At 41.6% G+C, this 144,179-nt stretch overlaps 4 protein-coding genes across 9 annotated transcripts in view; 2 read left to right on the top strand and 2 right to left on the bottom strand.

Annotated features, from left to right (window-relative positions):
- Positions 1-11,459: 11,459 nt before the first annotated feature.
- Positions 11,460-19,720, bottom strand: RTN4RL2 (reticulon 4 receptor like 2). Its single transcript, XM_087716588.1, has 3 exons — positions 19,608-19,720; positions 14,086-14,561; positions 11,460-13,099 (listed from the first exon to the last, which is right to left on the bottom strand). Exons 1-3 carry the CDS (start codon positions 19,636-19,638, stop codon positions 12,278-12,280), a joined length of 1,329 nt encoding a protein of 442 aa, XP_087572714.1. The 5' UTR covers positions 19,639-19,720; the 3' UTR covers positions 11,460-12,277.
- A 12,255-nt stretch (positions 19,721-31,975) lies between these two features.
- SLC43A3 (solute carrier family 43 member 3) lies at positions 31,976-77,741 on the top strand. Of its 6 annotated transcripts, none has more exons than XM_087714097.1 (13): positions 31,976-32,031; positions 53,391-53,620; positions 54,166-54,295; positions 64,531-64,577; positions 66,205-66,281; positions 66,692-66,784; positions 69,226-69,365; positions 71,061-71,209; positions 72,761-72,943; positions 74,046-74,156; positions 74,261-74,447; positions 75,640-75,763; positions 75,959-77,741. In XM_087714097.1, the coding sequence occupies exons 2-13, from the start codon at positions 53,434-53,436 to the stop codon at positions 76,082-76,084; spliced, it is 1,554 nt and encodes a 517-aa protein (XP_087570223.1). In that variant the 5' UTR covers positions 31,976-32,031; positions 53,391-53,433; the 3' UTR covers positions 76,085-77,741. The 6 variants fall into 6 exon arrangements, with proteins under 6 accessions (XP_087570223.1, XP_087570229.1, XP_087570217.1 ...); XM_087714103.1 differs by lacking the exon at positions 31,976-32,031 and adding an exon at positions 32,211-32,401 and having other exon boundaries at positions 53,396-53,620; XM_087714091.1 differs by lacking the exon at positions 31,976-32,031 and adding an exon at positions 32,211-32,401.
- A 4,069-nt stretch (positions 77,742-81,810) lies between these two features.
- P2RX3 (purinergic receptor P2X 3) lies at positions 81,811-122,852 on the bottom strand. The gene is made up of 12 exons (XM_087714079.1): positions 122,719-122,852; positions 102,556-102,691; positions 97,339-97,410; positions 96,782-96,848; positions 93,867-93,960; positions 92,552-92,629; positions 91,733-91,874; positions 90,981-91,117; positions 89,684-89,777; positions 87,008-87,073; positions 84,922-84,999; positions 81,811-82,453 (listed from the first exon to the last, which is right to left on the bottom strand). The coding sequence occupies exons 1-12, from the start codon at positions 122,850-122,852 to the stop codon at positions 82,328-82,330; spliced, it is 1,224 nt and encodes a 407-aa protein (XP_087570205.1). The 3' UTR covers positions 81,811-82,327.
- A 13,564-nt stretch (positions 122,853-136,416) lies between these two features.
- Positions 136,417-144,179, top strand: part of SSRP1 (structure specific recognition protein 1) — a 21,637-nt gene continuing 13,874 nt past the window's right edge. The window contains exons 1-8 of the mRNA XM_014067289.2: positions 136,417-136,494; positions 137,551-137,798; positions 139,250-139,435; positions 140,229-140,334; positions 141,485-141,675; positions 141,752-141,982; positions 143,282-143,385; positions 143,965-144,093. Of these exons, the coding sequence (XP_013922764.2) occupies positions 137,745-137,798; positions 139,250-139,435; positions 140,229-140,334; positions 141,485-141,675; positions 141,752-141,982; positions 143,282-143,385; positions 143,965-144,093 (1,001 nt within the window). The 5' untranslated portion in view covers positions 136,417-136,494; positions 137,551-137,744. The remainder of the gene's footprint in view (positions 136,495-137,550; positions 137,799-139,249; positions 139,436-140,228; positions 140,335-141,484; positions 141,676-141,751; positions 141,983-143,281; positions 143,386-143,964; positions 144,094-144,179) is intronic.

The raw sequence follows: 144,179 nt of genomic DNA, 5'->3' as shown, positions 1-144,179 counted from the left end.
TGGCCTACAGTACTGCACTCTACCCACTGCGCCACCTCGGCTCTAGTAACTGCAACTGATCCATTTCCACCATCAGAATCAGACCAGCTGCTCCTGCCAAAGAGACTCCTCCCAACCACCCGGAATCTTCCTGGATTTGATGCTTAACCCTCCAGGTAGCCTAAATCGCAATGTGGCAGCAGTTTATTGCTATGCAGATGCAGTGGCCTGGGGGTGGGGAGTGGACAAGGCCAGCAGGCCTTCATGAAATCAAGACTAGCAGCTGAGCTATCGCTGCAGTATTCTTGCTGCTGGGATCATTGAAATGTATTTCTATTTATATAGTCCTGTTGAGCCCAATGCGGTTGACAGGAGCCATGAGTTTCTGGTGTAAGCACCAGGTTCTGTCCTGCTGTCAGCAGCTGAATCATTCCTGGGCTGTTATATATAGACTTCTTGAAGCAATATGGTTGAAGTGGGGAAAGGGGCTACTGGATACTATAAGGCCTTTGGGTGTCCTGAAGTGTGATCCAGCACCTGCTCACTCTCTCCACACAACCACACAAAATACATCTTACATCTCTTGCAGTGAGTGGCTCTCCAATATCCAAGCTCTACTGGGAGCCATGTCTTCTTCCATTTCCTCCTCTCTGTCTAGGCCATAAGAAAGGACTAACAAGAAGGAAGCATTTTGTTTCAGGGCAAAAAGGAATCCCTGCTTTCTACTGTGCCTGTCACAGGCCATCCAACTCCTTGTTCTCACCCCTAGAATGGGGATCTAAGACTTCTGAGTCTTGATTCTTCCTTCTGTGCTGCCGGACATCCTTGGAACTCACATTTGATGCACTGGGCTCCTGAAATACCTTTCCATTTGATGCTAGCATCTAATAGCCTTATGTCTTTAAGATCAAAAACATTTAAGACATTTATCTTTTCCTTTCCTGCTGCCTAATCCCCCTAATCCCCCTCTCAACAGCTGTTTCAGCCCTCAGATGTGATTGTAACTAACTTCAGATTGAGTGGCCACCCAATGAATTGTGGCAAAGAAACCCAGGTCCCTGTTGTCCCCTGGAGCAGGGCAAGGTAGGTGTGTCTGAGTTATTACCAGATGTAATCCTGTCTCTGACAATTGGACATCCTCTAGGCTTGAGGAGGGAGGGAGGGGGAGAGAGAGGGGGGGAAGAGCAAGAGAATCATTCTCAGCAAATGATGCCAGACAAAGAGAGGGAGAGAGAAGCAATATGCCCAGGGAAACAGAGCAGGGCAGGGAGGGAGATGAAACAAGAGCCCAGCATCTATTTTCCAGCAAGGCATTTCACTGCTTTCCACAGCAAGATATATGGACGGCCAGGAGAATAACCATGGGGATATATCAGAGAGCGCACTCTCATTCACCAACCAATTATGAATTCATAGGCCCTCTCTTTTCTAAAAGCAGCACTGCAAGTGATCTTAAGGGACAAACAGGGTGAGATGCCATTAGCAGTTGGGAAGGGTAAATAGCAAGCTTCAAAGAAATTCCTCCCCAATCAGGGTTTCAGCCTTTTGCACACCGATGCTCTCACCTCAGTGGAGTCCCGATCCAAATCTAGAGAGCCCGCTCTGTGAATTGAAACACTAAGAGGAGAGCAGAGCTGAAGCCAAAAAGCTAGCTTGTGAGATAAGTCTTCTTGGAAGCTAGCTTTCTGCCCTGTAAGCCCAACCCCTAAGCCTCCGTAGCTGCATGTCAGAAATGGGTCAATGTTTGTGCAAATTGCAAGCACTTAAAGGGCAATTCTTAGATCACCCCTGGTGTACCGAAGGATTATGGAAGCGGAAGTCCAACTCATCTAGAGGTCACTAGGTTAAGGAAGGCTATCTAAGATTTGATAAAAGCAATCACTTTGTTTGCAGAATATGTGCAATCATGCCTAACGTCATCAAGGTTTGCTTAATTCACTTTTGTGGTTGTACACAATGAATTGTAAAATAACCATATGAATAAGTACTGTAGGTGTGGCACACAACCACTATCTCTACCAGGCTTCCTATAAAGCCATTACTCCAGCTACTCAAATACACTAGAAACCGGGGAGGGGGGATAGTCAAAAGCTAAGCTCAAAATCATGTCAACTTATTCTCAAGAGAAGTCAGGCTTCCACCAAATTTGTTGTCTGAGATATAGGAAATGAAAGCAAAATTAAACTGGAAACCAGGCTAATCTTTTTGGGATGAACTGTTTTTTTTAAAGTAGGTTGAATTAAATAGCAATAGGGAATAAAAAATAATAACAAGGAGAAGGGAAGAGGAATATGCAGTTCATATGCAGCTTATGAGTGCAATTTTATAACATATAAACAAAATATACTTGATTGTACAGTCTTTGGTGCCAATCAGAAAGAGTCTCAACGAGATAAAAAATAGAGCCTGGGAAATTTGTCTATATTTAATTTTGTCCAGATGTCCAGGCGCTTTTGAAGAGTGGGGGAACAGCAAGCATGACTGAGACCTGCTGTTTCAGGACTATAGACCCCCATTAGCAGATGGAAGCCATGCTGTGTGCTGGCAGGAATGCCAATTAGATGAGGAAGGCAAGGGAGCAACCAATAGCTAGTTTCTCCCTTCTCAGTGGAAACCATATGCATAGCTGATACCTGAGCCAGTGCCATGAGGTTCCTACTCAGGGTCTACCTTCTCTTTGATGGGGCAATGTTGGCCCTTGGTGCCACCTGTATTGTCCCCTCTGATCCTACTGAAGAAGTGGCAGCATCCTGTACTTGCCTCAGGCTCTCCAATTTGGTACTGGAACAGACTGGATCTAGAGGAAGAGCACAACCAAACTGTTAGTAAAGTGGAGGTGGTTTTCTCCTGAGGTGGTTCAGAGATGGCATTCCACAGGAGTGTTGAGTTATGGGCATAGCAATCATTTTCAGAGGAGGAAGCTGGAGCAGATGAGACACCATCTCAGTTTCACCCTGGAAAACCAGAGGTGGGCATCAGCAGTGGGGTAGAGTCATGCCTACTGTCCCTGTCTTAATTTTGGAGACTGAAACCAGAGCCATGGCTATTTGACCAATAGGAATAACCACAGCTGCCACATGGAAACCCAGAAAACACAGTGCTCCGTTGCCTGGGGAAGACCCTTAGGCAACAATACTCTTTTTGGGGCAAACTAAGAGAGCCGAGGTGGCGCAGTGGTTAAATGTAGCACTGCAGGCTACTTCAGCTGACTGCAGTTCTGCAGTTCAGCTGTTCAAATCTCACCGGCTCAGGGTTGACTCAGCCTTCCATCCTTCCGAGGTGGGTAAAATGAGGACCCGGATTGTTGTTGGGGGCAATATGCTGTCTCTGTAAACCGCTTAGAGAAGGCTGAAAGCCCTATGAAGCGGTATATAAGTCTAACTGCTATTGCTATTGCTATTGCTATAAACTATTGTTCCTATGTAGCCTGGCTTTCATTACGAGAGCTGATTTAGATGGAAGCTGGGAGCTCTTCATTTAAGTCCTACTGAGTACATCATGCGTGGCACAGAAACATTGCCTGCCGCAGATTATCTTGTGAATTTTGGGCACTCTGTGCCTTGTCTCCGAGCTGTGGGGTCCTCTCTGGAAACCTTGATTCCTCACCTGGACCTGACAAGTTCTTTTGACCTTACCTGCTGAAACCGACACAATTGACACAATTTGGACAGGGCCTTTCCTTCACATTTTCACTTCAAGGGTGAGCGCTTCTGTGATTTACAGGTTTTCTTAACGTTTTCTTAGCCTGCAGACCAGGATCAAAAGTCTCCAAAACCTGCTCATAATATTCTTCATATTGTGAAAATGTGCACATTTCTTTCATTTTTTTTAGCTGTAATGATAAGATTATTTTTTTATTATGAGGTCTATTAATACATGTGCTCTTTTTAAAAAAAAATGTGGATTGTCTTCCCAAAGAAGAAGTGGACCAAATAGTTTACTCTAAGGAGCATTCACTTGGTGATCCCTGCACTTCTGATTTTGAGTTGTTAACTGCACAATCAGATCCGATGTAGACAGGCTGGCGTAATGCATCTCCTTGCCAAGTCCCCTGCAGCAGCTTTTCAGTAGAAAAAGAGACTCCTTTGCTTGCTCTGGCTCTACCAAAGTGGCATTGGTTTAAGCTGGAACTGAACCAGAAGTGTTTTCAACTGCAGCTGAAACAAATCCCAATTACAATAAAGTTCAGTGATTTGACCAAAGAGAAGGTCATTATTGAGATGTAGAGGAATATCCATTTTACAAATGACTTTGCTATGCCCAAACAAGAGAAATCCACAACATCCCTTCTTTCTCTTTCTCTATCTCTTTCACTTTCTACCAGAGAGAAAAGATTATAAGAAATATCCAGTAAGAATAGCCTGGTTACATGGATAAACATTCAATTTTATTCCTGGCCAATATGACCATAGAAATTGTAATTCAATAGAGAGCATTAAGTTCACCAGTTGCTGTGGGGTGGGGCTATGCAATCCAGTCAGGGAGGCAACATGACTGCTAGACCTTCATACAAATTTTATTTTTGGTTATTGGATGGGGAGGCACTTGTTCACTACTTCAAGAATCAGATTTTGAAATGTGTTCTTGACTTTTCACCTGTCGGGTGATTCATTTTTCAGTCGAGAGAAGAAAGAAAATGCTGTGTAAGTGAATGTTTGTTCCATTCTGAAAACACAACTCACTTGTTCAAATTGGTGCGGCATGCTTTTTCCGCGAAGATAATACGTTACTTCAAATGGTCCATAAAGCTGCTCTCTTTCATTTGAATCTGTCATTTGCTGTAGGTTAACCTTCCCAACCCAGAGTCCTCCAGTTGTGCTGGGAATAGAACACTTAGAATTCCTGGCCATCACAGCCAAGAGTCCTGAGTGCTGGAAATAGAAGGAATTGTATCTCCAATGTATCTGGAGAGTATCTAGTAATCAAAGTTCACTGACACAATCAACAACCTGTAAACCATGGTTGTCCAACCTTTTGGCTTGCCTCGGCTGCATTGAGTGAAGAGGAATTGTCTTGAGCTACATGTAAAATATATAACATAGTCAATGTATATAAACAACAAACCTTTATTTTGGAGGGTGGGGTGGAGTCTTATGGGGCTGCAAGACTAGTTGTCCAGGACTGCATGTAGCCCCTGGGCCATAGGTTAAACACATCTGCTCTAAAACATTCTCCTTATCTACAGAATGTGCATTTTCCATAGCACTAAGCTCAAATTCAGATGTCTACATAGATATACATTAATAGTGTTTTTCTTACATTGCTAGAGTGAACTCAGTTTCCAATTAATTCCTGACGTTAGCAAGTCTTATGCTTAAACCCTGTTTAATTTTCTAAATGGACAGAACCCTACTTTGATTCATAGAGGTAAAACAAATTTCTTTTTTTTTTGCTTCTAGCTTAGTTCAAATCCAGTTATGGTGATAAAATTGCTTGATCAATACATGTTTGCAAATGAAATGGCACTATTGGCGCCGTAGCATTTTCGCAATTTGGGAGGTTTCTTTGTAAGTTGATCATCTGTCTCCTTGTTCCGAAGTGCATTCTGCCAAATTCAGGTCAGCTTCCATAAAGGCATAGGACTATAGCCTTAAAGTACAGGACAACCAGCCCTCTTCTGGGTGAGCCTGAATCATCCCTGAGTAATGAGGCTTGTGGCTTTTAATGCCGTCCAGGCCCACCTTAATGCAAGTCCTTGGCAGGTCCAATGCAAGCTACTTACATTGATCCTAGTAGGGCCAGGAAAGGAAAATATAGCTTTATGGCTAGAACACCGGGCTCTGTTTAATTTCTTGCCATGCCAGGCCTTGCTTAAGAAAGCTTTCCACGATGGCACTTTGCCATCTGAAACCCAAAGATCTTTGGTATGCAGCTCTTGATTGATCCAGGAAATTTAGTGAGCCTTTAATACCCTCCTCCACAAAATGCTCAGAAATAACTCACTCCAGAGATGGTGACCTTGCAAATTCATTACCACATCCCTCCAAAGGGCCGAGTTGAGGTTATGAATGCATAAGATGGCATACCAACTCCTGGCTGATTCCAGTTGCCCTTGTGGGTAAAGGACATTTGTCCGTAGCCTCCTCTCACTCTGGAGCCAAAAAGTTGGCTCTGGAGTTGGGATCTGCATTTTATGGTATTCGTGCGTATTCATTTAGAAACGTTAGGAATTATCAGTAGTTTCAACTTCTTTGTTCATCAACATATTGCTTAGGGACATTGCCCCAGTCTTCAGGGAAAGAGGGGCTACTTAATTCATGAACTGTTAATGCTCTGTCAGTGGGTCACAGAGCAAACATTGCCTTCTACCCTGTGCTTTTCTCCTTCCCTCTTTCTTCTAGCATCCAAACACAAACATGATGGGTAAGAACTGATCACTGTCCTGTAAAGCTTTCTATATTCAGTGTTTTCCTTTGAAGTGTTTGAAGCTGGTCTCTTTTATAGAAGGGGCATAGGCACTAGGCAGTCAGTAAGATCCTGTGTACATTGCATATCCCCAAGATTACATTGCATACCAAGATAATACAGCTTGTTCTTTGAGTAAGTTATTTGATGTTAGTAAATCTGACTGATTGCTTCTTTGGCACTGTTTGAACTCTAGTAGTAGCCACAATGCTGGATCAGAACACTTTCACTCTATGCCTCTGGCTTTCTCCAGACTTGCACAGGATTCCATTATGATTTTTAAAGATTTTAAAGGTTTCCATTAAAAGAAATCTGAGTTTTTAAAGAAGTTGATGTCCATATGCATTCTATCTTTATGCATTAGAGTTAAGGATGCCTTGAATTCATGGATTGGAGGCTTCGGTGTGGTTCAGTTGAGAAGAAAGAAGTGCTATATGAATGGCTCTGATGTTCAGAAGTCTGTACAAATTCATGAATGAGCAGACCTACAAGATATGGACTTAGCTCTCTCTATAGAAGTCCTGGTTGGGAGAGAATACAGATTATTTCAGAAGATGTAGATTTACTGTAGAGACACAGCACCAGGCCATCCCTTCGTATCTCATATCTCATCATATCCCATCTGTCAAAGGGAGACATCACAACTTCACCAGAAACTAAATATAATCTAGGGTTAGTTGCAAGGATTTTGTAAAGCTGATGTGAGATGGTGCAAATGGGGTACTTGGAAAAATGCACCTCCTTTTGTACACCAAAGACTCAACTTTTCCTGGCCCAAGCACATATACAATATACAGAGGATATAAGATATATTTTCCTATGCATCTCACACATGCATATTCACATGAAATGATTGAGGAAACATGACCTTCAAGGAATGTAGGAGTGGGAAACTATCCAGAAAGAGAGAGATCAGAAATTCACACATAGAGGAACTATTGAAGTTTATCATTATCTCTCTTACCTCTACATCCCTGGAACAAAGATATGTTCCAGGAATGTAGATACATAGGGAGATGGAAAGTAAACAGCCAGGAATGGACTTGCATAGATATTCCATATTCGGGGGGGGGGGGATAGAGTGAGAACAGTAAACAAATGGGATGGCTTCAAAGTTGTGGGTGCTTCATCATTGGAGGCTTTTAAAAATAGATTGGACAGTCATTTGTCTGAAATGGTATAGATTTCCTGCTTGACCAGGAGGTTGGACTAGAAGACATCCAAGGTCCTTTCCAACTCTATTATTCAGTTATTCTGAATTACTATTTCAGCAGTTCTAATCCATGTGTGATTTGCCTTAACTGCTGATTTGCTACTCACTTAACAGAGAATTAAAAGCTTACAGCCAAAACAAATGGAGGAAAAGAAAATTGATGGCTCTGGTTATAGGAGAGAGCAAATTCCCAATAACTTTTGCATAGACCATTGTTGACTTAGATTGGCCTTGCCCAACCAAACATTGCCCGCCCGACAGTCTCAGTTCATACCACTCTCAGCCTAGCTGTGCCAGGCTGGGGAAAATGGACAGATTCCTAGGAAAACACTTTTTGTTGTTGTTGTTTTGGAAATGCTGATCTCGACTATTCAAATTTATGTAGCAGCTGATCACACAAGCAGATGCTACAGGAGAGGCAGAAAGGGCGAAGATTAATTAGGATATAGCCAGGTTTGCAAATCCACAACCTTAAACGTCTCTGGGAACATGAAACCGTGTGTGCCCAACTTACGGATGTTTGTGTGCATTGAAGAGAAAGGGTGGGCTGGAAGCCCTGGGATGTGTGTAATTTGTAAAGATTCGTGCTGTGAGGTAGGTGTGTGCCTGTATATCTTCTGGAGCTTTCATTCTCGCATCCCAATCTCTCTCCCCCTGCTGCTCTGAAATAGCATCTGGGATAAGGGGTCATGAATATTTCACAAGGATAATTACCTGACCTGGAAAGACTCAGCCTGCCGGAGTCTTGCTGGCAGATTTAATGGCACTTTCCTCCCAATTCACGGCTCAGCATGGCCCTTACTACAGCTTTGGCCTTTGTACACAACCCCCGGCCAATGAACCCTAACATCCGTTGACCCACTCACTCCCAGCATAACCCCCTCACCAACATCGTGGGGTAGCTCTGCAGATCGTCTGCCTACACCTCCCCCCAAACCCCAACCCCAGTTCTCTTCCCACTCCCCATTTCTGCAATCCTGATAATAATCTTCTCTCTGCTTAACTCTTGCTCCCCTCCAGCATGAGGCATGCATGTAGATATGTCTGGGACCATGCACAGAGACATCCTGCACCTGTATGCTCACATTTAACTCTGACTACTAGCAGACAAAGGCTAAAAATAGCTCTCTCTTCCAGCTCTCCTCTCTCTCCCGTATGTGAAGTTAAATTAAGAAAGCCGCCCTTAGACTAGGAGGATACAGGCTCTTCCTGCCATTTCAGCCCAAGTGCCAACAACTCTGCCCCTTTCCACACGCTGAGAAAGACCCTCTCTCCCACAATTTGCAGTCTCTGGAAGATTATTAAGCACCAGAAACCCCAGTGCCAGCCATAAAACCCACAGATCCCTCTAGATACAGAGGCCAGGGCTCTATTTATTTCAGAAAGCTGAAAGATCTCGCGTGTTGCTGCAAAACAGACTAAGCTGCGGCATATTTTGAAAATGCAGAACAAATCTAATAGAGCAGATAGGAGTGTTGGATTTAGACTGTCTTCCTGTTGGCAAACAGAGGGAAGGAAAGAAGTAGAAAAAAATATTTTTAATATATTGTGTTGCCAAAAAGTAAAGGTTTTGGCAAATAAACAAAAGAAATCAAGCAAAACAAATCTTAAAACAAAAGAAAAACTGTATGAGAAGTGCGAACAGAACATTTTCAAAGTAACAAGTCACTTAAAGGACAATTTCTGTTTCATTTGAATTATTGGTGTCAGACTTTTTTCTTTTGAATGAGAACAATATACCTGTGTATTCTTTTTGAATATATGGGACCCAGAAAGAATTCTGCATAACCAGAAAACAAGAGATGGGGGGGGGGATCACAGTGGTACTTTGGTACTCATTGTTAATTGGTTCAGGGAGGTGCTATGAGTACCAAAAATGATGAGCCTCCAACAAATGTTTCCCATAAGGAATAATGTAGTCAGTCAGAAGGCAGCCGACACTGACAGGTTCTAGCTTGTGCGTTGAGTACCAAACAAACGATGAGTGCCAGAACAAAATTTTTGTGTCAAACTGCTTTAAGTACCAAATTCAAAGCAGTTGAGTACCAAGGTACCACTGTATTCTGATCCTCATTTTATGATCAGTCCTACACTAACAAGGCTCTGCATTGGTCCTGGAGAATGTTCTCTTCTATGATTGAAAGAATAACCGCATGGACCTGAAAAATGAAACTGGTGCCACTTACAACTCTGATTCTTTCTTAACACTCATAGGAATCCTTGCAATGGCTTTCCATCTTACTCAGATGGAATATTTCCACCTGACACCATAATGAGTGGGCTGGTTTTGAAGGTGTTATTTTTGAGACTCTGAGTGTGTGTTTGTGGGGGGGTGTCTTCCACACTGCTTCTTCTGACTTAATTTCACTAAACTCTTCTTTTCCAACTAGATCTGACATTTTGCAACACACTTCCAGGAGAATGCTATTTTCCCCATGGCTGCTGTGGGCCTGGCCAAGCAATGTCTTTGTTCCCAACAATTTCCTCCCCAAAGGGCAGATTAAGGTTGACCAAAGCTTTAAAATTAAGGCATTTTAATTGTTGCATTCTGTACTGTGCAAACCACTGGAATATCTGTGTTTAAAGGCAGCATAATCAGGCTACTCAGTCAGTAGTTTGTTCTGATGGGGTCTGGGGACAATTTCCATCTAAGTCTGTAACAACAGCTATGCTAACCTATTTGCTGACCAACTTCTAGTACATTTGGAATTAGCCTGGTCAGAAATTTCCAGAATATCTTCAGTTGACTACATTATTTTTAGGCATACCATTTGACAAAGTAAACACATAACTGCAGGAACCCTTTGCATTATAGAAGTATATATCAGGGAGTCAGGCTTATGCGGGTTCCTTCTAGAGTGTGTGCCCTTTGGCAAAACTTGGTTACAGTCTGGATTTTAGGAAGATGTGTGTTTTGAATAAGTGAAAAGCCCAGATAACTTCAGTGTGATCTTTTTCAGCAGACCCAGGGCATTGGACTGGATGGGAAGGTATTTCAGCTGATCCCAATACAAGAATGAGTAGTGGGGAAAATGGAAATAGGAAAGAAGATTCCCTTTCAAGCTACTTTCTGGGTTATTAAATGGAATGTTTAAGCAGCTTAGTTCACAATACACTGAATCATTGTGTATTACATTGTTCATTTGGTTGAGTGACTAAGTTGTTCCAGCCGTATCAAAATAGTTTAATATTTCTCTAACTGTCCATTGTGGTAAAAGGGGAGACATGGAGGCACCAGAGGAAAGTCACACCCATCAAAATTAAGACCATTTTTTATGAATAAAGATCAATTCACATGAATTTATCATATGATTGCAACCTTTCTCTAAAGATTAAATTACAGAAGTGAAGGGACTGCAAAAAAAAAACATTAAATCCAGCTTTCCACAGCCTGGTGCCCTCTTATGTTAGATCAGACTTTCAGTCAAACCAAGTAGATGTAATCATGATGGCTGAAGGTGTTGGGAGTTTTAGTTCAAGTTGTCTGGATGTCACTGAATTGGAGAAGGCAGATTTGAACTAACTGCTTGTCAGTGCAGAAAATCCATTGTTAAGAATATTTGATATGGGTTATTGAGAAGCTGAATGGTCCCCGATCTACTCAAGAGTCATCCAACAATTTCCGGTTTCAACAGCCAGTGGGCCAAACTTCCACCATCACACCTCTATCAATTAAGACAGGGGTCTCCAACCTTGGCAACTTTAAGCCTGGTGGACTTCAACTCCCAGAATTCCCCAGCCAGATTTGCTGGCTGGGGAATTTTGGGAGTTGAAGTCCACCAGGCTTAAAGTTGCCAAGATTGGAGACCCCTGAATTAAGATGACCAACACTGCAATTAAGTGTGTGAATTGCTCCCCTGGGGTCCCCTCAAATAGCTTTAAGAGAAACACCAGATAAAAAGAAGTCACAAGTGATCAGAGCCCCAAATTTTGATTATTATTATTTTCTTTAGTTCTGGAAGAGGACACGGTATCCTTTAGTTGAAGGGTCCTATCCTATGAGACAGAGCAGGCACTTATATGCGTGAAAGGATATTGTTAAAAGAATGGAGGCTCTGAAAAAAAGAGGTCCTCATCCATAGTTCCTTCTCATGCACAGAAGAGATCCTTGCCCTGTAGAGCAGTGGTTCTCAACCTGTGGGTCGGGACCCCTTTGGGGGTCGAACGACCCTTTCACAGGGGTCGCCTAAGACCATTGGAAAACACATATTTCTTAAAAAAATACGGAAAACATAAAATAATTTTATGGTTGGGGGTCACCACCACATGAGGATCTGTATTAAAGGGTCACGGCATTGGGAAGGTTGAGACCCACTGCTGTAGAGGATATGGAGACTACAGAAGGCTCCTTACACACTCAAGAAGCAGTAGGATTTCAGGAACGCCTCTAACAAGAGAGTTTTGCAACACTCTACAAATAAAAAAGAATGGATTGCCCTTGCCATATGTTCATGAAATATAACAGGTGCCACATAGAAAGTGGCTTCAAGTCTCACAATTGGCCAGAAAGCAGCAGCAGCAGTAACAGACCGAGTCAGTCTTCCTTTACCCCTGGGTTAGGGTGAAGGTGAATCACTTTGGCCTCAGCTAAGTGCTGGGTAGGGATCCAGCCTCCCCACAGTCTCAAAGTTCCCAGACTCTATTAGCAATCAGTAGAGTAACCACCTTCCATTGTCAAAACTATGAAAGTTCCAACAGAATGAATAGACAGGAAAGGAGAAATAACCGGCAGCCAATCCTGACTGTTCCAGCGTTCGGAGACGAACAAGAAGTTCCTAGGCATCCCTTTTTCAGTTGGCTTCCTTCTCCATTACCATAACTCCCCCAGTAGTTATCTTCTGTTGGTGGATCATACTTGGGGCTCTGGATGTCATTGGCCGGCACATCCCTATAGAAGGAGGAAGGATCAGCAGGAGGGGATCCTCCAAGGCCATAGAGATGATTTGATGAGCCATTGGGGTGTGGGTGAGGGTGAGGATGTGGGTGGGGGTGAGGGTGGGGGCGAGGATGGGGGTGAGCCAGTCCATTATCCCATTCAATCCTACAGCTCCAGTCAAACTCAATAGGGTGATGGCTGGTCGGAGGGCAGTCTTGAAAGACTGCTTCATTCAGATATCGCATGTCATGCCCCTTGCGTTCCACAGGAGAGATGCATATGACGTCTGAGATGGAGACATGCGTGCGCTGGAACCAGGACCAAAGAGAGTAGGCACGGCAGTCACAGGCCCAGGGATTGTTGTTGAGGCGCAGAAACTCCAGGGAGGGCAAATCTGAGAGTGTTTCTCCAGACAGAGTTGTCAGGCTATTGTTGAACAGATAGAGAATGGTAAGCTTTCCCAAATCATGAAAAGCCCACGTAGGAATTGTGTGCAGGTGATTCCGGTGCAGCAACAGGCGGTCTAATCCAGACAGGCCACGGAAGACGTTCTCGGAGAGCTTCCAGATTTTGTTCCCATGCAGAAAAAGATGGCTCAGGTTAGCTAAGTCCACAAAAAGGTCATCCTGGGAGAGAAAGGAAGAACGAAAGCTGTGAGATTCTGCTTTTCTGGAATGGCTCACCCTGAGTGGCCTCTCCTACCCCTGAAACGCTGCAAACTCAATTCATTGCCCCACATCCCAGACTCTTCAGCCAACTTTCCCCTGCTTCTCCCTGCTACGGTCTGCTGTTGCATGGGAGCCTAACATGTTTTCACTATATGGATCCCTGTTTTTTAATGTCCCTCCTTCTCCCTCTGGGTGCAACCCGCATTGTCTCCTCCAACTAAGGATGTGGCTGGAGGCAGTGAAGGCATAATCTGGAAATGCATTTTTACTGCTGCAGGGCCAGACTGCAGTTTCTCCACTCTTAAGCCACAGCGCCTGCAGCCGGATAGGTGTGTGGTTTTAGAGTGAGTTGCTGGCAGGGCATTGTGCCTTTCAGGATGATCCAGCATGAAGATGAAGGTTGAGAGCCACACCAGTTCTTTGCCAGTTTTCAGAAAAAAATTGGGAGGGGGTATTCCTCTCTTGGGAGACATTTCAAACATTAAACCATCTATTTTCATATTGTTCTTAAGAAGTAAATCCCACATGTCACATCCCTGTTCTGCCAAATTAGCTCTCTCCCACCTATTTTACTCAAAACCCAGAAGCCACATTTTCTTCCGATTCAGTTCCCCCCCCTTACTTCCCAGCTATATATAGTTTCAGAAACTTTTTGGGCAAAGCCAAGCTTGTTTTTACAACATCTTTCAAGTGGGTAAGGACAGCCATAAGGGAAGGAGGATCACCTGTCTCTCGGCCCCATCATCCTTCTAGAGTGGAACAGGATCATTTATGGCTCACAGGCTGCATAGTGTTCCTTTCATCATGTTCACTTCATGACTTTCTGCCCTGATCCTGCCTGTGTCTTTTAATCAGCCATGCATATATTTCGGAGCTTGGCCTTCTGCCTGAAAAAAGATTTCCCAACCTTGCTCATGCTAGGCCAGATTAAGCAGATTGCTCACCTGTAGGCAAAGCAGGTTGTTTTCCTGAAGATAGAGGTATTGGAGGCTGTAAAGATTGCGGAAGATCGTGTTTGGGAGGCTGCTCAGCTGACAGCGATAAAGGTGCAAAGACTGCAGCCGTTCAAGTCCACGGAAAGTATCTGGTTCAAGTGTGCGCAAATTGCGGTTGTCCCCCAGATCCAGCTCCTCGAGAACCTGGAGATGGCGGAAAGTGCCAGGCTGGATGGAGGAGATATTGTTGGAGTAGAGCCAAAGGGTGATGAGGCTGGGCCCAAACATTCCAGGTCTCAGGGTCCCAATCAGGTTGTTTTGTAGAAAGAGGCGCTGGGCATTGGGCGGTAGTATCCGTGGCACAGAGGAGAAGTTATTGGCCTGGCAGCTCACTGTGGGTGGGGAAAAGTAGCAGGTGCAAAGCATAGGACACATTGGAGATCCAAAGGGCAAGGCCAACAACAGGAGGAAGGTAGGAGCCAAGCCTGCAAGAGAAAAACATGGGTTAAGGCTCTTTGCTTCCCAGGACTTTGTGAAGGTGGGATCGTTCCCCTTTGCCCATTGATCATATGAACTATTCTAAGAAATCTATATACTTCCATAATCTAAACAGTACATTGTATTACCTCATTACAGTAGCTCCATTAAGTACAAACCAGTAGGCTCAGTTATTAAGTTTTCAATGAAATAGTAAACGATCAGAATAGATTGGCAACGTTCTACTCTAGACAACTTCCTATTTGTAGATATTTTGAAAAACCTTTTTGCCAGTTAAAGATTCCACCTCTTACCTTTGGTCTCTGAGTACTGACTGCTGTTTTAATTGAATTACATGGGAGCCATAGCTCCCTCCCCCACCTTTTTTAAGAGCTTGGCTGCAGAGAGAAACATCCTCAATTGTGAGATTTACAAAGGCATAAAGTTGGCAACTACGCGAGGCACAATCCAACGTGAGACATAAGCATGCCTGTGTATACACTTCACCAGGCAAGGCAAGCAAAGGTTTGGCCATGCGTGTCTCTTCACAGATGGTCTCACATGAGCACTCCCCGTGCACGTGTGCATGGTTCCCTACCTCTGTATGCATGTGTGTGGGTGGTGTGACGTGATGAACGAGTAACACAAGCTGCCAATGCTGTTTCAGTAGTTCACACCACCTCCACTCAAGTCCTCTTCTCTTCCCACTCTTCCCTCCAGCCTCCCATCTCTTTCTGACAAGCACCACACAAAAGCAGGAGCTTTTCAAGCTACCTCCTCCATAACTGGAGATCTGAACTCAACCCTTCTTCTGACCAGCACCCTAAGCTTCAAACTGCAAGAAAGTTCTTTCAGCAAGACATGCATTCCATTCCCTTTTATTTTTAATCCTTCTACACAAAATGCACTGAGAACAAAAGCCCCAATGGATGGAGTGCGATGGCACGGAGCTACTCCAGGAGTAGAGATTCAGTTGGGAGGGTGGGGGTGGGGGAGGGAGGGCTGAAGCATTTCCTCTACTTCATTTTAGGCTATTTCCCCTTGAAATGGATATTGCGACTCTCCCTGCTTTCTGCTGGCAGAAGTCAACTGAAATGGGAGGCCTGAAAAAGGGAATTGTTACCTGGCAAAGTATAAGCTGGCACTCCCCTGGTCCTGACCCTGAAAAGGCTGAAAAGGGCTCCGTCTATTCTGTGTCCACCCTTTATTGTGCTGCAAAACTGTAAGCTCAGGTTTTATAATGACACAGTTAGAAGCAACATGCCAGAGGAGCCAGGCGGTATGAACACTAGGCCAAAGGGAGTTCTCCTGCCAGCTGCTGACTGTCACCAAGGTAAGACGGCCGCTGCCCCAGCACTGTAATAAGGGAAGAGAATCTGGCCCTTCGTTCCCTGCCTGGCCCCCACCCCTGCAAAACCAGCTTCCGTCTCATATGTTAACCGAGTGGGAAAGAAACCTTCACAGACATCGAGTGGATGATAGCCACTTCCTCTAATAACGCAGGCCGATTTTCCCTCCAGGGAAAAGAGAGCCTGGGAGAGAAACAAAGCCTTTCTCTTGAGCCTGGGGAAGGGAGCTGTACACAGCTAATGTTGACGGTCTCTGGACTCTTCTCTGGTGCGATGCGAGCAACGGCTGTAACCCAAGGAGTCTCATCCATAATTCAGGCCTGTGGCTTTCGCAGGAGCTTGGGCAGAAAAAGAGGAGGGGAAGAAATTGTAAGCTTCTCCTTTCTCCCCATAAAAGCTCTCTGGCCTATCTTCGTCATCTGGGCAAAAGGAATGTATAGATATATTGGGGAAGATGCTGATAACCCTTCCTGCTTCCTTGTGACCCAAACAGGCCCACATTATTTCATTTCATACAACATTCCTTTTATAGCCATCTGATATGATCACCCATCCATATTCATTTTCCATCCTCCACCCCATTGCTGCTGTTTTCATGGTATCCAACTCCACTTCCTGGAGTGTATTGGATTGGGAAATGATGATATTGGTCCGTTCCTAATACGTAGTATAAGGCCTTGTTCTCAACTGTAATTCTTAGGGGTGTCCTGCAATCCTCATGGGCCTTAATGTGTGCACTAGGCATTTGCTCAGAAAGGGCTTTTTGCAGAGATTAAAATCCTGGATTCTCAATAGAAAAACTCCACCGAACATTCATTAAGATGTAAGATGATTAAAGTTTGCAAGTCGTGTTAAAACAAGCCCTTCAGCATCTTCCAGCTTTTAGCCACATTGCTATGATGAATTACCACTCCATGCAAAAGGCGCAGGAACAAACTCACTCTGTCATGGAGAGGAAGCAGCAGCTTCTGAATCCTCCCCTCCCCCCAACTCCAGGTGTTCAAAATGAAGGGAATCCACACACAATTGTTTATCCTTCAGGAAGATGAGTGTGATGGTACATCCTGGCAAACCAACTGGGCCTTCAGGGCAGTTGAATGAAAGTAAGAAGACTCTGGAGCAAAACTGCTGGAGTTGCTAACTGGAATCAGGTGTGTAGTTCTGTATCTCATCTAGACATCTTTGAAACAGTGCAACACTTGGTGGGAATTGGGATTTAGCAGCTTATCAAATTAGAAAGAGTTAAACAAAATTAGTACCACAGAGGTCCATCGACAGAGTAGGTAATAACTGTACATGCTTCCACCAGCTCCATTTATATCCTGAGATGTAGGAGTAAAATAACCACTAGCAGATGCGTTTGCTAACCCAAGGAGGAAGAAGAAGATTGGCAAATGTTCAAATTCTACAAAAGGACTTCCCAACTACTTAAAAGTAACCATCATCTGGCTGGACATGCTTATTGTGGAAAATAAGTATGCTGAATGGAGAGGAAAGGAAAGGAATCAATGTGTCCATGTTTGCTCTGCATTTTAATAGGGTTTTCCCAAAGATCAGATTAATATATAGAATAGAAGAAAGAAAGTATTCACCTCCTCCTCCTTTTTCTCTCTCACCTATTTTAATTATCAGTAATGAAATGAGACCCATTCTTCACCTGCCACGGTTGGTTTTGTCTTCATTTTCCTGAAGGAATTCCTTCTAGTATCTGCAGGTTTCATTCTGAAAATCCTGACTATACTTAAAGAGTCTTTAAATATTTTTATTGCTTTCCTTGCATTCCTAAACCCTGGCTTTGAACTTATCCCTGTCATTCTTCCCAGCAACATTTCCTTCATCCTGTAGGGTGGTTTTTTTTTCTTTTTCAATTGATGCCAGATCAGAATTCAATATGCGCCAGTGGCTGCATCTGATAATGAGCCAGGGATGAGACATTCTCCCATCTTAACACTAGAACTTTCTTTTAACAATGAAGAATTTTCATTCTCACCACCACACTTCTATTCTTTGCCATAATTCATCTACAACCTTTTTACAGGGACAACATCAGCAGCTGGAATCTTTGGGGCAGACCAAGTCTCTTGAGGAAGCATCATCTGAGTCTCCAGTTGCTACTCTCTATCGGAAAGAATGATGCACCAAGGTGGGCAATGGATCACTTGAAAAAGTGCAAGGAAAAATATCGGCTACCTCTCATGATTCCATTTTCAAAGAAACCCTGGTGTCCCTCGGGTCTATGAAGAAAACTTAATAGGACTTTAGGACTTTAAAACTTAATAGGACTCAGGATTTTAAAATCTATTTTTGGGAGTGTTGCTTTTAATGCTTCCTGAAGTTTGTGAATGATTTCTCAATATCCAAATGGATCCTGGAATGGACAACCCAAACAGTTATGTTCAACTTTAGCCAAATCCCTTTGAAGCCACACTAGGCCCAATGAACCAATAAAGTCCATCCTGAAAAGATCAATATAAGTAGCTGTGGGGTCTACTGCTTTCAGTTCAGCCTATGGCAGAGGACTCTGGCACCAAAGGGGTCAAGGTAGGCAACAGCTGAACTCTGCTCTTCATTTGACTGGTGTGGAAGCAAAAAAACTTGATAAGTCAGGCGTGAGGGATAAAGGTGGTGGTTTTTTTAGAGAGGCTGGCATAAGCAGGAGTGACGAGTCTGACATGGCTGGTGACGTGAATGAAGCCAAACTCTTTTTGCGTCCATAATTTATCACCCCTCAACTAAGCAGCTGCCTGTTGTTGTGTAACCCATTGAACACCAGGCTATAAAAGGCAAGAAACAGAGCTGAGCACAAAACCGCATCTTTCCTCCAGGAGGGGACCACTGTCACCACACATATATTGTATATTACTCTGGTCCTTCTCCTGGCACCTAATGGGCCACACACTGCCCAGGCAGAGGCTGGTAAATGCATTTGGAGTACTTGCCTTGGCTTCTGCCTTACTCTATACTCTTTGGCCTTTTAAAAAATGAATTAAGTGACGGTGGAGCATCTTCCTGAACCAAGAAACCCACTACACCCTGTGACACCCCCCCCACCAACTCTCTCAATGCTGCTAAGAGGTGACCCCCACCCCTTCCCCATCCTCCAATGCTACTTTAGGAAAGCACCCTTCACTTTCTCGGCGAGAGACACCCCCCCCCCCCGTCGATCTGTCTCGGGGGCTCGGAAAGGTTCTCCCTCCGCCTCGGGGTCTACGCAGCTGAGGCGGAGAAAGGAGAACCTGCGGCCCTGCCCCACCCCCACCCTTTGCTCCCGCTGCGGTCGAGCGCCTGCCGTCACGGCAGAGATCGGATCCAGGCTCCGCCGTGCTTTCCGAACGGCCCTTCCGCCCGAGGCCCGCAGCTCTCGTCTGAAAATAGCGCCCGGAGGTTTCCAACTGAGCGCAACTGGGCAGGGAGCTAGGCAGGCTCTGATGGGGCGGGCAGGATCTTCCCTCGAGAGGCGCCCGCTTCCTCCCAGGGGCTCCGAAATGAACTGAAAAGGCTCCCGGTTCCTGCCCCAAGTCGATCCCTTCCCCAGGCTCTCCCCGTCAGCTCTTTCGCGGCGCTACCCAGCCCTTTTCCACGCGAGGTCCCGCCGCTTTCCCGCTCCGCGCTTTCGCTCCCTCTCCAGCAAATCGAGCCGATCCAACTCCTCGCCCTGAAAAAAAGCCATCTGCACCGGACGCGGTAGCCGGCTCTCTTCCTTACCGTACAGAGTGGATCCTAGACGGAGCAGCATGGTGCCAAGCAGGTCTAGCGGACGGAGTGGCAGCAGAAGAATCCAAAAGAGGGGCAGCAGAAGCTCCGGAGAAGAATGAAGAGGAAGGAGGAGGAGGAGGAGGAGGAGAGGAGGAGGAGGAGGAGGAGGAGGCGGGGACAGGGAGGGGCGCGCCGGGGGAGCTGGTGGTCGGTCGAATTCCTGGCGGAATTGTTCCGAGTATCCCCTAAGCGAGGCTCCTGCCGGACGGAGCGCAGATCGACCGCTCGTCGTCGGATCAGTTCTTCACAATCTCAGCGCCACCCGCGGGAACTCATGGCCGGCCGGGACGACCATGAGTCCCGTTACCCTCCGTTTCTCCGGCGAGAACTGCCGGGCGGAGGTGCCATCTCGGGGGAGCCGACGGGGAACATTGGCTCGGCTCGGCTAGGCGCACCTCCGCGGCTTAGCCGACCACACCGCGAAAGGGAGGGAAGGGAGGCAGGCGGCAGCGCCTTATTCTCGGGGCCGGCCCGGGCTCCGCCCTCTCCGCTGCTGCTTTAACCCTTTCCAGAACGGGAGGGTCCTCTTCGCCCACTCCCGAAGAGGCCAACAGCGCGCTCGGCCGCCGGTCCGCCCGTCGCCCGCCCTGCAGTGAGCACTCCTCCAGCCCTCGCGCCTCGCCCCTCCTTCCAGGCGTCATCGCGTCTGGTCCCCGGGTGGATTGAATTCCGTGCCCTTTTTGCCCAAAGCAAGAAAGGGAACGGCGTGAGAAGCAGCGCCGCAGATACATAGCCTTTTGGTGTTCGGTATTTATTAATCCGGATTAATTCACATTTCCATTCACGCCCTGGCATCTCGGTCTGTCTTTTCAGTATTGGCTAAAAATAAACCCGGTCCATTTCAGGAATTGCAATCCTGCTAGCCGGAGTCATTGCCTCGCGACTCAGTGGGACTTAATGTTGCTGCTGCTGCTGAATGGGCTGGTTAACTAAAGTTAAGGGATCCTTGGGATGCAGTAGAAAAATCTGAGCATGCGCCTCAAGCACACCTGTTTCACTGCTCCAAAAGCGGGACTCCGTCGATTGGGAGAAGCGAAGATTCGAAGTGGGTGTGCTCTGAATCCAAGTTCTAGCCAGGCTCTTAGGAAGGGGGTGGGGCAGGAAACTTTTCCTGGCAAAGACCAAGTGAAAATGAGGAGGAAGGGCCTTTGGGGTGGGGCGGGGCGCCCAATGTAGTGAGAAATCTCAGCTGGGAAAATCAGGCAAGTGCATAAGTGTGAATACATTTCCATCCCACAGACTCCCGCTTGTCCCACCGAAATTGTCTTTGGGAACACTGGCATCGGATTTTAAAAGTTGGCGTTGGAGCCACCGGAGCTTCCCATTAGATCAATGGGAAGAAATGAAAGACCCCCGCTTTCACGCGGAGGGCTATTTGAAAAGCGCCTCTTCCTCCTCCTCCTAGTCCTCCCCACTTCATTACCCGAAGACCGAAGGGATGAGGGTTTGTAGCTGAGATTCTAAAGCAATTAGAGCAGAATTAACAAATGTGTATGGTCGGTTTTCAGCAAGGAGCAGAAGAACGTTTCATGCGACGATGCGAAACCTGGGCCCTCCGGATGGTGCTGAAGGACAGCTCCCGAGGAAGGCCGCCTTCGCATTGGCAATTTTGATGGAAGCTACTGGGAGTTGTCCTTCTATATAGCTTCGGGAGAGCTGCGTGTTCCCCTCCAGTGTGAAACCCGGGGCCTCCTGAAAATTCGCTTGCTGTCAGCAGTTGGTTACTTGCAACTTTTCGCACTGAAGTTCCACATCCGGTAATAGTCAATTGCAGCGTGTAATCCTCGCTTTCTAATCGGGGGAAAAATCCCCAATGGGATTCATGCCCAGAAGACGTGTGTATCTCTTCAGGGCGTGTTTCTCTGCTTCTCTTTTAGAAATTCCTACCGCGGTCGGTTTATGAAGGAAGAAGGAGCGAGGGAGGGGCTTATCCTGCCATCAGCTGTCAAAGTCCTGCCTCTTCAGAAAGCAAAGGTTTGTCCTTCCGATGGACAACGTCGATGCTCAGGCATAACTTTTTTCATGGAGCGAGCGTTGGGTTGCAGTGCAGCGCTTCCTCCTGCGGGATTCTAGCCGAATGGCAGGTTCGCTGCTTCAGGCGATTACAATATAAACAGGCCGCGAGAGTTTAGCTGGTTCTTACACCAAAACCACATCCCGGGGTCTGTTATCACACAAGGATGGAGGGACCTATCCCTGAACCTCTAAGAAAACCCATGAAACATGCATGGCCCAAAGCCAGTGCGGTCGGGGTTTACTATGCCAAACTAGGATCTGAATTCTAATTGGTATTCAGCAGCGATATTCCACGGAGACATGATTTCTAGTTTAATCTAGGGTACTGCATGTCCACTTTGGAGCAGATGGGAGTGGGGTAAGCAAAAGTGTGTACTTATCTGCCACACTTAGCCTTAACATAAGGGGGCATCTTTTAGCCAAATAGAAAGAAGCACACGATGAGAGGGGGATGAATCCCACTTGGGGGAAAAATTCATTTGGCTTGCTCCCTCTTCCCTGATCCAGGGTGAAGCGAATTATTCATGGAAAAGTCCTGCATTATCAGCTTTTGACATTTGAAACAAGAAGAGTTGAGTTTCTCTATGAGAGGCCACAGGAAAAGAGGAAGCCTGAGTTTATGAGACATTTTTAGCCCTGGTTAGTCAAGCATGGGTTACTGAATTAACTCACTTTCTGGGTTAAACTGGGAAGATATTGGCATAATATGCTGGACTAAAATATAGTTAGTTACTTTGTGATTCAGTGCCCTTCAGAGTATCTCTAAGAGACGGCCCTGACATACCACTATGTAGACATAATATATGATTTAATTAACTATAGTTAAATTATCCACCATAGATGGATCTACATAATAGGCTAAACTACAAATTAGCCAGGTTTCATGACTCCCTGAAAAATGACGGCACTGGCAAAGAGGATCTGAAAGCTATTCTCTAGAGAAACCCAGTTACTCAAAATAAATAAATAAATAAATAAATAAATAAAACACCCAAGCTTTAGAAGAAGCCTCAGAAAGGAGGAGGTAAAGAAGGAGAAGCAGCATCCCGGGTAAACGATAACCTGGAATAGGCGCCAGCTGGTGGAAAATTCTGCCAACGACTCCCCTGCCAATAATCTCTGCTCTCCCAGGAAAGGAAATAGCGCACCCACCCGCCTTCTCCCCCTCCATCGTTTAGTGCGATCGCTCCGGGCCAATTCACTTGCCAAGTTCCACTGGGGGGAGGGGGTGATCGAGGGTGAAGATGTGGCGGGGGGAACCTTACCCGTCCCAAAGGAAAGCTGGCGGGGCGCAAAGGCTTAGGGCTGCCATCTTCGGGCCTCTAGCCGACAGCCAATCTCCTCTGAGTCCGTGTGGTCGGTGGACGTACACGAAGGGCCGAGAAAAGAGCGGGTCCTTGGGTTATTTAAACTGGAGCTGAACTTGAGTGTGGGGTAGACAACCTGGTACTCTTCATTTTGAGGGTTTCAGTACAATTACTCCAAATCTCACCCCTCCAATCCCCGTTTGAGGGGAGGAATGGGCAATCCATCAACATCAGTAGGATTCCCCCCCCCCCGCGCCTCTTTCTTTGGGCTGCCTTGAACCTTCAGTCAACTAAGATCAGCCTCTTCTGTAGAGGAAAAGGGAGCGTCTGAATTGACCTCGCAGGGATGGCGCTGGGAGAAGAGGTGCTCGGCCCCAGGCTTTTGGGCTGGGGTGATGGGTGTCGGTCAGTCCATTGGAGGACACCGATCCAGCAAGCTACTCCAATTCCCATGCTCTTCCTTCCCATCTCCCCTTTCTAACCATAGTTGCCAAGATCAACAACTCGAACCGATTCCCTCTCTCTGTGTTCCCTATTATTAATGTGACAAATAGTTTCCTACTTGGGATTAGGGTCCTTTGAACTCCGATTTATTCCCTCGTAGCCCTAGATTTAGGATTACTGATTGGTAATGCATGTTTACTCACTGGTAAATCTCGCTAACTTCAACGGGACATGCAGGTCTGGTGAAGGGCGAGAACTCTAAGCGTAGCCTAAAAGAAAAAAAAACAGCGACATAACATAGACATAGAAGTGGCGGGAACTTCCCATGTATTTTACGTTCCTTGAGAGGACGAAGGATTTGCGGATCTGGTCAGTTTGAGTGGCAATACCCACACAAAAACCAACCAACCAGACCACCACCGCCCGTCAGAATTTCCATGCACTTGAAATCCGGGCAAAACCCACATTTTAGACTTTACAAAAGCGTTTCGCTTCTGACCAAAAACCAGCCCACGACGAACAGCTTTAGTTATTCTAACTTGGAACGCGCCGCCTTTCTTTTTTGGTTTTTTTCTTTTTTCTTCTTCCAATTCGGGTGACAGAATGCCTCATAATCTGCATTAAGTAACGGAGGGCTGGGAAAGGGGGAGACGAAGAACTCGGGGTGTAAAATGACCTCATCTTCCCAATACAGCGGAGTGGGCCGCGGCTGTCATTTATAGGGACCGCGTGTCTCTGATTGACAGGGCTAGGGAGGAGGGGGCAAGTCCGGGGCCCCGGGAACGCACGCGCACACACCCGCGCGCGCCTCCCGACTGGGGAGGACGCGAATTCGCGACCCCGCCAAGCAGCGCCGGTGAGGAACTCTCGAGAGCCTCGGGAGGGCTGGGAAGGGCTCTTCTGCACAATCTGGCGCCGCGTTTGTTTGCCTCGCTGCCTCCGGAGTGAAATATCACAAGATGGAGAGACAGACGGCGAGGGGTGCGGGTGGGCGGTGGCGGGCGGTAGCTCAGGCTGACTCAGGGGGGCCGTCATCCGCTTGGCTGGCCATGTGCGGCTCGCTCGAGGAGGGAGGATGCTCCCAGCCTGCAGTGGGCCTGCAAACCAAGCTGGACCCTCCGAAGTGTGGCAGCCTTCGGCTCCTGCCCCCACCCCCGCCGTCATCCCCTATTCCACAACCCCCTTTCGCTTCTTTCCCCAAAGCCGATTGAGAGCAATGATCTGATCTCTTCTGATCTGATCTGGGGACTGGGGAGGCGGGGAGGCGGTAGAAGCACTCCAGGGGTGCCGGAATTCCAACACCCAGAACTCACTATCGTGGTTCAGGCTGGCTGGGATTGTTAGGAGTGGGAGTCTAACCACCTCTGGAGGAGCACGATTCCCACTCCGAAAGACACTTCGCAATCCGTCCCGGGTCAACGGCCTCGCTTTGCCTGGTACAGCAGGCCATTCCGCACCAGAAGTCGCCAAATGAGATTAGTAGCCTGGGTTTCTAACCCCTGTTGTTTCTCCCAGATTCCGTTTTTGTCAAACACAAGCCTGTTAGTTTTACTCAGCCGGGTTTGGTGATATGTTTTTGGGGAGGGTGAGGTTGTCACTGATTGATAACCCCTAGGAAGGTGCTACTCTTTTTTTTAAAAAACTTCCAGGATGGCAAACCGAGCAGATCTTGCTACAATTAATTCTTTAGATCAGCTCCATGTTAAATGAAAGCATTTGTTTCTCTTCGTTTGCCAAGAACTTCCCTGTCAATCATTTTCAGCGAAGGACCCTGAGCTATATAGTATGAGAACATATGTTGGAGGTGGTGGGGGGCTATTTCACTTTTTAAAGTGCTGTCAGTTTAATAAATCTCAGCAGGCACCCCCACCCAAATTACTTTCCAAATGACCCCCTTTGGTTTCTTGAGATATTTTCATTAAGGAGAGGGGTTTCTTTCATTAACACCTCCTTTTAAATACTTTCTTCATCTTACCCAGAATTGCTTCCAGTGTTTGAAATATGGGAATGTTAAAGAATTACACTATGATACTTGCTGATGTAATTGCAGGCCCTTCTTAAAACAGTTTTAAGAATTGTCTTTGAAAAAAAAATGACCACAGTTCAATGGGATAGTTGCCATGACTTATTTGCTTCTCTAAATATTTCACTCATAGGTGGTTACTGTCAATTTGGATAGAAGATAGAACATAAGTTATGTATCTAGCTAACACTTTTATGATGGATCTCCTCTTGTTATATGTTGCCAAGTTACCCAATTTAGAAAAGGTTTTTTTTGGAACCCTTTATAGTCTGTTTAAATTTCATCATCTGTAGCAATTCAGTTACATTCTGCACATTTGACCACCTTTCTAGTTAACTCTTGATACTCGTGTCATTTATGAATAAGTTACTCATTTAATCCCCAAATAGATCCTTAAAGGACCCAACTAGTTTTATTCATTTTCAAAAGAGTTCTCAAGGCAGTGAAGTTGTTGGAGGGTCTTCTACATCTTAAAAAATAAAGTGCTTATTCAAAACGTACATAAAACCCTATATTTTCTGATTTAGACTCATTTTGATATTTAAAAAGTGTGACTTGCTATAGATACTTAATATTGTGGTGAGCACCCTGTGTTTGTGTTCTTAGAATGTCTCATCTATTTTAGAATTACATCCTTGAACTGAAACAACAAAGTTTGGCTCAAGTTCAACTTTCTCTGTCAAGTTAGATTAAAATATACATTTTTCCTGCATGTATCAGAATCCATGAAATTTCCAATTCTTTTATGCTGATCATTCTTGTAATTCTCAGAAGGATTTCCTTCTATATTAAATGGAACTTATTTTCACTGAATGCTCATGATATTCAGACATTTTAAAAGTTTTTTTAAAATGCCATCTAGATGCCTTTACCCCATTTGTGGAATAAGTCCAATAAACAAGATATACCGTATTTCAATATTTGATTCATCCCATCTATTGCACTGGCAGAATTATGTCATGAAATTTGCTGGTAATGCTTCTCAGATGGAAATAATTTTGAATGATTCAAATTTCAAACAAATGCTTGTGCTCCTTTAGTTGGCAGCTGAGTGATGGATAATCAAAAAGATTAGATAAGGAGCTTGTCAAAAGTGTTGTGACATATATATGTGAGCCTAAGTCTCCCTCTAGTGGCTGCTGGTAAGATTTTAGTATCCAGGAACCACTTCTAGAATGGTTCCATTCAAATATAATTGAAGTGATTTTATCTCATCTGCTTTTAAAACTCCAAAGTTGTGGCACTTTGAAGGCTGACAGATATTATGAACTTTATTTGGGCCAAAACAACCTTCTAATAATCCATCTATTATTTTTAAGGTGCACACAACTGCTACTTTTAATATCTGCTGTCCATCTCATCCATCCATTTTACTCAAGTGTTGCTCCCTAAACTATTTCCTTCCCAAATATGTAATATGAAAAGTTGCAAGGATGATTCAAACTTTTCCTAAACATTTTCATATATACTGATGCATATGAAATCCACACAAATCGGCCAAGATAATGAATGCATATGAATGCAACCTTTCAACTACAGTCCATCTAAGGCTCTTACTGCATGTGACTAGTTACAAAGGTATGCATAAAATTATGCATGTTCCTCTTCCGCATAATAGCAATTAGCAATAGCAATTAGACTTATATACCGCTTCATAGGGCTTTCAGCCCTCTCTAAGCGGTTTAAGAGTCAGCATATTGCCCCCAACAACAATCCGGGTCCTCATTTTACCCACCTCAGAAGGATGGAAGGCTGAGTCAACCCTGAGCCGGTGAGATTTGAACAGCCGAACTGTAGCCTGCAGTGCTGCATTTAACCACTGTGCCACCTCGGCTCTTAAAAAATTGGTTTATACTGTTTTCCTTCGATGGAGAGTATAAGTGGAAAGACTGTGTTATGGAGCCTTGCACTTTTGAGCCGAGTCTTCCACTTTTCTTGTCACAATATAGAAGAGAGCTCTCTCTTTCTCTCAAATCAGATTTAGGAATTTTTAATATTATCTAAACTGTTGACCATGTGCTTTAATGATAGGTTGTTTTTATTATGGTACTTTCATAAATAGATCATGTGTGGAGCAAACTGTATTGCCTTCTAAATAAAGAGCTTCCCCCAGTATACCACATCCAGAACTAAATTAACATAGCTATGGAAATACCCACAAAAGCAGTTTCAACCAACCCTGGACTTCCCTTTCCTTTTGCAGGCCTTAACTTGCAGACAATAATTATGTGATGACTGAAACTTTATGGGGGAAGGAGGACAGAGGAATCAGATGGAGTGTGAGGCCAATGTTCTCATCAGCGATACACCACCCAAAAACCAACATTAAAAAGATTGCCCTGAACCAGAAACAGTTTGACTCAGTTCCTAAATACAGATGACACAATGAGGTGAGGCAGATTATGAACCACTTCCAAATTGGCAAAAAGTGTCCTGACAGAAATCCTCTTACTTCAGAATTGGCAACTTGACAGCATTCTCCACTGCACTCAGGGGCCACAGGCTGGTTGGGGTTGTGCTGAGTAGCGCACAAAGCTTGGTTTTCTAAAACTTCCCTGTAATGTCTTGACTATTCCACCAGGGGGATACTTAGAGCCCACTCAAGCAAATGTTGGCACAGGTACTTGAGCAAAAGAACACCACCATTAAAGGCTACTTACTTCTGTACTTACTTCCCTGTGGTCCTATCTATACCGAGAGAAAGTGTTTAAGCAGCTCATGAGCCTAGCTTAGCAACTTGCACTATAGATCACTTTCAAAAAATGGAAATAACCAAGAGGTCTGAACTATGTCTTTAAATTCTAAAGCTGTAGTGGTTCAAGTCATTAACATCAGGAAGGAAAAAGGTCTGTTTCTACTAGTTTTTAAATGTTATTTGGAGGTCTGAACTAGACATTACAGGGGAATCATTTTTGCTATTCACACCCTATAACTGGATTCTGAATATTATTATATACTTTATTCATTAAACATGAAACTCATCGTAATGTATTTTAATAAGACATTTAATAATTAATAATTATTAAATAATAATAATAATAATAACAACAACATTTAAATTACATTTAAAACAGTTAAAAATTGACAAAATCACCATCAGTCAAATGCAAAAAGCCGCACTGCTTGGATCTGCACGCATATTAAGAAAATACGTTACGATGTCCTAGGCCCCTGGGTGAGGCCCGACTAGTAACCAATGCCAAATCCGGCGAAACAACTGGCCGCTGTGATACAATAGTATAATAATAATAATTTATTACATTTGGTTGCTGCCAATCTTGCCACAAGGTAATTTTTTGTGAATTGTATGTCAAAATGTCTATCAGAGAAAGGAATAAAACTCTGTTGTTATAACTTCCTTTTTTGTCCTATTGCTTCAGGCACAGATTGAATTGTATCTGATCCTGGAACTCAATTTGAGGGTGGGAGATTGATAGATGAATCAGTCTTGATCCCATTCAAACTTCTGAACAAAGTTAAAAAGTCAAATTTGATTAATTTAGACCTTCAGATCAATTTAGAAATCTATCCAATTCAAGTGGGACTTTTTAATTAACTCAGAAAATAGAATTGATTTGATTTGGACAGTGAGATTAATTCAGAAAAAAAATGTGCTTGAGTAAAAAACCTGTCATATTTCCAAATTGGATCTGAATTTTCTGCATTGATCGAGAGTATTTCTTTCATTGCTTCAAACTGCTTTGGTGATATGATTCAGAAATCCAAAGCAAATTGCTGGCTGGTACAAATCACTCTTGAACTGACGCTCCAAATCAAATATTTACATTGTCTTATCTTTATTTCAGTGGAAGCTAAAGATTGGGAGAGCTCTTCCCAAATTCCATATCTTAATTAAATCTCCACTTCCTGCTTAGACAGACACTTGCAGCCATCATTAGTCAAACTTACTTGGCCCACCCAATGAAGAAAGACAGACTCCAAGAAGCCTACACTCTATTCACCGAGCAGGTGTGAAATGGTGCAAGCCCTTTGCCATTTTCCCAATATAGAAAGACACACACTCCATACTTGACTAGTTAAATCTTTTGGATAACCCTCCCTTTTGCAGTGAGAGACCATCCTTACAAGACAAGATACCAGAGGTGGTATTTAGCAGGTTCTGACCAGTTCTGGAGAACCAGTAGTGGAAATTTTGAGTAGTTCAGAGAACTGGTAAATACCACCTTTGACTGGCCCCGCCCCCATCTATTCTCTGTCTCTGAGTCCCAGTTGATCGGGAGAAAATGGGGATTTTGCACTAACCTTCCCCTGGAGTGGGAAAGGAATGGAGATTTTACAGTATCCTTCCTCTGCCACACCCACCAAGCCACGCCCATAGAACCAGTATTAAAAAAAAAAATTGAATCCCACCACTGCAAGATACTTTTTTGTGTATAATTTAAAGGTACATCAGTTGCCTTGAGCACACAGATTTATGCAGGCCATTGTCCGTGGGGTCCTGACACAACTTCGCAACTAACAACAACAACAGTTTACTTAGCTGTGATTTGCTGAATAAGCCAAATTTGGCTAGGATCACATAAACAATATGTGCTAAACCACAACTAAGGCAACCACACTGTGGATTAACCTTGGCATGCCATATGAGCCAAGCCTATAACTGCATCCAAAGTGACAAAGCTTCTGAATTCTCATCATCCCTTCTGAAGACATTTCCTGGATGGTCACAAATGCTGCTTCATGACATTTTTCCTCCTGAAAATAGAAAAAAATAAGTTTTAATGCTGCTATTTTGATACTGATGAGCTGTCAACTCCAAACAACTTTGTAACCAAAGAATGCACACTGGCGATCTGTGTCTCTGGCCAGTTTTTGGACAGACTTTTGACAAAATATCAAGAGAAATGCTAAGCTCAGTAGGACCAGAAAAATGCTAGAGGGAATCCCTGGGAAAGGGAGAAAACCACACAGAGCAGAAGCCTTTTCTTACTCATATTTACAACTGTACAGAATGCCTTGAAAACCTCACTACTTCCCAATACCTCATTTTATCTTGTTCCCATATCTCATATTTTAAGTAGTTTTATTCTTGTTCTTCCCCATTGTGAAAAATGTGCATGTGTTCCTGTTTAAGCCACTAGAGAACTAGGGAGAATTAATATAATTCACTCTATTGCGTATCCCTTGTCCCATATTTTGGTGAGGCACATTCATGACACAAATCTGTTTGTTGCCTCTGCCTACTGGAACAATATCCCTCCCCCCAATTTGCACAGCTTCCACCCTTCCTGCCTTTAAACAGACCTTAAAAATTCAATTCTTCCATTAGAGCTTTAATTAGTATGCAGTCATACACTTCTAAGCTGGGGTATGGGGCAAGTTTTTCTCTGGACTGGCTCTCCTTCTGGGTGGCTGCTGTACTTTTTCATATAATGTTGTCACTAGTTTTTCTTTGTGAAACCATTCAAAATAATTCTAGACTTGGATAGCCCAGAAATTTTATGACTGACAGACTAAATAACAGATATCCAACTTTACTCACTCGTTGCTAGATTCCTGAGGGGCGTATTTGTATGTAAGGAAGGAAGGTGGGACATATTGACTATTCATCAGCTAATCAGCACTGTCAAAATATTAATACATACAAAACCATGAGAACAAATCAAAATGCCTTGATCCACAAGGACAAAAGCTAGGACAGCATGTCGGTATGCTTAAAAAATTATCCAGAGGGAACCTGTTCAGTGAGTGCGTAGCATGCTAAAAAAAAAAAAGTCTATATAAAGGATTGTTTGGTGCACGGGGCAGCACTAAAGTGTTGTAATCCAGGACAGGAGATAGCACAAAGCAGGACAGCTCAAAGCAGGGGGACCACAATTTGGACTGCTCTTCTGACATCAGGACAAGGATGCTGCCTCCACTAAAATAGAAGAGAGGTGGACCCCTTGTGTGCCAAAGACCTTCTGCTGCTCATGGGGAGTAAAGGAGCCATCCCCTGCCACTTCAAACCCACCCTTTTGGGTGGCAGTCAAAGCAGGGGAAAGGAGGAAGGAGAGGCCCTCTTATGTTCAAGAGGCAATTGGACTTTCTCATTTTTCTTTGAAGAAAAGAAGCTTCTCATCCAAGAAGTTTCTTCTGCTCTGACAGGATGGTGGGGAATGATTTGACAGGGTTTATATATACTCCTTGCAGGCAGCTGGTCATTTGCATCCTTTTTAGAGGGTCGTCGAAGAGGGGTGTTACCCTGAAGAGCAAGGGTTGAACATTGCTGTCCTTGGAAATTTTAGTCAAATTATGCCTGGAATAAACGGGATTGAAAGAATGAGGTAAGTTTTGACTTGTCTGCATTCCGTGAGGAAAACTTGGGGATTTAATTCTGCTTCATACACTTTGGCGTAAACGTAGTTTTTTTTTAGATGCGTCCCCTCTAAAAGAAAAGAAAAAGGACTCAAAGGGACCACGGCAAAGCCGCGGCAGTCCCGCTCCGAGGTCGTCGGAAGGAGCCCGGGCGTGTCAGCCATGAGGTCACGAGAGACCCTTGGCGCCCCTTAAGAGTCAACGGAGGACCCCGGGAGAGGTTCGCGGGGAGGGCTGCAAATCCGCCTCTGCGGCGTCCCCGGAGGTAGGAAGAACGAGTCTCCCCGAAACGAACCCCCGGGCTTCCTTCGAGGGACGCGCATTCGTGCAACTCCCCTAAGCGTCGCCTGGGAGGGCGGTGGCGCCGAGGCGGGGAGGCGGAGATGGGCGCCCAATCGGAAAGAGTCCCCCGAGGGAGCCGAGAGGCGGTGCTGCTGCGCACCGGCTTCCTTTCTTCGCTGCCCGTCAAAAGGGAAAAAAACAACTTGCAGGGGGTATCCGCGTCTCCGACCGTCCGGCCCTTTTCCTCCTGTGGTCCAGTTTTTTTGTCCCCCCCCCTTCTCTCTTGCCGGCGACCTGCGCTCCACTTTTGAGGAGGACGGAATGGCAATGGACCCTTGACCTTTAGTAAGGAGGTACGTCTAGGAGGTGATGTCGCCCCTAAAGAAAAAAAAGGGAAGTATAGAGGAGCCTAAATTTCACAAGCCAGCCCTGTTTATCTTTTGCCGCAACACCGGCGTAGAAGAGTTTGGTGGGTTTACTTTAAAGTAAAGTAAGGTGCTTCTTATTCCACAAGCTACCAGCCGCAAAAGGGATATGACATTCAGCTCCTTTTTAGGGTGCGGAAGAGTCTGCAAGGATGAAATTGAAACTGAAACCCTCTGAGCTCAACCTTTGGGCTATGCCAGTTGCTTTGGAGCAATTTTTGAACGGGACATACCGTGGGGCATAAATTGCTGGAGTTTGTGTGCTGGCTTGCAACTCCTGTTCTAATTTCACAGGAGAACTTTGGTGTGTGTATTTGAGAGAGAGAGAGAGAGAGAGAGAGAGAGAATGTTTCTCTGAAAATTATGGAAGTTGTTTTAAGACCTGAAGAGGTAATGCCAAAATCCATAGGCAAAAGGAGAGAGAAATAGTGTAGGTAGAAGAAGCCTAATCAAATAGATAATCCAGCCCAAATTGATCATTGACTGTACATTTGTTTCATTCAAACTGAGAGATTATTTGATTAGGTTTTCCATACCTGTTTTGGGAGGTATTAATATTGACATATGTCCAAGTGTCAATATACAGAGCTCTGTACAAAATTAAAATAGTTTTCCCACCTCCCATTTCTTTTATCCTCTAAAAGAAAAATTGAGAAATTGTGCTTTCCAATAAAGCTGGGAAATACTTACAGCTGAACTTTGGAGAAGTTGATACTTAAACTCTAGTAGCATTTTATGTAAGCATAAATGTGAAAATTGAATTTCTGGGATGTTATCAGAACAAATGCCTTAATACTGAGAAATTACTAGTGGATTTCTTCCACTGCTGCCTTTCCCTGAGACACACAGATGTTTTGTTGCTGTGAAGTAAAAGTCATGGTGTACTGTGGAAAAACATTCTTTGTTTGATAATCTATATAAACCCAGCAAAGCTCACCAGCTGGAGACAAATGGGAGTTCATTTGTTTTTGAAGAGGTGAAATGTTCTCAGGGAGTGTTACTGCAAAAGGCAAGCATACATTTTGCATTGTTTCCTTATCTGAGAGAAGCAAGCAAGAAAGGAAGAAAATTACAGTGTAGAGCATATCATAGGCAGTAAAACATCTCTACTGCTCTTTCAACTGGACAGTCTTTGTGGTGTTGACTGCCCGACTTTGGTGCGACTTGCAAGCATGTGAAGTGACCTGTGTTTTGCACTGGGACTGGGTGGGATGGGGCAGGGTTGGGAGATCAACTTGCTTGATGAGAATTTGGGAGGGAGCAATGCTGGGAAGGGAACAACTAAGGAAGCCTTAGCACACATAGTAGAGTCAGGTGTAGAAAACAACTAAAACAATATGAAATTTATGAATACATTTAGGAACAGAATAATTTTTTACATGTGTTCAGCATTACATTGAAAAGTGCTGTTTATCCTTTTCTCTCTGAAGTCCTGTCCACTGTTTGTGGTTCTGAAATTCTCTTAAAAAGGAGGGGAGAAACATGTGCTTCTGCCTTACTTTACTGTGTTTTGAGGGCTGGTTCAAGGGTACCTCTGCTTCTCTTTGACTACTTCAGTCATTACTGAAGGTTTCATAAAGACTATATTTGTTTTGCTCAACTCAGAAACCACCTTCTTGAATAGGGTCTTTATTTCCATGATCCAGGGGGTTATAGATGTGGCTATAGCACCAAAATGGATTTTTATTCTTTCAGCCAAATACTCAGGATCAAGTTCCAAGCTAATGTAAATAAATATTTTATGTAAGTGAGATCACAGCTTGGCTAAATATCTTTTTTCCCTACAGTAATCCTTTCACCAAGGTGGAATTGGTTCTGGTCCATGTATACTGGTATTAGAATGATTGTTGTACCCATTCCTATTCCTCTAGATATCTTTTGCTTCAGGTGCCAGACAACGGTAAAACAGAGATGTGTTTCATGGGCCAAACCAACTTTCCCTTTGCAAAGGGAAATCCCCCTCCCCCCCTACACACACTTAAGGATTCACTAAGATATTTGTGGAATCACAGATATCCTTCAAATAGGCTGTGATTGTACCCTTAAGCCATTCTATCCACAATGATTTTATATGTCTTTTAAAATACCTTCAGGCCAAGGTGCTATTTTATTTATTTATATCCTCCTTTTTATTACTTTTTCAAATAACTCAAGGTAGCAAACATATTTAGTAACCTTTCCTCCTCTTATTTTCCCTACAACAACCACCCTGTGAAGTGAGTTGGGGTGAGAGTATAGCTATAAATGATAATTGCTTCTTCCCTTCACTTATTTTTGTTGAAACAAATTAGCCATCGTTATAAAGAGTGATAGAAGAGATTGGAATATGTTATTGAATCAATAGAACACTGACTAAATGTATCCATTTGGCTTTTATTGATTTTATTCTTACCTCAGCCAGCTAGCACCCCATATTCTCTTGGGCATCCTCTGTCTTCCCTGAGCTTTGCTGCATTGTCTCCCTTCAGGACCTTCCCTCCACTCCTATTGTTAAACCATTGGAATTCATCCATTGATTGTGCCATTTTGACTATACAGCCACCTTAGGAAAATCAGTTCACTGGTACACAATGTGTACAACAAAGACATGTACCTACAAAGTGCTCACAGTGATCCTACTGGAAGACCTCATTCCATTGTTTCTCCTGGCCATTATTTGGCCACCTTTCCATTGTTTCACCTGGCCATTCTCTGTGTATTCATAATAGAACTCTTATTCGCTTTGTAGAAGAGTGCATGCAAAAAGAAAAAGAAAAGAAAAAGAAAACAGATAGGATTTCTGAAGAAGGGAAAATTCTAGTAAGTACAGCTTAATGTGTGGCGGGAGAACAAAATGTATGCCTTTGATTTCCTTTTTCTATAAAAGGTTGACTTTACTGTATGTTGTGAAAGTACAGCTTTTATGGAACATTTTGGTATTGTTTGAAAAATGCAGGGGTCTCATGTTTAGAAAATGTATTTTTTTTTACTTTTTCAAGGTCTTTACTGCAGATAGAAACAAAAATAAACTTCAACCTGAGATGGTTCAAGAGGCAGATCATTTCCTAAAGAGGATTAATTCTTATTTATCATATGGATTTGAGCTCTGACCTTACTGAATAGGAATAAATTTACATTCAGGTCCTTCTTATAGCGTTTGAATAGGATGGTGCAAAATTATAAAGAGATTTGCAAAAATATTCTATGACAGCTAAATATAACTGAAGCTCATACTTCAGTACACTTCTACTCCATTCCCACTGCAAATATATTTCACTCCAAATCACATCATTTGGCTTAGGGGAACTTTGAGAAGACTCATTCCAGTATACCCAGACTCTCAGAGAGTGGAAACTGTCCATTGTACAACCTTCTGCTGGTATAATGCTTCAAACAGAAGCCTAGATGGATAATCTATGTAGTAAGAACACTGTTCTCATAATTTCTGTTTGGTCTGTGATGTATTGCTTCAAAAGATAAAGGTAAAGTTTTCCCCTGTCCAATCATTTCCAATTCTATGGGGCAGTGCTCATCTCCATTTCTTCACCGATGGAGCCAATGTTGTTCAAAGACATTTTGGTGGTCATGTGACCAGCATCACTGTATGCCAGGGCACATGGAATGCTGTTACCTTCCCACCAAACTGGTACCTATTTATGTACTTGCATTTGCATGCTTTCAATTTGTGGAGAAATGGCCAGGATCCATTTGGACAAAGGAAAACAGAATTAATAGCAGTAAGCTTAGAATAGGTAGCCCTGTCAATTGTCTCATGGCTTAGAAAAAAGATCATGCCAGGAGGGCAAAATAATTCTTGCCTGGGCAGTGTGAATGTGAGCTCAATGAGCTAATGCCCACTTCCTACAGGTGCTTAAAGCAGGAATGCTTTTGGATGGAAAAGGACAAAGTGGGGAGAATTAGAAGTCTATCTATTCCATGGAGCAATAATCTAGCAAAGTGGCTTCAAGAGAATATCTTCAGCACTTTCCAGGTATCTTAGGCTATGACAAATGGTTGTCCAGTCTCTTCTTAAAAACCTCCAGTGTTGGAGCACCCACAAAACTTCATTTCCTCCCAGGCGTCATATCAAAGACTTCTAGCTGTATCCCTTGGAACTTGATGAAGGAATTCTAAGATAACACATTCATGATGTCTTTGTTCAGTTGCCATTGCAGGATTAGCAAGAAGGAATCCATATTCTTCTGCTGATATTCAGCCTCAACTATGTCTACTCAGCTGTTTAAAAAGGCCAAGGGACTCACTTTTTTAGATTTTCATCATCCCTATTTTCATACACAACTCGAGGTGGTGAATATACAAATACTCCTTCCTCCCCGTTTTTCCTACATCAAAAATAACAATCCTGTGAGGGGGTGTGGGGTTGGGCTAACAGAGAGTGAGTGGCTCAAAGTCACCCAGCTAGCTTTCATGCCTAAAGTGGCACTAGAAACCACCATTTTCTGGTTTCTAGGCCTACACCTTAATCACTAACCAAACTGGATTTTGTGTTTCCGTTTCTGTCATGTGTTTTCAACTGTGCTAAGCTGTAGCAGTATAGCTTACACTTTTAGTTTAGCAAGTTATATAAATCCAATCCCTGTGATTTGTAAGCCAACACTTATACTTAGTAGTGGTTTTGTGGTGGTGAGTCCAACCAGTTGTGTCTTATCCAATACATCTTGGTGTAGAGCGTGTCAAGTTTTTCAAATTTTCATTTCAAAATATTAGGGGTGCTCAAAAATTGTGACATGCCTTGGGGAGTGTAAAGATATTTTGATTACTTTAATATAATTTAGATGTGCTTGGTAAGTAATTACATAAATATCATAATTTTTTTACATTTTGTTTGTTTCATTTGTTAACCCAATCATATCTGCTCGGTGAACACTCTGATGGAGCGCAGGAGTTCATGGCTTCCATGACAACCATGGGCTTGACCCAAGTAATCTGGGAACCAACCCACTCAGCGGGTCACACGCTTGACCTCGTATTTCTCTCGGAGCAGTGGAATTGTGATCTTGGTCTGAGGGGTAGCGAGATCTTGCCCCTATCATGGTCGGACCACTACCTATTGAGGCTTGACTTTCGGAGACCAAACCCCCACTGTAGGGAGGAGGAACCGACCAGGTGGTTCCGCCCCAGGCGACTTATGGACCCTTTGGGGTTCCAGACGGAGCTTGGGGTTATTCCTGATACTCTCGCCCGCAGTCCGGTGGAGACTCTGGTTGCTGCCTGGAACTCGGCAGCGACGGAGTCTCTTAACCGGAGTGCGCCTCTACGGCCGCTCCGAGGCAGTGGATCCCGGAGGGCTCCTTGGTTCACTGAGGAACTCTGGGAGATGACGCGCCGGAAGAGACGCCTAGAGCACAATTGGAGGTCCAGTAAATCCGAATCGAGCCGAGCACTTTTAACAACCTGCATCAGAGAGTACATCCAAGCAATCAGGACATCTAAGAGATCACATATTGCCTCTCTGATTGCGTCTGCCGAGTCATGCCCAGCCGCCCTGTTTAGGATAACCCGTTCCCTCCTAAATAGGAGGGACACGGGCGATCCGCTGCAGGGCGGGGCTGAGGATTACGTCCAATTCCTCGCGGACAAGGTTGCTCGGCTCCGAGCGGACCTGGACTCCAATTCTGCAGAACCAGCTGAGGCACTAAGGGATAATCTGGTAAGCCATAGCTGGATTGATTATCAAGCTGTTACCCCTGAGGACGTGGACAAGGCGATGAGAGCTGTTGGCGCCTCCACATGTGTGCTGGACCCGTGCCCCTCCTGGCTGGTTGTAAACAGCAGAGAGGTGACACGAGGCTGGATCCAGGCGGTTGTTACCGCCTCCCTATGGGAGGGGGTCTTTTCCCCCGCTTTAAAGACGGCGGTGGTGAGACCCCTCCTGAAGAAACCATCCTTGTATCCAGCCATTTTAAACAACTATCGTCCAGTCTCCAACCTCCCCTTTGTGGGGAAGGTTGTTGAGAAGGTGGTGGCCTTTCAGCTCCAGCGATCCTTGGAGGAAGCCAGTTATCTTGATCCATTCCAGTCCAGCTTCAGACCTGGCTACAGCACAGAAACCGCTTTGGTCGCGTTGACTGATGATCTCTGGAGAGCCAGGGATGGAGGCCATGCCTCCATCCTGGTGCTCCTTGACCTCTCGGCAGCTTTCGATACCATCGACCATGGTATCCTTCTGCGACGACTGCGGGAGGTGGGGGTGGGAGGCACTGTTTTACGGTGGTTCTCCTCTTACCTCTCGGACAGGTCGCAGTCGGTGTTAGTCGGAGGGCAGAGATCGACCCCTAGGCCCCTAACGCATGGGGTGCCGCAGGGTTCGGTCCTGTCCCCCCTTCTTTTCAATATCTACATGAAACCACTGGGTGAGATCATCCGACGGCACGGGATAAAATACCATCAGTATGCGGACGATACACAGTTGTATCTGTCCGCCCCGTGCCAACTCAATGAAGCGATGGACGTGATGAGCCAGGGTCTTGAGGCTGTTAGAGACTGGATGGGGGTTAACAAGCTTGTGCTCAATCCAGAAAAGACCGAGTGGCTGTTGTGCTTCCCTCCCATGAATTGGCCAAGTGCTCCACCTCTCAGGCTGGGGGGTCAAATTGTACGCCCCTCAGATAGGGTTTGCAACTTGGGAGTCCTCCTGGACCCTCAGCTGACTTTTGAACACCATTTGTCAGCTGTAACCAGGGGGGCATTTGCCCAGGTTCGCCTGGTGCACCAGTTGCGTCCCTACCTGAACCGGGAGGCCTTCACAACAGTCACTCGTGCCCTTGTGACCTCTAGGCTGGAGTACTGCAATGTGCTCTACATGGGGCTGCCCTTGAAGAGTATTCTGCGACTTCAGCTGGTCCAGAATGCGGCCGTGCGAGCGATCGTGGGTGCACCTCGATTCACCCATGTAACACCTATCCTCCGCGAGCTGCACTGGCTGCCTGTTGATCTCCGGGTGCGCTTCAAGGTGCTACTTGTCACCTACAAAGCCCTTCATGGTATTGGATCTGGGTACTTGAGAGACCGCCTACTGCCAATTACCTCCACTAGACCGATAAGATCGCATAGATTAGGCCTCCTCCGAATTCCATCAGCCAGCCAGTGTAGACTGGCAACTACCCGGAGGAGAGCCTTCTCGGTGGCTGCTCCGACCCTCTGGAACAAACTCCCCATGGAGATCCGGACCCTCACCACCCTCCAGACCTTCCGCGCCGCCCTTAAAATCTGGCTGTCCCGGCTGGCCTGGGGTTAAAGACTCTAACCCCTACTCGAATTGTATGACTGTTGAGTTCTTAAATGATGTAGTGCCTTTATGTTGTAAATTGTTTGTCCTTCCCCCCCCCCTTTGAACTGTGAGCCGCCCTGAGTCCCCCCAGGGAAAAGGGCGGCATACAAATAAAGTGAAACTGAAACTGTTGTTCTAATTATGTAATGGGGCAAGAGCTCCCCTCCCCTTGGGACTGTTGTCAAGATGTAAACCCTACTTTTCTTGTGGATAGGTTACATTAGACAAGCCAGTGAACTTAATAGAAACCCCATCTAAGCTTGTAATGAAGGTTTAAGTCCTAGATAAACCTTGATCTGTCTAAGGTTGCCTGATGGTCAGAAAAGCCCATTAGGGCATCTTAATCGTTGTATAAGAATTGTATAGTTGCGTCGAAGAGGAAATTTGAGCCATTTTAATATCATGCAGTGTCTGATCCAAATAATATGGCATAAAATATGGCTTGTATAGAAACAACTAATTGTAGTTTATTCAATAATCCATGTCTAAGTGTCACTTGTGCTTCTTGTCATTCTCAGTATTTAATTTCCTTACTGCTGCCTCTAAATCAAGGCCAACTGAAATGAATGGGATTTAAATTAAATGCATAAAACTGGCTCACAGTTTAACAATACGATTTAAGTTATAGGGCAGTCAGTTGTTGTTCTTCATTAAGTATTTCTGGATTTCATTCACTTTCCTGGGTTTGAACTAACTGCTTTGTTAAATCAGAGCCTCTAACAACTGTTTAGCAATTGGCTGTTGATCAAGGGTATTTGGCTCAATATACATATGTTCATGGTATTCCTGTGCTACCTTTTTACTGCTTTTACTTTGTGAATGATTAACTTCATACACATGAAGCAAAAAGCAAGTGTACTCATCAGCTAGGATTTCCTTTAAACATTTATATTGGTTCTAGGACTTGGGAAAAGATGCTTTCAATCTTAATCCTTTTTCCTGATGTGACAGATTGTTGGTGGACTGCTTCTCCACCATGCCCACTGGGCCTGCCGAAGCTTCTTATGATATTATTCATTTATTCCTTCAGAGACTTATCCTGTATGTCATTTAAAGCCAAGAGATAAAAGCTTTATCTCATTACTTTTAAAGGTAGAACAATCGTGAATGCATGGGAGAGCTACTATTCTTCCTCATTTTCTTTTGGGAGTTTGGTATCAGCATCATTCTTGTACACTTTTTCAGTAGGAATAGCTGAGAATTTCAGGCACTTTTAAAAATTTGAACAAAAGTACTTATGACAGATCCTAGAATTTTCAGTCATCACAGCACATTTGCAGTCACATAATTGCAATCCAGGTACTCAGGAACCAGCCCAGATTCTAACCAGGGGTGAAATCCAACAGGTTCTGACAGGTTCCGGAGAACCGGTAGTAGAAATTTTGAATAGTTTGGAGAACCAGCAAATGCCACCTCTGGCTGGCCCCAGAGTGGAGTGGGAATGGAGATTTTGCAATATCATTCCCCTGCCACGGTCACCAAGCCACGCCCACCTTGCCACAGCACACCCACCAAGCCACAACCACCGAACCGGTAATAAAAAAATGAATTTCACCATTGATTCTAGCCTAACTGTTGCAGTGTCCTACAGTCATGTGATCTCGATTTCTGACCTTTTCTGAAGATTTCCCACAGTGGGGAGATTGGCAGGAAGTCTCAAGTTGCAGACACATGAGGGTCTTGCTTAAGGACTTGCATAGTCCTCATTTAATGAAAGCAACCAGACTGTCAGAATTGCTAATAATAAATGACAGTCATGTGAGATTGCCTTTTACAACCATATCATTTTTTGATGGAAATTCTGACCCAAATTAGCAGAATTAAGCAAGAACTACCTGCACCTTTTTTATGTATACAAAATGTTAAAGAAAATTGATTTTAAAAATTAAAGAAAGCAGATAATTATTCTTGAACAGAAATAGACCCATTTTCCCCACAGTTCTTATATTTATACAGTTATAATTATAATATAATCTAAGAAAAAACAAAATGTTAGATTTTTGCGACCTTTAATGGACTAACCAAACAAAATAAGAATCTAAATATAGTAATGGAAAAGAATAAGCCCCTCCAATGTTTGAAATATTTCTAGAGGAAATACTCGTTTTCTACTGTCTAACAGGGTGTATCTTCCTGAGAATGAGTGTTACCTTAAAAACAATCCTGTTCTTGTTTCGGGTACCCAGATAAACTTCTAGAAGTTGATCTTTACAATGGATAAACAATTCATACAAGACAGCCTTCCCTAATTTCTCCAAATCCTGATGAATGAACTCCAGCTTTCTGAATCCTCCAGCTTGGCCACTGCTAGGAGTTCTGAGAGTTGAGAGCTGGTCTGGAGTGCTAATATAGGAGATGTTACATGAAGATTCTTGCTGTCAGGATTTTGATGATAAATAAAACTGTGAGTAGCATATCACCTATATCACACTGTAAGTAGCATATCACCTATTCTTACTTCGCAATTTATTAAACAAGTCTTTTAAGTCCTGCTATTGGTAAGAGAGATTGTGATTAAAAAAATATATTTCAGAGATTTAGAAGCTGTCTGACTCCAAAATAACTCTGAGTGACTTACTAATAATAAAGAAATAATAAAGAAAACAAAAAAGGCAAAATCCTCTGACTAAATAAGTCCACTCTAACAAAAACATCACCCACAGGGCTAGAAGCTTTATATACAACCCTCTGCTGTAGTCGGCATGTCTCCTTCTAACTAACCTTGCAGAGATGGTATAATGATCACATTTGGAAGTTGATTTATCTTGTACATCTTGGAAGAAAGATAGAGGATAAATATAATAACAAATTGTATGCCTAAACAACTGTCAGCTAGGCTTTTTTGATGTTGTATTGCTGCTGAACAAATTAACCCTGTTGAATGCATAGATCCCAAGGGGGCGGGTTAAACAGAAAAATGAGTGCATGTTATATGCAAGAGGATAGTTGTGTCTTTCTAGATATGAAAGACCACCTATTTCTAGCTTTAATAAATTATAAGGAATAGAAATTCAGGTGTAAACCTGAGTAGTTATAATTTAGATTGACTCTTTGAACAGGGAAAGAAACTTCTCCCTGAATGGAAGAATACAGTATAAAGGTAGAATTTCTTGAGGAAATTGACAAAGGATTGTCCCAAATATGTTGGCAAAGTGGATTTAGTGTTGCAGTCAAGGAACAGTTTCCTTACAGTGAAGGAAATCAGTTATCCTGAAAGAATGTCAACGCTAGGTCATAGTTAATCTTTAGTGGGGAAATGCAACTATTGGGATAATTAAGTGGACCTTTCACAAGCCTTTGTAGTAATATGCCTCTATTAAGAATCCATTAAGGGTGTTGAATAAAGAGATGAAAGGGGCAAAGTCTTGTCAGGGATTAAAAGGGCTTTTAAACTGTAAATACTGTAACTAAATTCAGAATCATGCAGGCAGTGAAGCTCTATGGAAGCAAAAGTTGGACCTTGAAGAAGCAGGATAGAAAGTTTATTAACACTTTTGAATTCTGATGAAGGAGAAGATTCCTGAGAATAATATGAATAACCAAGAGAATGAACAAATGGATCATCTACCCAGAGTTCTCATTTGAAGCAAAAATTACCCAGTTCAAATTATCATATTTTGGAGACCTAGCTCCCTAGAGAAGATTATAATACAGACAAAGGTGCACGGAAAGAGAAAAACAGGATAACCAGGAGAAAAATAGATGTGTTCAATTACAGCAGTGATGGGTGAACAGTTGGAAGACCTAAAGGACCATGTTAGGAACAAATAATCTTTGTAAAATGCCTATTTATGTGATCTCTAAGACTTAACACTCACTTGATCAACAACGTTAAACCAAATTACAAAATAAAGAAGAAGTTGCTTATAGTTTGGCATAATAGAAGTCTTCAGCCTGGAAATCAAACAGTGCTAACAGAGTTCTGGACATGGGGATTTTTGGTTTAAGACATTTTACCTGGAGGTGCCTAAATATGGTCCTGCAACCTCATCTTGATGGAAATACAGCATGAATTCTATTGAGTCTCTGAGAGTCCTACCCACTCAGATCTGGACTAATCCCTGCAATTTTTTAGATGAGTAACTGGGGATCGCTGCCATTCCAGAATTGTGGAAAGCAGCTGATGATTCAGTTTCTTAGTAGGAGACCATGCTGTTTGAAAAACTCGGTGACTTGCGGTAAGTAATGCCTCTAATCTTCTGGCTTTCAAGAAAGTCTTGTTCTACAGCAGGGATGTCAAACTCGATTTCAGTAAGGGCTGCATCAGCGTTGTGTTTGACCTCGGAAGGCAGGGTGGGGGTGGCCAACTATATGTCACTCAGGTCAGGGGTGCTTGTGGTGGCCCGAGAGCTCTACCAGCGAAAATGAGCTATTTCCAGGGATGAGCTATTTCCAGCTATTTCCACAGGGTGGTCCTGTGGGTCAAATGTAAGCACCCCCCAGATTGGATCTGGCCCCCAAGCCTTGAGTTTAACACCTCTGTTCTGCAGAGAATAGATTATGCAAGGCTTTTTCTGGGAACATTCAGATGACATGGAGCATATATTATTACTGAGTCCTTGTCAGAGTGGGTGGCCAACAAATAATTGTATACGTACATACATAAATACATACACACATTGTCTGTTTTCCTGAAAATAAGACCTATCCAGAAAATAAGACCTACCATGTTTTTACACTGGCCCATGTGGCCACTAGCCTACTTCTGCTTTCTCCTGACCGCAATGGAGCAGGAGACTGAGCGATGTGCTGATGCCACGGCCGTGAGATGAGGTAGGTGTAGGTGGATTGGCTGCAGGGGCCAAGTCAGTGCAGGGTGCGTGGGGCAGCTCCAACCCCTGCCTCACCTTGTGAAAAGACACCCTCCAAAAATAAGCCCTAGTGCTTATTTTGGGTCACAAAAGAAAATAAGACCCAGTCTTTCGGGGTGCATGCATGAATTCATACATATCTATATACATACATCTCCAGCTCTCAAAAAGTGCTGCTGGTGGTGTTTGTTTGTTTGTTTGTTTTTAGTAAAATATGAGAGTTTCTTTTGGTTTTAGGTAATTTTAGACATGTTGCAAGAGGTAACTTTCTTTACTAGAAGAATACTATGGGATCAGGATTTATGGTTTTGATGACCAGATAAAAGGCATTATCGAAAAAAAGTCATGAGGTAACATTAGGGAGAGAGGTCAATTTATAATTATAACTGCTGTAAAGAAGATTGAAAGCTACTTCTTTTTCCTTTCTTCTCTTTTTTTCTGCTATTCTTTTCCTTAATGTATTTTAGCCTCTTTAATTTTTTTCTTTTTTGCCCTTTTTTAGTTTATTTTAGTTTATTCTTCTATTTAAAATTCTGTAGAAGTAATACTATAGGAACTGATTAGCTTTTCTCTGTTCTTTTTTCTAGAATGTACACTGTGTTTGTGTGTGTCCATGATTTGTGCACTGATATCATACTCTGTAGAATTACAGGAATGTGTGTAATTCCCGTGCAATATTGAGGGAAGAGTAAATTTTTGGCAAGAAGGTGTTGGAGGCAAAGTTTCATAGCTGGCTGGCTATATGTTTTATGTGATGAAATAAATTCACCTTGAATATTAAATTTGACTTCTCGGAAATCTTGAATGTCAGTTTCTCTAGCCTATGAGATTTAATTATTGAACTTTATTATGTTTATGTTCATTAAAGACAATACTGAATTTCTCTGTAAAAATAGGACAAGCTGAATACGTTGACATATAGTAGAAATACACCAAGGGGAGGAGGAGTGGGATAGAAGAAAGAGGGGGAGAGAGGGCGGGAGAGAGGGTGGGAGGGAGGGTGTGAAGGAAGGGAGGGAGTGGACTGGGAGAGAGGAGTGGTAGAGGGGGAGGAGAAGTAGGGTAGAGGGGAATGATGGACAATACTGAATATTACAGGTAGCACAATTGCATATAGTCTTACAAATAAATGTCTATCTTTTAAGGGAGGAGTTGTTCTGTGACAATTTATAGCAGCATTTGAACATTACAGGTTTCGTTGGTTTTGACATCGAGGCATGAAAAATTAACTGGTAGTCATTTCCCTGTAGACTAAAAAGTAGATTCTTCTTCCTCTTTGCCCCATAGTTTAATTTCTTCTTAACCACAAAGCTATATTCAGCAAGATGGGTTGACCATATAAAGCATTTCTGGATATATAGTTTATTACCTATATGGAGTTGAACATTTATTTATCTCAACTATACTTTTCAAGATGTCAGCCTCAATAACATGACCAGGTTATCATTTGAATCGTAAAGCATTCTACCTCCAATTTTTTATACTTAATACTGCTTTGGTATAAAACCTCTAAAATTTTCCCAGATAATGTGGCCATGGAAGGATGATGGGGACTGCTGTCACAAAACAACATTCTAAACTACAATTTTCATTGTACAAAATCTCTGTTAAAATACAGTTTAGTTTCTGATGAAGTAAATGAAAACTTTGTGAGTTTCTTTAGAAAAGATAGATATTAAAAAAAAAAAATCTTTCCCCCATAGATGGAGTTACTCTTACAGGTAGTCCTCAACTTACCACAATTGAGCCCAGCATTTCTTTACACGGCAATGTGACACAGCAAATTTGACACCCGTGCCTTAAACCATCTCATAGTAAAATAACTATGCTATACCTCCTATCTAACTATACCTAACTATACCTCCTATCACAAATGGGAAACATTTGTTAATTTTGCCCCAATTTACGACCTTTCTTGCCACAGTTGTTAAAGTGAATCACTGCAGTTGATAAGTTAGTAATCCAATTGTTAAGTGAATCTGGCTTCCCCATTGACTTTCCTTGCCAGAAGGTCACAAAAGATGATCATATAACCTTGGGACACAGCAACAGTCATAAATATGAACCAGTTGCCAAGCATCTGAATTTTGATCACATGATCATGGGAATGCTGCAAGTTCATAACTGTGAAGGACAGTCATAAGTAACATTTTTCAGTGCCATTGTAACTTTGAACAGTCATTAAATGAACTGTTGCATGTTGAAGACTACCTGTAATAAGATGCTTTATTTTTGACAAATCCATGTTGGTGTTTGGTGATAACTTTGCTTGCCTCTAGGTACTCGCACATTAGTTGCTTGATTAGCTTTTCCAGGAACTTCCCAGGTATTGATGTCAGGATGATTGGTCTGTAGTTTCCTGGATCCATTCCCCCTCCCCCCCTTTTTTTGAAGATAGGAACTACATCAGCTCTTTCCCGTCCTCTGGTAGTTCTCCAGTACGCCAGTATCTTTGAAAGATATGGGTCAGTAGTTCCAAGATCACATCTGCCAGCTCCTTCGGAAACCTGGAGCATAATTCATCTGGTCCTGGTGATTGGAAGTTCTGTAATTAAAAGCTGCTCTGAATTTTTAGGGAAAGGAGATTTGTGTTCTCTGGATATCTGCATTAGGCCAAATTGTAGTTTTTGTAAACATGATGCTTTGCATAGACTACAATTAGCTGCTTTTAGTAAACAGTGATTTACAGATTCTGCTATGTCAAACATACAGGGGCTTGGTATGATGCATGTAGCCAGTCACAATCTGGCAGGTGTGCCTACATAGACAATTCCTCAAAGTTCCTGACTTTTAATGGAAGTACAATTACAATTATTTATTTGTCAGTGCACAACATATATACAATCAGATTGGTTGAGCTCCCTCAGGGCACATCCCCCATCCCCAACACAATATAACTCACAGTGAAAACAGAAAATCCCTAACCCAATAAATCATATTAACAAACACCCAGTCCTATTGCACCAGTGTGAACATGTTACACGTTGTACCGGCCCTGCAAGTCCATCGTACTACGCAGTTATGATGTCATTTCACATTCAGGAGTCTGACAGCCCACGGGTAAAAACTGTTCTTTAGCCTGTTTGTGCAACTGGCTATGCTTCTATATCTCCTTCCTGATGGTAGGAGGGTAAAGAAGTGCTGACCAAGGTATGAGTCATCCCCGAGGATTTTCCTCATTCTTCTAAGGCAGTGAGCCCTAGCGATCTCATCTAGTGATATCAGGGGACAGCTAATAATGTTTTGTGCTGTGCTCACCACCCTCTGTAATGTTTTTTCTATCCGGGGGTGTCAAACTGGTATGCCACACTGTGATCCAGTAAGTGAGGATGCTTTCTATTGTTGACCAGTAAAAGGAGATCATCAGTTGTTGTTCCACACTGTTTTTACGCAAGATGGGTAAGCCTAGGATTTGACCTTGCCTTTAGTCATTGTACATAGCTTCTGTGTGGATTTCTCATTACTGCAGACTGGTCACTATGCTCTTCTTGAGGATATAGCAAGAAAGCAAAGGTGTATGGGTAAGATTATAATGCAGAGGCAGTAGACTTTTAGGAAATTATTGCAAACAGATTTATCATTATAGTAAGCAGAAATTTGAGTTAAGGCATCAGGTTTAGAGTGTAAGATCTAGTTTTGTTAGACACAAATCCAGCTGGGTGATCAATCACTTTTTCTCAAGCCTAGGAAGCAGGAAATGGCAAATCACTTCTAGAAAACCTGGCCAAAAATACCTGAAGGGACTTGTTCAGATAATTTCTGAGAATTGGACATGGCTGAATGGAAGAGGAAAAAGGAGAACTTTATGCTCCCTTCCAATATATGGTGTTCTATTTTCAAATCCAAGTAGAAATAATACATGTCAAAAGGATGATTGTCCTAATTTGCAGCTGTATGAAGTAGAACTTTTAGTCCTCTAAGACATTCTAGATATTTTTAACAATACCTACCTTTAAACTGTAAACTGCAAATAGTCATTCAGCAATAATTAAGCAATTATTCATTATTTAACCTCTGGTCCAATACTATAAAAGGTTGAGCTCTGGGGGAGGTTCTCTTTTGCCTCCAGATAATTTCTGATCACCTCCCATTGGATTGTGGGTCGCCTGTCTCTCTTTTTACTTTGCTTAGCCTGGAGGGTGTGATAAGGGACAGCGAGGTGCCAGCCGTTCCTTCTTGCTTGCTTGGGCCAGGGAGAAGAACTTTTTATGGTGCAAATGCTAGCTGGGGAAAAGGAAACATGTAGGTACTTATGCTCTTTTTAATCTGGGAAAATGTGACCTTTGCAAAGCAAAACTGTAAAATGTCTTAGGAGTAAAATGTCCATGTAGTATATAGCTCTATGTGTGGCAGTGATCTTTTGATGTGAGAACATTTGTGGCAGTGAACTTTTGATGTGAGAACAGGAGTGGAGAGACCCTGTTCTTAGTCCTACTTGTGCAATGTTAGTTGATACCTCTTTCTAAAGAGCACCTGTAGCACTTTGTGACTATCTAGTCATGGGGGTGAAATGCTACTGGTTCATGCCTGTTCACCCAAACCAGTAGTAAAAATGCTACTGGCTTGCCCGAACCGGTAGTAAAAAAAATGAAACCGTTTCAGGCGAACCGTTTTTTCTGATGATCAGCTGTGTCTTCCTGCTTTCTAGCTAATCTAAATCATGTGGCACGGCAGATTCCCCCCCCCCCCCGCTGCTCGCTTACCTTATCTTTTTGACACTCTGTGCATGCACAGGAGGTCCTGCGCACACGCTCACATTGCTACTGAACCAGTAGCAAAGGTAAGTGGATTTCACCCCTGGATAGACCCTGTTGCTGACAACAGTTGTGAGACTGTAAGCCCTTCTTTGTTTGAAGCTAAATATCCAAGTTTTCACATTTCTGACCCAAACAGCAGAACAGTGTCTGGTTCACGATAACATCGAATACATCATGATTTCATTATACTCATGAATTTGTTTCACCTGCATGACGATTCCATGATATGTGTGGTCTCCCTTGCCCTCTACTGTGGGAATCAATGCAGAGGGAAGGCATTTTCAACATAAGATCCTGGTTCACAAGATTCTAGGCCAGTGATGGCGAACCTATGACACAATCATAGTTGAGGAAACCAACAGTACTCCAGGGATTCTTTCCACACACTGCTTTGAGGAGGAGGACGTGAAGAAGAAGAAGACGGTTCAACAGTTTAAATAAATGCTTGCAATCCTCACATACCCCATATGCACTTTGTCATATTTACCTGTAGCAAAATGAATGTTTGTGAGTCTGCTCCTGAGGATATTAATGAGAATGGCATGTGATATAACTTAGTACAGCGAGCTGGTACAGATGCCAAGGCATTAATGTGTGAAAATATGAAATGTCAGTATACCATGATGTTTCTAGTACTGTCTGCAGAATTGAAGCTCCGTATCTTATGTTGCTTTATCCATTTACTTCCTGTGAGAAGGGTGGAGACTATGGGAGGAGGCATAATTTGTTCACTCTGTTGCACACGATAGCTAGATGTGGTCAAGGCTCAGTTTCTGCTTTCTCCTACTGATGATTCTTCTGAGCCACACAGTCTTCATTTGGAAGAGATTTCTCTCTTGAGAAATCCATCTGCCTCCCATATTCTTTCCAAGAGCATTTTATGGAGAACAAAACTCATCCCGGTGCTGAGGAGACTAGGTAGGTCAGAGATCAATATGCTCTTCTCTTCATTTTTGGTTGTTGCACAGCCTAAAATAAGCTTGACCTAGGCATGTGTTTTGGAGAATTATCCAATTCTGGAACTAAATGTAGTGAAAATAAGAAAAACCAGAGGCTGTGAGGAATCAGGGGTTCCGTGAGGTTGAAAATAACTTAAATGTGAGTTAAGAGGATTAAAGACTCAATGGATAGGTCGGATAGTATTATGGAGGCATATCTGACGAGAGTGAAGACGATGGAGTTCTGCTGGGAATCGGGAACAGGTTGCCTAATAGGGTGATCTCCAGACACTTTGGACTGCAGCTCAGTTGTTTCCAGCTCTTCTCAAACTTCTCTCCAAAAGGGAACTGTTAAAATCAGCTGGGAAAAATAACCCAGGAAGCTTCAATAACTTGTTCACTATTTTGTAACATTTTAACTACTCTGAATAAAGCTATTGTGAGCTAGTATGGTGCAGTAGTTCAAAGCACCAGGCTAGAAACTGGGAGAGTATGAGAGTATCCTGCCCTAGGCACAGAGATAGCTGGGTGACCAGGCAAGAACACACTAATCCCAAAAATCTTGCTAAGAAAAGGGTGGGGACTTGTCCACGTAGCCTCTAGGAGCCAACAGTAACGTAAAGGCATGCATATGCACACATATTACTTTGCATTTTGGATGACTGAGGTGGAGAGGAGACAAGATGTTTGCAATAGATCATAGTTTGTAATGGACAATGCAGTTGCAAGGAAAAATATTCTGTACTTTTGAGTCCCTTTTTAGCCTGCATATTTTTTATAGAGGATTGCCTTTCTGCATTTTAACTTACTTTGCTTTCTTAGTGCTTTCTTTCTTTCTTTTTTAAGCCAACCTTCAACAAAATGCAAAAGACCAGTTTGCTAGAGAAGGGCAAGGCTACTCTACTCTATAAAAAGGCCAGTTTGCTAGAGTATAGGTGACTGGTTTCCTTGTTGTTATGTTTCTGCAACACCACCTGGTATGCTCACAGATTTTCATAGCAAAGGAAGTTTGACTCTTGCATTTGTGGAATGGAGCAGATCCAGAGGGATGAAACTAGACTTCAGTCCCCTTCCAAGTGAGTGAGGGTGATGGGATGTTTGTTTACTAGCAACAAAGGCTCAGTATGAGTGGTTAACATTTCGATAGGGCTGCAAATTGAGCAGAACCCAGAAATGGCAGAACATTATTTTTAACATTTACCACCACCCACAGTTTAGAGGGAACAGGTTTTTATTAAAAAGAATGTGTGATTAATGATTCACAGGCAAAGATGCAGCTATTAGTTACGCAATACCGCATATTTGTATAGTTTATGGGGATACACACAAAGAATTACATGCACATGGCCATGTGATGAAGCTATCCAGATACAACCCATCACAATAACTGAAGACAAAACGGCTTCCATCTTATTGCATACAGGGTTGAAGGATTGTGTAGTGATGAGCCTTCCATAAAAGATAGGAAAATGCTAGAAGCATGGAAAGTGAGGGGGTACCTGGAGGCTCTGGCACATGACAAGCGGGAGAGTAGGTGATTGACAGAACATTGGTTGCCTTAATTTGAGCAGATGGCAGGATATGGCTCTGAATCTTGCAAGATGCTGGAGATAATGCTTTCCTGTTTAGCAATGATCATCTGTATAATATAAGTGATGAAACTACACTGGCATGGCTTCTTACTTTCATCCTTCTTCCCTTTTTGGGGTTAGTATAAATATGATATTTTCCTGAGGGAAATATTGGGGTGGAAAGAGCAAGTGATAAATAGACAAGGTTAAAATTACATCTTTCTTTGCTTGAACCAATAGGGAAGGAAGGCTGTTAAAAACTTAGGAGAATTAGCTCCTCCATTCCTAAGAAAAACTTCTCCAATCTTCATCTCCTGCTCCATTTAAGTTTTGATAAAGGCTTTCATTGGCAGCAGGGATGGTGTTTTTTTTTTGTTGCTGAGTTTAAAGGCTGTGTAGTGGCAAACTAGTTTGATCAATCTTGTGAAATTTCATTTGAAATGGTGAGAAGTTTCCTGCATGCCCCAGCCTTTTTCCTGGGAGCGATTACTAGCCAGTCAGGTATTGTTTAGGGAGTGTCTGTCCAAAGAGTAGCTACTGCTGTCATTCTGTCACTGCCTGGACTTCACTTAAAACAAAGACATGAGAAACATGGTCAGCGTTCTTGGGAGGCTGTCAAGAGATGCCTAGCAACTCTACCAATTTTGCTGTCAAAAAGCAATTATACATTCCAGTGCAGAGGCAACGGAGTCATCTCAGTGTTGGATGAAAGGTTTCAATTGTTACCATAGTTAACAATTGGGAAATGTATGTATAGCACTAACCCTTGTAAGGGCCATTGGAGTCTGGGTTCTCCTGGCCCTCTTCATATGGCTGCCAGTCCACCCTGGTCCCTCTCTGATGCACCTCTACTTGCCAGAGTCACTTGATGGGTTGGTGGTCAGCCTCCACTCAGCAGGCAGGTCCCGTGATGGGGTGGTATTCAGCTGGCTGGTTGGACCTTCTTCCTCTTCCTCTTTCTTCACTCTCTCTTGAACTGCCTGCTGGGCTCCTTCCACAGCCTCTGCTCCTTCATTGTTTCCTCTGCTTGCCTCCTTTTACTCAAACCCTTCTCCCCCTCAGGTTTGCCTCACAGAAACTTCTGCTATCCTATACTCTTCCTTCCCTTAGTCTCGCTTTACAGAAGCCTCTCCCCTTTTTCTCTTGGTCTCCACCTCCTCTTCCCCAGCTTCCTGCTCTTTTTTTCTTCTTTTTTTCTCCCAGCCAAGCCCCTCCTTCCTTCTCTTGCATTCCTCCCCTTCCTCCCAAACCCTCCTTTTATTCCCTCCTCCCCCCTGCTACACATGAATCGTTGAGTATCTTTATTTTAGTTCCAGGGGTTTATGTTTGACTAGTTCATCCATTGCACTAAACCATAATGTTGCTATTAACTTTTGTTTAGGGTGAGGTGTATATTCAGTGCCATGGCCTGTCTGCTATTATTTCTGGCTTAAGTGACTCAGGCATTGTGGCTTATTCCGGAAACCCTGGTTAATGAATGAAACTCTGGCTATGTAATGAAATAATAGTTTAGAATGAAATAGGGGACTAATCATTCCATTAATTATTCTTTTTTCCCTTTACCTGCCAGATTAGAAAAGACAGAGAAACAGAAGGAAAGTGCTCCTGAAGCCATGGAGTCTCAGAAGGCGAGAACAGCCAAACGTCTGGCTACATTTATTACAGGCCTGGTGGAGTGCATGTGCTTTGCAGGAGTCATTTTCGGGTGGACATCGCTGGTCTATGTCCTCAAACAGTTGAAGTACTTTGACAACTTTTGCGAGTCAGCTGTCAATGCAACCACCAATCGAACAATTCAAGGTATGATCTGAGAAGACTTGAAGGGGAAGGTATTTTTTCCTTTGTTGCATTTACCAAAGGTTAAACTAGCAACTAGTTTCATACAGCCGCATGGTAGGAACAGTAGCTACTTGCTATTCCCTCAAACCAATTTCATCACCCTGAACTGTCAATTGCTTGAACGTTTAAAAAACATTCCACCAGTGCAAAACTGAAGATGGTTATCAACCCTATGACCCATCCCAATATGTGGCCCAAGGGCTTAAATTCTGCTTGATGCTTACTAAAGTCTTCTCACTGAATTTAATAATAGCAGCAGTTGGTTTAGTGGTGCCATTATGAAAGGTAAAGGGAGTTTGAATATGAAACTTTCAAGTCTCCTTGCATCACTTATTCCAGAAGAGAACTGCTGGCTATTAAAAATACAGAGTTGATGTGGTTGACTAGGGAAACCTGGGGAATGAAAAGCCAAATATATCAGTATGGAAGATAAGAGATAGTAAATGTCTGCTTGTGGTTTTATGTGGCATTAAGGATTACACGTACATTTCCTCACTAATTTACAGGCTGTGCTGCTCAGGATGAACAGTTTTCTCTCATCTTCACCATTGGCTCCTTCATGAACAACTTCATGACCTTCCCTACTGGCTACATCTTTGACCACTTTGGCACCACAGTAGCCCGTCTGATTGCCATGTAAGTGTTGGATACACAACACACTCACTCCCTGCCTTTTTTTCCTCAGAGATACCTGATGCCAGAGAACCAGAGTGGAATTTCAGGAGCACCTTTGTCTTTAATAATTGCATAATAAGAACCTGGCAGATTCTTTTATCAGATGAGAACCTGCTGAATCTTCCTATCATGCAACACTTAATCCCCAGGTCTTAAAGCTTTTCTTTTGATAGGGAGAGCTTAGGCTAGAAAAACACAACTCTGAGACTGTCAACAATAGTCATATGCTTGCATGTGTGTCATTCTTGGGACAGCATCAGTTTCCTTCTCTCAATTTGCTGCTGGTGCTGCTGCTGCCAACAACAACAACAACAATAACAACAACAACAACAAACTAATAATAACTACAAAAAACTACAAAAAAATAATAACTCTACAAAAAACCACCCTACTTGGAACAGCTTATATCCTCCAATGTTACTTTAAAAGTTCCTAGGTCCTTGGTTAGGACTCGAGCTGTTGAGTTACCAACCAGCCCCAAAGGCTGTGAATCTCACCAAAGATTAACATACTACTACTACTACTACTACTACTACTACTACTACTACTACTACTACTACTAATAATAATAATAATTTATATTATTGACAAAATTATCATCAGTCAAGAAAACGAACTTGAATATGGTCTGGATTGATTACAAAAAGGCATTTGACTCACTGCCACATAGTTGGATCATAAAATGTTTAGAAACAACTGGCATTAGCAAAAATGTTACATCCTTTACTTGGGAATTGAAATGCCCAATGGCCAATTAATTAAATGCAAAGAAAATGAAGCCTACAAATACTTAGGCATTCTGCAGTTGGATAACATCAAGCATGGAGAAGTAAAAACTGTTGTCAGGCGAGAGTACACCAACAGAGTTAGGAAAATTTTGAAATCTAAATTGAATGGTGGAAATACAATCAAGGCCATAAATATCTGGGCAATACCAGTTATAAGATACACAGCTGGTATAGTTAACTGGACACAAGCTGATTTGGACCATTTGGACCGAAAAACCAGGAAACTAATGACAATGCACTACAGTTTACATCCACGTGGTGATACTGATAGACTATATCTGCCCCGAAAATCAGGTGGCAGAGGATTAATACAAGTGAAGCAAACAGTTGAAGAAGAAAAACATGCACTGGCTGATTATTTAAAAGAAAGTCAAGAACATCTATTAATTGAAGTAAAGAACAAAAATCTACTGAAGGCCCAACAGACGAAACAAGAATACAGAAAAGATGTGATAAAATCAAGAATGGAGAGTTGGCAGAACAAAGCACTGCATGGCCAATTTCTGGAAAAAATAAAAGATAAAGTGGACAGTGAACAAACTTGGTTATGGTTAACAACAGGTACATTAAAAAAAGAAACAGAGTCACTAATCCTGGCTGCGCAAGAACAAGCTATCCGCACAAATGCCATTAAGGCCAAAATCGAAAAATCCTCTGATGATGCCAAATGCAGACTTTGCAAAGAAGCTGATGAAACTGTTGATCACATACTCAGCTGCTGTAAAAAAATCACGCAGACTGATTATAAATTGCGGCACAATTCAGTAGCACAAATGATCCATTGGAATTTGTGCAAAAATTATAATATTAAAACAGCAACAAACTGGTGGGAACATCAGCCTGAAAAAGTCACCGAAAATCAGATGGTCAAGATCTTGTGGGATTTCCGTATACAAACCGACAAAATACTGGCGCATAATACACCAGACATCACACTGGTTGAGAAAAATAAGGTCACAATCATAGACATCGCAATACCAGGTGATAGCAGGGTCGCCGAGAAGGAACATGAAAAAATCGCAAGATACCAGGACTTAAAAATCGAAATTCAACGACTATGGCACAAACCAGCAGTGATAATTCCAGTGGTAATTGGCACACTGGGTGCTATTCCAAAAGCACTGGAATTACATTTAAAACAGTTAAAAATTGACAAAATCACCATCAGTCAAATGCAAAAAGCCGCACTACTTGGATCTGCACGCATATTACGAAAATACGTTACGACGTCCTAGGCCACTGGGTGGGGCCCGATTAGTAACCAATGCCAAATCCGGCGAAACAACTGGCCGCTGTGATACAATTGTACAATAATAATAATAATAATAATATTTTTTTAAATGAAATTAGGCTACCAAACAGCCAAAGAAGCTGAAAATTTTTTGCATTTACTATATATGGATGATTTGAAACTCTATGGAAAGTGAGAAATAGAAATCCAATCATTGACAAACACAGTCCGAGTATTCAGCACCGATATTTCAATGCAGTTTGGCATGGAAAAATGTGCCACTGTATCCATAAAAAGGGGCAAAATCACTGCATGTGAGGGAATTGAAATGCCCAATGGCCAATTAATTAAATGCAAAGAAAATGAAGCCTACAAATACTTAGGCATTCTGCAGTTGGATAACATCAAGCATGGAGAAGTAAAAAATATTGTCAGGCGAGAGTACACCAACAGAGTTAGGAAAATTTTGAAATCTAAATTGAATGGTGGAAATACAATCAAGGCCATAAATACCTGGGCAATACCAGTTATAAGATACACAGCTGGTATAGTTAACTGGACACAAGCTGATTTGGACCTTTTGGACCGAAAAACCAGGAAACTAATGACAATGCACTACAGTTTACATCCACGTGGTTTCCGCCATTTTCAGGCTCATGAATTTTCAAAAGGGAAAGTGAGCTGTGGTGGCGCAGTGGTTAGAATGCAGTATTGCAGGCTACTTCTGCTGACTACTGGCTACCAGCAGCTTGTCAGTTCGAGTCTCATCGGCTCAAGGTTGATTCAGCCTTCCATCCTTCCGAGTTTGGTAAAATAAGGACTCAGATTGTTGGGGGCAATAGACTGACTCTTAGAGAGGGCCTTCTCTATATGTGTAATGTGGCTTCTTGTGTTATCACCCCATGATTATGGTCTCCTCCCATACCCCATATACAATTTTGGGAGCATTCCTTTGTTTTCAAAATGCTGCCCATCAAAAGTGCTTCAAAAAAATCTTCAGTCTCTGCAACCTGATTCACCAATGCAAATGGGCTGGAAAGTGTTGAATGCTGGCACATTTTCCCATGAGAATCAGGGCCTGCTCTCCAAGGACATTTGAGCTGGATCTGTAGTTGTAGCAAATGACCTAGGGGGAGTGCTGAGGTATCCATATGGACTGCACCCTTCAGTCTGTGCATGGAGGACATCGTTGTTGTTGTTTTTGCATGGTTACTTTGCACAAGACCACTCTGCAAAGAGTGAAGTGGAACACTGTGGAAAGATGCTCTAGCCCACTTCTTTTCATATGATAATAGGAAGCATTTGTTAATGCAAGACACATTAAAATTGCCCCACAGTCTGAAACAATTAATCTATGCTTGCTGTGTGCATGGAGAAGGCTTCGGTGATGGAAGAGATAAAGTTCCTTCCGCTCAGCATATGGTAACAGAAGGGAACTATGATGATCAGAAATTCTCTGCTGTACATATATAAAAATGTGTGCTCGCTCTCCCTCCCTCTCTCTCTCCCTCCCTCTCTTCTCTCTCTCTTGCCTTTCCAGTCTATCAGAACTGCCAGACAGCTGAAATGATAAATGCCTATTATCTCTGACAACCCAGGCAGCCTCCATAAGCCCAGAGAACTGTTTTTTCTTGACATAATACTCATCTCCACATACTTTAATGCATAGTTTGCCACCCTTTGGGTGGAGGGAGGGGAGAGCTGCACCCTAAGGAAGTAGAATAGGATCTGCACTATTCCTCCTACTTCAATGATGTGTCTAAAGTGCAAGTTCTGTATTCATCATAGCCATCTACCAAATGGAATTGAATATTCAAAGATAAAAGTTTTTTGCCTTTGTTAGTACGTTTGGCAAATTTTAATTGTTTGATAAAAATCCGTGTAGGAAAAGGAAACCCTAGAAATGTGAAATAATTCATAGGAAGTAACATAATTTAGAACCATTCCTTCCACATTTGTATAGAAATTATTAAGAAAAAGATTGAAGAATGGAGAACTCTAGGATTGATTGATTGACATGTACTAATTCCATTTCTTCAGCTAATTCCTCTCTGTATTAGTATCAAACCAAATGGAAATTCACTGCCACAAAAATATGACTCCCCATTTTCTCAGCCAGTTTTAGTATGCATTAAATAAAGACTGTTGATGGCAGGACTGACTAGGAGAGGAGGTCAGTAGCTGGGAACCTGATCCTGTTGTCTGTTAACAAAGTGTGTTTATGATCAATTAAGCATTGTAGTGTGACTGTTTCCATTGTGTGGTGATAAGAGTCGAGATCTTTGAATCATGTTGATTTGTATCTACAAAGCGTCTCTGAGAGGCTTTCAGTGGTGCCAAACTTCATCTCAGCTTATGCAGCTGGAAGTCCAAGGTTTCCTGCATGATTACAATCCAGGAAGCTGATATTTGCTGTGACTGCACTTTAAGTTCCTTAATTGACTGCAAGTATTAATGGAGTGGGCAAAGTTATGCATCTCATGTGAATGGACTGATTAACCACATGCAGGAGAGCAATGCTGAAGAAGCTATTTTCCCCCCACTTTCTTCCTGGCTGTAGCAGGGCATATAGCCAATTTCCTGGAGCTGGGCAAGTCTCCTGGAAATACTCAGCTGCATATGCAAAGCATGGCATGGAAGACTCTTTCAAGGTCCATATCATTTCATGATCCACTTTGTGGGTCTGCATTCCAGTGGTGGGTGAGACCTGAACAAAACAATACAAACATGGGCCTCATAGTTAAAGTATCACTAAAAGTCTTTCAGAATAAGAATTGTTTCAAAGGTAAAAGATGCCAGTCCAGTCCTGCCAGGGGAAGACATTTCATGCCTATGGCTGAGAAACAACGCAAATGAGGAAACGGTGTGAATTTTGGACCAGCAATTCTATCCTGCCAAAAATAGCTGTTTGTAGGCTACTTACAATTTAAGGGATGCGGTGGCTCAGTGGCTAAGACACTGAGCTTGTTGATCAGAAAGGTCGGCAGTTCGGTGGTTCGAATCCCTAGCAGTGCGTAACGGAGTGAGCTCCCGTTACTTGTCCCAGCTTCTGCCAACCTAGCAGTTCGAAAGCATGTAAAAAATGCAAGTAGAAAAATAGGGTCCATGTTTGGTGGGGAGCTAACAGCATTCCACGCACCTTCGCTGTTTAGTCATGCCGGCCACATGATCACAGAGACATCTTCGGACAGCGCTGGCTCTTCGGCTCTGAAATGGAGATGAGCACTGCCCCCTAGAGTAAGGAACCACTAGCACATATGTGCGAAGGGAACCTTTACCTTTAGGCTACTATTTGTTCCCACAAGTAGCTCTATCAGCCAAATGTTAGCCACTTTGATTTCAGCAGGAGCATCTAGTATATGTGGCAGTGCATTTTAATATTAAAACTAAGCGTGGTTGAGAAGTGACTTGCTTTGACTGGCTCACTTTTATAGAACTGTAGGCCAGGCTTCTTTTAACTGTAGAAAGGCAAGCACAATTAATGCTGGTCAGGAAGGAGAAATCACTCAGACAATATAAAGAGTATGTTTTACTTTCCCTTCCGGGAGCTCCTGCGAAAAGCTTAAAAGAGGTATGGTAGCAGGGTTAGGTGGGAAAAGTTTAGTTTCGCTATGAAAGAGGCAGCCTTTGTAGCCACCCAGCATTAGCAAAGCATCTGTGAGTCAAGTCAAACTGCTTCACTGCCAGTGAATGAAAGATGCAGAAAGCAGCTGGGGGCGGGAGCAGCATACGAAATGTAAAAGGTTACAGTGGATCCTTTTATGGCGCCAAAATTAGCAAAACTCATGTTACAGACATGAGACCGATACTTTAAAAGTGGAAACTCTCCAGTATTATTACCCTTTCAAAAATTACCCTTTATTGCCCTTTAGAAGTCCTCCCAAGCAGAATGGAATGGCTCCAAATACCAAGCTTGGGCTGGCCAGGCTGAGGAAGGTGCTCAGTCATTGGAAGGCAAAGACTCTCTGCAGATTTCCTGCTGGGTAGAATTAAAGAAAATGTTGCCTCTCAGCCAGCAGAATCAAGGCTGGGAGAGAGAAGCCTGAAGGGTGGAGGCAGAAGACGCAGAGTTCTATCAAACGTATGCAGACTGAATACAGCCCCTTCATTATGGTAGACAATTGAGGATGTGAAGATTGTGCTAAAAGCTTTTTAGAAAAGGAAGGTGGGTGAAGGAATCTTTGGGTACTTTTGACTCCATTGCTGATGTTCAAATGGATTAAACAATCCATCTCAGTATGCAGGAAGCTGGGAGGACAGTTTTTTCTTTGGAATTACTTAGTGCTATGGAAGAGTCAAACAAGAGGTTGCATAGCAGAGTCCAAAGAAGGAAGAATGGAATTCGGGGCATCTGCCATTCACATAAATTTACAAAAGCCCAATGAGATCTGTGGTCAGCAGGGCACCCCCAGGCCTAAAGCAGCCCCTTGTTGTTTGTAGCCGCCTTTTATAGATAGAAAGACAAAATCATTACATTAGGAGGGGACAGCCTGCTAGCCTGTTGAAATGAATTGGGGTTAAGATGGCAAATTGTGTAGGCTTTCTGTAGAGCAAACATTTGGAAACATCTTCAGTGTGGAAGAGGTCTCAAAATTGTGAGAAGAGAGAGGTTTTCTAATCCCCAGCTACTGCATCCGATGCTGCTAATTGCAATAATCAGGCCCATCGGATTCCATAGATCCCCTGAGTCCAGCTTCCCTGGATGAAAGCAGAGTTGCTTGGTTCTGTGTGCTGCTTTATATTCTGAAATATAAAGTGTCTTTGACTCATCTTCATAGTGATCTGGCAAACTGTGCCTTTCATTATTATTACCAGCCTAAAAATAGGGGCTCGAGAAAAGGTCAGAGAATCAAGCAAGTGGCTTTTTCAAGTTCTCAATGGGAATACTGACTTCATAGGCACATTTTCAAGACACTGTTTAACTCTTTCCCTCCATAGTATAGCTCCAATGAGGAGTAGGAAAGAGAAAGAGAAGTAAAATCTTTCTTTACTTCCCCACCCATTTACTGGATTGCTCAATTATCTTTGAAACTGCTGTTTGTATAAGAAATTATTGTGTTCAATCCAGGCATTTCCTCTCGTGTCTGAAACTATTGCATACTCATTGTGGTTTCAGTAAATGTTGCAGAAATAAATTAATAATTTCACCCCTCCTCCCAAACCACTTAACTTTATTGGGTAACTGCAGGAAACATTCTCAATGTGGTAACACTGTAGAATCATGTAATACCAATAATATCTGAAATTAGCTAAGATGGTTATTTTTGTGTCTTGCTCCAAAAGTATTTGAGAATTGAAATTCATCTTGGTCTTTCTTAGTGATCAGATGTGACTCACCATTCTGAATATGTGATACTATTAAGTGAAAATAACTATATTTCAAATATGTATTTTTCTCAAAATTTAATTACAAAGCTGTATTGGGGTAGGAATGACACTAAACTGTTGACATGAATATGAACTAGCCAGTTGAAAGGTTCTCAACAATTTTTAAAAGTGTTATGGGTAAAATGTACATGATTGACTGCAGTTTTTACTTTCCCCTGCAGTTTTTATAGCTAGAGCCAGGTTGGCAGATTAGTTATTTGGATGACAGCAGGGGCTGATGGAGAGGATTTAACTCTTTCCCGTCCAGCTATGACCCAAGAAACTCATCACTTTGTGAAGAAATCCATCTAGTGGTAACAATAAGCAAGCTCCATTCAAAGCAAATAGCAGTTTCAGAAACAGGATTTTCTTCTTAAATAGGGGAGCAAAGGGTAAAACACTCTAGAGGCTTGTTATGAATCAATCTTGATGGCTGACACTTTTGGTCTTTTATCATGTCTTCATACAAAGTGATATTTAACTTGCATGATGAAGTTTGTGTGAAAGAGTTCCTATGTGCTTCTTGTGTTGGCCTGACTCACCAACCACTTGTTGAGAACATGAATGCATCATGCTGTCCTCAGCCTAGTCTCTGTCCACCATAAAGACAGCCTCTGTTTGTCTTTTTTTTTTTTTTTTTTTTTTTTGCTTGTTGGCAAAAGTGGTCTTTTCCAAATTCTCCTAGCAGAAATGCATTTCCTGGTATGTATTTCCAGCACATCAATTGACTAGTGTGTGCTGTTGCAAGCCAGCCACGCTCTCCTCCAATCAATGGTACCTGCCTTTCATGGATGCCTAGTCTTGGGCTGTCTGCTCCCACTAGAAGGAACTTTCCTACATAAATCCCTGCAAGGTGCATCTTAGGCTTATGTGGACTCCTTATATACCTGAAAACATTTTTGGTTTAGAACTCCAATCTGCCAGTTCCTACATGGGTGAGGCACTGGTGTATTGCTAGATATGTGAAGAAGTTCAAGTGGTATGAGTGGGTTATACAAGAGCTATTGTCACTTTCTTGTCTCTGCCTGTCATCCTATTGTGGCAAAGCCCATGTAATTGCTGTGAGATAGTGTTATTTTGCATACTTTATGGGATATTCATAGGGGCTGTAATCACTTGCGATAGGAGTCACCTTTGCATCACTGATTGATTGTGATATTTGGTACCCGGAGTGAACTTATTATGAGTTTGACCAGTTTCCTTTTCCCACCAATTGTCAATCTTTTAATTTACAAGGCTGATATATCTCTGTTCAGGAAAAAAAGCCCCAGCTGACAAGCAACTGAAATTCGGTCAGGAGCTCCACTCTATATTTATCCTCCAGCCCATCCATGTATTGGCTGGGGTGTTTTTGGACAAAGGTCTACCAGAGTTAGAGAAGATTAGTAAACTGGTTGGCTCTTTTTCCTGTTGCTTGGACTTTCAGGAGAAGAGGTCTGCCTTCGTGCTGAGCATGCGTCAACTGACATGTTACAGGTGCAGAGCATCTCCAGCTGGGCTTTGTGCTTTGCATTATCTCAGAACCCCCATCCTAAAGTTCCACAAGCCAGATGAGGCTTCTTGCACTGGGCATGCAGAGAGGCTGCTGATGGCATATCCAGGAGCTGACTGGAAGCATCAGAAGAGACTCTGTTGAAACTGCCAAAGGCAGCCTCAGCAGTGAAGGAGGCAACCGCTTTGCTTTGCTTTGCTTTCAGATGTGTAGACTGGATGTTGTTTTGTGAATAGTTTCAAAGCCTACTTCATGTGAAACTTCATGATAGCTTGTGCTGATCATATGATACATTATTAATTAGCTGAAAATAGAATTTAGTCCAAAAATGTACCTTTTTGCTCACTTCTCCCATTTTAATTTTAAGTTTATAATCTCTTCCTCAGCTAGCCTCCTTTCTTTCATTCTCCCTGAGTATTTCCAATATCCTCAATCCAAAATTTCATTTTACTGATACAGCTGGATGACCAGAACCTTCTGTTAACCTTCTGTCTTCTAACGATGTCCATAATTGCCACAACTGCCTACCTATCTACCAACCAGGGGTGGGTTCCTGCCAGTTCTAATCTCTTCTACAAATCTACCATGCCATTTAGAACTCGTTTCAGCTCCCTCCCCCTGCCTGTCTGTACTACGCTTGCCCCGCCCACTGCTCACTGATTGGCTGGCTCACCAATCACTCCGCCTGCCTCTAAAAGTCCTATCTAAACCTTAAAGTCTTAAAGCTGTCAAATTTGAACACCCCTGGGTTTTTTTTTCTAAAGGGTTAAGGGTGCAAGGGTCTTGTAACTTGATAGCTTTAAGACTTGCACACTTCAATGCCAGAGTTCCTGAGCCAACATGACTGGAGGAGGAATTCTGGAGTCAAAGTCCACAAGTCTTAAAGCTGTCAAGTTTGAACACCCCTGGGGTTTTTTTCCTAAAGGGCTAGGGGTGCAAGGGTCTTGTAACTTGACAGCTTTAAGACTTGTGTGCTTCAAATGCCAGAGTTTCTGAGCCAACATTTTGGTTGCTAAGCAAGAGCGTTGTTAAGTGAGTTTCACTACATTTTACAAGTTGGCCATGCCCACCCAGTCACATGACTGCCAAGCCACTCCCACCTGGTCAAATGGCCAGCAAGCCACTCCCACAAAGCAGACCACACCTACAGAAGAGGTTCTAAAACATTTTGAAACCCACCATTACTACCAACCTACCTACTATCTAAGTTCAAGATGGACAGCTGGAGAAGAAAGCCATGGTATCTGGTGGAGATGAAATGAAAATATGCCACAACCTCATATGCACTGACAGCTCAGGCTCCCCTTTTGTTTTCCAGATCTTCCTACACCATGGGTAGTCTCCTCATTGCATTTTCTTCAGCAGGTGAGTACTTCTGAATGAAGAACCCGCTTCAGCTCACTAAACCTGTGTCGCTATGTAGAAAATGCTAAAGAAAGTAAGCTGAATACTGGTGATGAATCATTGGGAGGTGTTGGATAGATGGGGAAGGTTCTCTGCAGTTTGTTTCCTTTTGCTAGCATAGCAAACTAGCAGTATACAAAATGTGGTTTTTAAGAATATACAGGTGTACCTTGATATGAGTAAAGAACTTGCCACTGGCTTGGTAGGCTGGAACACACACACACAAACACACACACTCCCCCCATTCTGTGTAGCAAGTTCTGACTTAGGAACACCAGTGCAGTTAGTCCTTAAATTATGATCACAATTGTGACCAGAACTTCTGTTGCTAAATGAAAGAGTAAAGTTGCACTCAATTTTATGATCTTTTTTGACATGGTGGTTAAGTGAATTACCAAATGGCAGTCACATGATCCTGGAACATTGTAGCCATCATAAATCTATGCCAGTTGCCAAGGGCCCAAATTCTGATCACTTGACTGCAGGGACTGCGTGACAGCCGTTAAGTGCGAGAACTGGTAATAATAATTGGTAAATTTTTTCAGTGGTGTTGCAACTTTGAAAAGTTGCTAAATGAATAGTTGTAAGTCTAGGACGACTTGTAGTTACACAGTTTGGGAAACGCAGATAAATTTTTACCGATTCTGTAATTCAAACTAAGACTGTGAGATACAGACAGCCTTGTATCTTAAAATTATAAGATAAAATTATATAGAAAAGGAAATACCGTGTTGCCAGGTTTCCTTTCATATAAAACCAACAACTGCTGGGTTTTTTTAAAAATTCTTTAATGCTCCTACTAAAAAACCCCAAGATCCTTGTTCTCCTTATTCTATTAATTCATCTTAGCTGAAGGCAATTTAGTGGGTCCAATTATTGATAGTGGACCATTGAGTTAAGGGTAGGGCATGATACATAGAATGTCTTGGTAACTGGTTATCAATGCAATGTTTAAACTAACCTCTGTTGGCTAAATGAGGGGTAATGGCTATCCTTTGACTGTTCAAAGCTTGACAAGTAGTTAGATGTGAAGGATATACCATATCCTAGCTATTCATTGTGCTACTCTCTGAGATTTATCTTAATATACATTTATACAATTATCTTGAAAGGCTACAAGGTGTCTGACTGGATGTGTGCCTCTCTTGAGAAATAATTCTACTGTATGTATTTTTGTTGAGATTGCTTGAGTTGGCTCCAGTTCCCCACAAAAATCATGTGCATTGTCTAGCTTACCTCTGCTCAAGCACATCGTCACATGATAATTTTTGCTAATATTTATCAAAAGACAAAGGCAGGGCAAAGACTGTGGGCTCATGTTTTTTATGACTAATTTCTCAGTCTCCTGAACTGAGAATAAAATATCTGTTGCTACAGTTTGCTATGCTCCTTCTATGTACATTGGGAACTGGTTCATCGGAATGGTTGTATGGGCAATATATGAATGGCTTTTCATGCACTAGCACAACTGACTATCTAGTTCTGGTCTATGAATGAATATGGAAGGTGTACAACAAGTATTTTGAATGATAGATTATCTATGTCTTGGTTATGAACATGATAATACAATGATTTTTATTTTTTCTAGCCACTGCAATAATGTTATATCCAGCAATGACATTTATCTCTGTTGGTGGGATCCTTCTCATTCTGACAAACATGCAGGTTTGACTTTCTTCCCTTGTGCATCCTATTGGGGTGGGATGCTGGGAAAGGGAACTGTTCAAAAAGAATTTTGGAGGGGGGGCAGGTATAAGTTTTATCCATGGCAACTTTTACTTGGGTACTGGAGGAGATCCCAGAGATATTTGTATTTCCTCTTTGGGGGAATATTCAAATGCAGCTGGGAAAAGAGAACCATGATGTCATTTTCCTACATGTTCAGAATGTATCAGACTAGTCTGGAGTTGAAATCCCAGGAAAATTGGCCACAGGCATGGAAGAAATCTGTTTCACAAATTGCTTGTTCTTCCATAGCATCTAACTTTTTATATTCTAGCCTGTGTAGAACTGAGTTCATATACTATGTCCTGCTGCCACAAAAGGGGATTCATCCTTTTAATTTATTTCTCCAGGTTGGGAATCTGTTCGGAAAACATCGGTCCACAATCATTACCCTCTACAATGGAGCCTTTGATTCTTCCTCAGCTATATTTCTTATCATCAAGGTTGGTGAAAAGGGCTTTTTTTGGGGGGGCCTTCCCATATCAATTTATCTTTAATTTTAAAAAAGCCTCCCACTTCTATATTTGGACTTTACTGCCTTGTTGCTGCTTTTGATAGATGCCAGATCATCATCGTAGGCACAGAATTACCTCATTGTCCTTATCTAAAGCACTAAAGCATGAGCTTAGATTCATCTAAATTATCAGCACTAAATGAATTAATGACGAATGATAACTGGTTTAAACATTTGGATGTGAGGGCGATTTGGCTGCGACATCTGTCACCCCATTGATCACCAGGGTTGATTCGGCTGATCTGGCTGGCTAGGCGGGTGTCCCCTTCCTCCCTCACCGCTCCATTTGCATCCCTCCCGAAGCTGCACGCTCGGTGGAAGAGGACGACCATCCCAGATAGAAGGAGTGTACCGATCTTCGGTCAAGGGTATTCAAAGAAACAGCCTGCTCCCATGCAAGCCAGGCTGCAACCTTAGGTGGGCTAAGACATAAGCAGAGCACGATCATGATGTGGAGGACCACAAGAGAGGAGATAAGCAAGATCGGGGGGGGGGGGATAAATAGCACAAATACATAATTGAATTGGTTTAACCTTCAGAAATATTTGATCTGGATTTATATGCTTAAAACTAAGACTACAGGTAATACTTTTCCTTCTTGCCTCCAGCAGATTCATTTTCTCATTAAAGGACGTGTGCAAGCTGATTTGGAAATACTGTACATTTCTACAAAGATTAGCTCATGCATACTCAAGACTAGCATTAGTTGCATGCAGACAGCTCCCTTGCTAGTGGGCATTAGAGGAAGGTTACCGTTTGCATTTAGCCATGAATCTGGGACATTTTCACCCATTAATGTTGTTAATGGCCATTGAAATACTAAAATGATATACCAAAGTCACTCCTGTGGATTCAGTTAGTCCACCTGAGGCAGAGCAGAGGTTACAGCCAAAATGAGACAGTTGCCTGTTTCATCCTTCTTTCAAGGATTGGTATTGGTTCTTCTCCAATGAAAATCAATCTTATGGAACTCTAACTTTGAGCAAAAGCTTATCAGGGAAAGAGGTTCTGCATCCTTTTCCCTTTTGCATTTGTTTGGGGATACAGAGATATGCAGGTTTAGGTAGATCAGCCACAGAAGCTCTGCAGGTAGCTTTGGGCCACGACTGATTCTCAGATCAACCTATTTCATGGGGTTGTTGCAGAGGGAAATAAGAGGAAGGAATGCTATATGTACCACCTTGAGCTCCTGAAGGAAAGGTGGGTTACAAATAAAATAAGCATATGTTTATTTTCCTTTTGGGTTGAGTAGGTGGACATCAGGAAGAAAAGTGTAAGGTGGCCTCCTCTCCTTCCTTCTATTTATGGGAGAGTGCTTTGCATTTCAGACACGGAGGGTGGGAAAGAGGGAGGCAGTTGCCTGCCATACAAAGACTGGTCCTCCTTCTGCATGTAGGGAGGGAGCAGGAGAGGCTGGCTGTTGAAAGCAGAGTGAGCCTGATTTCAGCAGGAACTTGCGCTAGAAGTGAGAGAGAGGACTCTTTGTCCTGTTGCTTCTTGTAATTCATGACTCAGCTTTCTAAAGCTCTTTTGTGGCTGAACTTTGCTTGTAGAGGAGAATAAGAACTGGACTTTCTGAGCAATTCCCAGCAGAATGAATAACTAAGGCTGAGAGACCCAAAGGAACTGTACTATGTGACATGTTGCATTGATTATAGCCCCCATTAACCTCCTCCTGCTAACACTATTAATTGGCTGAGTTCATCCAGTATCTAGAGGAGGTTAAGGTTTCAATTTATGGTAGACACCCTGATACTGTCTTAGCCTGCTGTGGAAAGCAGACCATTTATGTATTTGTTTGGGTATAATGTTGTGTGAATTTTAGTTTTATAAACCCAGGATTTATAAGGTGTACACCCAGGATTTAGTGTAGGTATATACTACATTTTAAATTTGAAACCAAAATTGTATGCCAATGTGGATGTGGGGATACACTACATCTATCTCCTTAAAGAAACTGTATTTTTTCTTTGGCTCAGCAGCCATGTTCTCCCCTTTTGAATTAGGAAGCTTGTAAAAAAAAACACCCTCCATTTCTCAAACCATCCAGGAAAACAAATGAAGTCTCAACATCACTCACATCAATGACCTAGCTTTGCCCTATTGGCATCCCTGCCCCTCTCACTGTGGCAACGGGCCCTTTAGAAATATTCAATGGTGGTACCAAAAAATTGCCCAACCATTTCAGAAGTCACCCACCTCTGCTGAGAAGGACCTGTTAATGATCAGGATAGAGGATCAAGTGGAAAGAGGGAACTGAAGCCTTTCCATCTTCCTTGCTACGTTTCTGCAGGAATTCAAGGATTGGCGCACACGGTAGGAGCGTTAAAATACAGCAGGCTTATCTTGGAATGCGTTGTTTGTCCTCAGCTCCTGTATGAACAAGGCCTCTCCCTGGGAGCCATGTTCTTCTTCATGTCTGCCTGCAGCGCCTGGCACTTAGTTCGCACCTTTTTCCTGATGCCCAGATACCATATTCCTTATCCACTGCCCCCAGGCTATACATATGGGTAAGCAGCACTTCTGTCCGATTGGCAGCTGATTCCTCTGTGTGACTTTCCCAAAACCCTAGTCCCCTCTTACATTCCTATCATTTTTCTCCAGTTGCTTCTTCCTTTTTTCTAGCTGTTTATCATGATGCCTGAAATCTTAGTGACCAGAGAACATATTTTAGGAATCTTTAGATCCTCTCAGTTAATCCTATAAAGACAATCCTTCTTTCTGAGTGCTATTTTAGGCACACACTGTGAAAGCTTGTCCTTGGATTTGTCTAGGGATGTGCTTCTCATCTGACTGTCACTGTACCTTTAACAGCAGTTTAGTGTGCAAAAGTAATTTGATGTCTAGAAAAGCTGCACCAGTAGGTCTATTCTTAACATCCAGCTGCTATTTAAGGTAAAAGATGCATCCATGCATTGTTCTGTTATTAATTTTAGATTCATAGATTTCCTTATGTCTGCCTATTCATCCTAAGCTTTTTTGTTCCTGAGTTTCTGGCCCAGGTGCTACAAAAATTACAGAAAAATCTGAACTTAACAATAGAGCAAGTGGCCTGCACTGGGATGACTCATGTCATTTAAATGACTTAAGTATGCCTGCAGATTAGGTGTCATTAGCAGGCCAGACCTCTATATGTTTACCTGCAGATATGAACACAATTTCTTATTTCATGATGTACATCTCATAGTTCTCTAAGTTCAGTCTGGATTGATGAAGCCACTTTTTCTGAGTGAAAATCAGGAGGGAAACAAGGGATGAAGAGCTGAATTCTCCACTTACTTGTCCCTTCTATGCTTCCAAGTGAGCCTTTCCTCCCCTAACTTCAAATAATATTTGCAAAGGGATCCTTGGTCTTATCACCTTGTTTCTATTCCTGATTGCTACAGTAGCTTTGCTTCTTGAAAAAGGAGTTGCAGATCCATCTGCATGCCAGATATAGACTGGCTCTGCTGGTGTAGTTCATGCATTATGCTGAGCCGCAATAAGTGAGTTAACTCATCATTCTGTGCCAAAGCTAAATAAATCACATTATGCTGTTGCATTATGTCTGAACCGGGGCAATGAGTTTAATGGATTCACTTCCAAATAAAGGTAGATGTCAGTATCAACAAGCAGACTAGTAATTCTTTTTTGCATTTCAGAGATATTAATGCAAAGAAAGAGTAAAGGAAAGCGGTAAGGAGTAAGATCTAGAAAGAACAATGATTAAGTCAAAAGTGACACTGAAAGTGGTTACCAGAAAAATACAAACTTCAGTGCCCCTGAGGCTTTCCCCTGCCTTTTGCTTTGTATGTTTGATTACCCATTTAATGTGTATAAATGTTTATTGACTCTGACTAATTTCATTTCAGTTTTGCATTTTCATGCTATGGTTCAATGGCTTCAAGAATTAAGTGTTGGAGTATTCAAGTTGTGAATGCTCCAACACTGGAAGCATTTAAGAAGATGTTGGATAACCATTTGTCTGAAGTGGTGTAGGGTTTCCTGTCTAAGCAGAGGGTTAGACTAGAAGACCTTCAAGGTCCCGTCCAACTCTGTTATTATATTCTATTCTATTCTTTTCATAAAAGCTTTCTCGTAAATCCTTTTCCTTCTTTCTGTACATATGTAACATTGGTTATGTTCTGTATGCAAGATGTATGTAGAAATAAGTTCACAAGGCCAACAGGAGAACAAGATGTGTGTCATATTTCCTGTGTCTGCAGATTGAAGTGTCCTGGGATTTCCCATTCATACCACACTTATGAGGAACAAGGCTCCCCCAAGATCACAGTTGCAGATGAAGCCCAAGACTCAAATAATCTGCATGATGAGTCAGCACTCAAAGGAGAACAAGCTACCATCAAGGACAAAGGTAAAGGCTGAGGCTGGTTTAGAATAATACAATGACAGAATTGGAAGAGACCTTGGATTCCCCCTCTGTGGATCTCATATTAGCTAGGATTACTTTATTTGGAATGCCAGGGCTATTCTTCTGTGTAGTTTTTAGGTTCTCTGAAAAGGGATTTTTGCATGTGTTTGCCTGTATATATTTGTAGATACACCCCTGTTAATTGTCTTAAGGCCCTGTGTGCTGTGTTATGGCTCCTGGGTTTATCTCATTCTACTAGTCACATTGCCAAAACTCTGACAGCAATGGTAAAATAGGAGTCTGCCTCCATGTACATTTCAGGGGCAGCCTTCACTGGATTTACACAATTCATCCAGGATTGAGAGAGGGTCCTCTGTTTGTAGCCAGTTTCTTTTATTCTCCTTCTTTTGCCTCATTCACTCTCTTAGAGTTCCATACACGAAGTCAGGTTTGAATTACCCATTTTCTTAGCTGTTAGGCATTGTGGAACATGATCAGCTCCCAAGTCACCATGTGCTTCTAGGCTATTGCAGTCAACTATTTTTTATGGGAGAGCGGATAGGAAGAATGAGCTCAAATGTCATACTTTTTCACTTTTTATGGTTTCCCCAGGATGTGGGATCTACTCCTTGAAGTTCCAGCAAGATATTAATCACATTTAATGTCATGTTACTAGGAAATACTGTTTCCTTTTTCCTCCCAGTGACCCTGCTGCAAATTGCTAGTAAGAAACAGCATGTCAGCCAATTGATCAGAGGCTGATAGAAAAGTGAGAGGGCGCTTTGTGACTTCATACACTGTAGGAACTGTTACCAAAGGCATAGTTAGTTCAACCTGGAATTAAGGAGAAACTTCCTAACAGTGAAAACAATTAACTGATGGAACAATTTGCCTTCAGACGTTGTAGGTGATTCATCACTGGAGACTTTTAAGAAGAGATGGTCTGAAATGCCATAAGGTTTCCTGTTTGAGCAGGGGTTTGAAGATTTCCAAGGTGCTCTCCAGCTCTATTCTGATTGATTGATTGACTTTTGATGTCCTCCATACCAGTGGTCTCCAACCTTGGCAACTTTAAGACTTGTGGACTTCAACTCCCAGAGTTCCTTTATGCCAGCTTTGCTGGCTGACAAAGTTGCTGGCAACTTTAAGACTTCTGGACGTCAACTCCCAGAGTTCCAGAGTGCCAGCTTTGCTGGCTGAGGAACTCTGGGAGTTGAAGTCCACAGGTCTTAAAGTTGCCAAGGTTGGAGGCCACTGCTCTATACCCTAGAAACTATTTCACATACTTTTTTTGGTGGGTCTGGTTTGAAGTCAACAAGAATAATTGTCTCATCTCTATTTAACCAAACCTTTTTCCCCCCCTGGATTAATAAAACTTAAGCCCACATATGTGTGATTTATAATTAATCATTTATAATTAATCATTTAATCCTGGAAGTGCAGTCAGAGAAACAGTAGCAACTAGTCTCCTGTGAGAAGACATTCTGAGTTTGTGATATAAAAATCAGACTGGACATAATCCAGAGTATATCCACTGGTTGTTTTTTTTTTTAGGTGATACTGATACTGGAGCAGACGCCAAGCAACCGCCTGTTAAATCCTTCAGGAAATGCATTTTCTCCATGTTATTTTTCTGGCACTTAGTATGGCTGTCAGTGATGCAGCTGCGCCATTACCTCTTCATTGGCACCCTCAATCCCATGCTGAGAAAACTTGCGAATGAGGACAACAGCCTTGGTACTAAGAGAACCCAAAGAATTGTGGGGAAGGAAGGTGGTTTTTGGGGAAGAGAAGGGAATAGGGAAAGATAATCATAAATTTAAGGTAAGTGAGAAGCAAGCAATAAGAAAGAAAGCTATGGAAATGAATAGGGAGAGTTGAAAGTATTGATGGGGGCAGCAAAGTGGAAAATATGAGGAGAAAAACTGATAAAAGACATTGCTTTACAATGGAAGGATGAGCCAGAGTCCCATCAGCTTGCAGCAATTTTTTTTGTCAAGTTGTGGTTTTGTTTTGTTTTGACTTTTTAAAATAATTTGGGGAGAGGTATTGAAGCATCTCAGTTTTTTCTGGAGTCTGATCCTTAATTTGCCTGCTCAAAGTCTTTGAGCAGATGGAACTTGTATATTCTTGCCTTATAAGAAATATGCAGCTGCTGAGTCCTCATATCTCATTTAACCATGATACTCTTGGTTTTGCCTTAATAAGTTCTGGAATCCAATCATTTTTCCTCCAAAAATGGTGCTTTCATATAATCATGGCTTAGCATAACGTGTGAACCTTTCGGGTCCCAAAAAGAAAGTTTTCTCCTAGAATATATTAGATGTTCCATTGCTCTATTCTATTTATGTTGCCCCCTTTTCTCCCTTCCTGGCACAAAAGGCAGTTGATTTCTCCTCCAAGATGTTCTTCTCTCCTGAGATGATGGGGTCAGGATGTAATCAAACATAGCCTGAGGCCTGCCCTGAAAGCTTTTCCCTTACTTCAGCAGAGATAAGCTGCTGAAGTAAGATTTAAATTGTGTCATTTTAAAACTCAGATATGAATAATGGCAGAACTCAGCTGTTGATTGCTAGATAGGACCGGCCAGCAAGCTGAGAGAACTACCAGCCTCCTTTCATATTACGGTAGTCTTGTTAGAAGCTTTGTTCCATACCCAAAGGGAGAGTTTTCTCAGTTCTGAGAACTGAATGGCCAAAGAGTCAAAACCTGAACACATTCTATCTTCATCTAAACACAACTACCGTGATTTATAGAAAGGAAAAATCCATTGCATTGGGAAAATTGCCTTTGGAATGACACTGCAGTTATCTTTGGTCTTCCTTTTTTTTATCCACAGTGAGTAGCTACACCAATGCATTTGCCTTCACACAGCTCTGTGGAGTCCTGTGTGCCCCTTGGAATGGGCTTATTCTTGACTGGCACAAACACAGGCAAAAGAAAGGAGAAGGTATGCTCTTTGAATTGTGGGAATTTACCTTCCAGATTAGATTGCCCTGCCAAAAGTGGGGTGCTTTGAATTCTCCCTAACTGAATTAACTCTTGTCATTGCAGGGGCACCAGATCCTGTTGCTGACCTCCGTTCTTGTATCCTGTCCCTAACCATTACAGTCCTACAGTGCCTGGCCTTCTCTATCTGTGCTTCCATTCCAGTGCTGCCTGTGCAGTATGCCACTTTTATCCTGCAAGTTCTGAGCCGCTCCTTCCTCTATGGAGGCAATGCTGCCTTCTTGGCTATTGCGTAAGAGAAATTGGGAAGGAAGGCTTGGAAGGAGTGGGGAAAGGAAGGGAAGCCTATGGCTAAGCATGACACAGAATTATCACAGAGGTTTATGATTCTGATGAGTAAAAATGTTGTCAATCAGTCCTTTTCTATTGGGAGTGCCATATATGCTTTTCCCAGTTTTGCAGGTTTTCAATTGCAAACATGAACTGCTAAAGGAGGTTAAGATTTCTTCCTATGGGCATTGCAATTGGCATACCCAATTCTCCTCCCCTCTTCCTGCTTTAGAAAACACAACCATAACACCCTTTTTTTTTTTTTTAGATTTTCAGAGTTCTGCTAAAATACCCTCCAATCTTTATTGGACACTTTATTGGGCATTCTGTTTTTTCAAATGCCTAATAACATAGACAAACTATGCTAATAATAAGTGGAGACATGATAGTAGTACTTACACTAACTTATGTGAAAACAGGCATGAAGCTAGATTATTTCTTGTTATTTGTATTTTGCAATGAGAGTTGAATCAGAAAAGAAGAAAGTACATTTCTTGATTCAATCATCTCGAAGCCCAAGATGATATTTCCCCAGAGATATCCATTAATTAAATCTGTTGATATATATTTTAATAGTGCATGATGAATACCAAACGTGCTTCCCTTTTAATCATTCTTTTGTGTGAGAGTGCCATGAAACACTGATGTAGGTGCAAACAAGTGCTCCACCCACCTACTTCATCCTACTAGGGATGCAGAAAGATCCAGAAGGAGGGCAAAGTGACAAGTTGCTATAAAGACAATAATGAGGAAAAGTCACTTGATAGCAGTGTTTCAGTATCTCAGGGGCTGCCACAAAGAAGAGGGAGTCAAGCTATTCTCCAAAGCACCTGAGAACAGGACAAGAAGCAATGGGTGGAAACTACGGTAATCAAAGAGAGAAGCAACTTAGAACTAAGGAGAAATTTCCTGACAGTTAGAACAATTAATCAGTGGAGAAACTTGCCTCCAGAAGTTGTGAATGCGCCAACACTGGACATTTTAAAGAAGATGTTAGATAGTCATTTGTCTGAAGTGCTGTAGGGTTTCCTACATAAGCAGGGGGTTGGACTAGAAGACCTCCAAGGTCCCTTCCAACTCTGTTATTCTATTCTATTCTATAGCACTTTAAAATGCTGAGATGATTCCCTTCCTGCTCCCATTTTATTTTACAGTTTTCCCCCTGAACACTTTGGGAAACTCTATGGTCTGGTGATGGGACTGTCAGCTGTGGTGTCCCTCCTACAGTATCCCTGTTTTATACTCATCAAGGGTCCACTAAAAGGGGATTCCTTTTATGTAAGTATTCTGTATCCCTCTCAGGCCCTTTTCCTGTGGGATGTCAGCCATACATCTGGCAGTGGTGTGTTAGGATCCAGGATATGTTGCCTGAAAGGCAGCATTTACCAGTTTGGGGGAAGTGACCGAAATTCCCTTGGAGTTATTTTGGTTGAGGATTGGATGTGTTCATTCTTTTTCTCTCTCTCCTTCTAGGTTAACATTGCCTTCATAGTGTTAATGCTTCTGGCTTTTGTCAATCCTTTCACGGTGTGGCGGGAATGTAAGCGACGACAGAAGGAGCAGGCTGCAAGAAAGCCAGGCCTAGAGACTTCCCTCTGAGTTCATCCCAGTTTAGACTTTGGAAACTTCACCTAACAAAAGGGACCCTTACGAAGGCCTGTGTGGGATTAAACACTGTCTCTAAATCTTGAAGCAGCAAAATAGGCCCATATGATCAGGTGCTCTTAAATCCCTCAAACTTAGAAGGGTTTAACTGTGTCTAAATTTGGGCTAGGTTACTAATTCCATGTTTCAAAACAGGGTTTAAATACACAGTCCCCCCCCCCCCCCTGTAGCATTTTATAGAAATTAATACCAGATTCATAATTTGGAGTGGAGGGAATTTATAATATTTTTCACTGTTTTGTATTTTGTATCTTTTTTTTTCAGAGATCTATTTTTGTTCATTGTATAAAATTTTACTATAGAAACCAATTTATTTTTTTCCCAAGCTAAAAATGTTTAATGAACCAGAAGCTGTATTTTTTAATGTGACAGTATTTTAACCTCCCTTTAAACTTTTGAATACGTTGAGAAATCTTCTATTCTCTAGTTTTTAATTATTTTAATATTATATTTAATGCTTGTTTCTACAAATTGAACTACATGTTAACTTTGAAGAATGAGCAAAAAAAATTTTTTAAAGCCCAGGAGCAAAAATTCAGCTATTAATAAAAATGATCTATCATAAAATCACGTGCCAGTCAATGAAAGCTATAAGGGCAGGAAACAGACGAGGTGTTTTTTTAAAATAATTGGACCTCAAGGATCCAATGTTAAAACAATATCAAAAATTAGAGAAAAGACAGAGTCCATGAATGCTCTATATATACTATGATAAAATAGCAAAAGATTAAAATTCTCATTTCTCAGGCTTAGGGATCCACAACCTTCACTTTTTTTTTCATCTCTCTAGACATTGAATTCTCAATGGGGCTTTATACTTCACAGTCAAGCTCCTGGAAAAGAACATGGGGTAGTCAGTTATTGGATCACAAAGCTGCCCCCCTCCACAAATAAGTTAGCCTAGACCAGGGGTCCCCAAACTTTAAGACTTGTGGACTTCAACTCACAGAATTATCCAGCCAGCTATGAGTTGAAGTCCACAAGTCTTCAAGTTGCCAAGTTTGATGACCTCTGGCCTGGACTATGAGTCTTACCACGTGCTGGAAATCTCCTGCAGATTGGGAGTTGTCCCATAGCACAATATACCATCTGTCGGCTACTGAAAACTCAGTTATTTTATTTTGTGGCTTCTGCATTGGAAAGAATAGTTATGGAAAGGTGTATCTTCCACCCTTCAGATAAAGATTGGAGAGGCTGACTCCTTGCCATCCCCACCCATGTCTTCACATCTTAAAACATCCCTGAAAGCAATTTACAAATTGAGGCAGTCAAGAAGCAAAAGCAAGTGAGTGTTACGTTCCATTGGGATCCAAGTGCTAATCCAATGGAGTGCAGTATACCAAGGCTCTGTTATGATACTTGTCTTCTACATTTTCATTCCTTTGAGAGGGTAAAACCAACTCTGTCTTCTGGTACACTAAGATAGAATCCAAACTTTTATCCTTTTGGTTTTTTTAAAGCTGGAAACCAATACCTAGTAAAACAGTGGCCATTGTTTTTTGGGGTGCTTTGTTCGCATCCTTCATTTTGGAAGGAAGTGAGAGATAACCAAACACTCAATTTCAAGATGTCAAGGCTTAGAAATGTTTCCACATTTCTGAGAGAGATAAGCTGAGAGAGATAAGCTAGCCCAGACAAGGAGATGGATGCAATGGAGTGTGGTGAAAACATTGTGTTGGGGTATCTTGTAATTCTTTCACAGGAATAGCAGCTGAGAAAAATTGTTTTGGCTCTTTCTCCACATCTTAACTCAAGGAAGTAGAAAATGAGTTAGGACCTTCTTTGAGACATATCTGACTCAGAAAAATACCCTGCTGACCTAGTGGACGGTTTCCAGATGGACTGATCCTTATAAAAGCAAACAAAGGCACAATGCAGCTAGTCCAGTTTTTCCACTTCCAGTGAACTGGAAGAAGGGGGAAAATAGAGCTTTAGAGGAAGTTATATTCTTATTACTGAAGAAACATTCTGTGAATGAGGCAGAGCAATGGCATCATGAAAACCTCATCTAGAAGAACCTTGCATGTTTTTCAGAACCATCTCTTCATTTACCCCTTATACTTCTAAATAACCAAGTTCTTTCTTCTCTTCAGCAGAGTTTATCCATTGCACAGTGCCAAGGTTTATTTAATCAAGAGTTGTTGAAAAAGCACTAAGCACTAAGCACTAATTGGCACTAAGTTGTAAATCACAGCAGTTGAGTATATGCAATATGCTGAGCCAAGACCAATGAAACTACACGTTGCCTTAATCTGATAGAATAGTAATCATACACTATATCAACCAGCTAGTTAGATCTTCTAAATGTTTAGCTGAGGCTTACTTATAGGTACAGTGGATTTGTATCTTTCCAAATGTTTTATCATAATGTGCAACTTTATTCTGAGTAAACATAAGATTGAGATGTTTGGATGTTTTTCCTGCATGCCCATTATGTGTGCTTTCTTAAACGTTGGACATTGAATTGACTTCATTGTACAGCTGCTTTTAATCTCTTTCAAAATTAAATGTATGCATTGTCATTCTTAACCTACTTTGAATCTAAGCTGGCCATCTGTTTGTCTGGACAGATTGTGCATCAAGAGCTGAAGTCCAAAACAGTCCAGGTTTGGTGTGGAGGGGAAGAGAGGAATACAAGAAAGTGAAAGATTCTAGATCAGAGTGCATACTGCTTTTGATGTTACATTTTTATATCTTCCCCTTATTTAGGTGACCTCTATGTGACCCCAAGCATGAGGGTTTCTTTTTTTTACTTAATCGTGTTTATAAGGCTTTCAAATGCTGGTTGCTTCAGAGAAAAAGCCATTCCCTATTGCACATTCAAAATTTATTTAAACTGAAGTTTTCATTATGTTGTCTAACTATTATCTTCTGTGGAATTGATAATATATACAGTACTGTAAACTGTTATTACAAGAACTACTTTTCAAACTAGAAACTAATGAAGTCACAGCTTCAGCCATACAAGCAGTTCAAAATATACCTAATTGTTTCTGTAGAATTACTAATTTGGGACTATTTTGAAATATGATTTTGTCAGTTTGGGTATTTTGGTTTTAATTTAAAGTCAGTTTGGCTAACACAGTGGGCATGCCTGTTTATATCTATGCTACTTAATATGGTATTAATTAGTTCTCTGAATTAATATGTTTTCTGCCTAATATAATTTTAATGTGCAAACCGAAAGCAGATTCATGTATTCTAATACAGTCTAGATGTGTACACCACCAATATAGAAAAGTACATGTTCTTTTAGAAGTTAACGACAGAATCTGCAAAACCTCTGAATAATATCCCAGCTAAGCACTCCTTTTCCAGATTGTCAAACAAATTATTACATTTGTTTGACTATAGCAATAATTTAGTGGCTTCTCTAGACCAGTGTTTTTCAACCACTGTGCCGCGGCACACTAGTGTGCCGGGACATAGTGTAAGGTGTGCCGTGGGAAAATTACTTTATATATAGTCAATATAGGCACAGAGTTAATTTTTTTTAACATTTTCTAATGGTGGTGTGCCTCGTGATTTTTTTCATGAAAAAAGTGTGCCTTTGCACAAAAAAGGTTGAAAAACACTGCTCTAGACCATGCTTACTATGCCCCACAACTGGTTGATTCTTTACCCTTCCCAGCTAAACTGAGAAATTTCTATGATGGGCTTTTGCACACATGTGGTTTCCGTTGGCAGAACTTTCATCTGAACTTTGTTAAAAATCCGTTTAACCTGATTTTTGTAAATAGTTCATCTTTTTGCCAATCTACTTGAAATACACACACACGCACAACACACACACACACACAAACACACACACACACACACACACACACACACAAGGTTCAGCAGACCATAACCCTTCTAAAGGCAGGACAAACTGGCTTTCAGGACACCAACTGATGACCTGGGTGTAGATAGAAAGATTCTTGCCGCAGTCCACAGGAATCAATTAGAATGCAAATCTTTCATACCATTAAATAAAACACAGTAGGTGAACCAGAGAGCACTCCTTGAACTACCCCAATTTTTTTTAAAAAGTTACATTTGATGCAGCAGAAAAAGATGTCTCCCTGCTTAGTTGGGGTTCTTAGAATCATCTGAACTGGGAGATGGGCAGCCAATAAACTTGATAAATAAAAAAGAAGAAAGCATCCTGTGTTCCTGACTCCAGGAGAATATTGGAGTTATCATTAGATGCTGGGGCAAACTGATCATGTGGATTAGCTCTGTACATAACCCATTGACTTATAATGGAATTAACAAATGATGCTTTGAAGCAATAGAAAGAAAAAAAGGTAGAAACAGGCAATAGCATCCAACTTTTTCTGGCCAAATTCCACAAAATCCAAACTAAAAAGCTTTAGTTTACCTTTTTCTGTTCTTGAAAGCGGCTAGTGAAGAGCACAGAGTCTGGAATAGCCCCAAGATACATTGTTTTGACATTTCTCCCACAAAACATCATGACTGCAAAACCCTAGTAAACTATTTACTTTGATTAGAAGCTAGCTCTTTCCATCAGCTGTAAACATTACATCCTTTTTTTCTACTCCTCCCTTCCACATTCTGGAATTTGGATTGATTTTTGCAGATGACACATGAATATATCTTTTTAAATTTCAAATCACTACTGTGTTTCCCCAAAAATAAGACAGGCTCGTATTTTCTTTTGACCCCCCCTAAATAAGCACTTGGTCTTATTTTGGGGGAGGTCTTATTATTTTTGAGGTGCAGGAGGCAGTTAGTGTGGTCACCTCATGGCTTGCTGCTGCTGTGTTGCAGGGCTTATTTTAGCCCTTGCACTCAAAAGCCCGATTGAGCTTCTTATCCGGGGAGGTCTTATTTTTGGGGAAACAGGGTAATAAAGCTTTGTGAGAATACTGTTTTTTAAAGAGGACACCTGCTTAATTTTAAACATCTTCTGAATCTATCTGAATCATCCTCATCTAATTCTGGAAATAATTGAATCCACTGTGTACTTCTACTGCTCTGTATTTCTGCTTCTCTCGAAGAGAACATTTGGTGTCATGGATCAGTCTGCTGAAAGGACACTTAAAAACTCACAGTGGACATGGTCAATGGAAGAATCCATACCTATTCTGTACAGTGAGAGTCCCGAGGCCATTTGGGAGACCAAAGAACAAAAGAAAGCTAGAAAAGCTGGACCAGAAGCAGTACTGAGAGTTGCAGGAATCTATACTGGTATTGTGGAGAAGAACCAGTTTCTCCATGTTTGCAAGCAAAAAAGTGTCAAGTTCAATAGTAGGGTTTCCCCCCCCCCCCCGGGAAAGACCCATATTTTAAAACATTGGAAACTTACTGCTTGTCAGTGTGCAGTATGATTGAACAAGTTAGAAAGCTGTTTTCTGTATTTCTTTTGGATATCTGAGACTTAGATGCAGGACTCTGCTTTCTTCTGCTTTTATCTTTGTAAATCAAACAGAAGCCTGTGTGGAATTAGGGAATCTGTAACAACAGGGCCTGGGAACAAAGGCAAATGTCTGAATATTTACAAGATATATTAGCCATTTTTCCCTAGAGCCTGCCAGTTTGCAACGCAATGGAAAATTCAAAGCTCTTCTTCCCCATATGGCTTGTTTTCCTTCTCTACAGGGCAGTGTGTCATCTGATATAACTGAAAATGACCATTTGCCCCCCCCCCCGTGTGTGTGTGTGTGTATTTGTATGTCTGTGATTACAAATGGCAGCAGTTCATCCCAGCTGCCTCATTGATTCTTCTTAGGAGTGCAAGTTACACACTTTACATACAATTTGTTTTGGTTTATTAGCTGCTGCCTAGAACTTTCCTGGATTATGATTTCTTCAATTAATACATAGAGTGTATTAATATTTTGTTCATATTTTACAATAGTCTCATTTTAGTAAATCGGTTAGTAACAGCTTTTGGTATTCCCCACGGCTTTCCAGAAGTCTGAAGAAGCAATGGGCTCTTCTGGTTTTATAAGACATGACAGGTATTTGGTTAAGATGAGGAAAAAGACAAAGTGGGAAGAATAACAAGCACTTGATAAAAGAGTAAAAAGAAAGAAAAAAGTACCGTAAGCCATATCCTGAACCATAGGTTTTGAAAAGAAGACTCAAAGTGAAGGCTATATCACAAGGCAATGTCCATGCAGGTGACCAGCACAGAGAATTTATTTGTGTCTGCTTCAAAGTTCCTATGTATTAGAGCCCAATTGAGTAGGCCCCTGAATCAGTTGATTGCTTCTCCTCACAACGGCCTCCCAACATCTGGTCACTTCGATACGTAGAGCTTCTAGGAATGTTGGGACGCAGAACCATCTCTGATACCTAGTAAGAAGGACATTGAGACCTGTTAAAGCTGATCAAATCTGAGCGTTTGTACCTTGCTTATTTTACCTGAATTTTACCTGAACCCCATAAATTTCTGACATTTGGACTTATTTGACCTTAATAACTCATCCTTCCTCCAAAATGTTCAGGATAGTACATGTGCTTTTTCCACAATTCTTCCCCCACTCCTTTTTCAAGTACCTTTTGAGTTGGTTTGGGATCAGGGACACTTCTCTCCATAGGGCAAAACAAGGATTTTAACCTGTTTCTCCCACTTCCTACTTTGATTTTTTTTTCAACTCTGTTGCACGGAATTTTGAAAGACAGATCAAGGAGGTACCAGGTTATGGAGAACTACTCTAACCACTATGGAAAGTTCCCCTTTTTATTTTGTATTTCATACATTTTGTTTGAAATTTAATAAAATGGAAAATAGATTTAAGAAGACAAGGTCACACAAATCTTTTACTAAGGAAAGGGAGGCTTATTTTTTTTTACTTTTTTACCTACTTTTTATTTAAATTCTTATGCAGATTCTTTGCTTCCTCTTATGAAGCAGAATAATTTTACATAATTCTCAACAAATTCAATGATTTAGCAGTTTTGGAAATTCTTGGAAAGGGGAAGCACTGCTTTAAATAGATTATGGTAAACTAAGCTGTCTTCTTGTGTCATCTGAAATTCTTTGGAGGAAGTATATGGAATGCTTTATGTATCTTATTTTTTCTTATCCTAACTAAATCCTAATTTAAAGATATTTCTTTCTGTTTTTTAAAGTAGTTTTATTATACTGAACCAATCAATAAAAGAAAGATTCCCTCTACGCGATTCCTCTAAAAAATAACATGTTCTGTTAATATATTCAGTGTAATCCTGCATGTCTAATCAGATGTGAGATTTGCTTACTTAAGTAGCACTTACTCTCTGATAAATGAGTATAAAACTGTAATTTTCCCCTTGAATCTGTTCCTCTCTGATTTCTAATTCCATAAGAATTCAGCTATTGAATAATTCAGGATAAAGATTCGGTAAATATTTCTGAAAGGGTGTCTGATGGGAAATTTTGTGATAAGATATATTTTGAAGGCATTTTTGCTTGCCTGAATTTGAAAGTTCCCATGCCCATTTCCTCCCTCATGTGACTTTTTTATTTTATTAAATGTTTAATTTCAAAGCTTAGGAACTGTTATGAAAAAGTACCAGTCTTCAGTAATATTTTTGTAAAGTTAAGCAAGGGCAAAGTCAAACAAAGACAACAGGGAGAAGCTAGCAGTAGCATTCTGTTAAATTGGTCCTTTCTAAGGGACGGTATATTCCAGGAGGTATGATACATGAATGGCTCAAGCTTTGCAGCATCCCTGCCCAGAACAGGACCTCACTAGATCGCAAACATGGAGGATCCTTACTCTAGATTAAGAAAAATGGCATATGGTACTAGGCTTCCAAGCATAAACTAGCTCATCATCTCTTGGTTTTCTACATTTGACAACTAATGGCAACAGGCTTTTTTTTAGAGCATCCAGATCTGTTTTTTCTCACTATTATAGAAACTGGAATTAAGGATAGAACTGCAGGTGTTCTACTTAAATTAGGTTGCTTTGTGGAACACAGTGGAATGCAAACGAGAGACTCTCAGAAGCTGGTGCAAAACTCCAACTTTGATCCCTCAGAAGGTGCTGCCAAACTGAAAATTCTGCCGTGACTAGAGAAGAGATCATTTCGCACAGGGGGAACAACTATAAGTATAATGATCCTTTGTAATTTAATTTTAATTAGAGCTAAATGTCTGTTAAATGAAAGAGTGTGTCTAGTAGTTTTCACCTTGTCCACATTTACAGTATCTCTGGCACATCGTTCAAATGTTTTAATTGTTATTTCTAACAGCATTTTTGTTGCTATTCTCGTTCTTATGCTTTGAGAGCCATTATGATAAGAAGCAGACATGCATACAATGCATAAATGCCTAATCAGAGCTGCCTCTGGCAGGAAGAGAGGGGAAATAGCCAAAGTAGGAAATGATGAGGAATTAATTAATTGGAAAAGAAAAAATTTTTCCCTTCGTGGAGAATAATTCTAGAGGAGGGACTGTCTTGCATAAAGGAAGATGGGAATAGAAGATTTTTTTTGATTAAATAAATAAAGGCAGAATATTTGGTCTTCAGTTGCTTGGCTGGGCTTCTTTATTGGATATCCTTGAAACTTTATTATGAGACTGCCAAAAATCCAAGTGGGAGCTTGGATAATGGCTGCTCATCAAGAGGATTACAGTTCCAAGTGTCTGAAATATGCCAAATTGCTTTCTTCTATAATAGCAGAATGAATTATAATAATAGCCTCAAGTGCACATTTCAGTTTAAAGGTTCCCCACACACAAGTCTGGACTGGAGATGTTGTTGTGCCACATGCTGCCTCTTGTTTGCAGAGAGACCCCAGCAAGCCTAATGGTATATTTTGCATAGATTTACCTCTTCAAATTTCTTGGCCTTATACTGATCGGCACCTTTCAGGAAATTGAGGAGAATGATGTCACATAGGACTGTCCCCTGGGATGAGAAGGAAACAGGTAATATGGTTAGCCTAACTGCTATAGTGGAAGGTATAACTCTGATGTACGTGCTGATATTATACATTTTTTACACTTTGTAAAATGTTAAATTTCCTAAAAGTCAGAATACTTTCTGCCTAGGAAGAAATCCAATTATGTTGAGGGTTCTGCCAAAGCATGTTCTTTAATGCCCTACACAAAATTTATGGTGCAATCAGGATAAAAGATATATATGCATGCCAGAAAGATGCCAGAGCTGTAGTAAACTATTTTTAAAAGTTGGTTGCATAATTTGCTATTAATTTTTATTTATCTATGTATTTATTAAACTTCAATGCTGCCCATCTCACTGGAACAGTATTTCTGAACATCTAATATGTTATCTCACATGTTTAACTTCAAGGTATCAATGGATGCAAGTACAGGTAGTCCTCAACTTGCAACCACAATTAAGCCCAAAATTTATGTCGCTAAGTGAGTTTTGCCTCATTTTACAACTTTTCTGGCCACATTTTTATTTTGTTTATTTATTTATTATAAAATTTATATTGCCGCCTATTTGCACATAGTAACTCAAGGTGATGTACAGGGATTTAAAAACATCATATAAAAAAACCAATAAAAGAAAATAATAAAGTAATATAATAGCCCCCACTCCCACCCCATTCCGGTGACAACCCATCACACAAGCCATTTAATGGGCTCCCTCCAGCTCTGGGTTCCCCAGGCCTGCTGGCAGAACCAGGCCTTCAGCACCTTCCAGAAGAGTACTAGAGGGGGGGGCATTCTAATTTCTGGGGGAATAATGTTCCAGAGAGAGAGGGAGCCACCACAGAAAAGGCTCTTCTGGGTCCGACCAGGGTGTATCTCCCTAGGTGATGACGCATTCCTTGCCTCCCCACTTTAGTGGGTCGGGTAGATGTGACTGGCAAGAGACAGTCCCTTAGATAACCTGGTCCTAAGCCATGAAGGGCTTTACATGTTTGTTAAGTGATTCACTGTAGTTGTTAAATTAAGTGAATCTGGTTTTCCCATTGACTTTGCTTGTCAAAAGATTGCAAATCGTGATCACATGACTACCCCCCCCCTCCCGGACACCGCAGCTCTCATAAATGTGAGTCAGTTGTCAAGCATCCAAATGTAAATTACGTGACCATGGGGATGCTGCAATGATGTTAAGTGTAAAAATTGGTCACAGATCACTTTTTTCAGTTCCTTTGTAACTTCAAACGGTCACTAAGCAAAGTATTGTAAGTGGAGGACTACCCATAATCAGAAAGTTAGTTCTGATTATTTTTAGTTCTAATGACTTAAGAATTCAGAAATAACAATAGCGCTTTAAACCACTTAGAGAGGGCTGGAAAGCACAGTGAACAAGCTGTTCAAGTGGCTGACACCACTTCTAGTGGTCTCCTCTTTTAGTTGATACTGATGAGCCAGCTGCCACTCACCAGGTTTGTTGGTCCACGGGAGGTATTTGATTCCCTCCAACCCACCATTACAGCATAAAAGCCATACTGGGTAGGGCTCCCCAATCCGCCACTCAGGGATGTACTCTGTGGCTGTTCCAGGCTCCCCCTAAGAGGATTCATAGACACTCAATCTTCACAGTGCTTTCCAGCCCTCTCTAAGTGGTTTAAAGAGTCAACATATTGCCCCCAACAATCTGGGCCCTCATTTTACCCACCTCAGAAGGATGGAAGGCTGTAGAGACAAGGCTTACATTTGGATGCCTGAATTTTCTGTAGAAAAGTGCCATGTCTACTTTTCCTTTCAAATGACTCTGTTGCATTGAGTACATTCTTTATATGTAAAGTCATTCCAAGTAGCAAATGCCCAAACATCCCCCCCAAAAAAAGTTGTGTTTTCTCAAGGTTTAAGGAAACTTTCTTGGAGATGCCTGCTTAGTTTTGAAAATCAGACTCAGTTTAACAGTGGGATTTTCTGATCCGAACTTATGGAATAAACAATAGAGAGAAAAAGCTGAGTTAGACCAAAACACTTACCACCCCGACAGACGTGAAAGCAGCCACACAGTTGATTAGTGTTGGTATGATATTAAACTTTCCAGCCTGAGGGAAGATAAGGCAGAGTAAGCAAATAGAAACAGGTTCACTTAAGTGAATGGGGGATGGGAGTGCAGGGGATAAGGGAGTTGATAAGCAACTGTGGCTGAATACTGCCTCTTGTTCTGTCTTTTGTGAAATGGCTTTTCTGTCCAATCATGAAAATACAGGTAATCCTCGGCTTACAACCATTTCTTTAGTGGCTGCTCAAAGTTCTAACAGCACTGAAAAAAGTGACTTAGGACAAGTTTTTCACCCTTAACGACCATTGCAACATCCCCAAGGTCACATGATCAAAATTTGGGTACTTGGCAACTGGCATATATTTACCATGCCAAGGTCATGGGGCTGCCATGCAACCTTACCAGATAGCTTCTGATAAGCAAAGTCAATGGGCTAAGATGGATTTGCTTAACAACCATGTGATGTGCTTAATAATCATGACAGGAAAGGTCATAAAATCGGGCACCACTCATTTAACAATCACCCTCTGGAACGAGCTCCCCGTGGAGATCCGGACCCTTACTACCCTCCTGGCCTTACATAAAGCCACTAAGTCCTGGCTGTTCCGGCAGGCCGGGGGCTGTTGAAGTATCCACACCCACTGTAACTATGAATGCTGTTGTATTTTAAATTGTTGTATTGTCTTATTTATCCCCTTTCCCTTTTTATTGTAAGCCGCCCGGAGTCCTTCGGGAGTGGGTGGCATACAAAACTAATAAACTAAACTAAACTAAACCTTGCTTAGTAATGGAAATTCAGCCCTCTATGATCATAAGCTGAGGACGACCTGTATTTCCGAATTGCCAGGAAATGGCACTCATTTCCTATTACTCCTCAATAATCTATCCTTTGTAAATAGCAGAATTGTTTTGTGCTGTGAGGGAAGTGTTCATTTCCTTCTGAACCTGCAATTAGGAGACTGGAAAGCCTATCTTCTTACAAAGATTGTCAGTGAATCCCACTGCAAGATGATAACTCCCACATGCAGGTGATATGGTCCTAGTGCTTGTAAGGTGCTGTCATATTTCAGAATAAAAACAAGTCCAGTATCTGGCTATCTGCAAAAAAAAGCAGTTTTTTTTTCCTTTTCCCTTTGCTCAAGAAACCCCCAGATCATTTTTCTTTTGCAAGACATTGATTCGGGGTATTAGCCTTGATGGCTGATTTTTGTCATGAAACTGTTTACCACGATTGCAATGGAGACCTTTCTGCAAGGATGAAATCATGATTCTTTCCTTGGAACAGAGTTATGGCAACATAGGTGACTGTTTTCAGAAAGTAAGTTTGGATTCACAGTAATTCAGCAGCACGGATTTCTTATGAAATCCGTGGAACTAGAAATTAGAAGTTATGGCATATTAATTTTTATAGCACTTTAGGTCTAGACGTAAACTGTAAACCTTTTGTGTAAATCAAATTCTTCAAGTTTTCCTCTGATGAGGAATCTGGCCACCCATGATCAGGGGAGATTGTGGCTGGGCATGCCCACTTGAAGGTGAATTCTGCAGTGGAAAATATCAGTCGACAACTTGGATTGCCCAGGCAAATTCTTAATGATGAAACTTATGGATATTAAATTAATTTATCTCATTGAGATATTTTGCCTTGCTAAGGTGCCTCACTTGGTTTGATGAAGCAGAAGGCTCTTGCAGAAGGAGATGCTAGTCTATCTGTTAGAAATAGGGAGGATGAACTTACTTATTAGGGTCTACAATGGAAATAAGGGATGCGATGGCTCAGTGGCTAAGAAGCTGAACTTGTCGATCAGAAAGGTCGGCAGTTCCGTGGTTTGAATCCCTAGTGTCGCATAATGGAGTGAGCTCCCGTTACTTGTCCCAGCTTCTGCCAACCTAGCAGTTTGAAAGCACATAAAAAATGCAAGTAGAAAAATAGGGAGCACGTTTGGTGGGAAGGTAACAGTGTTCTGTGTGCCTTCAGCATTTAGTCTTCCCAGCCACATGACCACGGAAACATCTTCAAACAGCGCTGGCTCTTCAGCTTTGAAACGGAGATGACCACCACCCCCTAATGTTGGGAACGACTAGCACATATGTGCGAAGGGAATGTTTACCTTTACGTTTACAATGGAAATAGCACCTATGAAAATAAGCTCTGCCATATTCCATGGCTTAAAAGTGAACATAGTGCTTTGTGGAAAACCTTTGATGGGAGAATGTCTATGGACATTCTCAATCATCCAAGTCATGGTTGTCCCAAAGATGCTGTTTAAAAGGCAACTGGACTTTCTTGAAAGCATTTCACTTCTCATCCAAGAGGAGGAGGAGGAGGAGGAGGAGGAGGAGGAGGAGGAGGAGGAGGAGGAGGAGGAGGAGGAGGAGGAGGAGGAGGAGGAGGAGGTCAGAACCAACTAATGTGTCATGGATGATGAAGGAGGCAGGCCCAGTGAGGGCGGCTCTACATTTCACATACATGGTTCTAATGCTTTGCAGTCTAGGACACTCAAGAACAAACACCTTTCCAAAAGCCAAAGAACCAGGACTTCTTCCGCCTCCAGATATTTCCTAATTCCCTCTTTTATGTTTGAATTCCTCCCCCACTAGATTTCAGCAGCCCCGTGCTCCAAGATGTGCAGGTTTGACCTGCCTCACTTACATTTCCATATACTAGAACATCAAAGCGAATGCCATATGCCTTCATCAGGGTGCGAAACTCTGTGCCATTCTCTTGCTTGTAATATTTAGCATATCTGTGGGCGAGGAAAAGGGTGTGTGTGTGCATGTATATACAGTATGTACAAACAGAAATATACACAAAGACCTGGCCTAGGTACTCTGAGAACAACCATGGGCACATTTGCCATGCAACAGAATGGCAATGAAGAAATTTTACAAGTGACTATGGCTTGGGAAGCTACACGTATCTAGCTTTGGCATAATAATCGGGGAGGAAAAATGGAGCTTTCTGTCATGTTAGCTCTGTGACAATTGGGCTGACTCAGGGCTGGGCTGCTGCGGGTTCGCAGGGATTTGGGAGAACCTCTAACTAAGATTGTGTGCAGTTTGGAGAACCCCCAAATCCCACTCCTGGCTGGCTCTGCCCATCATGCCCCTCCCCTTCCAGGAGGCCCCACGCAGCCCGTTTTGGATGCAGGTAAGTGTAGGGCGCACACTGAGACTTGGGGAGGGTGAAAAACAGGCCTACCGCAAGTTCAGGAAGTCTGGAAACGGGTCTGTTTCTGGCCTCCAGAGAGCCTCCGGAGCCTGGAGAAGCTGTTTTCGCCCTTCCAGAGGCTCAAGGAAAGCCTCTGGAGCCCAGGAAGGGCAAAAATGACCCTCTACCATGGTGCAGGAGGCCGACTAGGCCACACCCATGCAGCAACCGGGCAGAGAACCCCTTGCTAAAACTTTTGAACCCCACCCCAGGGCTGACTGGATACCTGAATATCTTAGAGTGCTGCAAGGAAACCACCAGTATATCAGAAAGGAATTAATGAAAAGCTCTTAGGCCCAAAGTACACTAAATCAACCCATTAGTCCATAAGTCCAGGAACATTCTGCTTATCAGAGATCCTTCGGACCTTCAGGCTGGAAAAATTTCCCTACAAGGGTGTTTCCCCCCGCTCCCCCTAGAAATGTCCCAAGACTGAATGGGAAAAGCAAATGGTCCAGGCCTAAACAAGCCACTCTCCCATACATTCCCTGTTTCTGGATAGAAGACTGAGGTCTTTTTATGTTGTGCAGCTTATTTTATGTTTTGCCTATTGTGAAAAATGGCCTCCTTGTAAGAAATGTCTCTGGGGTATCTACACAGAAGAAAAACTACTCGGTAGATGGGATCTGAAGGCTCGTATATTTGTAAATCAAAAGCTACTTCAACGGCAGAGAGAAATCTTAGTTCATCAATACTGGAAAGGGAGGATTTCTGTCTATTGCTCCTCTACAGGACTTGCCTGAAATTGTAGCCACTAGAAACTTTGCTCTTTTCGGAGACGCTGTCGAGCCGGCTGAAAGAATAACTGGGAATGCAGTGCTCCCAAGAATGATCCAGATCACACACCCATCCAATCTTGATCCCTATTATCCCACCCTGCATAGAAAAGCACAGCTTTAGGAGAAATCTCAGGAGATCCTAGCAATTAAGCCAAAGAAAAAAATCAGAGCTACTTCGAAAGGTACAATTTACTCATTAATCACTTTCTAATCCACTGACCGTTTGATCAAACAATCCAGGTCAGTGGCAAATAGAAAAAGGGACATTTCCTCTGCTTACCTCTAAGATGTGGGGTTATGCTTCTTACTAATAACTGGTTAAGAATGGGGGGTAATTATTTCACACCAATTAAGGCAACATACACTTCTGTATATTAAAAAAATTATCTATGGCTTCCCATATAATCCTGTTTTATCTGCCATCTCTAATTGCAATGCTATTCTCTTGGTCTCATTTTGGTCCATGGCTCTCCTATTTCACTATTTATATCAGTGATAATTGCATTTATACTACTAAATTACCATAGAGATTAGAGACTAGTATTTTAGAATTTCAGTCATCCTGTCATTTTAGCCTGACAATGACTTTTCAAGAACCCCAAGCAATCTCTATAGCTAACAGGGGATTTGAAAACAAATTTCCAGGCAAATAAATAAAACCCAAATGTTGCTTGCTGGTCCAGTATGATCACTGTGCAACTGGCATTCTCACCGTCTTTGCCAGCGATGTAAAGTTTTGCCCTGCAAATTTTACAATGTCCCCAAGGCGCAGGATTGGACAGAAGGGTTGCTTTAAAGGATGGAAGTGGCATTTCTGGATATCTTCTGCTGTGATGTTGGGTAGCAGGTTTCCCCTGTGAAAGAAGCAAAGAAAACTATCCCAAGAGCAAACCATCCATCTCCAAAGAAGTGGTTGTGGCCAGAAGGTAGGGTCGAGAATGACAATTCTGAACTTGGCACAATGCATTTTATGTTATGGTATTTTCAAGGCCACCTCCTTATCTAGACTCAATTAGAGATAATGCAAAAGTTAAGAGCTACAGCTATTAAAAAGTACCAACAGCTGCCTGATATTTGCTAGAAGAATACATAAACTTGTTTTCTGGTTCACTTATAAGTAACATGTTGGTGAGAAGTATTGGAAGAGTAGATCACCTCATTTGGGGGAGAAGCAGGTCAAAAAAGACTGGTGTAAACAATTAGGATTCCACATCAGAGTGAATTTGTGGTTGCTTTTTGTCTCTTTACACAAAGACACATAACCATATACACACATGCCCATTATCCAACAACTGATAGGTATGTTGGTGCATGCTATTTACTGATTTTATGGTCCGAGGGACTTGTGGAAGTCAGTCTCTATCCATGTTTCTTTATCAAGGGACCTCCTGAAATTCACAAGGCCAGGTGGTATTGATCAGGCAAAATCTCTGCATTAGGGAAGTAATTCTCAATTCAAGTCCACCTAATATGTATTGAGAAGTAAGTTCCAAGGTGCAACCTTGGTCTGGGTTGATGTTACTTTACTCACTTTTCAAAATCAAACAGTGGAAAGCGAATACTATTCTTAATGAAGAGAGTGAAGTTTTCAGCTTCTAGCATTACAGGTCTGCAGAAAGAAAAATGCCCACTGAAATCAAATTGAAATCAGGAGTGAATTAAAGAAAGGAAGAAAAACAATTAAAGAATCATTTGCCAACCTCTGGAAATCTGTATCAAACTGGAGAACCATAAACAGGAAAATCTTAATTTAGTATTTAGTATTTTTTAGTATTTTATTGTCACTTATAGGCCGCCCTTTTCCCTGAGGGGACTCAGGGCGGCTTACAACTCATGGGAAGGGGGTGCAAGACAGAACGTAAAATAATATGTGAGTACAAATAATAATAGCAATAAAACACAACATTCATTCAACATTCGGGTGGGGTGTATGAAGATCTTATCCCCAGGCCTGACGGGATAGCCAGATCTTAAATTTCTCTTTTTGGTAAAATATGTGGATTGAAAGCAAAGAGTTAATACTCCTTTTGGAGAAGGAATTCCCCTCCCTCTTTACCAAGACTCTCATTTCAAATCTTTGAACTTCCCCACTTTCTGAACTTATATTGTCCTGTCTTCTTCTAACTTAGCATCAATCATTTGTGATGCTAACTTAGCATCAATCAATGACCGAGATGTCATTGTAGAGGTCCATGGTCCTTACTGACAAGTAAGAGGGACAGTAGACAGGCATACAAATCCAACAACAGAATAGGAGGGAGGACCTTTGGCAATACTGAACTTGATTCCTGTTTCAAACCTTTAGTTTTCTTCAGAAGAGAACCTGATGTATTGAATGAGGATCTGTCGTCTGTGTGATGGCCTACATAAAACTCAACACAGATACAGTTGACTCTTCAAAATTAAAAAAAAAATCTTCAAGCAAAATCATCATTTTTGCCCAAAAAGTATTGACACATGATTAACTCTATATAATTATTACAACTAGCTATTGCATTCCACAATTTGTCCAGTCACATATCAATAACATCAACTTCCAACTTTTAATAAGATTTGTATGCCGCCCACTCCCTTGGGACACTGGGCGGCTCACAACAAAAGTAAAAACATCCCCTTAGTGATAGATAACAATGCTAATGTCCCATCCATAGCTTTCCATGTGCATAGGCCATTACCACCCAAGTCCCTTAAAAAAAAAAAGCTAATAAAACCTATAAATCAACCCTTCCAAAAGGAACTCTAGATTTCGTCAACTAATTTTACATTCTGGAACTATGTTCCCAACTACAGTATGCCTATGTTCCCTTCCTGTGAAATAACATAGACCGCTATAGGTAAGTGCTTACACATCCACATTGTCCATTTCTGATGGGCACCAGCCCTGGATCTGACAGGTCCGAAAAGTAGCATTGAAATTGACACATCGGCCTGTTAATATTCCTGCAGAAGAAGAAAAACCCCATCATTTCAATCACTAGAAGCCCAATTCAGCCCAACTCTTGGGATTCATTTTGACAGGTTATCTGGGGGCAATTCTGCTTCTGTCTGCCTCATCAGTAGAAGTTAAAAGACTTATAATTTTTATACCCTTTTTTCCCCTAGACAAAGCACCCCAGCAAAAGGGCAATAATATAGCAATAGCATTTAAGGCTTACATACTACTTCACAGTGCTTTACGGCACTCTCTAAACAGTTTACAGAGTCAGCCTATTGCCCCAAACAATCTGGGTTTCATTTTACTGACCTTGGAAGAATGGAAGACTGAGTCAACCTTGAACCAGTAGAGATCAAACTGCCGACAGTCAGCAGAATTAGCCTGCAATACTGCATTCTAACCACTGCACCACCATAGTTCTCATATATCTGTATACTCATCAATAGTGGTACCCAGAAGCCATATTTTTTCTGCACAATTTAATTTTCGTTTCTATCAGATTTATCTTTCACCAATATAATGATAACATCACCCAGGTTTTGGAAAATAAATTGTGCCAGAGAGAGAGACAATGGAGGAGACAATTTGAAGCCAAAATAGAATTGGATTGGAAGGGAATTCTGTACATTAGCCTTTTGTGGATCAGGTGCCTTCTGGATGCATAGAGAGAATATAGTCTGCAGCCCTTAGGGATCAGAGAGTAAAGATGGGCCACACACCCTCTTAAAGTCCCTGAATACTCCTAATGGTCATTTTCTTTTGCTGGCTGAAAAAATATCAAATTGCCATGATCTTGATGCTATTTCAGTGTTCTTTCTGTACCAATGCAACAATCTTAGAGCTCTGTTGTCTTTAGTCTCTTAATACAATATACCAATAGAAGCTACTCATCAATATTATATAAAGCAGAGAAAAGTTATAAGAAATAGGAAGCCAAGTAAATTAAAGACCCGTAATAATAAAAAAGAAAAAGCAATATAATTAATTTGATTTACATTCACATATAATCATTCACTGTATTTCTCTATAGTTTTGTATCCTTGCAAACTATCATTGCTTATTCCATGTCCATATATTACTTGTTGTTCTTTCAACTTTTTACCTCTCTCTCACTTTGAGAATTTCATTAGTTCCAGCCAGCTACAATTTTCACAATTTTCTTATCCCTCTCACTATTATATTCACTATTATATCTTTTGTGATTCCCTCTCACTATTATATTCACTATTATATCTTTTGTGATTCAATACTCATTTATTCTCTTGACAGGATTAGACTACCACAAAGTACTTCTTTTTTCATACTGGCCACTAAGTTTTATATTTGATCCATATTTATTCGGCACCCATTCATTCTTGACTCTATTTCTTCTTGACCTACCGTAGGATAACTCTATGTAGGTACCATATTCCTACTAGATTCAACTTACTTTTATATTCTGCTTCATGCTTCCACACAACTATCTTATACATAGCTATTTTTTTTAATTCTTTCAACAAGTATTTGTTTCTTGCTAACAGACTACATGGCATCTACTGCTATTGGAATTTCTTAAATTTTCTCCATTCATTTCAACCTCTTTACAATACAATGCAATGCAATGCAATGCAATGCAATGCAATGCAATGCAATACAATACAATACAATACAATACAATACAATACAATACAATACAATAGCAGAGTTGGAAGGGACCTTGGAGGTCTTCTAGTCCAACCCCCTATACCGTTTCAGACAAATGGCTATCCAACATCTTTAGTAAACATTCTGCTGAGGAACACAAATTTATCTATTTGCTAAAGTCTTGTAGTCTAATTGCTGCCTTTGTATTTTTTGACCGTGAAGGATGCAATATCCTGTTCGTGTACAGATTTTTAGCCACTCTGTTAAGACAGAACATTACCTGGAGTATATCATCATGGCATTTATTAAACTAAATTTATTTAAACTTAATTTAAAACCAAATTTGTATATCAGTGATTGCATGACCTCTGTAGATAAATAATTTTTTAAAAAAAATATTTTTCCCTGTCAAACATAACCTCTTTGCAACACAGTACATTAATTTTGATATGCATGCTTCCCATTGCATTATACAGGCCATCTAACATTCACTGCAAATCATTTGGGTCCTCAGACTATAACATGGTACTTTTGTATTGCATACAAAAGTGCAGTACATGCATATTGTTACTAACAACTTACTTCTACTATCACCACAAGGATTCCTTGCACGTTTACTCATAAATACATCATTGTCATGCCCCTGACTTTGCAATGTACCATTTGCTGAGTATTTATTGTCATGCATCTTTTTTTCCATAATATACTGTGCTTATCACACTAAGCAGCCAACCTCCATCTGTATATTTATGCAAAACAATTCCATAATTCAAGCCTATTGTGCTTTCTCTAAAGGAATAAATACACAATAAACTTTCTCACATTTTTAGATTTCTTACTAATTTGCTGAAGTGCAAAAGTCTGGTCTGCATACCCTTTGCCTGGCATAAAGCTGCACTGCTCTTCCCAGCTTTTGCTGTCACCTCTTGTCCTCTTTCAGTCAGAAGTCTGCCAAGCCTTTCCCCAGGCACACTTCAACCAATCCTCCTGCAATGTTTGCATTCACTTTTCCTACCATCCGGTTTCTATCAGGAAACAGTGTCATTCTAGCAATAGTCAGGCATGTGGTCTTCGCCCGCATGTTAAACAAGTCTCTTAGTCTCCATAAGCCCCTCCATAATCAGGCTGGCAATTAACAGACAGGCAGATTGTCTATGATGAGCATTCCCCACCCCCCTACTCTGTGTGAGATATCTGGCTTACCACCTCCGGTGATGGAGACAGGCTTCTTGCACTCACTGTCTGAGGTACACTGGTACCGAAGATTATTCTAAAAAGGGAAGACAAAGGGAAGGGAAGAAAGCATGGGAAGCAGAAATTACTGGTCCGCTTCCAGGTTCCCCACCACTCCAATTAATGTATATATTATGAGGCAAGAAGGGAGAAGCACACTGTTTTGGAAGTCAAAAGTCCACCACTTAATTTTAGCTCGGTGGGAAACATACCCAGTGCATGCAAAATGTTCCCACATGAGACTTTCACTTCTTCAGGTATATGGCTGTTAGAAACCTCTGTCTGGAATGCCAAAAAGCTGCTACCTTATAATTAAAAATAAGGCAGCTTGCTATAATGCAGCTTCACTCAAGTCAGGGATCTCTGCAGCTTTCTATAAACAATCCCTTGCCGACATGAAACAAAACACTAAAGTTTTGAGTCTTCTACCTGTTATTTGGAAACAGCTCAAAGTCTGTGCAAAGCAGAAGACAGCTACAATCACCCCTAGCTCCCAATCTTCCTACCCTCTCAGTTTAGTAACATACCTCAGGGCAGAAGCCTTGCACCTGGTTCTCCGTCACAATGAGTTTGGTAATGATGACAAAGACTGATGTCCCCTGCCAGGTAGACGGATCCAAAAGATGTAGGCAGAAGAGGGGGGAAGAAATAGTATGTCAAATATCTTGAATGTAAGAGCACAGAGAAGGCATGTCAACTCCTGGTTAGTTCTATCTGCCTGCTCATCTAGAGGGGATCATAATAGACCCACCAGCCTCATAACTAAGATTTAGAATTAGAATTTTTTTTTGGGGGGGGGAGGGAAGCAAAATGTATTTAATAATAAAAAAGTTCAACAGTGAACAGGATTATCAATAGAGATATGAGCTCTCCTTTACTCAATGTTCTCTAGCAAAGACCACAGCTTGAGAATCATTTCTCTGAGATACTGAAGTTTGGATGCTTTCACTGAAGAGAAGCTTAGACTCAATGTCCTACATGGAATTCTGTGATTCTATCCAGTGGTGGGATTCAATTTTTTTTACTATCAATTCTGTGGGTGTGGCTTAGTGGGCGTGGTGTGGCTTCATGGGTTTGGTTTGGTGGGTGTGCCAGGCGAAGGATACTGCAAAATCTCTGCTCCCTCCTCACTCCAGGGGAAGGTTACTGCAAAATCCCCATTTCGTCTTAATCAGCTGGGACTCAGGAGGCAGAGAATAGATGGGGCGGGGCCAGTCAGAGGTGGTATTTACCAGTTTTCCGAATTACCCAAATTTACGCTACCGGTTCTCCAGAACTGGTCAGAACCTGCTGAATACCACTTCTGATTTTATCTCCACAAATCAGTGGTGGGATTCAAATAATTTAACAACCGGTTCTCTGCCCTAATGACTATCTGGGTAGGTGGGGCTCAGCGGTCATGTGACTGGGTAGGCTTGGCCAACTCAAGGTCACTCAGGTCGATGGGCGCTTCGCCTTAACTGTTACAATGTAATAAGGGTTAACTGGAGAGGCAGTTTCTGTAAGCAGGTCAATAAAGATTAGGCTAGAAACAACACTAGAATGTTTCCTTCCTGCCTTCTTTACAGGATTAGCCCTGTAAAGTGGAAAAAAACAAAAGATTTGTTCTCTGAACTACTTAGAAAGTTACCAACCAGTTCTCCCGAATAGGTGAGAACTGGATGAATCCCACCACTACCACAAATGTCCATATTATCCCCCCAATATTTTTCAACATTGAAGCATAAGAAGGAACATTTCTAAGATACACCACGTTCCTAACCTTGCTTGAGTCATTTCCATATTGCAACAGGAAGCTTTTCTTTTCTTTATTGCACTCCTGCAAAATGTTTCACAATGTTACAAGTGTGCACAAAGAAAAACTTCCGATTTCCTAACACGTATTTCATATGCTCCAGAAGCTGAGACCTATTATAGTTCCTGACAATGAACTGGCCAAAGCAAGAAGAGGAGATGGAAGAACAGCTTCCATCGGGATAGCTAGGAATCAGAATGCTGGATTATGACTATCAATGGATCCTAGCCTTAATTAGAGGAATCCTTTTTCTTAATTCCACTAGTTAGGAAACCTTTGGCTATCAGATAATCTTTGCAGTTGATTACTACGGTAGCTAATCTTATGCCTATCCTACTGAATTAAATGGGATTTATTCCCAGGCAATTGGGAAATTGTGATTGGTCTGCAGTGAGAATTACCTTTCAGGAAAGAAGACATCCAGAATTGTTCATTGGGTCCTTTATGAACTTGCACTTAACAAAAATCAGCAATTATTTTATTGTCAGTCTCTTAAATTATTCAGCTGGTTCTGCAGTTTACCCTCAGCTGCTACTTCATTTGCCATTTTCTTCTTATTCTATTGTCTAAATGCATCCGTGTTGTTCAGGGAACAGTGTCTTTCCTAATAAGAGATCTGGCATTGGTTTCACATACAATAACTGAATTAACATAAATTCCTGTGATTTCAGAAAAAAAGTACAATACCAGCTCTTTCCCCCAAATCTGCAACAAATGTGTTGAAAGAAGAACAAGGAAGGGTTTGTGTGGCAGTTAGATACTAGACAGTGTTCCTGGATTGGTCAACTTGTGGGAGAATTGACTAGCTCAAAGAGGAGATCAGGCCAAGCTCCAAGCAGGGAAGCAACAATTCTACTAGCAGTTGGGAATCCAGTGCAGAGGGGAAGGGTAGGGTGAAAAAAAGGCCAGGTGGTGACTACAATCACACAATTGAGACCCTGTTTATTTTTATGTGCAAGAAATGCAAGACACCTTGATTCTTTGGACATACCCCTCTCCTCTGCAAACACCCATGGGAAAAGGATGAAGCCGTTGGTTATGTTGAACCAGCCTCATTCATTACTATAGATGTGATTCAGGATTGGGCTGGAAAAATAATGAGTTGACATTTTGTTCTTGTTTTCAGTTAGCAGTCGTTCTAATTATGCCACAATTTTTGAATATATATTTCCCTCTTTGTAGTTAAGCAAGACTGTCAGTGTTCTTTGTGAGTATGTTCCCGTTTTGCACTTTTCAGCAATCAAAATGAATAAATGAAGATACGTTCTCTAACTTTTAGAAAAACAAGTGGGATTTGCAACCCCATGCAGCATGAAAAATTTGTTAGGCATTCTCTATTCTTGTTCTCTTTCTCCAACCCACTCACCCATCCCTTTTCTTTTGAACAGGGACTAGTTTTGTGCATTGTACAAAATTGTTTGTTTACCTATGGCTAATTCAATAAATTGTAATTAGGTTGCAACAGCATGCTAAGCCATAAAACATGGTTTAGAAATCACAACAGCTAAACCGAGCCTAGAGAGATACCATTATGAGTCAGTTCACTATAAGAACTCCTTATTAGAGTATTTATTCCCTAGTACAATGATGGCGAATGTTTTTCTGCTCAGGTATCAAAAGGGCCTGCGTGCGTGTCCACACCCATAATGCAATGCCCTCCCCGGTGCATGCACACACAACCCCCCCTCCCTAGTCCCCCCTTGCGCATGCGCACAGGCCTCACTGAAGCCTCCTGGAAGACTTCCAGTAGCCCTATTGGGTCGTTTTTCATCAGGAACGAACTTCAGATAGGCCCGTTGGGCCCATTTTTCATCATCCACAGGCCCTGGAGGCTTTCCTGAAGCCCGGGAAGGGTGAAAACAGCCTCCTACCACCACCTGGAAGGCCAAAAATCAGCTGGCCAATATAATTGGTATTATATTGCATTTTCCCTTATTTTGGTGGTCGATAGGTGCAACCTAAGGAGCCTGTGTAATTGGTTCTTTGTTGTGATGGTAGTACAGGTAGTCCTTGACTTATGACCACAATTGAGCCCAAAAATTCTGTTGCTAAGTGAAACATTTGTTAAGTGAGTTTCTCTTCATTTTGTGACTTATCTTGCCACAGTTGTTTAGTTAATTGCTGCAGTTGTTAAGTTAGTAACATGATTGTTAAGTGAATCGGGTTTCCCCATTGACTCTGCTTGTAAGAATTTTGCAAAAGGCAATTACATGAGCCTGGGACACTGCAACATTAATAAATATGAACCAGCCGTCAAACATCTGAATTTTGATTGGATGATCACAGGGATGCTGCAATGGTTGTAAGTGTGAAAAATGGTCCTAGGTCACTTCTTCAGTGCCGCTGTAAATTCAAACGGTCACTGAATGGCCTGTGATAAGTCACAGACTACCTGTATAAGCAAAACATTGTGCTAGTTATCAAGCAACATAGATTCCCTCCCTTGAAATTCTCACATAATGCTCCTGCCGCAAATATGGGTACTTGTAGAAGGAGAGAAACAAATGAAAAGCCACACATTTGCAATATTATCATCTTGCTAATGCCAGGAATGAAATACCCGGATTAAATGTCATGATATTAATAAGTACGTGTGAGATTTGTGGAATGAGGTTATTATCATTCTGCTGTCATCATGCTTTATTATGGAACCTGCTACCCCTGCAATTGCATCGTTCTAGAATATGGCAGAGATTTTTAAAGACATTAAAATAATAGAACACCATTACTGTGTTGAGCTTCCTCGATTGGCTGCTGTATAAGCTGCAAAAAACACTCACGCTATTAATGGGGCACCGCTTGTGGTGCATTGCACACCAGACTGAAGCCAGTTTGGTTAGCTGATTGCCCTTGGCCCAAATGAGGGTCCCATTCATTTTTACACCATCTGCTGTTTAAGCTCACCTCTCCTTTCTTCTGCCTTTCTCATGGCTTATTTGACAACATATGAAACCAGATGGCTACTGTTATTAGCAGTTGGTTATGGAATTTCCTATCCCAGAAAACTTTAGCCCTCCCGCACAACACATATTCCCAAACGGGGCAAAGAAAAAATAGGAGTTGCCCAACTGAGTGAAGCAGAGGAACCAGATCCTGGATTACCAGTAGTCACTTAATGAACTATGCCTTGATGGTGGAGTTATTTGGGAATACGGTGTGTTTCATTACGTGCTTTTAGACTTATTTGAAACAACTGGTTTTGAAGGATGTCAATCTGTCTAATCTATCACTGAGCAAACAATCTTATGATGCTTAGACACCACACCAAGCTATAATGTAGTTTGTTTAATTTGGGTTTAACTCAATGTATGAACTCAGACATGGGAAATTGTGTTTTCCAAGTTTTAATTCTTGCTAATATTGTTTTTTTTATTGTCTTGTTGTGTTGTGATTTGGGTGGATACACACACAGGTTATCTCTATCGTTTTATTTCACTAAAATTGCTGTGCTTTTTGCCCTATTTTTCAAGGGCAGATTGCATTCCTGCATCAAGGAGGCACTTACATTATTGTTTTTAATAGCCATGGAAATAATGAAGTAATGTAATAAAATTAACAGACGGGGCAGGGAAGAATTTTCACTTGGTTTTCTCCCATTTTGGCAGCATGTGTGCGTTTGTGTGGGAGGTGGGATTTTACTTTTATAGATGTGTTAAGCTGATCAGAGGCTTCGCATGCTGATTTCCCTTTGTTTCCCACAGGAAAATCATTCTGCAGCTGATATTTGGTGGCATGATCCTGGGGGAGTTCTATGGACCCCCAAATGTGACGAAGGCTGCCTGTGGCCTATACTAAAGTTACAGGGCTTAGCGGAGGAGATATTGAAGGCTGCTGTTTGAAGGGGCTGGTGAACATTCTCCAAGAGTAGCCTTGCTCATTTATTTTTATTTTGCAGCAAACATAATCTTGTGAGTCTCTCTGCTATCCCTACCCGCTTGGACAGCATTACCTGTGGAGGTGTGACGTAATCTGCTGTATCCATAATGCGGTTGCTGTAGTTGCCAAACCCCTTCACTTTTGTCACGACAGATGATTCAATGGAGGTGTCCCTTATCTGGTAGGCCTTCTCATGCAGGAACACCCACCTGTGGAAAAAAGATCTTTCAATACTCTTCTATGACTAATGGAAGGTACAACTTCTGTCCAGTTCCCAATGGTGTTGAATTGCAGAGCATACTGTCACCCTTGCCTGAAGCTAATCTGTTGGGCACTTCAGTTCAGCTGCATTCAGAAGTCCACAGACCTCCGCTGCGTTATAGGACAATGCAACAGGGCAAAAACCCTGCTCTAATTATTATGAGCAGCCTTCATGAAATGGCTCCTTAGACAAACAGGATCTGTAGCTTCTCACCCTTCTGCTTGGCTTTGATTGACCACTCTAGTTGTTCTCAATTAATAGCCTCTTGATGGCATCCTCTGCTCACTAGCTTCCATCATGGCTTATTTGGACCTATTTTAATTGTGGCCAACTCATTTATCTACTGCAGGGGTGTCAAACTTGCAGCTTGCAGGCCAGATGCGTCACGTGCCAGCTACACCTACCCCCGGCTTAGCAAAGGGGGGGGGGGAGTTGCGATACGTCATGGCAAGGTGATGCCCTAAGTTTAACACCCCTGATCTAGTGCAGTGTTTCTCAATCTTGGCAACATTAAGACATGTGAACTTCAATTTCCGGAGGAACACTGATCTGGAAATATCATTTTGATGGAACATATCCTAGGTTTCATTAAGGTATTATGTCTCCCAACCCTTCATACAGCATTAATAATGTTGGAATGCCTTTTGCTTTCAATTTTTATCTGCTAAGATGTTTTAGACATCTATGACCTGACTGCTGTAAGCCCACTCTTGTCTAATTTCAGGAAACTAACATTCAAGAGTAAAGAGTAAACTATGAGTAAACTATGTCTAAAATGTCTAAAAAATGTCTAAAAATGTCTAAAATGTCTAAAACTAGATTCATCCTGGTTTGTAATTCAGCCACCAAGCAAGCCTATACAAAATCTTGTTTTGTTGTAATATAGGTAAATTGATTCTACCATTAGACTGATAGACTATCACCTAGAATTGGCCATTAAAGGATGTTAAAATTACACTTTTGTTAATCTAATCAGGCCTTTCTGCACATTCACCCTAATTCTTGATGCGCAGTGCCCTCTAGCGTACAGAAATAACTTAGTTTATTACCACAATTCATTGGGCTCAATTAAAAACTCAGCATTGATTTCCACAAGAACAAGCACATGGAGATTGTCAGCATTGATAAAATTATCCCTTGAACTCAGGTACTGAAGAGTAAGCTCCCCTGGTTTTAATTAAACTTACTTCTGACTAAGAACAGGCGTTTAGGAATGGAAAGTGTAACATGATTAACCAAATTGCAGATTATAGAAGCAACCCTCTGATAATTAGTCTGATTTCTCACAGGCAACGGGGTGCATTGTGCTGATAATGTATAAGCATTTAGGACATGTTTTTTTAATGGAATGTGAGATGTCTAATTCTGATTCCGTCACTTCCTCTGGCAGAGCATTCCGATTGCCAATTATTTCTTCTATGAAATATTTATATCAAACTCCTAATTCAAATGCTTCATTCTCACTGCTGGATTTCACTCTGCCTGTCTAGATTTAAAAACAAAAAACAAAAAAACCTATGAGACGTCTTGCAGAACTTGTGAGGAAATGTAGTTGATGCTATCCAGTTTGCATTGGAAGAATTTTTGAGCATCGTAAGAGGGAACAAAATCCCCATGAAGTATCAGATACCATACATTCAAGGCTGGAAGACCACTAATGGAACAAATTCAATTACAGCCTTTTTTTTTCTTCCTACCTCCAGATCCACCGAGAACTTGGTAAAATGCTAAACACCATTAACCATAATTATCTTGAAATCAAGCTACCCTTTCAGCTAAATGTTCCTGCGTTTACTTCTCTCTTTGGTCATCATGGGAGAACATAATCCATATAGGCCATACCTTTTCTTATTCCAATTAATGCTTATCATTTAGTTGCTGATATGCTAATTTTTGTCTTCATGGGCAAGGTAGTTAAATGCCAAGAAAAAAAAGGAAAGATGAAAAACATGACAATAGTTTGAGCTTTATTTACACTACGCCATTTTCTAGCTAATGATTTATATAGGGCTTTTTCATAGCTGTGTGAAAGTACTTCCCTCCAAATTTCAGTAGTGAAATTCATTTTTTTTTTTACTACTGGTTCTGTGGACATGGTTTGGTGGGCATGGTGCGGCTTGGTGGGCGTGGCAGGGGAAAAATACTGCAACATCTCCATTCCCACCCCACTCTGGGGCCAGAGGTGGCATTTGTTGGTTCTCCGAATACTCAAAATTTCTGCTACTGGTTCTCCGGACTACTTAAAATTTCTCCAGAACCTGTTGGATTTCACCCTGCCTCCAACCCTTGAAGTGACCGGAAACTCTGCCAGTCTACTTTGCCTTGTCCCACCACTGAAGCCTATTCAGTAACTAGTCAGGAAATGGTTGTGTCCCTGCAGAGAAATCCTCCCAGCAAGTATTGCCAGTAGGCAGGCAGAAGTGTCTCTTGTGTTAGATGTTAGATGTTGTGTTAGAAGTGTTAAGATTTTAATGTAATTGGACCCCACATGTATACTGTTTTTTTTCTTATATTTTCATTACTATTATTATTACCATTTTTTCTTTAAAAATAGGATATGTTAAGCATATTGACATGTAGCGGAAATACACCAAGGAGAGGAGGAGTGGGAAATAGAAGGGAGAAGAAAGATGGGAAGAGAAGGATAGGAGAGAGGGTAAGGGGGGAAGACGAGAAGGATAAGGAGGAGTGGATTGTAGAGAGAGGAGCAGTAGAAAGGGAGGGGAAGTAGAGTAGAAAAGGATGATGGAGGGAAAATAGAAAGTTGGAGGGTGGTAGAAGAAAGAGGTGTATGGAGAGCAGAAGAGCTATAATGGGTTTTTACTTTTTTGGGCATTGTTGACAAGAGAAACTGATGTAATTATTATTTAATACTATATGATTTGGGCTATGTATAGTATACATGTGAGTGTGTGTTATGAAAATGTAAATGGAAATAAAAAATATTCATTAGAAGTGTCAACCAACTGCTGCCCTTGATGTGAGATTGGGGTTGTAAGGAAGTAAGCATTGCTCTGGTTTTATGCAATGTGGTTCCCAAAAGAGCTTTTTAGATTCCTTTGGGGACTTTGGTTTTAACACTGTTCTGGAATAGTGCTCTATCACAAATTCTGGAGCAGCACCATTCTTGAACAGCATCTGAGTTTATAAATAGCCCAAAACTGGCTAACTGGCAAGTTGAGAGGTGTAGTGGGAAGGATTATTGGGTGGGATGAGGAAGGGCTGGGTGGTAAATTGCAATGGCAAAGAAATGCAGAGTGCTTTTTTAAAAAAAAGATGGGGAGAGAAACCGAGATTGAGGTACCATAATGGCAATTCTCATCAAGATGACTTGGGTGTACTAGTGTTTGTGTTTTACATTTAAATGTAAATTGATTCTTCCTTTCCCCCTTGGAACCAAGAGTGGGGAGGAGTTCCCTACAGTAATGGATTTTAATCAGGGAGGGGAAGAATTTTAGAGAGTTTCCTAATTGATTAGAGTAAATGCTCAAGAGAGTGAAGTTGGCTGGGAACAGCATCCCCTTGTTTACCAGCCAAGATGTTGCAGTACTAATGATTGCTTTGGTCAGTTATTCCACTTGACAAACTCATCAGCATACAATGTCTTGTTTTCCTTTTGCTTATTTCTTTAAAGATGGCTTTACTGTTCTTTCAAAATCTCAGCTCCTGAACACATTATCACTAGCATTGTCAATGAAGCATCTGAGATTGTGTCAAGACTTTATTTAGTATGTATTTATTTGTTAAATGTATTTGTTGCCTGTCTCACTGTGGGGCCACTCTAGGTGGCTCATGATAATAAAAAGGAAGGAAAAGAAAGGAATGCAAACAAAACAGAGGTAAAATAATAGAACCATAAAATAAGCAATGAAAAAGGCACACCATGAGAATACATCACTATGATAAGCAAAAAGATGGATGGGTGGAAAGCTGAGAGCAAGGGGGAAGAGAGGTGGAGTCATCAATCCAGCAGCCACCTCCAGTGTGGAACTCACCCTTTTGGTCCCCAGGATAACCAGCAGAGCCAAGTCTGCAAGTCTTCTTTTGTCAGAAGAGGGAAAACACCACTTTTCAACTGGAACAGCTAAAGATAAGCATAAACTGCTTTTCTTTTCTAGTGAGCGAGGATTGAGGCATGACGTTTAGCTCAATCGGTGAAATATCCTCATGCAGTGGCTAGAAGAATGTGGGGAGAAGCCTAGAGCACATCAATCCAGACTGCATTGATCTAATGGGAGCTGCCCTTGAAGAATATCCAGAAGCTTCCATTGGTGCAAAATGCCGCAGCACGGGCAGTTATGCCGGCACCTAGATGTGTGTATGTTACATACCTGCTCCATGATCTGCATAGGTTACCAATTTGCTTCTGATTCCAAGATTCTGATGGTTACCTATAAAGCCCTTTGGGCTGGGTTATTTGAGAGATCACATTTCCCCAGTGCCATCTACCCTTCCCATCAGGTTCTATACAAGAGACTTGTTTTGGGTCCCTCTACTAGAGAATGTCATTCGGCATTTATTTTGTTGTAAACTACTGAGAATCTGAATGATTTATTGGCATGCTATTGTTACTACTATTACAGGTTAATAACAAGATATATTACTGAGCATGCAAGGCACAAGCAAGGTATCCTTTTTGGCTCTTTCTCAACAACCTGGGGTCCTACAGAAGAACTCAACTATGACTCCTATCATTCAATTAGCAGATTTATCAGGGACGATGGGACTTAAAATTCATCCCCAAACTGGCATACATGTTCTAAACTCTCACATTAGGTTATCTTGATTTAAAGCTTTGGCATGGGGACAAAGATATAGATTTGTTTTTCTTGGGAAGAAACTGGTTTCTCTGGATATAGAGCCACGAGATAGAGAAGGCTGGGCATCTGGGTCATCAGATGCCTCACTCTTTACATTAGGGTTGTTAAACTCATTTTCATTGAGGGCATTCAGGGTTGTGTTTGACTTGGGGGGCGTGGCCAGCTCAATGTCATTGTGGTAGCCTGAGCACTCTGCTCCCAAGCTCCATTTTCAGCTGTGACGGCCTTCTGCAACCCTCTGCCAGTGAAAGTGGAGCTCAGGAGACAATGTGCAGCCCTCCCGAGCTCCATTTTTGCTGGCAGAGGCACAACGGGCTGGTCCCTCGCTGTTTCCAGGGAGGCCCTGCAGGCCAGATTCAAGCACTCCTCAGGCAGTATCCAGCCTGCGAGTTTGACATCCTTACATTATTCCTCAGTCCTCTTGTTTTTGTTTGTTTTTAATATTTAACTCATATTAATATCTAGTGTTTGATTTCACACCATAACAGTTATAACACTGATTCTATAAAAAATGGAAGCTGAACAACTGCCCCCCCCCCCCGGTAAAACCAAATGATCTGGCTTCTTCCAATGTTCTGCAGTCCAGTCGGTGTCAAGCACCAGATGCCAGAGGCAAATATTCTCTGAGGCCTTGGAGCTGAACTAAAGAGCATTTCCAGATGACCCACCTTTCCATCTCACGGCATCCCAACACAGACATGCCTGGGATTGATCCAAGGGGGTTTGATTGTTTGTGAATCTATTAACCAGGTGAAGTGAGCAGAGGGAAATTGACTAGAAACTCACCAGGCCTAATTAGCACTAGACAGTAATCGGAAATAGTCTGTTCTGAGATGGATAGAGAAAAAAAACTGGTTAATAGGGAATGAACATGTCACGCTATTTGTGGTTGTTCTTGTGTGGTTAGTTGATTTTTTTAAAAAGAACAACTGCTTTGAAATAAAAAGATCCTTCTTCTCAAAAATAACAGACATATATTGGGATTTCATGCAGGTTCATGATTTTGTTTGGTCACCAGTATGTTCATCTCACAATGAAATTGAAACTGATTGTTTTCTAGTCACCCCTAACTCTATCAAGATTAGCTCCTTCTGAATCAAGAGACTTCTCAGTCTGGCTTACTCTATGAATGATGGGTTGTGGTGGCAGATACTATCCCAATTCTACATGAGTTCATACAAGGGTCTGCATAGAATCCGTAATTATGTTTTTCAATATGGGTTGGTAACAACTTTGGGCTACAAATCCAATCCCAATCTTATTTTTGCAGCCCCCAGAACTGTGCTGCTGAAAGTCAGCAGCAAAATGACAATTTTTCAGCAGTGCAGTTTTTTAAATTTTTATTTACAAGCAAAACAAAGCCATTTAAATTACAAAATAGGTGTATTTAGCCTTGGGAGACTTGATGTACCTGACTTCTATAAACACTCTAATATTTCTAAGAGTGCAGAGGGACCCCCAGATCAGCATTACCTATTCCTCAGAAACAGCATATAATAAGAAAAAAAAATATAGAGTTCCCCTCCAGGTGAAGAAAAGTGCTATCCTCTTTTATAGCTACAAGTTAGGCTATACATTTCTTTGAGCAGGAGCCAATTCTCCGGTGCTTTACTGAATAATAAGATAGTATTGTTTTCTCCATGCAATTCAAAATTCTGCAAAATGTACTTTCTGGCACCGCAGACGGAGACATGTTTCCAACACAGTGCATCCCCTTTTCAAGGTTTTCAGTTAGACATAAGTGTGTACTTCTCTGCTTTCATTACTTCTCGTATGGGGCAAACCAGGATGACTTTTCCTGTTTGTGCAGCTGTAGGAACTTATCACCCAGCCCCCTCCCAGAAAAATGAAATATCCTAGAAAATATTGAAAAGGCAGAATATTTCTCTGGATGTGAAAAGGATGAAACATGTTTTAAAAGACAGAATAGCTCCCTGTAGCTTCCTGCCCATCCCCACTTTGTCAATGGACCATTAAGAAGGCCAAGCTAGTCCACTTTACATAATAAAGAGTTCTCCCCTTCAGTTCCAGGGGATGAGATTAAGGCATGATAATATTGGACCTTTACCCAACTCGCCACATGGCATCGGAGAATTCAACCAAACCTGGATTCAAAACACAGCCTAGAGAGTTGCCCTGCATGGCCCCATGGGAGTCTGACAACCAATCAGAATTCAAGATCAAAGGCCAGAGGGGGATAAAACCAGGAACTTTCACCATCTCAGTCCTTTCTTCTCTTTTCTCCACCAACATTGAAGCATGTGATCATCTTTTCAGTTCAGGACTCAAGCCACGTGGTCCTGTCCACCATTAAAACCATATTTCCAAGCAGCCTCCATGTCTCCAGTGTCTTCTTCCCCACTTGGAGCCGAACGCAGAAAGACATTTCTTTCATCACAGCAATGTTGTGTGATACTCAACTAACATTGGATTTACAAGGAGCACTTGGGGCAAGGAGCACCTGTGTACAATTAAAATTATTATGCCAACTACAAAATAAAATATAAAATAAACTATAAAATAGGAAGTTCAACCTATTTTCCAAAGCACCAGAAGCAAGACAAGAAGCAATAGGTGGAAACTGAACAAAGAGAGAAGCAACCTAGAACTAAGGAGAAACTTCCTGACAGTAAGAACAATCAACCAGTGGAACAGTTTGCCTTCAGAAATTTTGGGTGCTCCAACACCAGAAAGGTTTTTTAGTACATATTAAGTTTTTTTTATTTTCCATTTTCATTGTGCTTTTAAACACCAGAAGTTTTTAAAGAAGATATTTGTCTAAATAGTATAAGGTCTCCTGCTTGAGCAGGGGGTTGGACTAGAAGACCTTCAACATCCCTTCTAACTCCATTTGGTTAATACAAGTGCTACCTTTCCTAAGATGTATTTGGTGACTGTTTCTTTACATCTTCTCAATTTCTCACAATAATGCACTTCCCCTAAGGCTACTCTTGAAGGTTGTCCCGAAACTGGACCTGGTATAAAACACAATAGCTGGATTGCTAACCACTAAGTATAGGGATTATATGATACCTATAGTGAGATAATCAACACTGGTAACTACAGTAATTGTTTACCAACATCCATCTAAGGCAGTGGTGGGATTCAAATTTTTTTACTACCACTTCTATGGGTGTGGCTTGGTGGGCATGGCAGGGGAAGGCTACTGCAAAATCCCCATTCCCTCCTGATCAGCTGGGACTCAGGAGGCAGAGCATAGATGGGGGCGGGGCCAGTCAGAGGTAGTATTTATCAGTTCTCCAAACTACTCAAAATTTCCGCTACCGGTTCTCCAGAACTGGTCAGTACCTGCTGAATACCACTGACCTTCAAAGATGGTCTGATTCTCCAAGGCAGTGTTTCTCAATCATGGCAATGCGTGGGTTTCTCAATCATGGCAATGCGTGGGTTTCAACATCCAGAATTTCCCAGTCAGAAAATGCCCATGTCTTAAAATTGAGAAGGGGCAGCTTTCCTATTACAAAAGTTCTTTAGAGCTGTAGAAGAGGACCTTTTGAAGATGCCTCTGCTGTCAGAGGCTGGGTGTTTTTTCTTCTTCCAGCAAGTGGTAAAGAGCCTTTCCTGTGTGGCTATTCCCTAGATATGGAATGCATTCCCTCAGGGCCTGCATTTGGCCTCCTCTCTCTCTCTTTGCACTCAGAAAATCTGTAAAGACGCTTCTCTTTCACTAGGCTTTTAATAGCGGAATTATTTTAGTGCCTATTTTAGTGTCAGTTTTGGACAGTATTTTTAGCCTGTTATATTTTTGTGTGTTAGCTTTTGTGAATTGCTTTTAATACTCACCAGGGTGGAAAGATAGAAAATCCACCCATCCATCCCTCCCATAAATAAAGAACACAATAGAATAAAATCAGTGAATTATCTGAACTAGTGGAGGTGATTTTGGGTGCGTTTATATTTATTCTCCAGATCAGTTGACTAATATAGCAATCGTTGGATTTGGGCTGTTGTTTTGCTCTTCTTCCAAAATATAATGGATGCATTTAAGCCTTTTGGTTCGGAAAAGCAGAATGATATGGGTAACTGAATTCCAATATAAAAGCCTAGGCAAAGCTAAGGAGCAGTGAGAAGTCTCCAAGGGGAGCAGGAGCGGGAAAGTAGGCCAACTGAATGAAAATGCCAAGACAGAATAAGCAGCATAGCAAAACAAAGCTCCAGCACACATCACTTTCTAGATATAAGAGCAGAGAGAATGTCACATTGCAAGCAGCAATCCTCTTCATGTCGTTGGAGATGGCATGAGTTATAACTGGGGAGCTGGCGTTATAACCCATCATTATACAGAGGGCACCAGGCTGGAAAAAGAGAGATCTGTTGCTAATCCAAAACTCTGTCACAGTAATGAAGCAAGATGATTGTGCTGCTTGTCACTTGAGTGGTTTCAACTTTTGAAGTCTCTGGTTGACTTTACAATGCTGACAAAAAAAAACACCCCAAAAAATCATTTTAACCAGAACTTTTCTGTGGATATTTATGGGTTTGTGTGTGCGTGAGAGAGAGAAAAGTCTCCTTTTATCCATGACCAATTATTGCAATTCAAGCATTTGAAAAATGCACTTAAAAATTCCACACATAGAAAGACAATTTTATCCAGCTGAAATTAGTTATGACGAGCAGCCTCCTCGTTTGCATCCTGAGCAAATGCTAATGCATTCAATGGAACTTGACACACATAGGTAGGAATGTCTCCTAAATCCAGTGACGTGCGGTGAAGCTTCTGGCTGGTGAGGCAAAAAGAAAGAAAGCAGCTCCCCCCCCCCCCGCAGCAGGCTGGAGCGAGAGCCGCAGTCTCCCAGCCAGCAGCTCCAGGAGGAAACGGCAAAGAGGGGTGGGGGTGGGGGTGTTCCAAGAAGCCCCCTCCCCTTTTGGCACTCCGCAAGGCCTGCCGGAGCTCTGGGAGAAAGCGTCGGGAGCGGAATGCTGTCCTCTATTGCCGGAAAGTCCGGCGAGGGAAGCGGGGCTCGTGGAGACTCGCTCGCAGCCGGCTTCTCTGGAGCGGAGGAGGGGGCGATAGAAGCGGAGCGGATCCTCTTGCCGCTGCGATCTGCTCCGTTTCTATCACCCCCCCCCCTCCGCTCCAGAGAAGCCGGCTGCGAGCGAGTCTCCACAAGCCCCGCTTCCCTCGCCGGACTTTCCGGCAATAGAGGACAGCATTCCGCTCCCGACGCTTTCTCCCAGAGCTCCGGCAGGCCTTGCGGAGTGCCAAAAGGGGAGGGGGCTTCTTGGAACACCCCCACCCCTCTTCGCCATTTCCTCCTGGAGCTGCTGGCTGGGAGACAGAACCAGGGCTGCAAACATCCTCCCCACCCCTCTTCGCCTTTCGCCTCCGCGGTTCCTCCTCGCCCCCGACCTCCTCCATCCCCAAGTCTGTGTCCGCCAGGCGTCTCACGTTTATGTCCGCCATAAACGCGAGATGCCTGGCGGACACAGCGGGGGGGACGGAGGAGGTGGAGGGGGCCGAGGTGGCAGCCGGCGAAGAAAGGGGAGAGGAGGAGGAGGAAAGGAAGAGGGGAGCAGGATGGGGGGGAGAGGGCTGCCCCTCTCTTCTCAAACAAACAAGGCTCCCCTCCCTGCGTCTGCTCCTTCCCTCTCTTCTCAAGCAAACTCTCTCTCAAATTGAGTGAAGTTAAGAAACACACACACACACACACACAGACAGACAATAAAAACAAATGACAATTACTTAAATTACAAATAAATTGAATTCCTCCCCCCTGCCTCCTCCCTCTGACCAACATACTGCGTACTTGAGAGACCGCCTTCTGCCAATTACCTCCCTGCGACCAATTAGATCTCATAGATTGGGCCTCCTCCGAATTCCATCTGCCAGCCAGTGCCGGCTGGCAACTACAAGGAGGAGAGCCTTTTCTGTAGTAGCTCCGACCCTTTGGAACGAGCTCCCCGTGGAGATTCGTACCCTCACCACCGTCCAGGCCTTCCGCATAGCCCTTAAGACCTGGCTAGCCCGTCAGGCCTGGGGACACAGATAATCGCCCCTCCCAAATGATGAATGAATGTTGCTCATTATTTTACTCTATGTTTGTCTATGTCATTGTTTGTATTTCCCTCCCCTGATCCTATGTAAGCCGCCCTGAGTCCCCTCAGGGAAAAGGGCGGCCTATAAATGTTAATAAACCCTTAAACCCTTAAACATACCTTCCAGCTACGCCAAAATTCCAGATTCGGTCTAGCTAGGCTCCAGGGCCAGGCAGGCTAGGATAGTGGCTCCTAGAGCCACCACGTGCCCTCTGCAGGAAGAGGCCCGAGAACTATGGGCCTCATTTGCATACTTTTTTTTTGCTTTTTAACCCTTGGTTAACCCTTAAAAGGCAAAAAAAATCCTTATTCAAAGGAGGCCCCGAGTTCTCTGGCCTCCTCCTATACTTAAACACTATGTACACTTCAAATCACTGTGAGTTGAAGTCTGGTAGCAACTAGCTTGGCCTTAATTATTTTAGAAAAAATCTTTAAAATTCCTTCCTTTTCCTGAGGAGACTGGTGAGGCCTCGCCTCCCCTGCCTCTAGTGAGTGCACATCCCTGCCTAAATCACACTGAAACCAATGGAAGAAACTATTAATAATTGAAGCCTTGTTGCTTTCAATGGGAGATGCAGGATAATGTTGCCTCTTGACTCAGAAGTGATTCACCCTATGATTAATGAGTCTTACGGGTAGCCCTTGGTGGGTGTGGCATGGCTTGGTGGGCGTGGCTTGGTGGGTGTGGCAGGGGAAGGATACTGTAAAATCTCCATTCCTTCTCCAGTCTCCACTCCAGGGGAAGGTTACTGCAAAATCCTCATTTCCTCCTGATCAGCTGGGACCTGGGAGAATAGATGGGGGTGGGGCCAGTCAGAGGTGGTAATTACTGGTTCTCCAAACTACTCAAAATTTCCGCTACCGATTCTCCAGAACTGGTCAGAACCTGCTGAATTCCACCTCTGATATACACCCCCCCCCAAAAAAGTGCTTGTCACCTGGATTCAAGTTCTGATGGCTGCCCTCCCCCATGGTCATATGGCTACATTTTGGTGCTTAGCTACTGGCTTGCATTGATGGCCATTTGTAGCATCCCATGGTTACATGACCACTATTTATGACATTTTTGTTAGAAATCAGCATTTAGTTCTGGTTTTTGGCAAAAAAAAACCACCATCCCATAGTGAAGAATAGGTTTGTTTAAAACCCATATTTTTCACTTTATAACCATTGCATTTGCTTTACGACCACCACAAAAATGTCACAAAATCAGGTACAACCATGTGATGACCTGCTTCATGGCCGTCATGACTCATGATCCTAATTACAGGCTCAAATACAATTGTAAGTCAAGGAAGTAACTGTATTCTCTAATAATTATGCTCGGAATCTTAGCTACAAATATCTTTAGCTAGAATTGGGTCAAATGCATTTCCGGCAGTAGGAAATAATCTGCCTAAGAAGAACAAAATTGTTCATCATCTTGATAGACTCCAGGGAAAAGAGCAAGGTTTAATAATCTGGTTCTTGCCAGCAACACTGTATTTGAGCAGAACCAAATTCCCTTTTTGCAAGGGGGAGGGAGAATTGGTAGGGGGTGCTGGCAAGGCTGAAGCGCCTGTTGTTGATAATAAAATTTTGTTTTAACAACTTTAAAGGGAAGAGGAAATTGACTGTGGCACTGAAACAGTGCTTGGAGGGAAGTGGATGATGGGACTCAGTGGTGGGTTCTGGATCCCATTCCAACCGGTATGTCTGGAACGGGCTGGCGGCATCCACATGAATGTGTGCACTGTGCACGCCCACGCATGCAGCAAGCATATGGGTGTTAGCGCCTCCCCGAGCCTCCATGATGCTCCAGCTGCTCAGCGGAGCGTAGTGCAGGCGCTGTGAATGCTGTGTGCATGCACGGAAGCGCCAAAGACTTAAAAGACCAGTAAGGAGCTTGGGCAGCTGGGTAGGCCCTCCGGAGCACTGTACCGGAACGGTATCCGGTGCTCCGGGCAGGCTCCGGTACGCCCATACCAGAGCAACCCACTACTGACAGGACTCCAGTTATTTCCTGCCATGAACCCCTTTTCCCATCCATATTCATCTGGACTAATGCCTAGGAAGGAAGTTTACATCAGGTAAGGGAGACAGACTCATCTTTCCTCTGACATGAATGCAGTTTCCACATATTGCATCAGTTCTACAGCTACTGACTCAGGGGTGAAATCAACTTACCTTTGCTATCGGTTTGCAAATGTGAGCGCGTGCATGTGCTCCTCCACCTTTGCACATGCACATTACCTTCCACACATGCGCAGAACATAAAAAATGGGACATGATGACATCCTGGTGTGTGAGCGGAGCCTCCCGCCACCACCGCTACCGGTTCACCTGAACTGGATACAACCAGCTGAATAGCACCACTGTACTGACTGTATCACCCCTTTTACAATGCAGAAAGTGGCTTTTCACTTTGCTTATGTTATACTTCTGTAGCTGCATGGCTTTTTCAGCCTACTTTACAGATCAGAAAGGCTGCAAACCTACAGCCAGCCTCTCTAATTACTGGGCCAAGATTTTTATTTTAACTTTAACTATAACTTAAGTTAAACTTCTGCAGAGGGATTTGCAAGACATTTTGAAGAATACTGTCTTTATCAGAAATATCATAATATTTTCACTTACGTGATGTGTTTTCCAGACCAATGCTTCCATTTGTTTTGAATTCATATTCTACCCTATAGCTCACTGAGCTATCTTTCTTTCTTTCCAACCAACCGTTATCTTGATTATATAGTCAGTTCAAAAAGATTAAAATAATAAGGCTTATCATAAAATGGGAAACTTTAAAAACATGCTGCTAAATTGTTTCCAGTTCTCCAATACGTCAACCTCACCTAAAGCTTTCTTCAGAGTAGACAACATGGAGATTTGAAGAATTTTTGCAATATTTGTTTTGTAGGTGAGACTGGAGGTTGGGGCGGGGAGGAAGAGGAAAGGGCTAATCCCCAGAGATGGGTTGCCAATTTTTTTACTACCGGTTTGGGCATCTTTGCACGTAAGCTTGCACTTGCGCTCACATGCGCATACAACACTTTTCCCACCACCGCTATGTGATCTGGGCCAAACCAGCAGCAACCCACCTCTGCTAATCAGCATCATGCCAAGAATATTTCCATATACAATGAGTCACCACTTAGATAAGCAAATAAATAGGAAAAATCAGCAGATCTGCTTCCTTATAGCATATCTCAGAATTTCCCTGCCTGCTGTGATCTCTCCAGCTTTCCTGTGCACCCATGTTGGAGTGGCTGCAAAACACTCTAGAAATAACCATAGCTGTCCCAGCTGCCAATCTCTATCATTCCTCAATTTTATCTGTTCTGGGTCACTGCAGAGAGTGCTGTCCAGATTGGTAACTGCTCCACTCATAACTGGAAGGTGATTAGGGTTTGTTTTTCCCACTGACCTTGCTGTCATCCCCTTGCCATACATCACTGGTAAATGGGGAAAATGTCCACCAATCAATGCCCTGCAGCAGGAATGGAGGAGAACTCACTTCAAGACTCTGCCTGGGCTTCTGTAGGTTCATTATCTGCCTCTCTTCTCACATCCTATTTGGGCATCTCTCAAGGTTAAGTAATATGGAATAATAAGAATAATATTAATGAATGTAGAAATCACCTCAGAAAGGAAGTAAGTAGATTGCTTGCAATGTTCGCTTAATTAAATAGATTTTGTAAAGCAGGAGAAGTAAAACTGACTAGCCCACCTCTCTTACTTCATAGGGGGAAAGTGATTGATATTGAAAAATACAGGGAAAGCTGCAGATATGATACTAAAGCCCACTTTGACATCTCTCGTTATTTTCTGGGCACAACAAAAAATTAAAATGAGGTTGCTGCACTTTAAAATAAAGATATGCCTTCAACCACTACATTGTTAAAACAAAAGAGCACCCCCCCTCTTCCTAGCACAGCATAGCATAGCATAACATGGCATAACATAGCATTAGCATAGTTTTCACTTCCCTCTTTAAAAGCCTGGAGGGGAGGAGCCAACGTCGGAACAATACGGACGTGCGGTCTCGATGCTCCGAGACCGCAGCTGATACTTTTGCTGCTGGGTGGTCCAATTGGACCTAAACCATCCCGCAGAGATGGTGAACAGGAAGAATATGTCTTGCTGATCTCAGGGACATTGCAAAGTCCCTGATGGATCCAAGAGACGTTCTTCAACCCAGCGACAAAAAATCCAGCCATTAGGCTGATGAAGTCGGGGCAGCTCCAAAATGGAAGGATACGGAAAGAGAAAATGTTTCCAGCTGGTGAGGCACAACTTCAACAGCAGAAAGAAATTTTAAGCCTGCAAAAGATATTGTTAGAAATTCAGAAATTATCAAATACATTTGAGAGAACGGGGAAGAAGTTGGAAAACCTAGAGCATCTAACAGTAAAATATGATGAAGAAGTTGGAGATGTTTATCAAGTGGAAAAAGTGGAGGTTAGAATCTTAAAAACCAAAGAGGAAAATGACCATAAAGAAATTAAATCTGCTGATATCTATGGTGATTGGTTTGTGTCTGGAAATGGAAAGAGTGGAACACTGAAAGAGGAATTAAATGGAGGGGAACTCTACCCCAGATGGCAAGATACAGAAGAAGAAAAAACTAAAGTATTTATGAATTTAAAGAGAGAAATTTTATTAGCAACATCATTGATAACACCACTGGCAATTAAAGATAAGCTGATTAAGGAAACAGAAGAAGTGCATCGAAATTACATGAGAGACTTAATAAACAATGAGTTGCTAAGAGGAGTCCATACAAATTTGATTAAGGAGATGATTAGAGAACTGATACCACAAATGGCAGAAGACATGACACTGTTTTGCTACTGGAAAGATACAGGTTGATAGATGGAAGTGCATAATTTAAAACTAGTTAAACTTAGTGAAATTTAGTGACAATAGATATAGTCAAATAATTAATTGATAATGATAATAATATATACATATATATTGTTATGATAAGTAATAATTGAATATGAATATTTGAATGATACCCATGAAAGGAAGGTTAGAAATCTATTTGGTTATATATAAAGGCTAATAAAAAAGAACTAAGTTAAATTTAGTTACATTTTGATTATCAGGGGGAAAAATGTTATGATACCGGATACAGTTAAATAAAGGAGGGATAATGATACAAAGGAAAATATATACGTATGTGTACAACATAAGGAAACTGGATGTAAATTGTAAGCAGTGATTTGGTAAGGAGGATTAGAAATTTTTGTTACTAGATATTATGGATGTTTAGCTAGAATAGGCCATAAGGATTCAGTGTTATTGGAGGATTTTAGAAATAGCAAATGAAATGCCAGTATGTGGTTATGTTTTAAATCTTGATATATTTTATGATGAAGGACGTTTAAACAATTGTAGTCAAAAAATGGAGGTATGATGATGGTAATATGTATAAATATCTGAATTAAAATACTTGAGTTAATATGAATTATGATTGATGACTGTGGAAGAGATGCACGAAGGTTTTTTGTAACCAACTGATACACTTTCTACAATATGTAAAAAAGGAAGATTTTATGTGTTGTGTTTGTTTTGAAAATTAAAAATATTTTTTTTATAAAAAAATAAAAAAATAAAAGCCTGGAGGGAACTTGGTTTCAAGTGTACTGGAGAGAGAAGATAATGGATGTTAAAGGAACTCAGAAAATAAAGTGGGAATGGAATGGGGGAACATTAGGAAAGAAGGAGTTGTGATGGAATTTGACTAAGTGGCCAGGGTAGAGAGGATATAGCCTCAACTCCTGACACTCCCAAAATTTATCTGCAACCACATTGCAAATGTTGATTAACCTCACCTCCAAAATAAGGGATGACCTCGAAACTGTGATGGAGTATAGTGTTGGCTTGTAGGGTGAGGGAGAGTATTATTTTAAAACAGGCAACCTAATGATCATTTAAAGATGTTTTGTTCCATATTCAGTGATAATACAACCCGTGGAGCACATTGTTATAGTCTGAGTAAAATTGTACCATTGTAAGTGAAGGGAGGGTCTCCCTCTCATATATATCCTTCTTATTGTTGGAAGAGGTGTTGTAATATATCACCTTTTCCAAACTCTGATGACTTATGTGTTCCAAATACTCCAGAAAATATCTACAACATTAAGATATATATATATATTTTACAGAAGAGTTACATGGACCACCAGGAGGTACCACATTACTAGTTTCATTTTTACTGGGACTTTTCAGATGCAAGTAGCATCTGAACCCTGAATATTATTCTATGTGGTTCAAGCCCTCTACACGAAATTGAACTCACATATATTCATATTTTAAATGACTACATTACCTACAATGCATTGCCTTAGGAGTTTTCTTCATCCTGGTATTCAGCAGCTGCAGGCAGTTACCATCTATAAACTATTTGTAGACGTAATGAAACATTCTTTTGTTAACTTTCAGATTCTAAACAGACTTTACTAGGAAAGACTGAAGGATGTCTCAATTGATCCATAGCAGAAATTCAGATACCCATCTGAATGATTTACCATAGAATATCAAGTGTTTCAGATTCCCCTTTAAAAAATAAAAAAGCAACAACAAAATAGCACACATAGAAACTCACTCTAATATATTGAGCGTGCAGAAAATCCAAAGTACAAGGGAATTTGTGTGTGAGTGTTTGTGTGTGTGTGTCTGTGTTTGTGTGTGTGTGAAGAAAGATTCTGAGCTTTGTTCAATTGTGGTGCTCACAATAAATACTGAGACACAGAATTGATCCAACCAAGCATGTAATTTTTGTCTTGGAAGCCAGCTAGTGGATTTTAGAACTTAGTAAAAGCCTGACTAGATACAGTAAGCCAGTAATTTGCCCATCCCTGCTGTGAGATAGATTCAGTATGATGTTATCCTATTCACAATAATAATAGCAATAGCAATAGAACTTAGACTTATATACTGCTCCATAGTGCTTTGCAGCACTATCTGAGCTGTTTACAGAGTTCCCCCCAATAATCTGGGTCTTCATTTTACCGACATTGGAAGGATGGAAGGCTGATCAACCTTGAGTTGGTTAAGGTCGGACTCCTGGCAGTGAGCACAGTCAACCTCCAATATTGAATTTTAACCACTGCACCACCACAGCTGTCGTAACTATTCCAGCACACTTAACTGGAATCTTCCAGCAACTATGTTAACACAATGTCTTAGTAGAAGTGGCTTTGTAACCACTGCTTCCTCTTCTGGTTAGTTACAGACTTTCATCAGTTTCCTCATCACTCATGTCCCCGTGGCTGATAATCACATTAATAGCTTCCTTTCCTCATGACCCTTCTGCTTATGTTATCTTAAAATGGGTTAAATAACTTCCAATTTCCTAACATGACTTCCAACACAATTCTCATCTCATACAGTAATCCCATATGCCTTTTTCTCCCTCACACATAATCATAAGTAACATTTTCTATGGAACGCTACAATACTCCAATATTATTTCAAAGAATCCTCCAGAGGTGTTTATAGCTAAGGCTTTGAATAATACCATTGTGCCTCCTTGCTTTAAAAAAAATTCTATTGGTGGCCAATACTTTCCCACCATTTCTTTCATCTTTTCCTTAGCATTCACATTTTTAAAAAAAGAATTAATGAGAGGGGAAGAATGGCTTCACAATTCTTTTTCATTGGCACTGAGCCAGAAGAGTTTAGTCTGGAAGTATCCTTAGGATTAGGGAATTCCTCCAATACATTCAGACTGAGGCAAAATATCATCCCATCAGAAAAAAAATATTACTGAATGTTTGCTCTTTCCTGCCTACATAGTCTTCCATGAAGCACTGAAAAACTATCATAAACCAGAGGCAGTCTGCTTGTTTATCTACCCAATATTCTTTCCTCTGTTTGGGTTGAGACTTTCAGGCAGAGCATTTTCAAACTGTTTACAGCTGGAACATTTTTATCAGAGATACCCAAGTTTGAACAAAAAACCCTCCCATATACAAAGCAAGGATTTCATCACTGAGCTGTGATTGAAATAATTGTACTATTCTTCCATTCCCCCTCAAAACTTCTCCCTTATTCAAAATAGGCACAGGTTACCATATGGAATGATAAACTGCCACCAATGTCTTTCCCTGTTGTCTGCCTCTCTGCTAAAGTCCACAAAGCACACGCAGCATGGATTCACACAATTATTGGTAACATCTGGCCATAAAGTGATATGAATGTTATCGCAGCACCACAAACTGATATATGGGAGCATGGTAAAGTAAGCCTTGGTCTGTGGCAGATTATAAGGCTGTTGCTGTCGTTTTTGATAGCAAACCGGGAGGTTCAAATCTGAGGTAATGGTGAAATAATTGTTCAAAAATGTTCACTCATTTTCACTCATAACTTCATTTCATTAATTCCTTTGCCTTCAAATGTCCAAAAGTTCTGTCTCTACATGATGCATAACAACAACAAAAAAGACAAAATATTTGCACAGGAAAGTGAAAACAAATACTGACAGCCCTTTTTTACTTCTCAAAATAATTGCCTCTAAATTAACAATAGGCAGAAATCCCAGATTTGTGCAGCTTTCACTTAGATGATTACTAGCTGAGGAATCTAGATCTTTCAGATAAAAAGGGTCTGAATCCATTCTTCTACTTCAAAAAAAATGTCCAGTCTTCATCACTGCAGAAAGGAGCAATTTGCAGCTTGTTACCTAAGTCCCTACCTGTAGGAGGAGACATTGGCAAGCAACCTCATGAGACATGAGCTTCCTTCCACACACTCCTTTTTCACACCTGGCAGTCACAGAAATGTGGATTTCTGAAAGCTTAAAGATAATCAAGATGCAAATTCTTACCTCTCTCAAATCTTCTCCATGCTTATGACCCCATGCACTTGAAGCTGCACTGAGGACTCCACATGGTCAGTCAAGCAACCTACCATACCTTGTTTTTCACATTTTCACAATCGATATTTAGATATTTTTCCACCATTACATTCTTCCCACCCCATCTATTAAACTTTCTCCAATAAAGACATCTTTTTTGAAAAGTTATATCTGAGGGATAGACTCCTACCTGATAGTTACATCCTCCCCCCTCCAGTTTAGGAGATGTCACCCCCAATTGCATCTGCCTTCCCTCACCCAATGAAGTACGAAATGATGAGCAGCTGGACAGCCCGGTTGATCACGCCGACGGTCCAGCTCTTTACCACCACCGATTTGGTGGTTTCATAGGTGAAGAAGTTTGCTATGCACGACATGCTGGAGGAAAGCATGGCTCCTGAGGAGCAATTCCAGGATTCCCTGCAAGCCAGAGGAGAAGGCCAAGGGTTGCAATGATGAGGGCAGGAACAGACACCAGTGGTACAAGCAGTGCTGGCAGAATGCACAGAAGACACTTCCAATGGGTATCAAGTTGGCTCCTTCCAGCTCTTCTCTGCTGCAACTCTGGGCCAGTCTGAAGTGCAGGGACCCCTTTAATAAGATCTTACTCCCGTCCCCACTGAACACTATAATGATGCTGTCAGAGAAAGGTGGGGCTTCCCAGCTCATCAGTTACAAATTGGATTCTAGCAAGTATGTAGATGGAAGATATCTTAGCATTAAATAATGAATCCGCAAGTGCTGCATTTTCTTGAGTGGTGTTCCAGCCCTACAGACGCTGCTTCCGTGAGTGCTGGGAACTTCACAGAGTCAGAAAATGGGGGAAGGGATCACAAACAAAAGAGGAAGGCTGAAGAACAGTTTTCCTTGGAGACCAAGTTGAAAAATGGGAGGGGGTCCTAACACAATCCTGTCTCCACTACCCTCCCAAGAGTCTCAGATCAATGATAGCGAGAAGAGCTAAGTAACTGGATATCCGGTGAGAATATCTGTCTCCAGGTACATCTTTCAGACTCCTTTCCGAAGCTCTTTCTAAAGAGCAGTGGTGGGTTCAGACTTATTCATGTACTGGGGATGAGAGTGTATGTACATGTGCTTTTTAAATATTAATGTTCACCATTTCCACAAAAGCAATTTCTATGGCAGTCACTTTGGTGATATATCTGTAATGAAAGCAGTTTCGTATGGCCCTCACAATGGCTTGGTGATGCTATAAATCACGAGTGTATAAATGTTGGGACAGGGACACTTAACTCATCCTTGCAATTGAGAGGCAGCAGCAAAGTGCTAGCATTCAGGAGATGATCTTGTGGAAAAATGCTGATTTCAGAGAATGCTGATTGTACTTGTAGTCCTTGTTATGTCTTGATGCCAAAGGAAAATAGGGGATGAGATCTGCATGAGAAGCAGGAGGAAAAGAGAAGTAGGGTGGAATGCCACCTCTGCGGCAAATAACTGACAGCAGACAGCCCATCGGTTTTCTGCTGTTAATTCTCTTATCCAATGATCATTCCATGGAATCAGAGAATTGGCAGCCAAGGAGTCTTTGCTTCCTTCCTTTTAGTCACCCTTTCTATGGTGGAAAGTAGCAAAAATGAGAAAAAGGGGAAGCAAATCTTAGAAGTGCCAGTTCTGCTAGCCATAAAAAAATTGCAATGGTCCTTTTCCCCATGAAGAGCTTTTTCATGCATGTCTTGTCCCTTGCCTCCCCACTTATTTGTGTATGTGAAAACCACTGGACCCAATGGTGGGATTCAGCCAGTTTGCACCTATTCGGGAAAACTGGTTGGTAACTTTCTAAGCAGTTCAGAGAACCGATTGTTGGAAGAAATCTCCTTTTGTTTTTTTTTCCACTTTACAGGCCTAATCTTGTAAGGAAGGCAGGAAGGAAACATTCTAGTGTTGTTTCTAGCCTAATCTTTATTGACCTGCTTACAGAAACTGCCTCTCCGGTTAACCCTTATTACGTTGTAACAGCTAAGGCGAAGCGCCCATCAACCTGAGTGACCTTGAGTTGGCCAAGCTCACCCAGTCACATGACTACCAAGCTCCACCTACCCAGATAGTCATTAGGGCAGAGAACCGGTTGTTAAATTATTTGAATCCCACCACTGCACTGGACCCAATGGTGGGATTCAGTCAGTTTGCACCTATTTGGGAGAACTGCTTATTAACTTTCTAAGCAGTTCAGAGAACCGGTTGTTGGAAGAAATCTCATTTTGTTTTTTCCCACTTTACAGGGCTAATCCAGTAAGGAAGACAGGAAGGAAACATTCTAGTGTTGCTTCTAGCCTAATCTTTATTGCCTTGCTTGCAGAAACTGCCTCTCTGGTTAACCCTTATTACATTATAATAGCTAAGGTGAAGCGCCCATCGACGTGAGGGATGTTGAGTTGGCCATGCCTGCCTAGTCACATGACTACAAAGCCACATCTACCCAGCTGGTCATTAGGGCAGAGAACCCGGTTGTTAAATTATTTTAATCCCACCACTGATTGGACATGAGGGAAAACAAATACTCTGAGGCTTTAGCACTGTAGCAACAAAATGATGGGGGCAAAAAGATTTACTTTAGTAGGAGATGCCACTGTTGATAGCACCCCTCAATAAAACAAACCCACAATCTGGGCACTGTCTCTTTTTTTTAGTATTTTTTTTATTTTTTCATTTTCATAACATATAATCACATGTATACTATTACATATCCAGCATCGTCTTGTATTATTAAATGTCTACATCAATTCATCTTACTATCAACTCCCGAACAAAATTATTAGCTCTTCTGTTCTCCATAGACCATATTTGTCCTTATCCATCACTTTCTTCTCCCTCTCTCTCCTCCTCCTCCCTACCTCCTTTCTTCCCTCTGTCATCCTTCCCTACTCTACTTTCTGTTCCTCTCTCTCCTCCTCCTCTCCCCCTTTTCCGCTCATTTCTCTCCTTGTCTTCCCCTCTCCTTGCCTTCTCTCCCATACCTCCCTTCTTCCCTTACCTCTCTCCTTTTCTTCCCACACTTCATCTCATTTACTTGGTGTATTTCAGCTCCTGAGCAAGCTCCATTTTATGTTGATGGTATTTATAGTTCCTTTTCGATATACATATTTGATTTTAACATATATTCTCCTCCTTTCTTAAACAAAAAATAGAACAAAAAAGTATACATATATAGTCATTGTACTTTTACCCTACCCCCACCCCCTGCCTAATTTTGGTCAAGATGTAGACCTGGTTACCGTTCCAGCTATTCTCATCATTATCTTTATATAATTATACATCCTTATGCGCCCCCAATTTGTGGTCTGTCTTTAAGTCTCAGTAGTTTCCCATTGTAGATATATTCCATGTTCCCTCTCTATTTTTCCGTATCTTGGATTAGATTACCCTTAAATTGTCTATAAATGACAAACTTCACTGTTCAATGTTCATTACAATTCCCTTAATTTATTATATAAAATGACAAGCTATAAACATCTCACTTTGTTCATCATTTTAAGAGATATATATCCATGTTTCATACATTTTAACCCATGTTTGGTTATCCTTCTGTTGTCATTTTCAGTCAATTTGCAACTCAATTTAATTATCATGTATAAAAGTGAAACACAAACCTCTGCTTTACAACCTCTCCATATCAGTTTCATATTTATCCATATTCCATATATTTTGGTCTTTTTTCGTTATCTTTCCATTATGATGTTCAACCAGTTAGCAACTCCATTTTATTATCGTATTTAGGAATAAAACCCTTATCATCTTGCTTTATATTTTCCCACATCTAGGTGTCTGATTTTTTTTCCTAGTAAGTCTTTTGTCCCACTTCTCTGTTCCTGTCTTTTCTCTTTTCTTTATTTTTATTTTAACACCTCCATTCCCATCATTTTTCCCCCAGCCACCCTCACAAGCGTATTTTAAATTTCTCTTTGTTGGGGCATCATCTCCCAGTTCAATTTTCCTTATACCACTAGAAACCTTCAAAGCCACTTTTGTCTGCTTTTTATTCCCTTTGGGACACCTCTTCTTTTTACTGTTTTCCCTATACTGCTGCCAAGACTGATGAAGCTTTTTGTTGCTTTTGATTTCCCTCTGTTTCTCCCACTTCATTGCCTTGCCCTCCTTCTTCTTCTTTGAATTCTTCTTTAGATCTCTGCTTTCCTGGGTTCAAGATTCTATCTAGGCTTGATTTTAATTATTTATGCATATTTTTTATAATTTCAAGTAGTTCTTCTAATTCCCAGTGTTCTATGATGTCCAGTTCCAAAGTTATAGTTAATTATACAATTCTTGTTTCAGAGTTCTAATGCACCTTAAGTTTATCTACTTCAACTGCTATGGAGAAACACAATGGGAGCCATCTTAGTCTTTTGTTCTTCCTTAATATCCAGTTCCAAATTGCAGTTAATTATACAAGTCTTATTTCAAAATTTCACTTTAAATTTAGTTAATCCAAGTAATTTGAAACTGGAAGAGAAGCTGACGCCATTTTAATCTTTCACAGAAGAGAGAAAAAAAGAGAAGAAAAAGGAAACCTTCATATTTCCCAGTTCTTGAGTGCGATGTTTTATTCTTTCCTTTAATAACTGCTCAAAATAAATCACTTGTAGCAAGCTTGTAATCAGCCAAGAGTTTCTCTTGCCTCCTTCTAATTTATGGCAGTTGGTTAATTAAAACTTCCCACACAGTCAAGGTTAAGATTCCATTATGGGTAAGAAGACATGCTTTTTTTCTTGTTTATATTAGCTAGGAGGAATTCAAACAAAGTAAAAGTAAAACCCTTCAGGATCCAAAACCAAATTTAAAGTTTATAGTTGTGTGGGTTTGCCACTTCTCTGTTTTCTATACTTCTGTCTGAAAGCGTTACAAACAAAGAGCTGCTGGGGGGCTGGTGTTACAACCCTCCACCTTCCTTTCTTCCTTTTCTTTTGGAGAAAGAAAGTCCCGATCTGACCATCAATATTATTTATGTTCTCAAAATTTCTTTGCCTTTTCCAGGTTTATAGTTGTGGGTTAAATACATTTCCATACCCGGCCTTTCATCTCTTCCATTCCCCTCCTGCTCCAAAATTATTTTGACAAAAAGTCAGCACCTTGTCAGCCATGTTGAAGGCTGCCACCCCGACTCCGATTCATAGGCAAATCTCTAACCCACAAGGGATCTGTTGCTTCCCCCAGAATCTGATGAGACACTGCCCTTCTTCGCCCCCACCTCCAGTGGGGGTTCTGATTCAGAAGAGTCCATCAACACCAGTTCCATCTCGGAAATGGTTTGTCACACAGGGTTCATGTGAGACTCTTAAGAGCCTACATCCCCCATGTCTGTCCAGCTGGAGAACTTCCTATCGACTCCCCTCTGGGCACTCTTGACTATGGAGTACTGACTGAAGAACTGAATCCATCTCCCTTTGTATTGCCACTGGAAAGGCAATTATTACTCTTTGCTGGTAGTGGCTCTTTTTGATTCTATGAGAACCAGTACTAAAAAGCCAAGTTCTCCTGCTTCTCCTACCAACCCTTCACTGCGTGTTCTTTAATTCCACATTATTATCACCGACAACAGAAAACCCACTTCTCTGGTTCTCTCTTCTGCTGACAGAACTGGTGTTGAAGGACATGCTTTTTGTCTTCTTACTTCTGGTGCCATCTATGGGTTAGCAAGAGAAATGGGTGAGAGAGCTATTGGCAATCTCTCTGTCTCTCTTCTGATTCTCTTGCTGCCAACAGACCCAGTTTGTTCTGAGCTTTAAAGAGCCCAGGTTCTATTTTCATTCCACTCACATTTGGGTAATCAGGCTCCCTACTTTTACAGACTCAGTTTACATGCAGACATTCTGGACATTGTGTTCACCTTCAACCCTAAGTAGGAAAAGGTCTCTATTTTCAGAATTGCAAAGCAAGGATCAAGACACTTATAAGAGCAATAGCAGGACTGTGCAAGTCTCTTATATCCTGTTTAGTCCCACCTCTCTGTTTCCTGTTCCTGTGTAAGAAATGTATTCTGATTGGTTGTCAGACTCCCATGGTGCCATGCAGGGGGCTACTCTCTAGGCTGTTTTGAATCCAGGTATAGATGAGTTCTCAGATGCCATGTGGAGAGTTGAGTAATATCCCTTCCCCCTGCAGCTGCAGTGGAGGTCTTTATTATGTAAAGTGGGCTAGCCTGGCTTTCTCAATGGCCTATTGACAAAGTGTGGATGGGCTGGAAGCTACAGGCAACTATTCTGTCTTTTAAAGCATGTTTCTTTCTTTTCACATCCAGAGAAATATTCTGCCTTTTCAATATTTCCTAGGATATTTCATTTTTCTGGGAGAGGGCTGGGTGATAACTTCCCACACCACCAAGCCCAGAAAGGATAGAAAAAAGTATACAGTATCAAGAATCGTGCCCAAATTTCCTGGTTATATCATTGGAAACTGCCCAATATACAGTAGCTGAATCAGCACATGAAAGAGAGATACATTTCAGAAAAGTGACTTCTCTTCCTTCTATTACTATGTCATTGAAGTCTCTGTAGGAAGTTATCACCCAGCCCTCTCCCAGAAAAATGAAATATCCTAGAAAATATTGAAAAGGCAGAATATTATATTTCCCTGGATGTGAAAAGGAAGAAACATGTTTTAAATTGAGAATAGCTCCCTGTAGCTTCCTGTCTCCACCCACTTTGTCAATGGGCCATTAAGAAGGCCAAGCCAGTCCCTTTATATAATAAAGAGTTTTTCCTTTCAGCTCCAGGGGGATGGGATTAAGACATGATAATATTGGCCCTTTACCCAACTCACTACATGGCATCTGAGAACTCAACCAAACCTGGATTCAAAATGCAGCCTAGAGAGTTGCCCCTGCATGGCTCTGACAACCAATCAGAATACAAGCTCAAGATCAAAGGCTAGCGAGGGCATAAAACCAGGGACTCAGCATCTCAGCCCTTCTTTCTCTCCCTTCTCTTCTCCACCAACATTGAAGCACGTGATCACCTTTTCTGTTCAGGACTCAAGCCATGTGGTCCTGTCCACCATTAAACCATCTTTCAAAGCAGCCTCCATGTTTCCAGTGTCTTTTTCCCCACTTGGAGCCGAACTCAGAAGGATATTTCTTTCATCATCTCAAAGAAGATGGAATCTAATGCTGGGATATTGGTTCTGTTGTATTCCCCAAGAGAAAAGATTTCTGAAATATTGTTATCAATGACTTTTTTTGTACAAAGAAAGTGTCCTATGTCCTGTGATCATGCTTTATTAGCTGTGGCAACTGCTTGTTCCTGCAGTTTTCTTGGCAAGATTTCAGAAGTGGTTTGCTCTTGGGCTGAGAGTGTGTGACTTGCCCAAGATCATTCAGTTGGTTCTCTGCCTAAGGGAGGATCAGAACTCATGGTTTCTTGCTTTCTAGTCCCATGTGCTTAACAACTAGGCCAAACTGGTTCTCTAGAATTAATAATATCTATATTATTTGGATAATTCATCACTCCAGGATGTGGGAATTACAGAGCAATCTTTAATTAATAAGTGGAACTGTATAGCAGGTGAACAAGTGATTTTTGGAAAAGATTCTAATTTCCATATGCCAGGTGCAGGGTTTTGCTCTATCTCCCCTTTTTTTTAGAAACTGTTTTTTGCTATAGCAATTATATTGCAGTCTAAAAATGTTCTATAACTGCTGAAACAAATGTCAGAATATACCAAATTGGGGTTTTGTTCCACGCTGTTCTATCATCTTCATGTCTCAAGATCTTCAATCTGATCTACTCAATGGTTTTTATAGCAGATTTAGGACTCTTTTAGATAGTTCTAGGTATCAGCAAATTAAGAAATACTAAGCAGTATAAGGGAAATGTAAGAGATGCTTTTCATGGCTATTTCAAATATATGTTAAATGTGGAACTGTTGTTAAAGACTCTCCCTAGGAAGAAATGTAGATTGAGGAGCTGTAGCAGAATCAGTGAAAGGGATCTTTCTTATACGATAAAGCTTTAAGGGCACCTCTAACAAACACTTCCATGTAGAAAGAAGAATCCTAGCAAACAGATTCACTCTAAGGAGAAATATGTAGAGCATGACAGAGAAAGATGTGAAACGACTAAGAGAGATTGAGTCATTTGTACAGTGATTTAACACATCATCTCTGTCAAAAACTGTATTGGCAACTTAGCGGTTGTGTTTGCCTAATTTGTTGCACAAGTGTAATAAAGTGTCAATTACGTATAACTGACAGCAAGAAATAGGAAAAGCCAAATTAAGGTTTAAGCTGAAATGGTTGAATCAATTGATTAAAAATATTACATAAAATAATATTTATATTAATTAGCAAATATAACTGTTTAGGTCTTATATTGACTGGCTTTTTTCAGTAATATTGGATGTAAATTAAACATTTGTGACTGTCAACAACTGAGACACCACAAGATTGAAGAAGAAAAAGTGAATGAACCAATGGCTTTTATGTTGTTATATGAATGATTTTTTTTAAGCTAAGGAAAAACATGAGGGAAAAGTGTTTTAAACCAAACATTTTAAATCAAATTCAAAGAACAACCTTGTCTCTTTAATAATCAACAAAAATCCAACCTGAATGATTAAAGATATATTCCCCAACCCCCAATATTGTTACCTGGGAGAACTATTTCCCAATGTTTTCACAGCTCAGCAATTATTTATCTATTGCAGTTGAGATTTACTGTTAAGAGTGAGCAAAAATTAAGCAGTGGTACCTCCTCTATAATATATTTCTACCCTGATCTAAAAGAGGGAAGTTAAGAGCAATTCCATGGAGAGTAACTGCGGTGAATCTCCCCTCTGGAAAGTTACTTTAAGCTGGTAAAACATTTATGCTCCAGATCTCTTTTGTCAGCTTGAGAATTACTGCCCCAGGGACAAATAAGAGATAGTATGCGTGGAAAGAAAACAAACAATACTTTTTGGGGTTTTTTTGCTGCAAGTTCAGACAAAGATTGAGTCTGGGAAAAAATAAAGACCCCAAAATGACTTTATATGGAACTGTATTTTGAAGAAGCCCTGCACAAAAGGGCTATGCATGTTTGAAAAATTTGGAATTGGTGCCAGCACAGATCCACTTGCCAATTCGATATGAAGCCCCACTTTTTTTCAGGCTTCCTCATAGGGATGGGAGGAAAGCACAGCCTCTGAACTCCATGAATTAGGCCCAATTCATGATTTAGTTGACCTTGGGTTATTAAATAAACCACATTGGGTTTGGTAATCAGTCCAACCATAAAGCACACAATATCACAAGCATAAAGCTTACAATAATACAATAAGGCAAAACAAAAGAAACCATACTTTTGTATGAGATGAACCCTCGGTAAAGAGTAGAAGACCCATCAGGGAAGGCAAGAATCTTTGGGATGAGCTTGTCTTCTGAACATTGCCTGGAAGTGCAGTAAACCTGTACAAACTTTGCATGGAGGGTCCAATGCGGGGGCACTCTTTTATGTGGTTCTCTTCTTCCCTTTCTTACAATGGAGAAGTTGCTCCCTAAGGCCCTCCTTTGAGGGAGACCATAGGGCTCAGCACTCTTCTGTCCTATTCAACATGAGATCACTGGGTAAAGCTATTCACTGGTTTGTGATTTGGTATCATAGTATGTTGATGGTATCCAGTTATATCTTTTGACCTCCAGACTGGCTGGATGAGGCTCTTGAAGTTTTATCTCTGTGCCTGGAGACTGGTGATTTGGGTAGGAAGGAACCATCCTACCAAGAATGAATGGCTGTAGTGGTAACCTGGTAAAACCTTAAACATCAAATGTTTAATGTGGGTATACATTAAATAAATGAATGAATAGATCTGCTTAAGTAATTGCTCTTTTCAGACCATCAATAAAATCAATAAACCATTGATTTTTAAAAACGAATGGATCCAAACATTGTTTTCTAATTATGCTCAACATATTCTGATCTCCAATATAAATTCTTGAAAGATGCCTTTGAGACCAATTTCTTTTAGACCTTACATGAAATTATTTTTGTTAAAAACACGATTAGTTGTTGTAGTGGTGGCAGTCAGAGAGCAAGAGAAAATTTAAATTCAAGGAGGCAGAGACACTATAAAGTGATTTTGATTGAAATTTTAAAACTGTTTTGAAAATGAGGAATAACAGGGCATTTGTATTAAAATGAATACTGTAGAATTAACATTAAAATAGTGAAATAATTTGGGGTGAAATATGTTACTGTCCAAGAAAAAATGTATAAAAAGACAGTAATAAATGCCTTTTATTCAGTACTGTCAGTGTGACAGTACTGAATAAAAGGACAAACCCAGTTTTAACATCTGGTTGACTGTCCGACTAACCATAGTAATACTAATAATTTTTATATATATTTGAATCTCAACAAGGGTATGGATAGCTGATGAGAGCTAAATAGCTTGAAATAGATCTATACTAGACTCGCTTCATTTATATATCAGCAAAAATGCAACACAAAATGGTTTTTCTGCCTGGAAGACTCCTGGAGTGGGGCTGAAAGGCAAAAGGGAAGCAGTATGCTCTCTCCCATATTTAGGCATCAGGTACTTTGACAAAACACTGTGTGTGTGTGTGTGTGTGTGTGTGTGTGTGTGTGTGTGTGTGTGTGTGTGTGAGAGAGAGAGAGAGAGAGAGAGAGAGAGAGAGAGAGAGAGAGAGAGAGAGAGAGAATAGTATATAACGTAACAAAATATATTTTAATATATTTTCAATATATCAATATATCAAAAAATAACAAGAATAACAATAACAAGCATAGCAGATAACAACAAGACCTCACAATGGTTAAGAGCAGATAAGCTGAAGAAAGAGACAGAGGAGCTCTTCTAGCTGCATGAGACTAAGTCTTAAGAACAAATGCATACAAAGTCAGAACTGAAAGACAGCAACAGAAAGCAATATCTGCAGAAAATACCATTTGCCTGCAAACAAGAACCACAGAATATACAAATTAATAGGAAATGTAGAAGCTAAAGTGCTCTGGGACATTAGAATTCAAGCAGACAAGCATCTGCCATATTAAGACCCAAGACTTAACAACTGTTGATAAAAAAGACAAAAAAGTCTGGCTAGCAGTAGGTAAAGAAAGCAGACTAGAACAAAAAAAATTGTACAAAGTCACCAAATATAAAGACCTACAAATACATGTACGATGAAACGAAAGCAAAGATAGTACTAATAGTGGTAGATATGATGAATGATTGTTGCCTTAGAGAAAAAGTATAATAAAGACTTGAATTATAGAATTTTTTGCCAAAATGGAGTTGGAGGTTAGTGATAAGAGCAGCATATGTGGGGAAATATATAATGCATGAGAATAAATGGAATACTTCAGTGAATTGATCTATTCTGAAGGAGGAATAAGACAGGAATGTGTGATGTCTCCTAGAGTCTTAGCCTGTTTAATGTACTGATGGATAAATATATACTGTAATGATGTTAAAAGTGTGTTGGTTGGATATATAAATTGTACTGTAATGTCCCTTTGTATGCAGGCAATTTTCTATTGTTGGCTGAAACTGTATAGGAGTAGCCAACCTTAAATAGACTGTCTTATGCAACAAGGAGTTTGAATCTGAAAATTGACAGATCAATTACTAGCATATATACATATCTCACTTTTACTATTTGTATTTAACAGGAACATGTGACTGATTGCAAGTGTTACATAAATGGCAAAAGGACTTCAAAATGCTTGAATTTGAGTACCTTGGTTGAATGTTTTCTAAAAATGGAAAACTGAATGTAAAGATTCTAAGATGTGCAAATCTAGGTAAAAAGTAATGGATTGTATATGGTCTATTGAGAATAATTTTTTCTTAAAAAAGGAAAAATGTGTCTCTGCCCATGTTGTTTATAGAAATGAAAGTCTGGCACATCAGGAATAAAAGAACAATTGAATGCAGTAGAATGGGATAGTTATGAAGAAGAGTGGGTCAAGAATGAATGAAGGAATAGGTGATGAATGAATATGAACTGAATGAGAAAGTATGGAAGAAATATCTTAAAGTAGTTTAGCCATAGAGAGCCTAAATCAGAACTGACAGAAAAATATATAAAGGTAAGGGGAAGGGGGGCAAGAAGAAGTGGAAAATTGACAAGACAGTTATAGATGGATGGAATTAGTAAAATACTGAAAATGAGAAACAAGACATTGAAAGACAAAACAAGCATTGTAGCAAGTAGAGATGTATGGGTGTGATGTCAGCATGTTGATTTGTAATGAAGAGCTACAGCAAAAGATGTTGATGCAAATTATACCTTCCTCTATTCTACTCATGTGTGAATGCTGTTTGTTGATTTTAATTCGGCTTTTAACACAATCATTCCTCAGCATTTGATGAACAAACTATTTGTTTTAATACTTCTTTATGTAACTGGATACTTCATTTCCTTATTGATAGGCTCCAGATTGTGCGAGTTGGAAGAAGCCTCCAACTCCATCTCCCTGAGTAAGAGTTCCCCAGAGGGCTGTGTCTTGAGTCCGCTACTGTTCACCTTGATGACCCATGACTGCAGTCCCAAGCCTGCTATGAATCATATTGTGAAGTATGAGGATGATATGGCAGTGGTGGGTCTTATCCAGGATGACAATGAAGATTCTTATAGGGAGGAGGTGAAGGCTTTGGTGGACTGATGCAATAAAAACATGGTTTTGAACAATAAAACAAAGATCACTGTTGTTTTTAGAAAGAGCCAGCGTAATCATACTCCACTTTGTATCAAGGCTGCAGCTGTGGAGGTGGTCAACAGTATTAAGTATTTGTAGGTGCAGATGACAATCTGACTTGGTCTCTTCATACGTTATCTTTGCATTGGATGAGGAGAACACATCTTTCTCCTTCTGTCCTGGCCACATTTTACAGAGGCATGACTGAGCGCGTTTTAACAAACTGTATCATCGTTACTGTACCAAACTGTATTTGGTTTGATGTTGCAGAGCCTCTGATAGGAGGTCCATACAGAGTGGTAAGGACAACTGAGAAGATTATAGGAAGCTCTTTTCTCATTATTCAGGATACTGCTATGTGCTTAGAGCTCGAAGCATTGTTAAGAGACCCCCACATACCCATTTCAGGGTCTGTTTCTGTTGCTCTCCTCTGGAAGGTTTCGAAGTATCTACAGCAGAACCACTAGATTCTGTAACTGTTTTGTTCCTAATGCCATCCGTCTTGTAAACTCACAAGATTCCCCCCCCCCCCGCCGCTATGTATAGGTATACATTCCAACTAGACTGTGATATTTCTCTGTGCCATATATGGGTGGGTGGGGGTGGGTATGCGCATAATGGTTATCCTTTTGAGGGCTGAATGCAACAAAATTTCATTTTAATGTATGCAGATTAAAATGACAATAAAGCTCTATTCTACTCTATCCTATTCTCTGCTTTATTTTCTTAAACTTTTTGTTTATTTCTTATTCCATTTCTACATCGTGTGCTTGCCCTGAAAGGGCTTGATGGCTTGCACATTCACTTTTGCAATATTACTTATTTGCCTATTAACTTTCTTTAGGCAAAATTTGGTTTCAGTAGCCCACAGCCTCTAAGCAAATCACCATTCCAACTTTCCAAGCCAGAGAAAGCTGGAAAATGTTTTCATTTAAGAATGGTACTTTTCAGCCTAGGACGGGAGGCTGCGGTCCTTACCATAAATTGAGGAGAAAGGCAAGGTACCCTTTCCTCGGTGCCTATAGAAAATCGCGACGCTTCTCATCACCAGCCCCTCAGATCGTAGGAAAGCAAATGTTTGATGTCCGCCCACTCCCCTCCCTCGTTTTGGGAGCTTTTATAGCAAAACCCGACCGCACTCCGGAGCCTTTGGCCATAGAGATGTGAAGGGCTAGAGTGGCGTCGTTCTGCCTTCATAGAGAAACGTGGCCAGTCCTTTTCGATCGGAAGTTTAAACATTCCAGGAAGACACGCGCGGCCGAAGCTTCGTCTGAGCGGCGGTCGGTCTTGTAGCTTCGGAAGGCGGAAGTGAGGTCGGTTTCCGGTGGCAACTGAAGGGGTAACTCGGGTCTCGTGTTGCGCAGGCGGGAAACTGGGCGAGAGGAAGGTGAGGGACGCGGGGCTTTGGGCCGGGAATCGCGGAGGCTGTGACGCGGGTGGACATGATAAAACCGATGGTTACCGATAGGGTCGGTACTGTGGTGGAGGAGGCGGCTTTTGTTATCTCCGCATCTGCGCTCGCCGGCTGTCTAGAGCAGCGATCTCTGACATCCGCCTCTCCCAACTGGCGTCCGTCCACTCTGTTATGGGGCGGGGGGAGGGGGGGCGACTGCCATTGGCAAGTGGGGCAAAAGGGCTGCACGAAGCTCCAAATAAAGTTTTCCTGACTTCACTTCTGAACTGGCCAGGGGCGGTAAGGATTGCCTTGGAAGGCCGGTAAATTTGGGCTCCCACTGGGACAACTTAGTAAAGATCCCACGTTGAGTTTTTTTGGGTGGTGGTGGTGGTGGTGAAACTGCACTGGGATGCATACAAAACTTTTGCTAGATCAATTCTCGAATACAGCTCATCTGTCTGGAACCCGCATTGCATATCAGACATAAATACAATCCAGCGAGTCCAGAGATATTTCACGAGAATAGTCCTCCACTCCTCTGCTCGCAACAGAATACCTTATGCCACCAGACTTGAAATTTTGGGCTTAGAAAACTTAGAAGTACACCGCCTTCAGTCTGACCTAAGCATAGTACTTAAAATTATCTTCTACAATGTCCTACCTTTCAATGACTACTTCAGCTTCAACCATAATAATACAGGAGCTCACACAATAGATTCAAATTTAAGGTAAACCGTACCAAATTCAATTGCAGAAAATACAACTTCAGCAACAGTGGTCAATGCCTGGAATGCGTTACCTGACTGTGGTTTCTTCCCCAAAGCCCCAAAACTTTAATCTTAGACTGTCTACTGTTGATCTTACCCCATTCCTAAGAGGTCTTTAAGGGGCGTGCATAAGCACACCAGCGTGTCTACTGTCCCTGTCTTAATATACCCTTGTATTCCCTTGTTATTAAGAGCTGGTTTGACAGGGTTTGCAACAGTAGAGGGAAACTTGTTTTTCTTTTGGAAGTAAATGCTTATGCATATTCTATCTACTTTCCAGATTTCTGAAAGAAAAAGAAGAGATCCGGTGTTCTTGGTTTCTTGGGACTTCCTTTGCTTCTCTCAGGGTAGAATATGCCAGTCGCTAAGACTTCCATTTGATGTTCTGTGGGATTCCTGGCAAAGCATCTTCCAAAGGGAATACTTTAGGGATCTCAGACCAGCCCCTGCCATAGTGGGCAGGGAGCTGTCAACATGGCAGATACATTGGAGTTCAATGAAATATATCAAGAAGTGAAGGGATCTATGGTGAGTGATTTGGTAAACATTTATGAATAGGTAGATCTTGATGATTTGGAGTTGGGGCATGGAAACTGGGTTAAACAAGGCACATATGTCAGGATAAAGATTAGGTTTGTAGCTAACATGTCACTTTATGTAAGAGAACAGAACTTGACTCTCAAGGATTCTGATTTAGGTGTTGTGAAATCCATGATGCTACAGGAGCTTAATTACTAAAATTTATCTGGAAATTGCTGATGGTAATCACATTTATCTTAATGTCTTTTTAATTATTTAATGTAGCTAGTGCCATTTAGTGTCTAGCTGGGTAGTAATGGTATATCTGGATACTGTCACTGTAAAAAGCACAGGAAAACCAGTTTAATTTAGCTTAGCTTAATTTAAACATAAATAGATCAAACTTCTAAAAAATCCTGAATGATTTGCGTTATAGTACAGGTAATCCTTGACTAACAACGGTTCATTTAGAGACCTTTTGAAGTTACAACAGCATTGAAAAAAGTGACTTATGACCATTTTTCACACATACAATGGGAATTTTGTCCCATTTTACGTCCTTCCTTGCCACAGTTGTTAAGTGAATCACCGCAGTTTTAAGTTAGTAACATGGTTGTTAAAGTGAATGATGCAGCATCCTGATCAAATAGTAGATGTCTGTTGCTAAGTGAGATAGTTGCAAATGAATTTTGTCTCATTTTATGACCTTTCTTGCTATGGTTGTTAAGTGAACCGCTGCAGTTTTAAGTTAGTAGCATGGTTGTTAAGTGAATCTGGCTTCCCCATTGATTTTGCTAATCAGAAGATTGCAGAAGGTGATCAGATGACCCCTATGAGCCAGTTGCCAAGTATCTGAATTTTGATCATGTGACCATGGGGAATGTTGCAGTGGTCTTGTGAAAAATAGTCATGTCACTTTTTTCAGTGTTGTCATTTGATCACTAAATGAATGGTTGTAAGTTAAGGAATATTTGTATATAAAAATGTAGTCTGGTGCATCTTTATTATTTGGGCACAATGTTGGAAGAAATTTCTATAACTTGATTGATTGATAAACTATGCAGCATTGAATTCATTAAGTTCAGGTCTTTCAGTGGTGCACACCACCATTGTAATTGAATCCATCCACCTTGTTGTTGCTTTTCCTCTTCCCTCTCTTTTCACCTTTCTCACCATTATGAACTTCTTCAGAGAATTAATTAGGTTTTTGCATTATGTGTGCATATTCATTCACTTGCTTACCTTTATGGATGTATGCTTGCTGCCAATAATTCTAAATTTTAAAGAGGATCTTAGAGGCTCTTAAAAGAATGAAGTTTTTTTAGGGCATAAGTGTTTTTTGTTTTAGATGAGAAAATAATCAGTTCCTCCTTTAAATAGTGCAAAAGGTTAGATGTCATCCTAACTTTCAGCTGCTATTCACTATTGTTTTCTTACTGACATTTTCTGTTCTGCACTAGAACGATGGCCGTCTGCGGCTAAACCGCCAGGGTGTGATTTTTAAGAACAGCAAAACTGGGAAAGTTGACAACATCCAGGCCTCAGATTTGGCAGAGGGTGTCTGGAGGCGAGTAGCATTGGGCCACGGCCTCAAGCTGCTTACTAAAAGTGGCCATATCTACAAGTACGATGGGTTCAGAGAGACGGTAAGATTCTTTTGATGCAAGTTCATTTTTGAACATGATGCATTAGAGAAGAATGCAGACCCTTAATCAGATAGGCAGCTGAAGATACGTTATTTTGAAAACTAATGGAGTGTTTACTGCAGCAAGAAATTTTGCAGTTGGATATCTAATCTGATTACATCAGTGTGTTTTTCAACCGTGGATCTTATAATATTGTTTGTAATATAAACGGCACTTGTAGCATCAATGCTTGTTTCCCATTTAACTGTAACTGGAGATGCTTTTATCAGCTAGTGACAGCACCTATCTAATCTTGACTAGCTAAATAGAGTTGGTCCCATTTTGTAATTGGATGTGGAAAGACAACCTAGACATTCTAAAGCTATTTATTTATTTGTCTTTTGGATTCATTCAATGAAGAGACTTTTTAAAAAAAAAAACCCAGACAGAAAGAATGGCAAACCACTTTTATATCAAGCCAGGGAAATTTCATAGTTATAGCCATGCAAATTGCCAATAGCCCAATATAAATCAAAGCAAGGGTAATTTTATTTTTGTTCTGTTTTTAACAATATGTTTGCATTTCTTGTAGGAACTGTTAGTAATAAAATACACTATTTTTTTAATTCTTTTTTTTAATAGCTCAACACCCACATAATGTTTCTTAATGTTATGGTTTAGGGCTTGTTAAGTATGATTTTACATCTGGGGTATAATGTAAATTTCTGTAGTGTAAACAAAGGAATTAGCTTCAGATTACTGTTGTACATGTATTTAGCTTGCTAGTGTGTACATTGACTGTTTTTATTCTTAGGAGTTCGACAAACTTTCAGATTTCTTCAAAACACACTTTCATTTAGATCTTGCTGAGAAAGATCTATGTGTAAAAGGCTGGAATTGGGGGACAGTCAAGTTTGGAGGTGAGTTTTACACTATTCCTCCATGGAAATTGGTAGTTGGAAACAATTTAAGAAGACATAGCTAATTGGAAATGATAGATGCATTTGTTATAGTTATCTGGGAAGGGATTGGTTGTTGGCTGTGAGGTAGAACGGTAGTTGAACTTACATATAGGACTAAGTAACATCTATTGTAATCATCACTTATTAAACAAGCAACAATTGGCGAGGTTTTCATACTGCATTTTGCTAAAACTTGTAGACCAGGACAATTTATTTTCAGTCTTTTTTTGCAACAGCTGTCCTAAACTTATGATCCTTGATGCTAACTACTGGAGACATTGTTTTTGAGGCAAATTATGCTGTAAAATAGGCTTTTAAAAGCAAAATTACCATTCCCCCTTTCTTCCTCCAACAAAACTGTAGGAGAACACTGAGTATTTCAGTCCAGATAATGTCCTATACCCGTGATGGCGAACCTATGGCATGCGTGCCACAGGTGGCACATGGAGCCATATCTGAGGGCATGCGAAGCGTTCCCTATGTCAGCTCCAGTGCACGCATGGGCATGCTGGCCAGCTGATTTTCAGCCTTCTGGAGGGCGGGGGAGAGCATTTTCGCCCTCCCCAGGCTTCAGGAAAGCCTCCGGAGCCTGTGGATGGCAAAAAAAACCAGGCCTACCAGAAGTTCACAAACTGAACTTGCGGTAGACTCGTTGGGTCTGTTTTTTGCCATCCACAGACTCCAGAGGCTTTCCTAAAGCCTTGGGAGGGTGAAAAACAGCCCAATGAGCCTACCAGAAGTCCGGAGGTTTCAGTGAGGCCTGCGCAGGGGGATTGTGTGCGCATGCACAGGGTGGAGGGCATTGCATTATGGGTGTGGGCACACACACGCACGCTATTGCCCGCGCACATGCCCTTTTGGCACCTGAGCAGAAAAACGTTTGCCATCACTTTCCTTTACACTTTATATCATTTTCCTCCTTGGTGTAGCCTTGCTGTTCCATGTTAAATGTGGTTCCCAATAGTCAAATGGCTGCCCACCCCTTCTATATAGACCTTAGTATGCGGATCACCAAGCATTTTGCAGTTAGCACATTATAGCTTAGTAGGATCTGAGAAAGAAGGTAAAGTACTTCGGTGGGACTAAATAATTTTTTTTTTTTGGCAAGGGCAACTTCTCTCTTTTGATATTGGGGAGCAACCAGTTTTTGAAATCCCACTCAGTAACGTGTCCCAGTGCACTACCGGCAAGAATGAGGTGACTCTGGAGTTTCATCAGAATGACGATGCTGAGGTGTCCCTAATGGAAGTCCGCTTCTATGTGCCACCCACTCAGGAGGATGGTGTGGATCCTGTGGAGGTAGGTTGAACTTGAGGTTGAGATGGCAGAGTGGAGGAAGAAACACTTGTTCATGAAACTCTCCTTGCTGTTGCAGGCATTTGCCCAGAATGTGCTATCAAAGGCAGATGTCATCCAGGCTACTGGAGATGCTATCTGTATCTTCCGAGAACTGCAGTGCTTGACTCCTCGTGGACGCTATGATATCCGTATCTATCCTACCTTCCTGCACCTCCATGGCAAAACATTTGATTACAAAATCCCATATACTACTGTTCTGCGACTTTTCTTGCTTCCCCATAAAGATCAGCGCCAGATGTTTTTTGTGGTGAGGAATTTTGCACTCATTGTCAAAATACTTCTTACGAGAAGTAATTGCTGTTTGCTTCTCAGAATAGGTTGCATTCAAAAACCCTTGGTGTTTTGTGACCAAAACCAGCTGTTTAAATTCTGTGTATTTAATTTCAACCCAAAAGTAAATTTATTCATCTCTTGTATCCCTTTCTGGTGAAAGGAAGACTCCAGAAATAGCCTTTCTCCTAGATTTCACAGTTTCTGATTACCGTATTTTTCAGAGTATAAGACTCTCTGGAATGTAAGATGCACATTAGCTTTTGGGGAGGAAAACAAGAAAATAAAATTCTGCTTTTGCCTACCACCATCCATTGGCTAGTGTCCTTGCAGCAAACAGCCTGGTCAGCTTCAGCACGCAGCCTGATTCGCCATGAGCAGCTGCTTGGCAGGTGGATCGCCCTCCTGGAATACCCCCAATCAGCTGTTCCAGATGCAGGGATCGCCACAGCCCATTGCTGCCTATATGCGTCATATTTTAGATCTCTGCATGCTCCATTTTAGACCTGTTCCAGGCTGCGGGGATCGCAGCACATCGCTGCCAATTGCTGACTCTGTGCGTCACATTTTCGACCTCCGTGTGTTGCATTTTTGGCCTCTGTGTCTCTCGTTTTGGGCTGGTTCCAGGTGGCGAGGATCGCCTCTACAGCCACTGATCCCTGCCACCTGGAACCAGCTGAAAACGCAACATGCAGAGGCTAAAAATGGGCCGTGCAGAGGCTGAAAATGCGACCCGGAGAGGCAGTGATCGGCAATGTGCTGTGGCAATCCCCGCAGCCTAGAACAGATCTAAAATGGAGTGTGCGGAGACGAAAATGTGACGTGTGGAGGCCAAAAACGTCCGAAGGGTGGGGGCCAGCGGGTGACCAGGGCTTCAGCAACATTTGCTGTATAAGATGCACTGCAATTTTCATGCACTTTTAGGAGGGGGAGAAGTGTGTCTTATAATACGAAAAATACGGTATTCCAAGTGGATGTCCATCTTCTTGGTTATTATAGAAATAAAAGGAACTTACTTATTTTTAGAATAACATTTGGATGGTGGGACTTGCACCTCTTCGGTATTTTTGGGCAATAGAAGGAGTGGAAAGAGGCAGCTTTTTCCTCAGTTTCCATATCCTCTTTTTATCGTGATGGGAGATAAGACCGACCTCCTTAGGGAACTATCCTTGCTGCACGTTTAATGCACTTGGCCCATAGCTAAATGGATTTTTTTGATCTGGGATTCAGTATGTATGTATGTATGTATAGTTACCATTGTCTCTGTTTGTTCCAGATCAGCTTAGACCCTCCTATAAAGCAAGGGCAAACCCGCTATCACTTCCTTATTCTACTGTTCTCAAAGGATGAGGATATCTCCTTGACCCTCAACATGAATGAGTAAGTACCCTTATTATGGTTAAGATTCATACATCTCAAATGATAGAGGATATTAATTTTTTTACTTTTAAGTTTACTTTAGATTATTTTTGTTAAACATTTATACCCTGTATTGGTTCTGGGAAGTCTGGGGAGGGAAGGTTGGGAGGGGTGGGGTTTGGGTGGGGAGGGGAGGGGAGGGGGAGGGAAGTAAATATTTATAAAAGATTTTTTTAAAAAAAAATTCAATTTAAAAAAAAGATTCATACAGCCATGGTTGCTTTGGCCTCTGTTTGTTAAGTAAGTCACAATGGCTGGATTCACAGATTGTTTAAACCATAGTTAAGCAACCTGAAAGTCTTTGTATTTGGTCTTGTATTTGTTCATAAGAGATGTACACATGTGTAAGATAATTGTGAAAAATGAACATTTATATAAAATAAGGTCATTTATGTGATAGCAACATAGTCAACTCTTTTAGAATGGAGCATCTCTCCCATCTATTCTGTTCCTGCTCTCAACTCTGAGGCTCACCTGATGTCTCAGTGTCGTAATATTGCACGGGGAATCTGTCTTGATTTGTATTCTCTCTACTTAAAGGGATGAAGTCGAGAAGCGCTTTGAAGGACGGCTCACTAAAAATATGTCTGGGTCTCTGTATGAGATGGTCAGCCGTGTCATGAAAGCCCTTGTGAACCGCAAGATAACTGTACCAGGCAACTTTCAGGGGTAAGGAATTTAGATTGTAGGAACAGATGAATTGTGAAATAATCAGTTTCAGCTGGTTCTAAAGGAGCGTGGCAAAGAAGGCGTTG

Source organism: Thamnophis sirtalis, unplaced genomic scaffold, assembly GCF_051295495.1.
Source record: "Thamnophis sirtalis isolate CommonGarterSnake01/CBP01778 unplaced genomic scaffold, rThaSir2_p1.2 scaffold_1, whole genome shotgun sequence".
Taxonomy (NCBI): domain Eukaryota; kingdom Metazoa; phylum Chordata; class Lepidosauria; order Squamata; family Natricidae; genus Thamnophis; species Thamnophis sirtalis.
The sequence above is the reverse complement of the archived record's forward strand: the minus strand, read 5'-3'. Positions and strand labels throughout refer to the sequence as shown.

Excerpts from the sequence above, each read along its gene's own strand:
- RTN4RL2 (XM_087716588.1), bottom strand. The coding sequence starts at position 19,638 with ATGCTGCTCCGTCTAGGATCCACTCTGTACG. Across the intron at positions 14,562-19,607 it reads TCTAGGATCCACTCTGTACG|GCTTGGCTCCTACCTTCCTC; the intron begins GTAAGGAAGAGA and ends TTTCTCTTGCAG. Across the intron at positions 13,100-14,085 it reads ACAACCTGCTTTGCCTACAG|GATGACCTTTTTGTGGACTT; the intron begins GTGAGCAATCTG and ends TTTCTCTCCCAG.
- SLC43A3 (XM_087714084.1), top strand. The coding sequence starts at position 50,192 with ATGGAGAACAAAACTCATCCCGGTGCTGAGGAGACTAG. Across the intron at positions 66,785-69,225 it reads CTATATTTCTTATCATCAAG|CTCCTGTATGAACAAGGCCT; the intron begins GTTGGTGAAAAG and ends GTTTGTCCTCAG. Across the intron at positions 71,210-72,760 it reads AGCTACCATCAAGGACAAAG|GTGATACTGATACTGGAGCA; the intron begins GTAAAGGCTGAG and ends TTTTTTTTTTAG.
- P2RX3 (XM_087714079.1), bottom strand. The coding sequence starts at position 122,852 with ATGCTTTCCTCCAGCATGTCGTGCATAGCAAACTTCTTCACCTATGAA. Across the intron at positions 87,074-89,683 it reads ATGTTCTAGTATATGGAAAT|GCTGGAAAGTTTAATATCAT; the intron begins GTAAGTGAGGCA and ends ATCTTCCCTCAG. Across the intron at positions 85,000-87,007 it reads CTTTCACGTCTGTCGGGGTG|GGGACAGTCCTATGTGACAT; the intron begins GTAAGTGTTTTG and ends TTCTCATCCCAG.